Genomic DNA, 144,179 nt, shown 5'->3' on the forward strand with positions numbered 1-144,179 from the left:
ATGAGAGGAAGGATGCTACGTCCTGGAAGTGTGAATCTACTAAAGCACACGGGCACATAGTTTTTGCTTGTATCAAATTGAAGAAAAATTGAAAGAGATACATGCTGGAAAGAAGCAATTCACGTCCAACTCCCAAATGCAAGTGTGCTAAATTTGTTGAAGAGAAAATAGCACACGCGGACCCCACACTTTTGCATATGGAAAGACTTGTTAGATGAAACAAATTAAACAAAAAGACCAATGGGGACCACCACCTTGTGCAAACTCACGGCACATTCATTTTGGAATTGGAAATTGCTTAAACAAATTCAAAGGCACATTATTTGTATAGATGGCATTAATGGAGGGGACCACATGCAAGGAAAAGAAGTTTACGTATTTGTGAATTACATGTCCCTCTTCTTGTTTTTTTTTATTAAGTTGCTGGACATTATGCAATTGCCAAAAGGAATAACATGGAGCCACCATTTAGCATTAGAAAATATTTCTTTGACTTATTGAAAACCGAAAAGCTGGAGGGAGAAGGGGCACCTCACGGCTTTCTTTGCTTGCAACATGATTTAGCAAACATTAAATTGGAAAAGATGCACATCCAATTCACGGCTTGCACAAGCTTCCATCCAACAATTAACAAGTGAAGCTTGCTGGAATGAAGGGGCAGTTCACGTAAAGAAGGAAGAATGAAGTAGTGCTTTCCTACTTGGAGCATACAAGCAAGGCAAAGGAGATGTTTTACGTCCAAGTCCAGCAGCTGAGTTTGAAGAGGAAACAATAATCTTAGAATGGAAGCACATCCAGTAGCTGGTCCAGTAGAAGAGATGCTCCAAGGTCTTAGTCTAGTTGAAGAAGAAGACTTCTTCACCTTCTTGTTGCTAGCACACGCAATTTGGAAGAAGCAAGCAAAGAAGAAGTCACCAAAAGAGGAGAAGCCGTAAGTGAAGCTTTGGTGAAAATGGTCCAGCAGCTTGCTAGCATGAAGGGAAGTGGTGTCACGGCCTACTTTGGCAAGGAAGTGCAGCAACGTCCAGCACATGGTCCAGAATCCAGCAAGCATCATTCACGTACATCAACATCCACCAACACAGCAAGAAGATGGAAGTTCTCAGTCCAAAACTTGAAGCAGTCCAGCAAGGAGGATGATGTTGAGAGAAAGAAGGAAGCTCACGGCTGCTGCACGTAAATGGAAGTGGTGTGTGCTAAATGATTGAAGGAAAGAACATGTTTCCAGCAGCCATCCAGAGCAAAGAAAGAGAAAGAGAACTTCACGTTCTAGCTTGCACAGCAGAGGAAGCTACAGAGAGTGTGGGCACCACCTTTCAAGGAATTTGGTAACATTCCGTGGAAGAAGGAATCAGAAAACAAACACAGCGCAAGTGAGGGCCCATCTTCTTGACTTTGGCACGACCATGAAGAAATTTGTGCCATGAGAAAACAAAACCGAGAAATTGGCTGAGAAAGAAGGTCACGGGCTGCAAAATGAGACAAAATCCTTGAGGAAGGATGTTCAAGAGAGTGGCTATAAAATTGTAGGAAGCAGAGAGGAGAAGATACGAGATATTAGGAGGAGGGTAGTTAGGAAGCAATTTACGTTTGGCTTTGGTTTTCTCCTCCCCTTGGGGAGGTTTTGTGTTTCTGTAATTTCAAGTTTCAAGTTGAATGTCATTCTAATCTTCATTCTGCATTTTACAATCAATCTTGAATTTTACTTTCATCTATGCATTACAATTTGTTTATATTTCCGTTTTCTTGTTTAAATTTTGGATGCAATTATTTTCATTTTCATGTTGTGTATTTTTGCATTTTAATTCTGTTTTTCGTTTCCAATTTATGTTTTCAAAAAGTTAAATTCCTTTTTTACCGTTCAGTTTTTACCGTCGATAAAATTTATTTCAACGTTTTTAACTTTGCTTTATTTAATTACCAGTTGGAATTTAATTTTTCCGCACAAGATCCAAAATCACAAAACCCCCCTTTTCGTGTAAAATCTGAGACTGAACCCAAATTGGTCCTTGAGAGACGACCTAGGAGTCACTTCCTAGTCTATACTGCATAATTTTGTGCAATCAAATTTGTATGACCGCGACAGTCGTATCAATACTTTTCTTGAAATGTAAGTTAAGAGATTTTCAATGTAGTGGAAATTTAATCGAATGAGTATAAAGTATAATCGATTGAATGTAAAAGGGTAGGGATAAGAAAGATCAAACGCTGAGTTTTTATACTGGTTCAGCCAAGCCTACATCCAGTGTCCTTCCAACCACAAGAAGTCAATGCACTATAATGACCAAGGTTTTTACAACAAGTTTTTTATAGAGACCTCACGTCAAAAATATAAAACACCTCTCTAACCCTTTAAACAAAATATAGGTAGTACATAAACAAACTACCAGCAAGAATCCCCTCTCCTGCAGTCCAACCCCTTTGAGGCACCCTCAAAGTCAAGAACACAACACGTCCTTCTTCCTGTAATCACAACAGGGAACTCAACCTAATCTTCAGCAGATTGTAGAACCTGATTGTAACACCCCGATTTTTTGAGATGTCATGGTGTAAATTTTTTTCCGAAACTTTTCTATAAAACATTTATTTCGGATAATCAAACTTTATCCGATTAAAAATGCGGAAGCAAAACATAATTATAAACGTTGTCTGTTCAAAACAAAAATCTCAAATAATCTGTTTTACAATAAAAATATCAAGTCTGAAAACTTTTAAATGGAATAAACAATCTTTTCCGAAATCAAATATCCCAACTCTCACGTCAGCTACTTCGATCCAGTTTTATCTGCAATGTCATCTATCCTGTACAAATACGATCATCGTAGGTGAGCAACCAGAAATATCATAACATACAACAAAACATATTCATTTTTAATCACACGGTAATATAATCACATAAACATATTCCATCACAACATTATTATCACAGTCAAGTCATTCATGAACCAATGTCGTTTTCTTATACTGTGTCGTCATAACCTGTTATCACTAACAGGAACCTGTTCTCACTAACAGGAACATATTCTCACTAACAGGGCAATTAGAGTCGTCTTCCATCGCAACTTTCGACCTATCTCCTCGACTTCTTAAGGATTAACGAGTAAAAACACTAGCACTACGCACACTAGTGTACTATACTCAACACGAGCCGAAGCTTTTTGGGCGAGACATCCACCTCCCCGCGCAGAGGGAAGTGACATTCGAATCACTATCTCTAAACGACGGTCCAACACATTCTTAACGTAGCGTAGTACAAAAAGTTCATCCATGACCGATGACAGTACAAGGAAATAACATAGCTTCATGTTCACATCACAATTCTCTACACATTTTCATTATCATGCATTCCCCATGATACGTTGTTGTTGAAGTTATCAAATTAATACTACTTTTCAAGGCAACTTCAGTATTGCCAAGTAGTATTCAAAAAAGTAGATAGGGTTAAAGTAACCCCGAGTCGTCTCCCAACGAATACGAAATTGCCTTTCAATATTTGAATCTTATGTATGCAATGCAATGTTCAAGAATAAAAGTAATGTTTGGAGAATGTTTAAAGAACAAATAAGAAACTTAAAAACAGTTATGATTAAACAGGCTAATTCCACTGCTTTTCCAAGATAGATTCATCATCGGTTATTCACATATAAATGTTTAATTGATTATTATTTAAGTTTCAAATTAATTAAAGTACATTCTTGATTAATTTGAGGGCGATCATGCATTTAACTAAAGTAAATTCTCAATTAAATGCAAAACCTTTCTAGATTATTCACAACGAATTCAACCAAAGTACATTCTCAATCAAATCCAGTTGTGTTTAATCATGTCTATTCTTAAATCTCCTAACCAAATTAAAAGCTAATCAATCAAAGTACATTCTCAATTGATTATAGTTGAAATTATTACTACCAATCAAAGTACATTATCAATTGATAGTAAAAATCATTTAATTATATGAAAGTTCCTAAATTAAATCAAAGTAGATTCTCAATTAAACCTAGAAACCCTATAACTCATATAATCAATATGCATGTAGATTCAAACACATTATGATGCAAAAATCTTTGCTTTTAATTTGATAGAGAGATGAAAGACATAGAGAGAGAACAACTTAAATCAATAATCAAAATAAACAATTGCATTAACTCAACCTAACCTCAGAATCCATAATGGAATTACAGCAGAATAGCCCTAGATGCTTAGCTCTCCATGAATGAAGTTGAATACATTATGAAATAAGAGAGAGAGAAGTGGTGAATGAATGAATAAATGAAGTGAAGTCCATTTTCTTCCTCCCCTGGGTGTCTTTATATAGGGCTTGATTGGGCTTGGACTTTGAATATTCAGTTGACAGAATCTTTTATCTTTTATCTTCCAAATAACTAAAAGATTTAGATAATTATAACATTATTTGGAAGATATTTTCTGTTCATATTCCCAAATTAAATTAATTCAACAATTGAATTTTATCTTTTAGCTTTTCTGACTTTCCAAAATTGCACAAATACCTTGAAATTTCCTCTATCTGCACTTTAGCCCCTTCAGAATTCTTCAAATTTGCACCAGAACCCATGTTGACCAACTTTGACCAAAGAAAGGACGCGGCCAATAATGCGGTGCCACGTGTCAGAACTCTTCCCTCCCAATTAGGGTTTCAGATTGGGGGAATACTCTTGCTCCAGTCGCGAAAGAGAGATCACGGTGCATGGTGGTTGCTGATTGGTTTTCTGTTTGTAGGTTCGGGGTTGGAGATGACGGCCTGTGCTCCGACGAGATTGACACGCGAGGAAGATGTCGGTGGCCGTGGCGCGATTGGGTTTCAAAGCTTTGCGTGATAGTGTGTCAATGGAGGAGATCGCGACTTGAGAATTTGGGTTTTTCTGAGTGCAGGTGCGACGCTGGCACGAGGTTTTCTGGGTTCTCTGCTATTCGATGCTGGAGAAGATGACAATGCGAGATGGTGGATCGAAGATGCGACTCGGTTCTCGCAAGATGCGTGTTGATGGTTGCGGTGGCCATAGAGGTTCATAGCGAATACATATCGCATGCAATCGATTATGCAACAATGTTAAGCCAAGTTTTGAAAACTTTTCTCTTTGAAAAACTCTCACAGCACACTTGAAAAAAGTTTGTGCAAAGACACGAGTTTTAATTGATTCACTCCATAATGTAATCGACTTAAAATTGTTGTTTTGCTACACAATTAAAATTCAACATTAATGCTTAAGGTTTTTCTCATCCAAAAACATGTGTCGTGCATTCATGTATAAAATCACATGTTGTAATTAGAGAAAATATCTTTAGAATCTTCCTAATTAGAGGAAATAGATATATAATATTTTATTTTGTTTTGTTTTCCTAGTTTCCATATTTCCCTTTTTAGAAGAATTAGATTATTACAAATAGAGGATATGAGAATGTATTTTTCATGATTGAGAATAATAAATCACTCTTATTTTCAACTTGGTGTCAGAGCTCCCGATCTTAGGGCTCCATTATGCTGCAATAGTCATACCGTTGCCGCTGTCCGACCACCGTCGTTGCTGGTTGGGGTCGTTGATAGGGTAGAAAGGTGCGCCCAACACCGACGATCACAACGCCGAAAGTCGCTCCGTGAGAGGAGCCATCACGTGCCGCTACGCACCTCCACCGTCACCGGCGCGTGTAGCCCACGCACCCATCTCCGGTGAGACCCACTCGCCGCCGCTGCCACAGACAGGGTCACCAGAGCCTCCTGAGTCTGTTCCTGAGGTCGGTGATGACCCGTTTGGCCTATATTTGAGCAGATCTGAGTTTGAAGATTTTGCTCCTCTTCACGGTGTGACCCACACGCTGTCGTCGTCTCGAAAAAGGTCACCGGAGACTCCTAGTTTCGTTCTACGGGATGTTTGAAGTAAAAAGGATTCTTTTGGGGTTACCTAATGACCTACCAAATATAGGAGGTACCGATTGGTTAGATGGTCCGAATTACTTACAATGGAGCCAATTTATTCGAAGGGTTCTCAAGGGTCGTTCAAAACTTGATCACATAGATGGAGGAGGACTAGGACCAGACGACACTTATTTCTCAATTTGGGACAATGAAGATTCATTAATTATGACTTGGATGTGGCAATCCATGATTCTTGAGATAAGGAGAAATTACAGAGTACTTTTTCTTTAAAAAAGGATCTTGCTGCTTACTATGACATTAAGACAGGATACTTATTACAAATAGGGCTCCCTTTCCGTATCAGAATATCATGGAATCCTGAGTGGTCTTTGGATGAAATTCGATCAGAACCAAACAATAAAGATGTGTAAAACAGATGTCGCCGCTCTTGCTGAATTCATTGAAAGGGGAAGAATCTTTAAATTTCTACAAGGCCTGAATCATGAGTACGACCCAATTCGGGTTCAGATTTTTGGAAGAGGAGAAGAAACTCGGAGAACTATCATGCTAAATGGAGGGATCTCCAACACAGACTCTGCCATGACAACTGGAAAGGGAGTCCACAAGGGAACAAATGCTGGGGGAAAGATGTTTGAAAAAGGTACTCATGGGACTATTGTTCATACTGTAAAAGATCTGGACATACCAAGGAAACATGCTTCAAACTCTCCTTCTTGTCATTACCATGTTTGTCTTTGCAGGATGCTCAAGTCCTGAGCAATGAAGCTACCATAGTCCACAGTGAGGAAGAAGAGGAAGAAGACAGATTTTTGGGCAAAAAAATATGAAAGAAGAAAACAAACCACTTCGACTCTTGAGCAAGAAAAATTGTCTAATCTGGAGGTGAGGATCCCTGAAGATATCAATGAGGAGGAGGTAAGTATTACTGAGGATTTACCCATTCCATTGAGAAAGGGAAGAAGATCATGTGCTAAATATCCTATTTCTCAATATGTTTGCACTAACAATCTCTTTGATAAGCACAGAAGTTTTATTGTTGTCATTGTGCCACAAAAATTCCTACCTCAATCCAGGAGGCCATGAAAATTGAACATTGGAATCAAGCCATGAAAGAAGAGATGAGTGCATTAGAAAGAAATTCAACTTGGGAGATTGTTGATAAGCCAAGAGACAAGAAGGCAGTAGGGTATAGATGGATATTCACAGTGAAACATAAGGTAGATGGGACAATAGAAAGATATAAAGCTAGATTGGTGGCAAAAGGATATACCCAAACATATGGGATTGACTATGAGGAGACATTTGCCCCAGTGGCAAAGATGAATACGATTCGAGTTATTCACTCTTTGGTTGCCTATTTTGGATGGGACTTACACCAGCTAGATGTGAAGAATGTCTTTCTTCATGGAAATCTAGATGAGGAAGTGTACATGGAGATTCCCCCAAGTTTTGTAGTGAAAAATGAAAGAAACAAGGTATGCCTCCTGAAGAAAGCATTGTATGGTCTTAAGCAATCTCCTAGAGCATGGTTTGGAAGATTTACAAAAGCAATGGTTTCCTTGGGATACAGACAAAGCCAAGGAGATCATACTCTATTCATAAAGCACTCTTCTACAGGTAAACTCATTCTATTACTTGTTTATGTGGATGATATGATTATTGCAGGAGATGATGAAATACAAAAATTATCATTAAAAGATAAATTGGCAGCTCAGTTTGAAATGAAAGACATAGGAAAACTCAAATATTTTCTTGGATTAGAGGTTGTCTACTCCAAGAACGAAATTTTCATCTCCCAAAGGAAATATGTACTTGATCTCCTCAAAGAAACACGAAAGCTGGGATGTAGAACATCAACAGTTTGTATAGAACAGAATCACAGAATTGGAAGTGAAGAAAGTGCTCCTATAGAGAAGGCCCAATATTAGAGATTGGTAGGAAAATTGATTTATCTATCACACACAAGACCAGACATTGCTTATGCTGTGAGTGTAGTGAGCCAATTTATGCATGATCCAAGAGAGAGACACATGCAAGCAGTTGACAAAATTCTCCAATACTTGAAGTCAAGTCTAGGAAAGGGGTTATTATTCAAAAGGGAAGACACATTGACTATTAAGATATATACTGATGCTGACTACGCAGGTTCTATTACTGACAGAAAATCTACTTCTGGGTATTGTGTATTTCTTGGAGATAGTCTGGTAACATGGAGAAGTAAAAAACAAGATAGAATATCTCGTTCTAGTGCAGAAGCTGAATTTCGAGTCCTTGCTCAAGGAATGTGTGAAGGACTCTGGATGAAAATAATTTTGGATAATCTTAAAGTTAAAGTGGAGAACCCGGTGCAACTACACTATGACAATAAGTCTCCTATGAGCATAGCCCATAATCCAGTACAACATGAAAAAACTAAACATATTGAAATTGACAAACATTTCATCAAAGATAATCTTGACAGAGGATTTGTGATTACAACTCATGTTCTGACAGAACTTCAAATAGTAGATATTTTTACAAAAGGGCTTCCTCCAGGTACATTTCAAGATCTTGTAGGCAAGTTCAGAATGATTGATATTCATTTACCAACTTGAGGGGGAGTGTTGTAATTAGAGAAAATATCTTTAGAATCTTCCTAATTAGAGGAAATAGATATATAATCTTTTATTTTATTTTGTTTTCCTAATTTCCCATTTTAGGAGAATTAGATTATTACAAATAGAGGATATGATAATGTATTTTTCATGATTGAGAATAATAAATCACTCTTATTTTCAAATTCACATATATAACAAAGTGAAATGTAATGAACAACACAGTAACAACACAATTATGTTCTCATATCCGCATATAACATGTAAGCATAGAACATGTAACACATAATACCCATGTGTTATTAATTATGCGTTGTCACCATAAAAAACTCAGATATTATTGAGATTGTGGGTGTAGCTAAACCAATGCTCCCCCTATCAACAATCTCAACATCTATAAATACAGATTGAGGTATTGTGGTAGGTTGGTTGCATTTAATACGCATTTATTTCTAAGACTACAAAATCTTTGTTCACTAACTTGGTGACATTCAAAAAGTTGTTCTACCTTCATCTCTCAATCTAGATATGCCTCTACATCTTCCTTTCTATGGAAATGAGGAAAATCCACCCTAATCTCTCTAGGAGGGTTCTCTCTTTCACACTCTCTTCTCATCCTATTTGGTCGAGGTTGATAGTATTGGTTAAGAATCCTACTATCTACCTCATGGTGTGAGAGAGTGTGTGTAATTTGAGTTAGAGTCCTTGAACTCCTCCTAGTGTGACTTCTACTTCTACTCTTTCTCATTTCTTTTTGTTCTCTTTCTTGTTTAGCATTGACAACTCTAAGTTCCTCCTACAATTTAGCAAGATATTATTCCCATTTCATCTTTTCTTTTTCTTTCAAAATAAACACTTGCTTTTGCCAAATTTTTAATGACTTTAGTTCTTTGGCCAAGTTTTTCAAAGTGGGTTTGACCTCTTCACTATAGTCACTACCAATTTCATAGGAGCCGATTTTAGACATTCTCAAAGTTTTTTAAAATATGCAATGCACAAATAAATACTTAGAATTTCAAGAGAAGTTCCTTAGGAGACTTAAGGAAGTAAAAGATGCCAAAGTTCACTTCTAAGAAAGGGAGGTGAACCACAAATGATTGCTTAATAACCAAGCCTTTCCTAGCCAAAGTTTACCTTAGTACTTTTACACCATAATTCTCAAAAGGAACTAAAATTGAAATAAAAGTAGACACACACTCAGTTACCATAATTAAGGAAAGCAATTAAATTTACACCATGCAGCCTAATGATGAATTAGAAGGAACTTTGGTTCCCTCTTACCCACCAATTATAAATAACGTTTAAAGAATAAGTGTTCAATGTTATTGTTAGGACAAACCCTAACAAACTGAAATATACAAACCAAAATAGAAAGCATAGACAATTTTACAATGCAAACAAAATACAATCAAATATCTCTTCCTCACCAAGTGTATACTCTCTTGTCTTCTTTTTTTCAACCAAGATTTCGAGCTCTCCACAAGGCCTTCTTCACCTAAGATGCTACCTCTAAGATGTTGGATTGCCTCAAGGATAAAAGCAAGAAAAAGTCAAAATTAACAAGATTATTTCAATTGGAACATTGAGGTGACAAAACCATGATTAATAAGGAGACAAACAAGTAATTAAATGGCTCAAAATAAAGGTTAAGCACAAAAAAGAAATCCCTAAAGAAATGCTCTGAAATGATCACAAAAACAAAAAATGCCCTAAAGAAATGTTTTTTACTTTTGCTTTTTGTACCTTTGTCTACTTTTCTTTTTTCTCTTTTGTCTTTTCATTTTCTTGAAATTTTCAAAAACATAAAAGACAATACTACACACCACAAATCTGATTTCAAATGTGCTTTTAGAAGTTTATAAGGTCACACATACGAAATGGTAGAAAAATCTTACTAGAATCAAAATATGGTATAAGAAACTAAAAAATGACATGTATGAAAGTTAACTCTATGAACTTGTTGATGAACAAACAAGTATGGACTCAAATATGCAAAGAAAAAGCACTCAAAGGTACTCAAATGATTCGGTTTTGAAAAATAGTCAAACATGTATTTTTGTTGATTTTTTCAAGGTTACACTTGAAAAAAAAAGACATGTAAAGGACTAAACATAACTCTAGACAACATGGATGGATTCAAAAATTAAAATGACACCAAACACACACATATAACCAAATGAAACAGTGGAGAATGACTCAAAAACTGAAAAGGTACATCAAACCACAAAAACACATGTAAAACCTAGTGGAAAAGATGAATAGTTCAAAGAGTAGAGTAAAGTAGAACCATAAAAACAACAAAAATGGTAACAAGACTATGAAAAGCAAGAACAACAAAAATACTTAAAAACAATAAATATAGATAGGGGAACCAAGGAAACATAGCTCTTGAAGAACCAAGGCTCTTGATACCACATGATGACAACCTTTTTATGCTAAGTTGGGCCTAAGTTAAAAGATGTGCATGGAGGGGTGTTTCCTAGCATGGATGTGCAAAAATATGGTGGTAAATGGTCCAAGGATTATGAGCTAAGATGTGGATGGTGTAGAAGCTCACGACCTTTAAGAGATATGGTGGTGGTGGTGTAGTGTTTGGTGGTTCCAAGAAAGGTGAGGCCAACTTAAGGAGGAAGGTGACTAGAGGGACCTCTAGGGTTGCTTTGGTCTTGATCTAGGAAATGTATGGCCAAATTTGAGCAGCATAACCTTAATAAACTTCAAAGATGATTACAAGAGAGGAGACATCTCTATGTATAGGCAAGGGTGTCTCCTAAAAACCCTAAGAGCATGATTTCCCACCTTTGCACTCATTGGTCGAAAATGAGGTCTTCTAAGGAGTGAAAAAGTATCCACAAATCCTCTCTAATGAGGGGAGAACATGTGGCCACTTATAAAGACAATCATCTTCATTCTTAGAGTGTCATGTAACCATTACTAAAGTTAAATCCTTTTCAATGGAAGCATGACACATGACACATGACACATACTTTCCAAATGGTTTGGATGTCTAGCTTAAGGAAAAATCTTATACTAATTAGACCTTAATACAAGCCTTAAACAAACCTAAATTATATGGTTGAATACAATGGCCTAAACAACCTACACTACTCTTCAAACTATGCTCCGTGATGGCTCCAAAGGTAGTCCACAACATCTTCAAAGATGACTTCCAATATTCTTGAAAGTGCTTGACCATGACTATGGGATTTGTCATCATAAACGAAACAATTGCTATTAATATTATTAATCTTTTGGTTTATTTAAAGTTGTAATTGAAATAACGTTATGAAGTTAGAATTTTTCTCTGAATAAATTTAATCTATCCAAATTATAATTACTATTTAATTTAATACCTTCAACAAAATTAAATTAGTAAATAATGGAATTATAATAATATCAGTATTATATTATTACATAGACAACACATAAAAACATACAACACCTTTTTTCTTAGTTTTTGTTCCATCTCTTTCTCCTTTCTCTCATATTCTTGAGATTGAGGTGTGTGGGATGCAAATTACTATAACGCCCCTTGAGGTTCTATGAGTTGGAATTTGAGGAATTGAGTAGCATCTAATGAAGGAGAGTGAAGAAGACAACCTGCTTGGGACTAACACCAACAAAAGCACTCAAGAAGAAGAGCCAAACTAGTTTCCTTCTTTCTCACTCATTCCATTCTCATGTACCCACACACGTACCGGAACCAATTTCAAATTATTTAAAAGATCATGGAATCAATTTCACTTTCAACAAATTTTTTGAGAATCAATTCCAACCTCTAATAACAAACACATAACCGATTTGTCCCTCACCATAATCGATTTCAGCATATTTGAATCACCTAGAATCGATTTTAAAACTAACACAAATAAATGCAAAATCAATTTCTAACCCATCAAAACATCTTATAATCAATTCCATAAACATCACAATCACCCAAAATCGTTTTTTTTAACATAGGCAAGAATTAATTCTCTTTTTTCCGTAATTGATTTTAAAGCCTCTCACATGAAATACTATCAAATTGAAGACAAGGTTAGTTTTATTTTTTACTAAATTCTCTATGATACATTTCTCACGTATCTCTTATGTAATACACATATGGATAAAACCATAATCCAACAAATGCCTTCTTTCAAATCATTACAAATCACAAAAACTAAACGAATTAATATTTAGGATTTAGGGATTACACATTTGTACATCCATCCTCACAAATAAGTATTAATAGTATTATTATAATCATCCATAAAAAAGACACACAACCTAAGAAGAGTCTAATATAAACTATTCAATTATTAATCACTTAGTGAAGCGTCTATATCTAAATCATCAAATGTGGTGAAATTTAAAACTCCTGAAATGTAAAACTCTTTCGATATCAAAATTAAAAAGGTGGATTACTGAGTAAAATTTTATATATATATATATATATATATATATATATATATATATATATATATATATATATATATATATATATATATATATATATATATATTACTTCACAATAAAACTTTCCATCTCATCTCATAATAAATGACTATCATTTATCACACGTGAATATCTTTATTATAATCTTCATTTAGTTCAATTTTTAACTAAAAAATATTCTATATTTAATAATATCTAGAATATAAATATATATGATTTTAATTTGTAAATAATACAAAATCAAATTATAATAATTGATAAATATTAAAACTAATTTGTCATTATATATTAAAACTGTCTAGAATATGACAGGTGTATTGAAATCATATACCACCTGGACTATGCTTTTATTATTTTCATTTTTCCTGTTTTATTTTTAATCGATTATTCAATCTAGTAACTATGTCAGTGAAGAACATGGGCCCACTTCATGCTTGCTCTTTATCATAACAAACTACTTTTTCACAGAGGGAGGAATAGAAAGAGAACCATGTGGAAGCTATACTGAACACTATGTCAGCGACGCATTTATTTCTTCCTTAAATACCCACCACGTCAACCATAGTGTCACTTCCGTAATTTCCCACCAAATCTACTATCCAAATATTTAACTCAATTTTTCAAACATTTCACATTATCTTTTATTCCCAAATTATCAATGAATCAGAGATTAAACTAAATGTAGGCTTAGTTCGAATATTTTTCTTTTATATTCTAAAAATCATTAATTTTAAAATTATTTTCCTAAAGTTCCTGTTCCCTAATTTTTTTAATCATTTGTAATTTTATTTAATTTTGTCCTTTATTCATTTGATTACGCAGCTCAAAGAAAAAATTAATGCGTGTCAAATTAATATTTTAATACTTTTTAAGTAAATTATGAATTATTTTTGTATTCACATGAATTTGAGATCAATACCTTTTTATATTCAAGGATAATTACGTTTGATTGAAAATGAAGACAATTATAATAAACTATTATACTCAATAGTTTTACAAAGTCGAGAGTTTAAATACTTTTATTTTTCGAAATGTTTTTAACGATGAATTTAGAATTGAAACACCTATTTTAAATATATATATATATATATATATATATATATATATATATATAATATTTTCAAATATACATCTCACACTATTAAAATTAGTATATGACCACGTTTTATTAAACGTTAAATTTAAAAATATTTAAGAAAAACTACTAATTTCAGACTCGTCTTGGAAGAAAAAAAATGTTTAATTCTAACATAAATCTTTGAACTTTTTTTATTTAAGAAAAACTACTAATTTCAGACTCTTGTTGCAGGAAAAAAAGTTTTTTAATTCTAAGATAAATACCTTAATACATTCGGTTCACCCTTTATTTTCTTATAAGTAAATTTGTTAAGTTTAATTTTCCAGTCAATATTTTATTTTATACAAAGTTAAGAGTAATCTAATATTTTTTATAAATAATAATTATAAGTAAAACAAATAAGAAAAACTTTGCACATAACAAATATGAAATAATCTGTATTAATAGCGTGCTTAAAATTCAACTTGATTAGAACTCTAATCATATCTTCTTGAAATCTAGGATTTTTAATTTGGTGATCACAGATAATAATAAAATAATGGTGAAGATGAGATATATATAAACGGATTACGTGTGCTTCAAGCCAAAACCCTCGAACCTTTTTCCTCTTTCGCTCGCTCCGCCCTCTCTTCCTCTTAAATTCGCTTCCGTTAATTTCTTCTACGACCTTCTTTTTTAAGAGGAACCGGTTCAAGTTTTTGAGGAGGTGTTTCGTCGTCACGTCCTATTTCTCATTGAATGAGTTAATTGCTCTCTCGTGAGAAAGGAGGAGAAGAAGAGGGAACAGTGATAGCGTATCAGAGATGCGAAAGTCCTTCAAGGATTCCCTCAAAGCTCTTGAAGCCGACATTCTCTTTGCCAATACTCTGTAATTCACTTCATCCTTCACTCTCTGCAATAATATTTACTAATGGTTTTGATTTTGTTTTTGTTTGTGAAATTGAACTGTTTCGGTGTTTGATTAGTTTCAGAAATTAGGGACCGTTGAGTTGGTAATTGTAGCGTTCTCTTAAATTAGAGCTATTTTAGGAAATATTAGGGGATAACGTCCCAATTGAAAACAAATAGAAGTGAACCTGCGAATAATTGGATGTGAGATATGGAATTTGTGCATATTTTTTTCTTCTGTTTTTAGTTTTTTTTAGATAATTTGTTGGTGTGTAGGTATGGACTCTGCTTTGTTCTAATTTGAAAAATAGCGAGTGTGCGTGTCATTTACGTATCTCCTTAGTAAATTATGAATTTAATGCTTGAAATTAGAAAAAAAAACAGATCAGATAGATGGCTAATTGTTTAGAATGTCATTTAAGTTCTTGAAATTAATTCATTTTTTAAGATATTTAAACAAAATAGAAAAGGAAAAGTTAATGTGAGATATTTAAACAAAACCAACTCTAAATAATATTAGAGGTTTTTTAGCGTTAGTATATTGGTTTTTGGTGACTTTTTAGAAGGGATAGTTATGCATACAACAATTTAGATGAAGAATTACGTGGTCTTCAACTCAAATTTTAAAATAATAAAACAATACTCAAAATTTTAAAACAATAAAACAATAGTGTTCTAACTGTGACTTAAATTCTTAATAAAGAATTAACAGATAAACACAACGTTAGTGAGGTTAATCTATATCAAAATCTGTGTTAAACAATGAATTTATGAATTTTTTTTATAAGATGTTCAGTTTTGTTGTTTAAATTCTTAACAATTTTACCAACTAATACAACGCGGAGATGCAATTTCGGGACTAAATTGACTCTTTTATGTTTTTTATTATTTAAATTAAATTTCAACCAAATGCTAAACTAATTTTGAAAGTTCATTCTGTAAAGAATTCACACTGAGTCCTACTAAGGGTGAAGAAAGGAAAGTTTGGAAATGATTGAATAGTGTATATAAAAAGTACTAAGGAGGCTCCTTTGGTTGGCTTTATATATCTTTATTTATTTCAACTCCTTTATCAAGTATGTTCTGCTTTTGTCATTTTTGAGATTCAAAACTGGCCACAAACGTCCATTTAAGTGTTATATGTCATTTCAATTTTTTTTTCTTTAACAGTGAAATTGTGTGTTAAGGTAAAGTAAGATATTATCCAAATAGCTTATAAACTAGTTTAAGTAATTAAAAAATATTTGGTAAAACATTTTAATGTATTTTATCTTAAGAGTTTATAATTTATAACTTAGCAGTTTGTAATTTATTTAAATTTTTTATTACTATATTTCATATTTCAATATATTTTTCTATCGTTTAGGAATTGTCGTGTATATTAACAGGATGTTGTCAAGTTTAAAATATTGTATGCTTAATACTTGATGTAGTATTTTTTTCAATTTTTATGTAGTTCAACTTAAAATAATTTTTTTAAATAAAAAAAATTAGTTAATACTTATTATACCAATTAGTTTGAATAAAATGATTCTCCACATTGGGAAAATATATATAATTTTTAAAAAACGAAATAAAAATACTGAAAAGTTTAATAAAAAATTAATTATTTTTGCAAGTCTAAAATTACAATTGCATCATAATATACATTTTTCTAAAAATAAAAATTTATTTATAATGTCATTTTATATTTATCAATTCAAAATTTATAACCGATCAGCTGTTAGCTAGCTTATAAGCCAAAAACTTAAAACATAGTTTCTAAACTAGTCTTTCCAAACATGGCCCCGAAGTTTTTGCTAAGCATGGGGTAGGTGCTTTTGGCAAAAATTCAAGGATACATTGCCCCCATTAAGATTTCAAGTGCATCTCCATTATTTTATTGTTTTCCAGTTGTTGCTTTCTATACAAAATTCAAGTGTACATTACCTTTCACTTTTTCTAAACAAATGAACTTACGCTGTTACGTATGCTTTTGTATAGGCTCTCTAAGTTGCTGTTTTCAATTGTAACTTCAATTATAGTTCTATTTTCTTGTTGAAGACATCAATTTCTGTTAGGAATACTAATGTGTGAAACTTGTTCATGTGACTCATCAAAACGAGATACGTTTTGAGTGTGAAGTTCGGGCATGAATTGGGTGTGTTAGATGCTAATGTTCTCTTTTCAATAATATTTCTCTTTTCCTAGAACATAGATTTTTTACGTATTTGTTTTTAACCTATTCATTGTGCAACCTTGTTTCTGCACAGTGCTTCTGATTATCCAAGAGAAAGTGATGGAGCCTGCTTACAGATGAGATTGTCTTATAGTCCAGCTGCTCAATTCTTTCTTTTTCTGGTTCAGTGGACTGACTGTCATCTTGCTGGAGCCTTGGGATTGCTTAGAGTTCTCATATACAAGGTAAAATTCCTACCCCTCATGCTTCTCAAATAAACTTGTAATCCACAATCAAATATGATAGTCTTGACAAATGCTTCCATTTTTTGTTGAAGCATGTAATAAAGTGATGAAATTGTCCCAGGTATATGAGGATGGGAAGACAACCATGTCCATTTATGAGAGAAAAACCAGTCTGAAGGATTTCTATGGTAAGTGAATGTTGGTCAGACAGCTTTAGCCTATGTTGCACAAAGTCCCCTTAAGGTTTAGCTTTAGCTTATGGACACAATGTCTGTTCTTGGGATTGAATTCAATATTGACTGCTTTTTGTCATCCCTTCCCCTCACCAGGAAGTAAAACTCCTTTTTAACCTGAAAAGAAAAGTCAAATTTGAAATCATGTCATATCTTTAAGAAACACTTGGATGGTTTTGTTTTCCTCTAGAAAAGTGGCTCAAACTCCAGATATAATTGTTTTTACTTATACTCTTTAACAACAGGTGTGATCTTTCCCTCTTTACTTCAACTCCACAGAGGAGTCACTGATGTAGAAGAAAGAAAACAGAAAGATTTATTTGCTAAAAAGTACATGCACAAAGATATAGTAAGAAAAGGAAAACTATCTGAAATTGATATTGAGAGAGAAGAAGAATGCGGTATTTGCATGGAGATGAACAACAAGGTTGTCTTGCCCAATTGCAACCACACTTTGTGTATGAAATGCTTCAGGAACTGGTGAGCACATTGTAATTTCTGTTACATTATGATATGGTTCCCACATTTTTTTCCCAAACCTTTCGCAAACTTGAGTCATTTTTCTTTGGAAGGCAAATAATAGTAGTATATAATTAAAAACTGCTACGACAATACAAGAAGTGAAATTGTAGCGGCACATTACAGAAGCAAGTAAAAGGCAAAACAGCGTCAAGAAAAACAACATCTACCCTCTTAAACAAGCTAACTATAGTCAAAGTCATTGATGGAGAAAATATTTAAAGTTCTAATGGTAAATAGTAATAAAAGAAATTACGACAGTTTATGGTCTTAAACATCTTGAATTGCAATTTAATAGATATTGATTGATACCAAGAACATGTAGTTGTAGGGTACAACAGAACTGGACTGATTCTATATATATTTGGCTTAGTATAGAAACAATATAAATAAATGATCTAGCATCAGTGAAGAAGTAGAAAAGATTTCTCGTCTATTCTATTGGTGGTATGAATAGATTCATCCTAATAAGATTTTTTAAGTGATAAGAAATATAACGCTTAAGTCATTCTAAATGATCTTTTTGAAATGCGATTAACTCTTTGACCGTGCTGCTTGCTGACATTGCTTACATTTCAAAGATTAAGTTTTTGTTACTTTTTAGGCATTCAAGATCTCAATCTTGCCCTTTCTGTCGGGATAGTCTTCAAAGAGTAAATTCTGGTGACCTTTGGATCTACTTGAACAGCAATGAAATAAATGACTTGGCTTCAATCAACAAGGAAAATCTAAAAAGACTATTTGCATATGTTGACAAGTTGCCTCTGATTGTGGCAGATCCTTCGCTAATGTCTTATCCTCAGCGCTAATGGTTTTTACCCGATTACTTTGAATCTGCGTGAGCAGCTGAAGAATTTAATTAGGTTGCTGATGTACATTGATAAATTGCCTCTCATGGAGCCAGAACCCGTACTGATGTGTTATTCTCAGCACTTCTGATTTTCCTTTAGTCATAGATAATTTTTACTTCAAATTCCATTCTGCATTTGATCGTCAGTTTGTTCAGGAATGATTCCAAATGTAAATACATGTTGACTTCATAGTGAAATAATAACTTATTATCCATTGAAAATTAAATTAAAGGATTGCTTGTTCATCTAAGTTTGTTCATCAGAGTTAGTTCACCACAGCCATGTGATGTGTTCCAATTTCACCAAAAGAAAATAGGCAATTTAATGTATAATGAAATACCTCATCATGATATATTCATTAAGAAGAGTTGGAAAGTTTGAGAATCAAGCTTACAGCAAAAAAAAACAATACAGCAAAATAACAGAATCGCGAGGACAGAAAGGAAACAGAATTGGCAGAGAAGATAAGATTTACAACAACGTCCTTTTTCTCTCTCCCTTAGTGCCTGATATATTGTTCCCCTAGCCAATGGAAATCCTTCAACTTGGAGTTAGTTTATAAGAAACCAAGCCAATTCTTTCAATGATGGGAAAGGGTTCAAAGTACCTTAGACTGAGTTTGTAATCTTTTCTCAAAGCTAGTGAGGGTTGTCTATAAGGTTGCAACTTGACTAAAATCGTGTCACCAATCTTGAAATCTAGTTGTCTCTTCTTTTGATCTACATATTTCTTCATGTGGCCTTGTGCTTTAAGTAAATTATGTTTTAGATTGTTAAATGCGATGTCCCTGGTGAGCAATCGTTCTTGGATTGACACAAGATCTGTTTGGTAAATCATATACCGGGTACGCTTAGGTGGATCTCTTTCATAAACTGCTTTAAAGGGTGTCATGCCATTGCTCTTATGGTATGTTGTGTTAGACCAAAATTCTGCCATGGTAATAATGTTGCCCATTTCTTAGGAGAGTCATAAGTTAAGCATCTAAGATACACATCTATATAGAGTCTCAGATTAGCCATCCGTCTAAGGGTGATATGGAGTGGTTAGTTTAATGGTGGTTCCACTGAGTTTGAACATGTGCTGCCAAAAATTGATTTGTGAAAACGTTGTCTCTATCTGACACAATAATTTAGGGAACTCATACAATTTAACTATATTCTTAACGAACCCCTCTGCCACTTGCTTGCTAGAATAATCCTTTTTCATAGTGAAAAAGTGAGCATACTTCGATAGCATGTCAACCACCACCAGGATTACTATAAAGCCTTTAGAGAGTGGAAGGTTTGTGATAAAATCTATGGCTAAGTCTTCCCAAATCTGCACTGGAATTGGAAGTGGTTGTTCTCAGAATGAATCTTTCATTGATTCCATCATTCTCATTACAGGAAAGGCAAAGCCCTGTATATGTAAGGATGAAGAAAATCATCCATGTGTAACAAACTAGACATGTGTTATAACAAATTGTACGAAACTGTTCAGGAAAGAAAAAGTGTGCAAAACTGTTCACATGGAGGAAAAAGACAAAAACATAACAAATTGTAATAAACATGATTAATTATTTGGTAATACCCTCCCTCAAGGGGGACTATGTACATCGAATAGTCCAAGCTTGGATATGCATTGTGTGAAAACTTTGGGATGAAGAGCCTTAGTGAACATATCAGCCAATTGAGCATAAGAAGAAATGGGCAGCAAATGAAGAAGACCACTTTGAATTTTCTTGCAAATGACATGACAGTCAATCTCTATATGCTTTGTCCGTTCATGAAAAGTTGGATTGTGAGCCAGGTATATAGCAGACTGATTATCACAAAAAACTGAAATAGGAGCAGTGGGAGGAACTTGCAAATCAGTGAGCAAGAAATGAAGCCATTGCAGTTCACAACTCAAAGCTGCAAGAGCCCTATATTCAGCTTCAGAGGAAGAACGAGATACAATTGTTTGCTTCTTAGTTTTCCAACAAATTAAGGAAGAGCCCAAAAAGACACAATACCCAGTAACAGATTTTCGGGTTTCAATACAACTACCCCAATCAGAATCAGCAAAATTGGAAGGCATTAGAGATGAGTTGGCAGGAAAGTGAAGACCTTTAGCAGGAGAACCTTTAATGTAGCGAAGAACTCTCATGGCAGCACTATGATGAGTATCCATTGGCTGAGAAACATATTGACTCAGTTGTTGAGTAACAAAAGCTAAGTCTGGTCTGGTGGTTGTAAGGTACATCAACTGACCAACTAATCTGCGATATGGTTGTGGATCAGATAAAGGATTGCCTGAAGAGCTAATGAATTTGGTAGAAGGTTCCATAGGAGTGGATATAGGTTTGGCAGCAAGCATATCATTCTCTTTCAGCAATTCAAGAGCATATTTTCTTTGATTAACCACAATCCCAGTAAAAGAGCGGGATATTTCAAGACCTAAAAAGTAACGAAGTTTCCCAAGATTTTTAATGCTGAATTCATGATCCAAGTGTGCCTTAATAGATTCAATTTCATTAGAGTCATTGCCTGCAAGAACTATGTCATCAACATAGATTAATAATGCAGTAAAAGATGCCCCTGTTTTCTTTATGAAGAGAGAATGGTCAGCTAAAGATTGTGTGAATTTAAAAGCTAATAAAGTTGTGGTGAGCTTGGCATACCATTGCCGGCTAGCTTGTTTCAACCCATATAATGATTTTTTTTTTTAATTTACAGACTTTATTGGGATGAGAAGCTGTCATACCAGGGGGTAAGTGCATGTAAACTTCTTCATGCAGATCACCATGTAAAAAAGCATTATTAATGTCTAATTGTTTAAGAAACCAGTTTTTGGCAACAATTATGGCAAGAATGACCGTCACTATTGTGAGTTTGGCAATAGGAGAAAAAGTGTCAAAATAATCTACTCCTTAAAGTTGTGTGTATCCCTTAGCAACCAAGCGGGCTTTATGCCTCTCTATGGTACCATTAGCATGTAATTTGATCTTATAAACTCATTTACAATCCACGGGCCTTTTATTGGGAGGAAGATCAACTATCTCCCAAATGTGGTTCTGTTCAAGAGCATTAATCTCATAATTCATGGCTTGCACTCAATAATCCATTTTAGAAGCTTGAGTGAATGTTTTTGGTTCAATCAAGGACGATACAGAGTAGCAAAAATTTCTATAAATAGGGGAGCATTTATTATAAGAAAGAAAAGCAGATAAAGGATAATGTACAGAGGAAGAATGGTTACCATATGATAGATTGGTATGGGAAGCAGCAGACAGATAACAGTGATAATCTCTCAAGTAGTGTGGACGTTGTCTTTGTCTCATGGAGTGTCTAGAAGGTTGTGAAACTATGGGATGTGGTGTTGTAGCAGTAACTGAATTAGGATTATCTACACTCTCTTGATTTGAAAAAATAGTGAGATCATCAATATCCAAAGGTGCAATATTATCATAGATTGGTTTTGGCAGAGCTGGACTAGTAATGTCAGATTCATTCCCTGATTTAAAAGGAAAAGAATTTTCATAAAAGACCACATTTCTTGAAACAAAAATTTGTCTGGATTGAATATCATACAACAAATATCCTTTAGTTCCTTCTTTATACCTAATAAAAATAGCTTTCCTAGCCCTTGGAGATAATTTGGTTCGACCATGTTCTAAAGTAGTAAAGTAAACCAAACAACCAAAAACTCTTAAATGACCCAAGTTAGGTTGTTGTTTATGAAAAACAGTATAAGGACACTGATTTTGTAACAAAGGTGTAGGTAATCGATTAATCAGATGAATCGAGTGTATGACAACATAAGACCAAATAGATGTTGGTAAATTAGTTTGAAACATCAATGTTCGAACAACATTCATGATATGCTGATGTTTCCGCTCAGCTACACCATTTTGTTGAGGTGTTTCAACACATGTAGTTTGATGGGAAATTCCCTTTGCAAGATAAAATTTTGTCATTAAAAATTCTGGTCCATTATCACTTTGAATTACCTTAAGTTTTGCATGAAATTGTGTCTCTATATAATTAAAAAAATTCTTTAAGTGATCCCTGGTTTCACCTTTATGTTTCATTAATTTGACTCACGTAAACCGAGAAAAATCATCAATGATGGTTAAAAAATATTTATATCCTGAAATGGAGGTTGTAGAACATGGTCCCCAAATATCAACATGTAAAAGATCAAAGGATTGTATTGATTTAGTACTAGAAACAAAAGGAAGCTTCTTTTGTCTAGCAAATTGACATACATCACAAGGGTAGGTATGTTGGAAAGTTACCAAAGGAAATTGTGTAGACAATAATTTTAATTTTGAATCTGACACATGACCAAGTCGTAGGTGCCAAAGTCCAGGGGTAGAAACAGCGTTACAGGAACAAAGAGAATGAGTTGAATTAATGGCTGGTGAAAGCACTACTTGAGACATTAACACATACAATCCTTGTAGCTGCTTAGTTGTACCAATCGTCTTTCGGTTGAAAGTATGTTTAATATAGCAAAAGCCAAAGTTAAAAACAAGGTAACAATTGGATTCAGTAATAAGTTTTGCAGCAGATATTAAATTGACCTTGAAGTCATGTATGATTAAGACATTTCTTAAGGTTAAAAGAGGAGAAAGTTGCACAGTACCAGAAATTTTTGCATGAATTTTGGATTCATCAGGTAAAATAATAAGAATAGGTGAAATTTCAGAAAAAATGAGAAAGTTTGCAAGATTAAAAGTCATGTGATCAGAAGCCTCTGTATCAATGAGCCATTGGTCACAGGGTATACTTGCTGAAGGAGAGGAATGGGTATGCAAAACTGTGGTATGAGCTAGGTTGGAAACATGGGAAGAGTTTGAGCTACATAAATTGGATTTTGAAGCAAATTAAGAAGACCTTAATACTGCTCTTGAGTAAAACCAACATCTGGGGTAGTATTTCCCAACTTGGTTGAGGGGCCTTTTTCCGTGGCACAATCCTCATTTGAGTTGGCCATATTAGCATTGCTTTGTCTGGACTTGTAGTCAGGAGGAAAACCATGCTTAAAATAACAAGTTTCCACTGTGTGATTGGTTTTTCCACAGTAAGTGCAGAGTTTGTTGAAAGAATTTTGGCCTCTTCCAATTGTGGCACAACCCCTACCTCTATTCCCACGACCTCTACTATATCCAAAATATTGGTTTGGATTAATAGCAAGACCTCTTCCAAGACCAATATATTGATTAGTGTTGACAACAAATGTTTTCGCATCAAATGATAACTCAGTCATTTCTGTAGTAGCCATTTGCCTCTCTTGTTGAACAATCAAAGAGAAAACCTTGTTTATTGGAGGAAGGGGATCTAGAAGCATAATCTGGGATCTGACATGTGAAAATTGCTTGTCTAAACCTTTAAGGAAACAAATAACATAGTCTTGATCTCTATATCTTTTATAAGCTTGGATGGCTTCGGATGTGCAGGGTATTGAACACTTGCAATGGAGAACATGTCTGTAATTTTCAAATTCATCCCATAGACCTTTTAATTGAGTGAAATATTGACTAACAGTGAGGGTGTCTTGTTGGAGGCGAAAAATCTCTTCCTGGAGATCAGAAACCCTAAACATATCTGCTTGAGAAAAACGATCCTGAAGATCTTGCCAAACCTCTAATGCTTGATCAATCCAAAGAATGGATTGTATAATAGAATCATCAATGGATCTATGAATCCAAGCAAGAACCATGATGTTGCATCGCTCCCACGCTCCATAGTATGAATCTGTTGGTGATGGAGAAGGAATACTGCCATCTACAAGCTTGAGCTTGTTCTTAGAAAGAAAAGCGAGCTTCATAGCTCTTGCCCATGAATGATAATTTCGTCCATTTAGGGGTTGTGAAACTAATGCTTGTGATGGTGATTCGTTGGCATGAAGGAATAGAGGATTTGAAGGATTGGTGAGATAATCACCGTATGTGGGGCTCTGGTTAGCCATGGAGAAAAGAAGAAACAAAGATATAAAAAGAAATGAACAAAAATATATGATAGATTTTTGGCTACCAGAACTCTCGAAAGAGCTCTGATACCATCTCAGAATGAATGTTTCATTGATTCCATCATTCTCATTACAGGAAAGGCAAAGCCCTGTATATGTAAGGATGAAGAAAATCATCCATGTCTAACACACTAGACATGTGTTATAACAAACTGTGCAAAACTGTTCAGGAAAGAAAAAGTGTGCAAAACTGTTCACATGGAGAAAAAAGACAAAAACATAACAATTGTAATAAACATGATTAATTATTTGGTAATAGCTGTAACAGTCAACTGGTAAGTTTTCATGGTTTGCCTGCTGACATATCTGGCATTGTTGCATAAAATTTTTCACAACTTTTTGCATTCCTTGTGTTGAGCCGTGATTTTGGCTAAGGTTCTTGCGACTCCTGCTTGTCCTCTTAGCAAGGGATTATGGAACTCATGTAATATTTGCTTTACCAGAGTAATCTGCCTTTCCAGTAAAACAACGGTCATGCACTGAATAATGTGGATTTTGGGGTCTTGTTTAGCAAACATAATTCCATGATAGTGTGTAATTGAGGATCTAATTGTATTGCTTCTTTAAGCTTAAAATCTATTTTGGTTCTTTTATTAATTAGTTTTGTTCAAAATGGTCATCCTATTTTGAGTTGTTGAAGGTGGTTCGTTCTTTTTGTAAAAATGGTTCAATTTAGTTATTTTCCCTAACAGCGTCTAAATCATCTAAATCATTAATGGCACAGTGTCCAGGTTAACTATAAGTGAATGATCTGTTAGTTTTTTATATACGTGGCAACTTAAAAAAACAATAACGTGGAAATTTGGTATTTGAAAATGGTTTTGTTCGAATAAATTCTCTTTTCGACACTGCCGCGCCAAAGTTCATAGGTTGTTAAGTGAATTTGGTTTTTCAAGACAAGCAAGACTCACTAAAAAGAAATTATGTCACCTTATGTATATGCAACAAGTTATTCAATATTTTGATCCCCTTTCCATTCTTTTGCTTACCTCTTTACAACCTAGGATAATCTCTAAAATGTTAAAAATTTGCTGGTCACGATATTTTTCCGATAGATTTTTCGATAGGCCAAAATTCATCGGTAAATATGCGGTCTGTAATATTTACCAACGAAAATTTATATTCACTGGTAATTACAAAAGGAAAAATCCATCGATAATTACCAAAGGAAAAATTCGTCAGTAAATGTTACAAACCGATTCACCTTCTTCCTCTTATCTCTTTCTTCTTCATTCTTTTAACCTTCCAACTTTTTTCTGTATCCTTCTTAACAACCTCCGCAAAGGCACCACACCTCAAAGGAGAGATCCCATCTTCATTCCAAAACTAAAACGATAAAACCTCAAGTAAAACCTAATAAAAAATGAAATCTCATAAGGTATCAAAGGAAAGGGAAGATCAAGTTCGTCCGATCTGCGATGATTATACGTGGCTTGTGATTTGTGTCTTCAAGGTGCTGCAATGAAAGTTTGATGGTGAACATTGACGCTGCTTTAACTACATTCTATTATGTGTGAACTGGCGTCATTGTAAAGCTCGCATATGCTTTCGCATTTGTTAGGTTCATATTCAGGTGCTTGCTGCAAATGGTGGTTGGGTGGCTCGTAGAGATCTGATGTTAAACGGTGGCTGTAGTTCGATGGTTCTCTAACAGTTTCATGTATGGATTGCGTCATTTCCAAGCCCAATCAAATTGAGTCCTTGACGATGCCGAAACAAGGCGCAAGTCCATCATGTAATTGTTAGCATAAAGTTAAAGAGCAAAAATTTTGATGATGTCTCAAAGTCAAGTCTCAAGTGTTCTTATTGCAGGAAGATCTTCATGAAGACTTGTTTTTATATTAAAGCTTTAATAATTTAGTAGATTTATGTATAGGATGTGGTTTATATTTGATTCTATGTATTGTTTGCCTTAGGTTGCGTTAAAAATTATTTTGAATCATAAAACCTCATTTTATACTCAAGATAATTGATTATCAATTTATAATAATCGATTATCAGTAATTAATTATGACTTGCCATAATTGATTATAATGAGCAATTATGAGAATTTTTAAGCAAGTTTTTTTACCGTTGTGCATTCATTAAATGCATAATTAATTACCATAATTGGATAATTGATTATCACACGTTAATTAGTTGACAACGGATTTTTGGAGGTATCCTTGAGTGAGATCTCTATAAATCAAATTGGGACTCTCGTTCTAAAATACGAAATAAGTGTATTTTGAAAAATATTATCTGCAGTGTGCGATGATAAGTGTTCTAGGGTTTGTTGAACCCTTGTGTTGTGGCTTTGAGAACTTGGCATGTTGGCATAGAGCGAGAGCTTTCACAGGGAGTGTGATTGAGTGTTGTTGTTGTTGCTGAGTTAAAATCCTATCATCCTTCGTGAAGCATTTAGAGAAGGTGTTTATCCTTTGTGAAGATTCAGAGGAGGTGTTCTTCCCTAGTGGGTTATAGGAGAACTGACTTTCATATCTTCGGGTAACAAGAGAGGTAGTTTCTAAACTTTTACAAATTGTTTCTTTGTGATTGTAATTTGTAATTCTTTTTTGAGTAGTGAATTGTTTATCTTGATTTGAGATAAGCGACTGGATGTAGGATTGGTAAGATCCGAACCAGGATAAAATCATCTGTGTAAATTTCTCTCAACCTTACTCTCTTTATTTGTCATCATTATTTGCTTGGTAAGTTTAATTGAGTAGAAATTAAAAGGCACATGTTCGTATTAAAAACCTCTTGGTTTGTTATTCCACGTTAATTATTATGTCGCCGCCGCTCTAACAATTGGCATCAGAGCTTGATTTGATAGTTATTCAAATGGCAGGATCATATCAAACATTTGGAGAGGGTGCTTTTGGAAGGTTAGAATGCAAATATTTATGCATTCTGGAAGGTTAGAATGCAAATATTTATTGAGTCTATTGATGTTGATATTTGGGAAACTATTGCTTTTGGCCCTTTTGTTCCTACTAACAATATTCAGGAACCAAAGCCTCGTGTTCAATGGACTACAGAAGATAAGAAGAGATTTCAAAATGATGTGAAAGCTCGAAACATTATTTCATCTACTTTAACCGTTGATGAGTTTTACAGGATCTCTGTTTGTAAGACCGCTCAAGCGATGTGGGAAGTGCTGAGAGTGACCCACGAAGGTACAGATGACGTAAAGAGAGCGAGAAAGAATACCTTAATCCAAGAATATGAAATGTTTAGGATGAAGCAAGGAGAAACAATCTCAGACGTTCAGAAACTCTTCGCCAACATCAATCATCTCATTGGACTAGGTAAGTCTTTCGAAAATGATGAGCTTAATATCAAAATTTTAAAATCTTTAAACAGGTCGTGGCAACCAAAAGTGACTGTAATTTCTAAGTCACAAAACCTTGACACAATGACTATGGCGGCACTATTTAGAAAGTTGAGAGAGCATGAGCTTGACCTTGGAAGACTAGATGAAGAAGAAGCAAAAGCAAAAACTAAGAAAAAGACTCTAGCCTTAAAATCTGAGGTAGAAAGGAGCAACAACAAAATAGAACATGAGAACTCAGAAGATGAAGAAAATTTAAGACTCATGATAAAAAGGCTTAACAGGTTAATGAAATCAAAAGACAAAGGAAGAGTCAAATACGAAAAGAGAGAAAATCAAGGATTTTCCTCAAACTATAGATGCTATGGTTGCGGAGAAAGGGGGCATTTAAAAGCCGACTGCCCAAATCAAAAGAAGGGTGAAGAAATAAAAGAAAAGAAGTTCTTCAAGAAAAAGAAAGCCTACATCGCATGGCACGATGACAACGAAACAATTTCTGACTTAAGCAATTCTGATGAAGAAGCAAACATCTGTTTAGTGACAGACGATGATGCTGGAAGCCAAGTAAGTACATCTAGCGATTCTGATAATTATAGTCAAATTAGTGAAGATGAATTGCATGAAACTTATACTGCTTTAATAGTAGAATCAGAAAAATTAGATAAAGCTCACAAGAAATTGAAAAAGGATTTCAAAGAATTAAAATTGATTTTTGAAAATATTCTTGAAGAAAATAAAAATTTAAATTTGAATTTTGAAAATATTTTTGAAGAAAATAAAGATTTAAAAAATAAAATTTCTTATTTAGAAAAAGGGAAATTTGTTAGTAATGATGAATGTATATCTTGTATAAATATGAATAAATTACAAGAAACAACTCATGCCTGAAAGTAGTAAAAATAATTCAAATGTTAAAACGGGTGATAAAAATGTTCCTAAATATATTTATAATTACTACGATTATGATTATGGTAATAAAATTGAAAATGTTCCTAAATATAATTATAATGATCATAATTATAAAAATAAAATCAACTATGTTCCAAAATATAATCAAAATTATTATGATTATAATTATAAAAATAGAAATTATAGGAACCCAAATGATGTTACTTGTTTTTATTGCATGAAAAATGGTCATACATCAAATAAATGTAGAATAAAACATTATGGTGTTCCAAATGGAATATATGCATGGATTCCAATTATAAACTAATTTGTGTCTAACTTTAAAGGACACAAATAAGTATTTTTGGGTACCAAAATATTTTTTTTTTCTATTTTTCAGGTTATTTCAAAATTAAGGAAAACTTTTTTGGGTGTGCACCAAAACTTGGTAAAGTATGGTTTGTCAAATTAAGGGAGAGTTTTTAACTTGAAAAGAAAATTTTGATAATTTTTTTAACTACTTCTCTTTCTTCCTTAAAGAATCAAATACAATTTAATTTTGTTTAAGTTACTCAATAAAGAGGAGTATTTCTTTATCCTGTTTTTATTTATTTATTATGATTTCTAAATTTATTGTATTTTCTATGTTTTGAATTATGTCTCCTGTTTCCCTTTAATAAAAATTATGATAATTGTTATTTATTTGTTTATGACTTATATTCAAGGGGGAGAAATTTGTTTATATCATACATAGCGCCTTTTTAATAATGATCAAAAAGGGGGAGAAATATGTTTAAAGGCTTAATTATATTTATCTTTTGTCTACTAATCCCTCTTCTTTAAGTTATGTATGAGTTATCAGTACAGGTTACAAAAAGTTTTAAATTAAAATATATTTTATCATCATCAAAAAGGGAGAGATTGTTAGCATAAACCTAAAGAGTAGAAATTTTGATGATGTCTCAAAGTCAAGTCTCAAGTGTTCTTATTGCAGGAAGATCTTCATGAAGACTTGTTTTTATATTAAAGCTTTAATAATTTAGTAGATTTATGTATAGGATGTGGTTTATATTTGATTCTATGTATTGTTTGCCTTAGGTTTCGTTAAAAATTATTTTGAATCAGAAAACCTCATTTTATACTCAAGATAATTGATTATCAATTTATAATAATCGATTATCAATCAATTATGACTTGTCATAATTGATTATAATGAGCAATTATGAGAATTTTTAAGCAAGTTTTTTTTACCGTTGTGCATTCATTAAATGCATAATTAATTACCATAATTGGATAATTGATTATCACACGTTAATTAGTTGACAACGGATTTTTGGAGGTATCCTTGAGTGAGATCTCTATAAATCAAATTGGGACTCTCATTCTAAAATACGAAATACAAAATACGAAATAAGTGTATTTTGAAAAATCTTATCTGCAGTGTGCGGTGATAAGTGTTCTAGGGTTTGCTGAACCCTTGTGTTGTGGCTTTGAGAACTTGTCATGTTGGCATAGAGCGAGAACTTTCACATGAGTGTGATTGAGTGTTGTTGTTGTTGTTGAGTTAAAAGCCTATCATCCTTCGTGAAGCATTCGGAGTAGGTTCCTTTATGAAGATTCAGAGGAGGTGTTCATCCCTTGTGAGTTACAGGGGAAGTGACTTTCATCTCTTGGGGTAACAAGAGAGGTGGTTTCTAAACTTTTACAAATTGTTTCTTTGTGATTGTAATTTGTAATTGTTTTGTGAGAAGTGAACTATTTATCTTGATTTGAGATAAGCGACTAGATGTAGGATTGGTAAGATCCGAACCAGGATAAAATCATCTGTGCAAATTTCTGTCAACCTTACTCTCTTTATTTGTTATTATTATTTGCTTGGTAAGTTTAATTGAGTAGAAATTAAAAGGCACATGTTCGTATTAAAAAACCCTCTTGGTTTGTTATTCCACGCTAATCATTCCGCTATAGCCGCTCTAACAGTAATTGTCATAGTTATCTCAACCTTCCTTTTTTTCTGTCATTGATAACAACATCGAACATCATGCTCGCCAAGAGGGTCTCTAACCAAATAAGGACACATGATGGTTGACTCTAGTGTTGGCTAGGATTTCTATGCGGAGTTATTGGAGAAGAAACCCTTGGTGGTTTCTAAATTGAAAAAGATTAAGATGGGTTTTTTATGGATTTTACCTCATGCACCTCTCTAAAATTAATCTTTGCACCTCTACATGTGATATCTTAAGGAAAAAAGGTGAACGTTTTAGGTTCATCTTTTCATACACGTTCCATATTTGGGTGAAAGATTTGTCATTCTTTTTATCAACAGATTTATCAATGAAAAAGTTCATCGGTAATAGAAATTTTAAATTAATGACGAATTTTAAGGTTTAATGTTATAGACGAATTTTAGCTTTTGAAATATTCATTAGCAAATGAAATATGTATTATCGACAAATTTTTCCATCTGTAAAATTCGTCGATAATAAGTCGGTTAGTAATTAAAATTTTAAAATTCATCGATAAAATCCGTCGATAATTCCTGATGGATTAATTTTTGTTTAAACGATTTCAAAAAAAATTGTTGTCCTTTTCCCTCTTTATTTGATAATTCTTTCTTTTTGGTATGTCGAGTTTTTCACCAAGTCATTTTGACTAGACTTTTTCTATTCTTATGGTTGATGTATTTCTTTCTAATTCACAAAAATATTTTTCCATCTTTTTCTTCAGTGAGAAGGTAATATAAACATTTTTCAGGCTCGGTGAGTTTTTCAAAACAAGATTTAAACATGATATTTCAATCAAAGTGGTTGTTTGTCCCTAACTCAAATTCATTAAAGAAAAATTGGCCTTGATGCTTTCCTCACCTTCTAATGTGCAGAATAACATTGAGTCCTTATGATACCAATTGCTGTTTTACAGAATAATATTAGGTAGCAAAACAAAACAGAGGAAATAAAATTCTGAAAGAGATAGAATATAAGAGTTGAAATAAAAGTGATCGCTATTATTTTCAATATACTTATAATACTTGCAGTAACCAAAAAAGCTAATTGAGATTCTCGCAAACTAATTTACTGTTATTATTCTCCCGAAGTTTGGGAGCATTTATTTTGACTAAAAAACTTTATTGAACAACTAAAACAAAAAAATAAAGTAAATAAAGAAGACAAGTGGAGTATAAAAGCAAATATTTACCAACAATCCTTCAAATTCAACGTAGGGATTTATATCTGATAATTTTTGAGCTTACAATTTAAAAGGACGCTTGTTTGAGTGTTCTATTCTCAGCAATTATAGTTAAAAAGGATTCCACCTGCATTATATCTTTACCAATGGCCTAAGCTTCGAACAACCAGATAGGATGAGAATTTTTAAAGATCTCAACTTATCTATCTCTTTTGGGAGATAGCTTAGACTTGTACAGTCCTTCAAATTTATCACTAGTATATTGGAGAGGTCACCAATGGATGGATGTACCTTACACAAAGTTGGGCAATCTTTTAGAATGAGCTGTTCAAGACTTGGTAGTCCTGAAAAGTCAGGTGTTTCTCTCAAGAACTTGGAGTGACTAAGATTAAGGAATTTTAACTGCTCTAAAACCTGCAAGCATAGTTTTTCGACAAAAGATTAGGAAAGATACAAAGTGCAATAGTTATAAACCGGACCAATTATACTATTTTTATTGTAATTAAACAATTAGTTTTAAAAGAAAAGGGCATGTAATGAATACCACGCGTTGTTGCCAGACTAGTCGGAGACGACTATGCTTGAAATCAATTGCAATTACATTTTCCAAATGAAAGTTCTTTGGAATGCATTTATATGGAAACCCTCGCCAACAAATCCATCTCAGTTGTTTAGAAATGTGCCCATAATCTCCACCAAGTTGTATATGATCAAGTTGTAGCAGTCTTAGTCTCTTCATTTTCTTGAAAGCATGAGCTTCAAACCAATCTCCAACGCTGAAATCAAGCTTCAGGGACAATATAGCTTCTGTACCCTGTGATGAGTATAGCAAAGAAAAACAATTTAAAAATCCCTGAGTAATTATTGATTATTGAGAGTTAATGTTCAGTTTACAACACATGGATTACACTTAAAAAGAAAACACTTTCAAAAGAAGTTTCATAATCATATAAAGAATGTTCTTACAGTATTCTTTTTCAGTGCATATACTACGTCTTCCTGAAACCACAATCGACTCCTTTTCCTTGGCTTCTCTAGGAATTCTTGAAAAATAATTGCTCTTCCCATCTCTTGTAACAAAGGATGCATTTGATGTTTGTTGTTCCTTTCAACTTTTATGAGGCCACGCTCTCTGAGAACTGTTATTCCAATATCAGCATGTAAATCTTCAAAACTTTTATGAGGCCACGCTCTCCGTATCACGTAAATCTTCAAAACTTATTTTTAATACGCTCAGAAGTTCATCCGGGGGAATTCTTTGTAGTTTCAACGATACACTTTCCCACACTTCTATTGTTCTATCACATAAACAGGAACCAAGGAACTGAAGAGCTAGCGTAGTCCTCCACAATAAACAACGACGTTTCTTGCGGGTAAACTCAATTCTTTTCTTGGTTTTGCTTCTCTAAAGGCATGCCAACTAAAAAGCTCAAGTGACTCATTTTCGTTCAAAAGATCCATTTTATAAACATAATTATCTCTGAATTGATTCAGCAAGTGAAAATCTCTAGTAGTAATGATTAGCACAGTTCCTTGACCGAACCATTCACGACTCCCGCATAGGTTTTCTAACTGGCCAATGTGATTCACATCATCAAGCACAATGAGCAACTTTTTTCGAGAAAATCCATTCTCGATCATAGTTCTTCCCATCCCAACGCTTTCCACCTCGAACTTGGATTTTAGGACATCAGAAAGAAGACTTTTTTGCAAAGCAACATACCTTTCATTCTCATTTTTTGGATCCCAAGCGTAACCAATATTCTCAATAAAACTCTTACCAATGAATTCACGAAAAATTCGATTGTAGGTGGCTTTGGCTATGGTTGTTTTACCCGACCCTCTCATTCCCAATATTCCTATCATACACACTTTGGTGGATTGATTTTCAATACATTTAATCACGTCTTCCACGCGGGACTCTAATCCAACAGGATATTCGGTAATAAACAAGTCTTTATAGTCCAGTAATGTCTTAACGTGCCTAACAATTCGCTTTACAAGTGCAGCATCGTGCCTTCAAGATGAATGATAATGTGTTACCAAAATTAAATCACAACCTTCACTCTCAAACCAAAGAAAGTAGGAAGGATTCATTTGTTTACCTGAAATTTCTGAAATCCCAACCGGTCATTCCTGCAGCTGTGGTGAGTACACGGCTCCACTTGGACAAAGCATGTTTCAGTTGTTCTCCTGAATAGCTTCTGTGTGCAGCTTCTTCCAACGCTTTTCCAAAATCATCCTTCTGATGACGTACATCCGATGGGTCAATCTCGTAAAATACGGGCAGAACTATTTGGCCAAATGTTTCGTGGCATTCAATGATTTTTTCAAGCTCAAGAAGACACCAGGTAGATTCAATGTATGATTTGGAGAAAACGATTATCGTAATCTTAGTGTGTCCTATTGCTCGCATGTGCTCTTCCAGCTTGATTCCCTCATGCAGATTCTCCTGGCTAATCAATGTTTTGACTTGAGATTGTAAAAGGATAGAGTGGAGATGAGAAACAAACCTTCGACCGATTTCTTCTCCACCAAAGTTGATGAACACATCGTGTATGAAATGGGGTTCTGATGTTAAGAAGGATGAAGATGATGATGATAAAGAAGAAGATGCAAACTCCATAGAATGAATTGAAGTCCACTCTTCAAAGATAAAGCGATAATGTTAAAGATTAATATGTTTTATATGTAGTCCTGAATTGCGTTATCACTCACCCATTGTTAAATGTAAAAACTAAATCTACTAATGACTTTAATTGTCAAATGACAGTCAGCCATACTTGTATCTCGTATACATATATACCTTACTTTTGTTTAAGGAGAATGACTCTCGTTTTTCTCTCTTTCTGCATTACATTCTCTGCTACACTCTCTTATCACTGCTCCATTCTCACAAACATCTAGCAGTGCTAACAGCGGTATCCAGAGCTGAAGGTTGCGAAATCTGGTGAAATTCTGCGATGTCCAAGAACACGATTCAAGAAGAAAGGAGTGATGGCCGGATTAATTCACAGTAACCTACCGATATTTGACAGTAAAGGTTATGATGATTGGTGCGTGAAAATGGAAGCTATTCTTGGGTTTCAAGAAGTTGATGAAATAGTGAAGAAAGGACTCCAAGAACCTTTGAAAGGCGACTCAGAAGAAGTGAAAAGGTTGTACAAAGAAAACATAAGGCTTGACTGCAAGACAAGGATGTTTCTCCATCAATGCATTTATGCCTCAATCTTTCAAAAGGTATCGAAAGCTATCACGACCAAAGAAGTCTGGGACATTCTACAAGATGGTTATGGAAATTCTGGTAAGGTAAAAAAGGTTCGTTTGCAGTCCCTATAGAGGCAATATGAGCTTATATGCGTGAGGGAGCAGGAAACGGTGGTGGAGTACATTAGCAGAATTCAAATCGTGGTGAACGCTATGAGAGCATGCGATAAGGTTGTGAAGGACAAGAAGATTGTAGAGAAAATACTTCGAACCTTAACACCACAGTACGATCATATCGTGGTTGCCATAGAGGAATGCAAGGATCTTGAGACGATGAAGGTGGAAGAGCTGCAGAATTCCCTTGAAGCGCATGAACAGAGGTTGACTGAGAGAAAGAATGCAGAAAAGGGTGTGACGTAGGGCACTAATCAAGCGTTGCAGGCCAGGAATAATCAAAGTTTCAAAGGTCATGGGAGAGGCAGAGGGAGATCACGTGGTGGACGCAATGATGGTAAAAGCACGAAACCCTCTGATCAAATCAGTGAAGACAATGGAGGTGAGCAGAAGGAGGGAAACAATAGAGGAGGCAGACAATTTAGAGGTAGAGGAGGAAAAGGGTACGACAAAAGAAGTGTTCAATGCTACACCTATAACAAATTTGGGCACTACTCTGTAGAGTATTGGCAAAATGAAGCCGCGAAGGAGTCCAAGAACAACGAAGCAGAAAATCTTGCCCAGGATGATTGTGATTCAGAGTCTGATCGCGTTGTGCTGATGAGCACTCTAGAACGAGTAGAAGAGAAGCAGTGTAGAGAAATAGTGCGGGACAGGTGTGACTATGTGGGAGAGAACGTGTTGCAGCCGAAAACAACACGTCATGTTGCGGGTGCGTGTCGTTGTTGCACTGACCACGCGTCGCATTTGGAGGAGATGAGCCATGCAGCGAATGTTAAAGAAATTAAACGTGTGTTGTTGTCGAGCGAACACGATCGTGCTGAAGATGATTCATGCTGATACTTATATATTGGATGTTCTAACCACATGATAGGAAGAAGAGAGTGGTTAGTAAATCTTGATTCAAGAATAAAAAGCAATGTGAGGTTCATTAAGGATAGCACGGTGACAGCAGAAGGAGTTGGTAGAGTTCTGATCACGTGCAAGAATGGTGGAGTCGCATTTATGGACGACGTGATGTACGTTTCAACGATGAAAAGCAACTTGTTAACCCTTGGACAACTCTTGGAGAAAGGCTATACCATGTCAATGCATCAGAACCTCACCGAAGTGTTTGACAAAAGACAGTGTCTTGTGATCAAAGCCCCACTAGCCAAGAATAGGACGTTCAAGGTAAATCTGAATGCAGCAGCAATACAGTGTTTATCCTCGTTGAATGTTGAAGAGGAAAACTAGGTATGGCATTATAGATTCAGGCATTTGAATTTCAAAAGCCTGAGTTTGTTAAACAGTAAAGAGTTGATAAAAGGTGTGCCTTTGATAAACACTCCAAAGAAGATTTGTAAAGGGTGTGCTATGGGAAAACAAGCCAGAAGAAAATTTAAGAAGTTTGCGCCTGAAAGAGCTAAACAGCCACTCGATGTAGTCCATCCAGATGTGTGTGGCCCCTTCGAAGTACCAACACTTGGAGGTAATAGATATTTTCTAATTTTTGTAGATGAATGGACTAGGAAGATATGGGTTTATCTGTTGAAAGAAAAGAAAGAAGTTTTCTCATGTTTTGTTAAATTTTGTGCCATGGTGGAGAGGCAATCGGCCCTGCAAATAAAGATTTTTAGAGCCGATGGAGGTGGAGAGTTTAATTCTGGGGAGATGAGCAAATTCTGTGATGAGAAGGGAATTGTACACGAGGTTGTTGCTCCATACACACCTCAGCACAATGGCTTGGCCAAGAGGAGGAAAAGAACACTACTTGAAATGACCAGATGCTTGATTAAAGGGAAGAATTTGCCACACATCTTATGGGGAGAGGTTGTCTCTACAGCAGCCTATTTGTTGAATAGAAGTCCAACAAAAGCCTTGGCAAACTGCACTCCAGAAGAGGCGTGGTATGGAATCAAGCCATCAGTAGATCACCTGAGGATATTCGGATTCATGTGTTACAAACACGTTCAAGATGAGAGGAGGAAGAAGTTAGGAGATAAGAGTGAGGTTTTCATCCTGGTTGGTTACCATCCAACAGGCGCCTACAGATTATATAGTCCAAAGAAGAATGAGATTGTGACTAACAGAGATGTATTGATAGACGCGTCTACTACATTCAATTGGCTGGAAGCATAAACTGGTTTAAATCCATCTACTGTTGTATCTAGCTGGCTGGAGGAGAAAAGGCCTAAAGAGACTAAACATATAGTTTCTAATGAAGAAGTTAACAATAGAAGATCACAAAGAGCTCGGTTCCCCTCAACGAGGCTTGCAGGATGAGGTGTTCACGGACAATGAAATTGCAGATTCAGGTGACATCATTCATTATGCTTTTCTTGCCAATGCTGAAACACTTTCATGGGAACAAGCTGTTGATATTAAAGAATGGAAGGAGGCTATGTTGGAGAAGCTGAAAGCAATTGAGAAGAATAGAATGTAGGAGATGGTAGAGTTACCTCAACATAAACAGGCTATTGAGATTAAATGGGTGTTCAAAACAAAGTATAAACCAGATGAAAGCGTTGCAAATTGGAAGGCTAGGCTGGTAACAAAAGGCTTCTTGTAGAAACCTGGAATAGACTTCACTAATGTTTTTGCACCTGTTGCAAGACTTGAAATGGTAAGGCTTGTTGTTTCTATGGCTAATTTCAATAGTTGGAACATTTGGCATATGGATGTCAAATCTGCATTTCTGAATGGCCCTTTTGAAGAAGAAGTTTTTGTTAGACAGCCACCTAGATTTGTAAAGAAAGGTCAAGAGCTGAAGGTGTACAAATTGAACAAGGATTTGTATGGCCTTCGTCAGGCACCTCGAGCCTAGAATAAACACATTGACGCGCTGCTCATCAAACTTGGCTTCCAAAAATGCACTATTGAATTTGGAGTCTATATGAAATTTGCTGAGCAACAAGGTATTTTGCTGGTGTGCCTGTACGTTGATGATTTGCTAGTTACTAGGAGCTCTACAGAGGAAATTGAAGGATTTAAGTTGAAAATGAAAAACGAATTTGAAATGACAGATCTCGGTAGTTTGAGCCACTTTCTTGGCTGGAGTTTGTGCAGACAGTAGATGGAGTTTTCCTTCATCAAAGAAAGTATGTCAACGAGACTCTAAAGAGATTTAATATGAAAGACTGCAATTGCACGTCAATTCCAGTCATGGTCAACTTGAAACTCTCGAGTCAGGAGAAAGAAAGCAAGGTGGATGCAACCTTGTTCAAGCAATTAGTAGGATCTCTTAGATATATGTGTAACAGCAGACCTAACATCAGTTTTGGAGTTAGGTTAGTTAGCAGATTCATGCATGATCCAAGACAGTCTCATCCCGCTGCAGCCAAGCACATCCTGTGCTACTTGAAGGGAACAACAAATTACGATCTTCTTTTCCCCAAGAAGTTTGACAGTATGAGTGGAGTTTTGGAGGCATGGTGTGACTCAGATTGGAGTGGTGATCAGGTGGATAGGAAGAGCACCTATGGGTACTTGTTTAAGTGTATGGGAGCTTCAATCTCTTGGTGCTCAAAGAAACAAAATGTTGTTGCACTTTCTTCCTGTGAAGCGGAGTACATATCCTTTGCAGAGACTGTCTGCCAATGTGCATGGTTAGAAGCTATTCTACGTGAATTAAAGATCGAACATAGTAAGCCAATATGATTAATGGTGGATAACAGATCAGCTATCAGTTTATCCAGAAACCTAGTCTCTCATGGCAGAAACAAGCATATAAAGACCAAATTTAACTATGTAAGAGATCAAGTTAGTAAAGGGAAGTTGGAATTGGTGTACTGTACCACAAAAGAATCGACTGCGGACATCTTCACCAAGGCATTAAGACAAAACAGGTTTGAGAAGCTGAGGGATTCTCTTGGAGTTAAATTCCTAAGTAGTTTAGTTTTAGAGAGGAGTGTTAAATGTAAAAACTAAATCTACTAACGACTTTAACTGTCAAATGACAGTCAGCCATACTTGTATCTGGTATACATATATACCTTACTTTTGTTTAAGGAGAGTGACTCTCGTTTTTCTCTCTTTCTGCATTACATTCTCTACTACACTCTGTTATCACTATTGCATTCTCACAAACATCTAGCAGTGCTAACAGCTAACACCCAAAATCAAATACCATTTATATTTTATATTTTTCCTCCTGAACCCATCTCGCTATTCATACTTCCTTTTTTTGCGACCTCTGCGTTAAATTTTTAGAAAGACACTCTAAGCGTTGCAATTATTCACTTTCGATTTCAAAGAAAAATTTTAAATATTAAAATATTTATATTGTTTAAGTAAGATTTTTAAAGAAATTACGATATTCTATCAAAATTATTAAAAAGATTTAGAAAAGGAAACAATTAAACAATATTTAATTAAGATTTTAAAGGAAAACATTAGTTGCTGTGTAGAATTCATAGTTTTTCGCTTTCTTTATTCTTTCATTCTAACACAAAAACTTTAATGGAAGATTTACATACTTCATATAATTCTTTTTACCTTTCTTATGAAGTTGTGTCAAGGAGTTTATCATTTTTTTAATTACGTGAGAAACTATCTTTGTTAGATACCAAACTGCTTCCCTAAAAGCAATTTTAAATGATCGAATTCTCCGTCTTTAAGCATTGGTAAAAAATGACTTTAAAAAAACGATACAAAGAAACTGAAATCTATTGTTAAAGAATGAATGTATAAAGCAAGCAGCAATACAACACATTATTCACAAATAGAGAAGCAGTCTGAACATTAAATTACACTAGTTTCTACAACAAAATTTAATTAAAATAAATGGAACATGATTTATCATGAGTAAGACAAGTTATAAATTCTGATAAACTCTTTATCATTGTTGACATTATTTATTCTTTATTGATCTTTAAACAAGGAATGTGGGAAATCTTAGGCCAGATTCATTCCTCCATTCCTTGTCTGACAGGCCGAAATTCATCGGTAAATATGCAGTCGGTAATATTTACTACTGGAAATTTATATTTATTTGTAATTAGAAGGTAATTAAGAGAGAGCCCATCTTCATTCTAAAACTAAAACGATAAAACATCAAATAAAAACTAATCAAAAATGAAAAATTAGAAGGTATCAAAGGACAGGGAAGATCAAGTTCGTCCGATTTGCGGTGATTATACGTGGCTTGCAATTTGCATCTTCAAGGTGCTGTAATGGAAGTTTGATGGTGAACATTGCCGCTGCTTCAACGACATCCCATTATGTGTGAATTGACGTCATGGTAAAGCTTGCATATGCTTTCGCATTTGTTAGGTCCATATTCAGGTGGTTGCTGCAAATGGTGGTCGGGTGGCTTACAACCTCTAATGTTGAACGATGGCTGCAGTGCGGTGGTTCTCTCACGGTTTCATGTATGGATTACGTTATTTCCAATCCCAATCAATTTGAGTCCTTTAAATTTTTCACTGATAACGACATCGAACACTGTATTAGAAAGTAAATTTTTAAGCCTAACTCAACCCCACAAAACCGACTTGTAAGGTGAGGTTTGCACCTCACTTATATATTATAATTTGGACTTATCTCTAGTCGATGCGAGACTTCCAACACACCTCCTTCACGTCGAGATATAGACATCTTGAGCGTGATAGTAGAAATTGGGTGGTCCGATAGCGGCCCGACATCGGATAGAATAGAAATGCCCAAGAAACAAGAAATATTGCTAGGATAGGCTCCAACCATGGCTTTGATACCATATTAAGAAGTGGATTTTAAGCCTAACTCAACCACACAAAACCAGCTTGTAAGGTGAGGTTTGCACCGCACTTATATATTATAAATTGGCTTTATCCCTAGTTGATGTGGGACTTCCAACACACTATGCTCGCCAACAGAGGCTCTAGCTAGATAAGGACACATGATGGTTGACTCTAGTGTTGGCTAAGGTTTCTATGTGGAGTTATTGGAGAAGAAACCCTTGATGGTTTTTAAATTGAAAAAGATGAAGATGGGTTTCTTAAGGATTTTTCTTCGTGCACGTCTCTGAAATTAATCTTTACACCTCCACATGTTATATCTTGAGGAAAAATGGTGAACATTTTAGGTTCAGCTTTTCATACACGTTGCATATTTTGGTGAAAAAATTGTTGCTCTTTTTATTAACAGATTTATTGATGAAAAAGTTCGTTGATAATAGAAATTTTAAATTATTGACGAATTTTAAGGATTAAAGTTATACACAAATTTTACGTTTGAAAATATTCGTCGGTAAATGAAATATGTATTATCGACATATTTTTTCATCTGCAAAATTTGTTGATAATAAGTCAGATATTAATTAAAATTTTAAATTTCATCGATAAAATCCTTCCATAATTCAAATTTACTGGTGGATTTATTTTCGTTTCTAAAATTCCATCCAAAATTTCAAGAATTTTTGTTGTACTTTTCCCAATCTTTATTTGATAATTCTTTCTTTTTGGTATGTGAACTTTTTCACTCAGTCATTTTGACTAGCTTTTTCTATTCTTATGTTTCACGTATTTCTTTCTAATTCACACATATTTTTCCATCTTTTTCTTCAAAGAGGAAGTACAAACATTTTTCAGGCTCGGTGTGTTTTTCCAAAACAAGGTTTAAACATGATATTTCAATCAAATTCAAAGTTGTTGTTTGTCCCTAATTCAAATTCATTAAAGAAAAATTTGCCTTCATGCTTTCCTCACCTTCTAATGTGCAAACCAAAGATGAACACTTGACACATAATTACTCTACACAAAGCGTATGCTTTCCACCAACATTATATCTTTTCCAATGGCATAAGCTTCGAACAACCAGACACTACAAGAAAAAATTGAATTACATACAGCCAAAATCCGTATATAAGGCCCAAAATCCGTATATAACACTTGGTTACATACGACTTATATACGGACAAAAATCCGTATATAAAACTATCGTAGATAAATTATATACGGATATGTCCGTATATAATTTATATATGGATTTTTCGGTATGTAATTTATATACGGATTTTTTCATATGTAATTATATACGAAAAAAATTTGTATGTAATTATATATGGAAAAATTCGTATATAAAATCCGTATATAAATTATATACGAAAAAATCTGTATGTAAAATTTGTATGTATATTATATACGGAAAAATCTGTATGTAATTTATATACGGAAAAATCTGTATGTAACTTATGGTTTTATAAAAAAAATTTAGATGATCTCACATCTACACCCAATAACTAATAGTTTCATATACTGCTAAAAGTCAAATAAAATTGTCAAATTATAAAAAATAATACCAAATATCTGTCAATTTTTATTAAAACGTGATGTTTACAACTGGATGGTCCTACCTCATTGTAACTAGATTGTCATCGGATATTACAGAAATTAAGGCAGAGGTAACTGATTATGCAATATATACTATTATACTATTGAGACAAAAGTTAGTCATGTTATATTCTACTTTGGTCCATTGCAAAAGTTACAAAACCATGAAACTATGGTCGAACTGGTAGAGCTTTGGGCAAAGCCTCATGAGCAGTGACTGACAGAGTCTGAAGCTTGCAATAAGAGGAAATGAAGGGAGAATAGTCTCCACTAATGGAAAGTTCTTCCTTGGCATCATAAAGTCCTTCTCTTTCAACCTCAAACTTGGACAATAGTCTCCACTTCCATCTCCAAGATAGATCAACCTCTTATCCTCTTCTGATATTGAATCTTGGATTCTCTCTATCACTAAACCCTGCAATCATTCACACAAAATAACGTCTTTCAATCTTTGATAATTGAAGAAGCTTCAACTCAACATTTCATAATTTTGTATTTATTTGGAACTATTGGTGGGGCCTATGTCAAAAATAATCCTTATTCTGTATTTCAATCAAATCCTGTGGGCTCATACCAGAGAAAAAACCAGAATGGCATGGTTGCTTGGTTAAGAAAAATTTTGATATTTTTTAAGGCCGAGAAATCAGGAAACAACACTCCACAGTTAACACTTGTCAACATGATTAAAAATAGAAAATAATACTTTCCCAGAAACTAGAGCCAGTTAACATCAACTTGAAAACAATATTTGGAAATGTGTATAGTTGCCAATTGCATATACCACAATACAAACCTGTAATATATATAAACACAACTATCCATCACAATAGTTTTCATTCAACACCATACCAAACATTTTACATTTAAAATAGATATATTACATAAACAACTTAACAAAATATACTCAAACCTATTAATGAATTATTGAACACTTACAATATCAAATTTACGATTTTTCATACAATCAAGAGGCGTGGAAAGATTTTGTTTGGATAATGATATCTCTTCCAATACAATGTTGAAATTGCACACAAATTCTCTAATTTTCACTTCAAGCATCTCAATTACACTCCTAAAAAGAGAAAAGTACTATTAAAATTGGTCTGTTACTAGATTTTCTCTAGCTAAATTTTAAAATTGAGACATAATGATTGTATACCTATAACCCACAAAAGATGGCAGCACATTCTGAATGGGGTACAAGGCGTTCAATGAAGCTAGAAGAAATAAAACACGACATACTTCAATTAAATTTTTCCAAAATAATAAAAAAAATTATATTGAGATTTACAATGAAACACATGCCTCCAATTGAAATTAAACTAAAACTAATTTGAAAAATGATACTTACCCTTCATAAAATTTGCAGTATATTAATACATCAACATGGAACTTTAATTAGAAATCCTAGGAAGATGATAAGGCAATGGGAATTTTAAAAAAAAATATTTCTAGGATCAAACTAAAGAAAACATAGAAAAATCACATAGATAATTAATTAAGAGCTAGTCAGAAAAAACTTGATAACTAGGCAAACTAATAAAAGTGCAGTAAAAAAAAAGAAGCTAAATCCGTGAGTCATCTTTGGAGGATGTGGTCAAAAAGCTTTAGACATAACTAAAAATGTATATACAACTTTTTTTCACATGTCTTAGATTAATAAAAACGGTGGCATCAATATACCATTTTGCTTCTTCGATTGATCTCTCAAGATTTAATATAAGAACAAACTTCTTATCCAAAGGCCACTAAACGGTAATTCTGCAGCCAATTAGATCTTTAGCGTCACTTTCACCTTTCTTTGTTGTACACTATAGGAAAGTGTAGAACCACTTTACTTTTTAATCTTATGGATACAAAGAATGTGAGACAGTAATGTCCCATGATATTCACACTAAAATGACACCTATGTTAAAGTTGTATTTTTTTTCCTTTTTATAATTACCAAAGACGAAGATATTTCTTCGACTACAATTAAAATATAATGAAAAGGTACTTTATTTCACTTGTTAAAAAACTTCACTTATTTCGTTTTGACCCTTTTCTCACAGTAATGATGTTACAATGATCACAGATAAAGAATTTAAGATCCAAGATAATCAAATAAAATATAGATTTATTATGTGTTAAGTCTAGGGGTGGACAAAAATCATTTTTCCCCGTCTGATCAACTTTTGCACTGTTTTGATCTATTTAGAATTCATTTCATCAAATCTGTTTTTTTGTTGACTAATTGAGTACCAGGAGCCTCTTTGGATGAGCTTCTTTATAAGCTCTTTTTAAAAGAGAAATATAAGAAGAACCTTTATCATAAACTAAAATTAATTTATCCATATGTTACTTTCCATAACCTTTATCATAATTCCTCTAACTTCTTATTTTTAACTCATGCATAAACTAAATTTGGAACTTGTCAAGTAGCTATACAAACAAGTTAAAGTAAAAAAAAAATTAAGACTCTTTATATGCCAAGGGGGCATCCTTTGCATTATAAGAATACAAACACATAACCTGATTTCAAATTCATGATGATCAAGAGTTTATTACTTGAGTATGGTGATACGCTGTCGTTGAAACTATCAAATTAATACTACTTTTCAAGGTAACTTCAGTATTGCCAAGTAGTATTCAAGAAAGTAGGTAGGCTAAAGTAATCCTGAGTCGTCTCCCAACGAATACGGAATTGCTTTTGAATATCTGACTCTTACGAATGCTATGCAATGCTTATGGATAAAAGTAATGTTTGGAGAATGTTTAAAGAACAAATAAGAAACTTAAAAACAGTTACGATGAAATAGGCTAATTCCACTGCTTTTCCAAGATAGATTCATCATCAGTTATTCACAAATAGTTGTTCAATTGATTATTGTTTAAGTTTCAAATTAATTAAAGTACATTCTTAATTAATTTGAGGGCGATCATGCATTTAACCAAAGTAAATTCTCAATCAAATGTAAAATCTTTCTAGATTATTCACAATAAATTCAACCAAAGTACATTCTCAATCAAATTCTATTGTGTTTAATCATGTCTATTCTTAAATCTCCTAACCAAGTTAAAAGTTAATCAATCAAAGTAAATTCTCAATTGATTATAGTTGAAATTATTACTACTAACCAAAGTACATTCTCAATTGATAGTAAAAACCATTTAATCATATGAAAGTTCCTAAATTAAATCAAAGTAAATTCTCAATTAAACCTAGAAATCCTAGAACTCATATAATCAATATGCATGTAGATTCAAACACATTATGATGCAACAATCTTTACTTTTAACAAGATATAGAGATGAAAGACATAGAGAGAGAAAAACTTAAATCAATAATCAAAATAAACAATTGCATTAACTTAACGTAACCTCAGAATCCATCAGGGAATTACAGCAGATTAGCCCTAGATGCTTAAATACAAGATGAAAGAAAAGTGAGAGGAGTATCAGAGAATGAATGAATTAAGTCCTTGGGTCTCTTTATATAGGGCTTGATTGGGCTTGGACTCTGAGTATTTAGTTGATAGAATATTTTATCTTATATCTTCCAAATAACTAAAAGATTTAGATAATTATAACATTATTTGAAAGATATTTTCTATTGATATTCCCAAATTAAATTAATTCAACAACTGAATTTTATCTTTTAGCTTTTCTGAATTTCCAAAATTGCACAAATACCCTGAGATTTCCTCTATCTGCATTTTAGCCCCAACTGAATTTCCCAAAATTGCAACTGAATCCCTTAGTTGACCAGAATCAATTCTGTTTGACCAGTTTTTTACAGTCAATGGGAAACTGACACGTGTCAGCCCCTTTCCCACCCAAAATTAGGGTTTCAGATTGGGGGAAAGGGAGTTCTTGTGCCTCTTCCTGTGCCGCTGTTCGAATTGGTTCGAGCTCGCCCTCTGTGAATCTAGTTTTTCTGGGTTTTCCTCCTTGCAGGTGCGAGCTATTGGCAGTGGCAGAGTCCAGAGTTATGCGGCGGTGATGGAGGCGGTGCGAAGAAGATGGAACTCGCGAGAAGTTCACGAATTGCGGTTGAGATGCGCGATTGGGTTCCGAGAAGGTGGCGTACTCGTGGTTCATGGTGGTGATGGTGAGACCGTGGCGATGGCATAGTGGTACTGTAGTGGCAAGGCGCGAGTGGCGTGGAGCGCGACGGTTGCTGTGCGACGGCGCGATTTCGCGAGGAAGAATTGGGTTTTGCTGTGTGGTTTTTCTGAGTGTAGGTGGTGCGCGAGAAGCGTGGTCTGATGATGGTGATGTGCGTTGAAGGTTGCGATCTGCGACGCGGCGCCTCATGGTCTGGCGGAGGCGGTGCGACATGGTGGTTGCCTCTCGCGAGGAAGAAGAATGGTTGCGCGATGATGACGATGAGCTGGATTTTGTTGGCGGCGGCCTTGGTGGTTGACGGTGGTTTCACGGTGGCGGCCTGACTGGTATCCGCGGCGGCTATCGGGATCTTGCGAGAAAGAAGAAGAAGTTGGTCGGCGGTGAGGTGGTACGGCGACGGCTGACGGTAGAGTGGATTAGGGTTTCTCTTTGGAGAAGATGATGCACATGTCTTAGGGCTGAGGTGGCGTGTTCTGATTGGTTCACTAGTAAGTGAAAGGATTAATGATGTGGCATCATCTGGGTGGTTCAATTTGTTAATGATGGATTACCACGTGGCATGATCTGGTGAAGTTTGGCTTAGGAGGGGTATGGGTAGGGAAATTTAGGAGGTGTATTTAGAATAGGGTTACTGTTTGGCTTAGTATTGGGCCTGTTTAAGAGAAGAGAGGTGTATGTAGGGAAATTGGGAGGTGCAAGGACGAACTGCTCTGATACTATTAATGTAACATCCTAATATCTCACACTGGATAATTCATAATTTATATATTGTAACATTACATTTACGGTAACATCCCGTAATCTCACACTTAAAAATTCCTAGTTGATATATGTCCATACATGTTTTAAACTCAGATTTCAACTATAAACTCATAAATATGATTCGAATTCTTCTAACTTATTTTTCGATCTCTTTCTTCATTGGTACTGGATCAGACGACATTCCTTCATCTACTCCCGTATAACGAATTATACGATCATCGTACATACCCAAACACAAACAAGTAGGGTGAGCTAACATGCAACAAATCATTTATAAAACATGCATAATTGCTTTGATACTAACATCATATAATAATTATGTCATATACCCTCATACCATCATACCACAATTTCTATTAGACACTCGTCCCACAATACCCAATAAACACCACAACACCCAATAGACACTCATTCCACAATACCTATTTGACACTCATCCGGATGATACGTTGATGAGTGGTCACGGGAGGTTATGCACTTGTGATGACTTCTGCTTCTTCTTACAAATACAATTCAAAAAATACTCCATATCATTCACAAGGTTAGTCCTCAACACTATGTCCAAAACCGGCACATAGACCAGGACCTCTTGCCCCTCTCACTACATAACTCATCCTTCTCTACTTGAGACTGGATGATTATTAAAGTATCAGGATAACCTCCAACTACAGGACCCTCAACATCAACATATACACAATTACCACATCATTACAAAATCTCTCCACGAGACTCATACAATGCTCACATTCCTCAACTCATATTATACCATTACGAAATCTCCCCATAATACTCATATCATGTTCAGACACATAAATATAATAAATTACAATCATCACAATTAAAATTCATAATTTCGTATCTACCACAATAACATGAATTCATTCCAACGAGGTATATTGCTCAATAGTTTAACAGTACATAATCTGTTCAACAAGATTTAAGTTAAAAGCTTGTCGAGTAGACTTCCAGGAAAGAGAGGTGCGTCACAATGGATAACTTAAGTACCAAGTCTTTCCTTAGCCAAAGTGTTCCTCAACTAGTTTTAACAAATTTCTTATTTACAGATTCAAAATAACAACACATAATATTAACACAGAAATTCAATATAAATAAATATACAGTAAGCATTAACAGTATTCTCACATAATTTCAAGACATGCATACTAATAAACAATACTAAATCAGAATATAAAAGCTTAGAAAGGTTAGCTCCCCTACCTCTATTCCAGACTTCGCTTGCTCCGAATTTGTTTCCCCGAAAACTCTTCAAAACCTCTACTCTTCTTGCAACTAAAAATTTCTCCCTAACTCTTTCTTCTCTATTTCTCAAGCTCTCACTTGATTCTTCTTCTTCTTGGTGCACAATACCCTTCCCTCCCATGGCTATTTATAGGTAAAAAAATTTACTATTCATTAATTTTTTTAATATTATTTATTATTTTAATATTATTTTAAAAATACTATTTTAATCATCAACTTGATCAAATCTGATCCTAACTCCTTCCATGCTACGTAGGAATTCTTATCCTTTCAATTCTTTTTTTTTTACTATTCACTATTCACTTTTCACTTTTCACTATTCACTATTCACTTTTTACTATTCAATTTTCTTAAAAAAAATCCTAAATAAGTTATCAAAAATTTGAAACTCTCCTTCTAGAATTACTATAATTTTATATCAAAAATTTTAATTTTTCTACCATAATTTTCTATTTAATTATATTTTCTATCCATTAAAATTATTATTACTATTAAAATGCTAAAATTTACTATTATAGATATTTTTCATGGGTCTTACATTCTCCCCAACAACAAAAATTTTCGTCCCCGAAAATTCATCATTTTAAGGAAACCAATGGCGTCACGACTGTTTCATATGATCTTCTAGTTCCCTTGTAAAGTCACATGTTCTCTTATCCCAAACTACTATAACTAAGTTGATATTTGTCCTAAACCATTTTATTTTATGGCCTTCTATACCGAATGGTTAAACTTCTACTAAGAGATCCTCTCTACTTTGAATATTTCATACTTCCAAATGTGGGCAAGATCAGATACTACTACCTTTATATATATATATATATATATATATATATATATATATATATATATATATATATATATATATATATATATATACTGATACTATTGAAGCCTCCGGTATATACTGAGGAGCGAACTGTGTTGAGCGACACTTTGAGGCATTACAATTTTGGAGCATGTGAGATCTTCTGAGTGAGAGAGCTTTCGAGTGATCTTCTGGGTGTGAGTGAGATTTGAGCGCCGAGAGTTCTGAGTGTGAGAGCTTGTGGGATCTGAGCACGAGTGAGATTCTCCTTCGAGTGTGTCCAAGAGCTTCTTAGTGAACCCTCTGCCAAATGAGACTCTGTCTCTACTTACACGTTCGTAAGTTTTTCTCTCTCAACCCTTTTTCTCTTTGTTCAAGCTTTTCTTCTATGTTTTTCTGCTTTACACTTATTTAGTATTATGTTCTTTACTTCTCTTTCCTTTTTCTCTTTTTCTTACTCGTTATATATATGTTGTCGTATTAATTAACACTTTGTCTTAAAACACAGGGTATATAGGCTGGAAAACCGTTGTTAATCTCCCTTCGTTTGAAGGTATGAAAGAGACATTCGGATAGAACAACGCCACGTACCCCAATTAAAACGAACCAAAACAAACTTTTATTTCAACTTAAACAACAATAAAAATATGGACTCTGTGGACTTAGATCTAGTTAGGATCCATTGCGAGGACCGTGAAACAGATCTATTTTTGGACATTGAGACTTCAAAGACTGAACAATGAAAATTAAACTAAAAAGAGAAGAAGCAAAATGGAAAACTTGACTTAAATTGGAAACTTGACTTCAACGTAATAAATCTTTTTACTTTTACTTTACTTTATGAACAAAAACTTAGAAAAAATGGATATCGAAGCCAAGACAGTTTACAAACGATGGCGGTCCACCCCGGAACAAGTTAACATCTTGTTGAACATCTTCAACCATGGGATCATTAATCCTAGTCGAGATCAAATTCGCAAGATTACAGGACGACTCAAGGAGTACGGAGAAGTTGGAGAATACAGCGTCTATTGTTGGTTTCAAAACCATGGAAATCGGGTGAAGCATCGACGCTTGCCGCAAGACGTCCCTGAACCTTCATATTCCCTCCTTCCGTCATTTATGTATGGCAAACTTTCTTTCTTTTCCTTTTTTTTTCTCTAATTTCTTTATTTATTTTATTTATCTCTGACTACTATTATTTTTGCACCACCGGAGATCCTTCATGGGTAATTCCACAGGCTCCAAGGCTCCTAGATCTCTTTCTCATCCCCGCTATACATGAAGAAGAAGAGAAAGTTACTCAACCCATGCCGTTTCGCATCAAATCCCCTTCCACAGAGCTTTCTTTGAGATTGTCGTTCGTCGATCAATAGTCTCCTTAAGGAGACTATTTTTATTTATTTATTATATTTTTATGGACTGTACTCTTAACGGCCACTTGTGGCCGACACGTGAACATTTTATTTTATTTATGCATTGTGATCTTTATCTACTTTGCTAGTTAATGATTTTTTTTTTCTAAAGCCCTATAAGATATGTTTGCTTAGCACATGGGTGATATCATTTTCACACGAAGATTAAGGCATCTGGTTATACCTATGAGATTCGGACAATACAAAATTGCATCAATTGAAAAATTGTGTAGTCCTAATGACTTTATAGACCTGAGTTATTGAAATATATGATATTTGTCATATCATACACCATTGTTTTATTCATTTTCAATAATGAAATTGAAATTTCTTTGAGAATAGCTCTCATTTGTATACTCTTATGCTAACACATATTTGTAATTCAAACTCAAATTTAAACTATAACGGAACAACTAGCATAATTATTAATTTCACATGACCACACAAGCTAAAAATCATATTTAATGTCGTCTTTACAGAATTCAAAAGGATTGAATATTATAGGATCATAATCATCGATATGGTACATATTTTTATCAACATAACACATATTAGTAATACCACAATCATGAAACAAGAGCACATCAGATTATATCCTTCAAAGTATCTACACAAATTATACTACTAACTACGCCAAACAATATATCCATTCAAGCATCACGACTGGCTTTGAAACACCCTAATTTGTATACATTTATATATATCATATTTTCTCCTCTTACAACCTTACACCCAAAGGTATAAGGAATTTATGGATCACTAAAACATGTCATAACACAAAATCATTGTGTCAAGTATCACTTCCCACCACTCTATTCAAGAGCTCTTTCAGGTAATTACACCCTCCCAACCATTTAACCACCATGTTACTTCCTACCACTCGCCTAGAGATTGTCAAGGCAATTCCCATCACTAAAAGAGCTTATCAGGGCAATTCCCACCACTCAAAGAGCTTATCAGGGCAAGTACACAACGCCACCCCCCGTCGCCCATCCAGAGCTGCACCAGGTAAGTGTAAGTGTACTTCTCACCACTCTCCTAGGGAGCTTATTAGGGTTGATGACAACAACGCCATCTCAATTGTAACGTGCTTCCCTAGACCAATACCATATCCCAAGGATATTTAGTATTAACCAAATCTCAAATTTGTATCTTATGTGAATTAAGAGTAATAAGTATAAACTCACACACGCATCACTAGTCAAAGATCAAGGTGAGACATACAAATCTTCACCCATTTTTCACATAACCATTGAGGTTAACAATTTTAATCCCACTTTCTAACCTAACCTAATCCTATAAACTCACTGTTGTCTGTAACCTATAGCACCTAACAACTATACCTTTCTGATCAGACTCAACAAATCACTCAATATCACCAATGTTATAAATTCTGAAACCATAAATTTTAATCTCGATAAGGCCGAATTTAAAACTAACTAATTTCCCACTATCATACCTTATCAATATTGCACCTACTCATTTAAATAAACCACTTATGTCACATAAGTTAAATCCATCTTATGACATTAAAATATAGTTTAATGGTTATACTAATTAATCCTCTAATTCTTGCAATACAACTCTCATTCTCATAACACATAGCCATCCAAACTTGTATCAACCCTTATTAACTTGTATTACTATTTAAACTGACACTTAACAAATCAACTTCTAATTGTACTTCCAATTTAAACTTGAACCACTTCCCCTTCCAGTTTATCTTACCATGTTCATATTAATTCAACCTACACTACCTCTTATAACTTTAATATTTCAAAACCAATAAGATTTACCACCATTAAACCATGAACCGTGATCCTTTAATCCTCTCATACTTTTTCCTTTGAGAATTAACAACTATAACATGTTGCACAAGCCGAAAGCCAAAATTTTCGTACCTGGATTTTCTCCACTGCTCATCATACTAGAATCTCATACTCTCAAATCTTAACTCCAATACATTTACTAAAAAAATCTAACCATCTCCTTTTAATCATCTTAGCTTAGAATCCTTTCAATAATTCATTCTTTTCTAAACACCTCGTGTACTCTTAACTCAGAAATTTCTTCTCCTACTAAACTTTCTCTAAATGCGCTATATGCCTTATACAACTCCTCCTCTACTCTTCGTCTAATATTTGATTTCTCCTTAATCTACTTCAGTATTCCTATCTTTTTTTTTTAAACTTTAACTTCAACTCTTCACTAAAAGGCAGGTCAAACGTACAACCCGCAGGTCATCCTAAGGACGAACTGCTCTGATACCATTAATGTAACATCCCAATATCTCACACTGGATAATTCATAATTTATATATTGTAACATTACATTTACGGTAACATCCCATAATCTCACACTTAAAAATTCCTAGTTGATATATGTCTATACATGTTTTAAACTCATATTTCAACTATAAACTCATAAATATGATTCGAATTCTTCTAACTTATTCTTCGATCTCTTTCTTCATTGGTACTGGATCAGACGACATTCCTTCATCTACTCCCGTATAACGAATTATACGATCATCATACATACCCAAACACAAACAAGTAGGGTGAGCTAACATGCAACAAATCATTTATAAAACATGCATAATTGCTTTGATACTAACATCATATAATAATTATGTCATATACCCTCATACCATCATACCACAATTTCTATTAGATACTCGTCCCACAATACCCAATAAACACCACAATACCCAATAGACACTCATTCCACAATACCTATTTGACACTCATCCGGATGATACGTTGATGAGCGATCACGGGAGGTTATGCACTTGTGATGACTTCTGCTTCTTCTTACAAATACAGTTCAAAAAATACTCCATACCATTCACAAGGTTAGTCCTCAACACTATGTCCAAAACCGACACATAGACCAGGACCTCCTACCCCTCTCACTACATAACTCATCCTTCTCTACTTGAGACTGGATGATTATTAGAGTATCAGGATAACCTCCAACTACAGGACCCTCAACATCAACATATACACAATTACCACATCATTATAGAATCTCTCCACGAGACTCATACAATGCTCACATTCCTCAACTCATATTATACCATTATGAAATCTCCCCATAATACTCATATCATGTTCAGACACATAAATATAATAAATTACAATCATCACAATTAAAATTCATAATTTCGTATCTACCACAATAACATAATTCATTCCAACGAGGTATATTGCTCAATAGTTTAACAGTACATAATCTGTTCAACAAGATTTAAGTTAAAAGCTTGTCAAGTAGACTTCTAGGAAAGTGAGGTGCGTCACAATGGAAAACTTAAGTACCAAGTCTTTCCTTAGCCAAAGTGTTCCTCAACTAGTTTTAACAAATTTCTTATTTACAGATTCAAAATAACAACACATAATATTAACACAGAAATTCAATATAAATAAATATACAGTAAGCATTAACAGTATTCTCACATAATTTCAAGACATGCATACTAATAAACAATACTAAATCAGAATATAAAAGCTTAGAAAGGTTAGCTCCCCTACCTCTATTCCAGACTTCGCTTGCTCCGAATTTGTTTCCCCGAAAACTCTTCAAAACCTCTACTCTTCTTGCAACTAAAAATTTCTCCCTAACTCTTTCTTCTCTATTTCTCAAGCTCTCACTTGATTCTTCTTCTTCTTGGTGCACAATACCATTTCCTCCGATGGCTATTTATAGGTAAAAAATTTTACTATTCATTAATTTTTTTAATATTATTTATTATTTTAATATTATTTTAAAAATACTATTTTAATCATCAACTTGATCAAATCTGATCCTAATTCCTTCCATGTTATGTAGGAATTCTTATCCTTTCAATTTTTTTTTTACTATTCACTTTTTACTATTCACTATTCACTTTTCACTATTTACTATTCACTATTCACTGTTCAATTTTCTTAAAAAAAATCCTAAATAAGTTATCAAAAATTTGAAACTCTCCTTCTAGAATTACTATAATTTTATATCAAAAATTTTAATTTTTCTACCATAATTTTCTATTTAATTATATTTTCTATCCATTAAAATTATTATTACTAATGAAATGCTAAAATTTACTATTATAAATATTTTTCATGGGTCTTACAAACAACAGACTGAAATAATAGGTGAGGTGAATGATGTGCAAGTTGAGAGAGGTAAAGTCCATGGCCATGGTGAGGAGGGTGACAGTGAAGAAAGTGTTCCTGTTTCAGAAGAAAGATGTGAGGGTGATGATGTTGTTCAAGGTGAAATTGAAACAGAGTATGATGTGGGTGAGTGTGAAGGAGATGGTGTTGATGTTCGTAGTTGGAATACTAGTTGTGAGGATGTCAATGTTGATGGCAATCTTGATGTTAATTATGACTGTACGGAAGACCTAATTGACTATGATATAAAAGATGAGGTAGGACATGGAGTTGGAAATTGCTTTGGTGATATTGAAGTTGATGTGCAATATGGTGGACCATCATGGACTCAGATGTCCAATAGTGATCTTGATCATCGCATAAATGATAGAGGTCTGTCTGATGATGGTTGGGAATCCGAATAGTTAGTTAGTGGAGCAGAAAGTGATGGACAAGATGATGAAGAAGAGAGTTATGGAAAGTTTGTAACATTTTGTATGCCTAAAACAATTGTGGATTACAAGTGGGATTTAGGCACTTATTTTGCTGACAAGCAAGATTTTTTGGATGCCATAAAAATGTATGCAGTAGAAAATGGTAGAAATATAAGATATCTTAAAAATGATAAGAGAATTAGGGTCAAATGTATGGGTGCTAAAGCGGTTGATGTGGAAGGTAGCTACAACAACCCATCCACAAACATGGGAAACTGAAATGAGAAAAATAAAAGAGGTCAACAAATGAGGCTTTTAAATACTTGATCAAAATTTCTCACAAGTTTGTTTTTCATTATATGTTGTGTCTGATGTAGGGGTGACAAAAAAATCCGCGGGCACGGGTATCCGTAGCGGGTAGTTACTATCCGCAGATATTTACTACCCGCAGGTATTTTAATACTCGCTTGTAAACGGGTCGGGTACAGGTAGTATACTACCCAACCCGCAGATACCCATTACCAGCAAAAATAATAAAAAAAATTAATTTATAAAATTTTTAATTAAATTTAATTAAAAATCAAATAAAATTATATTTTATTAGGTTAAATTTAATTAAAATTAAATTTTAATTTATGTTTAATTTAATTTATATTATATATATATATATATATATTGTAATTTTATTTAAATTTTATTTTAAAAATGTATAAAATATTTTTTTTTGCGGGTACCCACAGGTTTTAAAATACCCCGCAGGTTTTAAAATACTTTCGAGTATTTTCTAAACGGGGACAGTTTTATCTGGCGGGTCGGGTTACGGATAGGCACTATCCGTGCCCGACCCGACCCGTTGCCATCCATAGTATGATGCAATTCATACTTGTAATAGTGGTAGACTTTGATACTAATATTTCATAACCTGTTGCAATGTAGATATCGGTCACGATCAAGGTTTCCCGTCACATCTAAATGTGATACATTGGTAAATAACATGTCAGAGGCATTCAACAGTGTTATGGTGCATACAAGGTCTAAGCCAATCATAAGCATGTTGGAGGAGATCCAACTTTACTTGATGAAGAGATGGACAACAAACAGAACAAAAAGTGAATCATTGTCTGAGGTCATTTGTCCTAAAATCAAGACTAGACTTAATAAGGAGTCCTAGTTAACTAAATATTGGATTCTAGAACTTCTTGCCAGAAATCAACCTAATAACGTGTTGTGAACCCTGACTAAACACAACAAAGTAACCTAGCAAATGAATCGATCATGCCATCATTAAATGAGGGTCAAGCATAGGAGGGGAATTGTAATGTTTATCTCACTGCTTTGAACAATTGTAATGTTTCTGTGACAAAATTGGAAAATTGTAATGTCTGTCAAATATTTTTGTAACCTTTTACTCATCTGAACAATTTCAGCACTTTATTAATGTTTATGGAATGTTATCTTTGCTTTCGGAATGTATGAATTCCAAATGTTTGATATTGGAATGCCAAATGTAAAAGGATCAATTTGACCATTGTGTTAATGAATACTTGCCTCTATAGCATTTTCTTCTTGTTTTGAACTTAATGAATAGCCAAGGATTTCCTCCAAATGGTCATTTCTATATGTTTCCATTTTTATATATTCTTTTCTGACTTACTTGCCTCCAAATTAATATATAATTAGCCTCATCCTCACTGCCTTTGGTTCATTGTGACAATAGTAGATATTTGGTTCATTGTTAGATTAAAGTTTGGTTTGGTCTTCATCAACATCAGACAACATTACCATTACAACATATCAGATTAAAGTTAGGGTTGAATGTATTCAAATTGCATTACTCCATTAATTATGTAACTAATTTATTAAAGTGAAATTTCAATCATCCCATTCTTAGCCATAAACAGATATCAGATTCCATAAGCACAACTCAATTACTTAGTCATAAATACATAATGCTGAGTTTTTCACTTAGGAAACAAGTCTTCATTTGATTAAAACAAAACAAACCTACAACAAAGTTACAACAAATCATCCCATTCTCATCAACATTGAAACTAAAATTATCTCTATTACACATAAAACAGAAACCAACAATATCAACACCTTCATCCACTTTTGAACAATGAACACAAATTTCTGTAAATTAACTATCATTTTCCTAGTAGTCTCCATTTCTTCACTGTTCACCAAAGTTTCTTTCTTTCCTTCGCTCTTCACGTAGCTATCCCTTTCGTCAAACCGAACATCAGTGCACCATTTGAAGAAGTTGCAACCAGTGTCTTCACCACTATTATGTAAAGACAACAATCAACGACAATGTCATGTTCTCAGAAACAGTACCACAAATTAATTAGGTTGAAACTAACATACCTTATACTTGGAGCATCCCCAAAATTGCTTGCCTCGATTCTTCATAGTTTTGGCAGTTGTCACCACAGATCTTTGTCCACAGTGGCAAATCGGTGAACAAACAATAGGGTTTTCCTTTTGCCAAACATTGCATGTCGACAAACAGCAAGAGTGCTCCTTGGACATCCTCTTCAAAGAAGAAAAAGTACAAACTCGATCACCACCACACCCACCCACGTCGCACAACTACAAGCTCGATCACTTAAAACACCATTTTCAATTAGGGATTTTGAGCTTCAGATTGAGGGATTTAATGAAATCCAAATTGTTTTCCATTCTTACTTAAAATAAATCCATGTAATGACCTCTTACCGTGCCACGTGGTTATTAAATGCTAGCTCACCATGCCACCATATAACAAATTTAACACTGTTCACAACAATTAACGGCAAGGTCATAATTGACTCAATTTTACATAAAAAGGGACCCAATTGAGCTCTTTGAAAATACGAGGACCTAATTAACACGAATCTGCACAAATAAAAACCTCCGAAATGATTAAACTTTTTCCTTTATACTTCGGCAATTTTTTTTAAATGTTTTTTACTAGTACATAATAAATTGCGTTTGAAAAATATAATATGGACAACTTTAAAATATAAATCACCTGAAATTTTTTTCTTGTTAAAATTTTTTTATAGTTAATGATTATATACAAATATCATATTTAAATACAAATTATACCACTACGATTATTTAAAAAAAAAAATCACAAGAACAAAGACCTTTTTTCTTTCAACAAACTAGAACCAAAATTTACCATAAGGAAAAAGTAAAAGATATTCAACCCATATTTTCCTTATTTTTATGTTATTTTGCTATTGCCAATACAAATTTTAGAATTTCCACATTCCCTCATTTTTTATTTATTTATTCTTGAAAAGAAAGGATAAAGAGGCTCCAACGATGCTTAGTTTCACGGCGCTAACTAAACCTAAGATTGGGCCATAGCTGAACAAGTTGCCAGGGAAAGTAGTGAACACAGTGCATTAACCCCCAAACGACAGGACTAAAACCAAAACCAAAACCAAAACAAAACAAAACATGTTTCTACAAAACGTTATAATCTAAGAATCTAAATACCTTTTCGACTACCTCCGAGCGTTGCTACCTTTGTTTCTCCACTCTCCGCACATGGCCGTCGTTGGCGTTCTCGCGCTACAAGGATCATTCAACGAGCACATAGCTGGCACGTTCATCTTTCTTTTCATTTTTCATTTTCCATTTATTCAAAGTTTTGGTCTCATCTTCATTCTCTTGTGGTTGCAGCTCTTAGAAGGTTAGGGGTGAAAGGTGTGGAGATTCGAAAACCGGAGCAGCTTCACACCGTTTCATCCCTCATCATCCCCGGTGGAGAAAGCACCACCATGGCTAAGCTCGCTGAGTATCATAACTTGGTCTCTTTCTAAACGCTTTTTAATTGTTAGGTTAAATTATTCGCTTGCTCCTACTCTTGCCTTTGGTTTAGGTAAATTTTAGTCTCTATACCACAAAAAACTGTGACTTTAGTTCTTATGGGACAAAATTAAGTTTGGTCTCTGATGTGCATGTCATAGAAGAATTTGTATTAATGTAGAACTGTTTAAAAACGTTTTGGTGGGGATGTAAAACTTCCAAGAAAACTGTTTTTGTAACTATAGCTAAAACTTGGTTTTCTTGTATAGGGATGAAAACTAATAATGGGGACAACTATAGCAATTTTTTATGTATTTCTCTGTATCTGTTCTTGTTTTAAATGGAATTTATATGGGAAATTTTTTATGTTTCTGTTGTAATGTGGTGGTCTAACTGTTCATTTGGTCCTATACTTGTGGTCATCTTTTACTCTCTACACGACAAAAGAGTTATTCGAATCTTGCATTCGATACATTTTGGCTACCTACTCTTTCGTATCACAAGATGAACCTTAAATGAATTTGTATCTTATGTTATGATAATGAATCTATGTAATTTGGAATCATCGATAAGATTCACTCGATTATGATACTTTTACCTTTTTACTTATTACCAAAAAAAAATAAAAAAGTCATGTGGGCTTAAATTTTTAAAAGAGAATTCTGATACAAAATTACAATTCACAATTCAAAATATAATTCACCGATTCATGAATCAATATCCTTTAGAAAACTATAATTTTCAGTCCTTACAAGTGCATAAAAGTTATGTTTTAGGATCTTATGCTGGCGTCTTAGAAGAATTCCTAATGTTGTAAAACTGTGATAAAAACTTTTTGATGATGATAAACTGCAACATAATTAAGGATTTTTGAATTGTATTCCGTTCTGCCTTTTAATTTTGTTTTATATAGTTTTCATGAGTCCATGCTATCAGGTATTTAGTACGGTTACATGAACACGGTTCATGTAGGTATGTGGTTGATAGACCTAAGGGTAAACAGGGGTGGATTGTATATGAGAGGAGAAATAGGAGGGCGAGTTAGAGGGGTTAGTCAGTTAAGGGAGCTGAGGAGGTGTTAGTATAAATAGGAGTTGGTTAGTTGGCAGAGGGGATATTATGTTTTGACAGTTAGTTGGTTAACAGGATAAGTCCTGTGGAGGAGGGTTAAGCCTCTTGTATCATTGATGCATATTCAATTCTTTGTGAATAAGATACGATACTATTCTTTTTCTCTTCTGCGTTTCTCTGTTGCTTGTGTGAGAAGAGTTCTTGATTAGGTTCCCAAATTAGGAACCTAACAGTGGTTAATGTATTTTTAATTATTATTGCAAGACATGCTATAAAAGAGAATCTAGTATCTGACACGTGAGTGAATTTGGTACTGTGTTTAAGGTTATTGAGAGTTTTGTAACTTTGGTATGGGTAAAGGTGATAGACAAAGATGAATGATGTAAAGAGAACCAGATTTTATGTTTTTGTGACTATGAAAGACTGAATTTTAGATAGTGCTGATCTTTATACCCTCTACTGTTTAAACTTTATGCTCTTGGAAGCAAGTGGTGATTCTGGTGTTGGTGATTTATGTTGGATGTTTTTATTTTTTTAGTTTCCTGCTTTGAGAGAGTTTGTAAAAATGGGAAAGCCTGTTTGGGGAACCTGTGCAGGGCTTATATTCTTGGCAAACAAAGCTATAGGTGTGTAGTTTCTGTCTTCTCCTTTCTTCCCTTGTGTTGAATTTTAGACAAGACCAGGTATCTTAAATTTTAATTTATTGTTCTCACATGAAAAATAGGTAGTTGTTTAAAGTATTCTAATGACAAACATAATTTCAGGACAGAAGAGTGGTGGACAAGATTTGGTCGGGGGACTTGATTGTACAGTGCATAGAAATTTCTTTGGAAGCCAGGTAATGCAAGAACAATTCATTTTAAGATATATTATATCAATGAAACAAAACGTATATCAATTGCTGGACGTGATAATTTCAACTTAGCACTCTTTTTGTGTGTGGGAGTAAAAGGATAGGGTTATTCTTTAAATGGCATAACATTGAACATGTGATTTTTCTTAATGGTGCCAATAGAGAACTCTTCGGTTCTCTATTGTCATTGTCAGTGATTAAACCATAAGGGCACTAATACATATCTTAGTGAAGCGTTACAACTCTCTTCCTTCCCTGTTCCTATTTCCTTCTTGAGTCAAGTTTCTTATTAACTTGAAGTGTCAAAATCTAAATTATTGCAAATGTTCAGAACTTTTGGAATAGTTTGTTTTCCAAAAACAGCTTCTGTTGTTTTAAAACATTTAGCAATTTTACCATTATAATTTTTAAAGATCCATGTAATATGGCTATGTGATGCATAAAACTAAATGAAATTAACATACAAGTTTGTTTAGATTCAAAGCTTTGAGGCAGAGCTTTCAGTGCCACAGCTTGCCTCCCAGGAAGGTGGTCCTGAAACATTTCGTGGAGTTTTTATTCGTGCACCGGCAATTCTTGAAGCAGGGCCAGAAGTTCAAGTGTTGGCTGATTATCCCGTATCTTCTGATAAATTATTAAGTTCTGACACTTCTACCGAAGACAAAAAGGTTAGTTATTGAGCATTTGTCAATCCTTTTTGGTTGTTAGTTGTTTTTCATTCCAGATCCATTAGAATTTAAAAGGGTCATGTATATAATGAATAGAGTGGCAAAAGAAATGCAAGAGTTAGTAAAGATCAAATAGACATTGTTGATAATTTATATTTAGGACTTCTGTTGGTGATGTTATTGGCGGGATATAAGGTGTATAATTCTGTTTATGAAACTGGTATTTTGAGGATGGTTGAATTTTAAGCTTGGGAGGTTTGACTCTGGCACATATTCAAACCTGTACCATGTTGTTTCTAAGTTCCTTTTCGTTCAGTGGCTTAGTTTGGGATTAAACTCTCATGTGAGCAAATCCAAGATTTTGAAGGGTAAACTAAAAGAAGAAAGGAGTAGATAAATGAAAGGAAATCATTGATAGATAGAAGTGATAGGTATATAAATGTTCAATTCTTTTGAATTTGGAACACTATTATTAGATGATCCTTTTTAAGAAGTGGATTTTAAGCCTAACTTAACTCCAAAAAACCGGTTTGGAAGGTGAGGTTTGCACTCATTTATATACTTGAAATTTGCCTCATCTCTAGTTGATGTAGGACTTCCAACATATTCCCCTCACGCCGAAGTATATACATTTCGAGCGTGAGACTAAACATTAATGGGTGGTCGGATAACGGCTCGATAGCGGGTGGAATAGTATGTTCAACAAACAACAAATATCGTTAGGATAGGCTCTAACCATAGCTCTAATCATTTTAAGAAATGGACTTTAAGCCTAACTCAACCCTACAAAACTGGCGTGGAAGGTGAGGTTTACACTCACTTATATACTTAAAATTGGCCTTATCTCTAGTCGACGTGGGACTTCCAACGATCCTGACTTCTTTGCATTTACCTATTTGTATGCTTATTCTCATTGGAACAGTCTCCTTTAGCGAAAACTGCTCATAACAGTGTTCCTTATCAGATACTTAATTTCCAAACCAATATGTTGGTTTCATTTTCCTATCCTGAATGAACTACTCATATACCTTATCATTAGATTTAGTACTATAGTAACATGTATAGCAGATCCATCAGTGCCTTTCAGCATTGTATGTTATTGCTGATCCATATTTTATCATTAAAAAAAATTGTCATCATAAACTGCTAGCTGAGTGACATTTGCAACATTCGTAAGATGACTATAATATTTAATTTTGAGGTTGAAGTGTAACTATCATGAAATAGAAATTTTTCTCTGCCAACTGGTGTGATACAATAACTGCTGAAGTTTTGCTCTGGCTATTTGATTTTGACCACCATACTACCGTTTAACTTGTTTGCTTAAGAGGCCTTTATACTTGATGCAGGTGATATATCGGAAGCAATCTTGTAATGTTATGGTTTCAAAACCTCTAAGCATTTGAAAAAGAAATGGTCTAACAATATGATTTTATTGAACATTGACACAATCACTAACTCCTTGCTTGACAAGATTGTTATTTCTGCTAATCTCAAACAATCTTTCATACTATAAACTAAAAGCTCTTATTTTCCTTAAAGAAGTTTAATGCTAACAATGCCTTCCAATTGGCTCGGGAAATTAATCAACTTTCTTATTATTAATGTCTTGGTCTTTTTCCCCTATTGAGTACACCTGGTTACATGTTGTTTTGGACATGACAGGAGAATGCTGAGGAAGAAAGTAAGGTTATTGTTGCTGTGAGACAAGGGAACATACTAGGGACTGCTTTCCATCCTGAATTGACAGCTGATACTCGATGGTAGATATAAGTTGTTTTTGGCTTTTTAATTTTACAATTTTGAGTTCTTAGCAGTTGTAATGATGTAATTTTTCAGGCATAGTTATTTTTTGAAAATGTCAAACGAGACTGGAGAAGAGGCTTCCTTAAGTAACCTTGTTCCTGCACAAGTCACCACAAGTCACTATCAACTGACCCGGAGTGACCTTCCTATCTTTCAATAGGACAATCAATACTCACCAAGCCGAACAATTGTGGTTGTTCTTTTTTTTTTTTTTGAATTTTATTTCTTGAATTTGATGAGATAATTGTTGGATCTTAGAAGATAGATATCTACATAGTATTTATTTTTCTTCTTCCTTTTTTCCATGTTGGAAAAGTATTTATTTATTTTACATAGTTTGATGGTTATGATTGATGAATATCTGTCATATCTGATGATAAATATTTATTTGTGCAAGCTTATTATAATTGGGTTGATGGATTTTAGTTGGCACAAGCTTATTATAATTGGATTTTACATAGTTGACCCAAGCTTATTATAAAAATTGTTCACTGCACCAGTGTCATTATCTATTGCAGTCATTGAAGAAAAAACTCTCTCAGATAAAGTATTATTGAAGATTTTATACTATGTTCTACATGAACATTTGATTTTGCTTAAAATGAGAGATACAAGTAATACTAAACATTCATTGGATTCACTTGAGAAAGACTTGGTCATCTCCCCTATTGCTAGGCAGAAAGAATTGGTATTATTATGTCATCAGTTAACAAAAGTTAACACCAATGTTGCGTGCTGTAATGATGTAACGTGCCTATATGAGGTTAACCCTAACTTGTCCATTATTCACATGCTCCTTCATTGGCTTTTAAATCGTGTTGTACACAACTTTGAAATCGTCCTTTAATTGGCTTTTAACAAAGTAGGGGGAGGCTCAAGTTAAAGATAATAGGTGTCTCATTATCACTTCTCTAAATTTGTTAGGTATTCATAGTTCATCAACATATTTTATATACACTTTTATGATTGTATTTTACCTTGTTTACTATGGTTTTTTTTTATGCTTAATTGTTCATATTTGATTGGTTTTGATAAAAAAAAAAGTTAAAAGGACTTAATCATAAAAAGAATTTAATTGTTATATTTTTACTGACTTTGATTTTGTCTCTTTATTATAGGCGGATTTAGATATGAAATTGGGTAAGGAATTGAAAAGATGTCATTACTTTACTTAACAAATAAGATTTCGTCAAGTTAACACAACATCTAAGTGAAGAGAACAAGAAAATACTAGAACCATTCAACAAAGAATGATTCATCTAGTGAATGAGTAAGATTTGTAAATAACATATATAATTAACTATCAATATGTTTAAAGAAAGTATACATGCTTGATGAATCTTCTCCAAAGAAGACTTACTAAAGTAATAACCTATTTGTTAAGTAAAACACAAATCGTTGGGAGATTGGACTAACTTTAGAAAAAATGCATAAAACAAAACAAGCTCGAAACTCAATTAGTGATGAGAACATCAGGAACATAATTAGCATAATGGAATATGGTAAACAAAGAAGAATGACACTACAAAAGACTAATAGAGAAATACAAGGGAAAAACATTAGAGCTTAAAGGAAATAGAATGGCACACTTGTGATTAACTAACTCATGGTTAAGATAGTTAAACGCATGCTTGCCTCTTACTATCTCATCATCATGTGTAGGTTGTAGATTGTAACTTTCTCCATAAGTCAATCTCCAAAGGGAGCATCCAAGAGAAAGACAAAATTCTTTTTTGTTTTCTTTTTTGTAAAGTGGTGTTCAAACTCCTATCCTATAAATAAGGGCCCCCTTTGTACAAAGGACACTTAAATTTAAATGAAATTATATTTGTGAAAAATTTGAGCGTTTTGAGAGCATAAAACTCTTTCTAATGGGTTCTTATCTTGGAGAGCTTTTTCAAGTGTTGAATCTTTAATACACTTATCTTGGTTCTTTAATATTCATTGCCAAAAGAAATCAAAGGTACCCAAGCTCTAAATTTTATAATATAAAGCACAACCTAGATTGATTATCAAAGGATACTAGTCAAATTATATTCAATCTTTAGTATTGTTCCAATACAAATTAATTTGAGGGTTTAGGGATTGAAAAACATAAAACAAAAATTGGAAAAGAAATTTAGAGATCAAATGCAAAAATTATAGAAAAAGGAAAATGGATCTACCATAGATTCGATTATCAAACAATATGAAAATCACAGTTCTCTAAATATTCATATTCAAGTTTGAAAAATTAACTAATACAATTAATCAACTAAACTGGTCTATATAATTTAAATCTTAATACTATTTAATCTGATTCATATTCAAATATTAAATCAAGATTCAATTGATTCCAAATTTGAATTCTAGTTTCAGATAAATTGATATCACAAAGACCATAGTTGAAATTAAAGAAGATAAAAATAAACTTGGAACGAAAAATGATTGGTTTAAAAGTCAATTCGGTTTGTTTTTTCTTGATTTCATGAATGCATCCTTAAAAATTTAATTTTTGATTAATCAAAAGTAGAAAACACGATGGAAAAACACTAAAAAAATATGAAAAGATAAAATGAAAACAAAGAGAAAAGGAAAAATACCTAAAATTGTGGAAATTTGGTAAAATGATTTATTTCCTCTCTCTTGAGCATACTTAGGTCTTATATGTCAGCATACTTAGGTCTTATTTCCTCTCTCTATAGCTTGGGCCAATGGCCAGACCATTTTATGTTCTTGTTTTTAAATATATAAATAAGAGTAGAAGATTTGTATAGACTTAGTATTTTTTTTTTTTGTGTATTTAGCAATTTTGTTTGGGCTTTTATTTTTGGTCCTTGTGTTCCTTGTATTTTGTTTGGAGCAAAAGAATCTTCAGCAACGTGTGTCATTTCCTTTATTGGCTTATGTTTGACCTAATACTCAGGTATTGGAAGAGTGCTTCTCCCTACAAGTTTCTTCTTGCACCTCTAAATTTTTAAAAAATGTCACAAGTGGCCTTGGTAAAAAAAATTTAACCTAGGTAAATTTTTTAACCTTTTCACTCACCTAATAAATTCATTCACTCACCTAATAAATTCATTCACTCACCCACCATGAAGAACTAAAACCCTAGTCGTCGGTCCTCTACACCCTCTTTGTTATTCTTCTTCACCGTAGACTTTTTCTCGTGCATCCTTTTATTCTTCTTCGCGCACTTCTTCTTCTTCATTGTCTCTGCAGGTTGGTTTTTGTTTACATTTTTTATGGAAAACTCATAGCCAAAGATCCTATCACTAGAAGTATGGTCAAGCTCATATAAGAAGAACCATCTTTATAAGGAGAAATAGAGCTTTGCTTCACTTAGGCCATCATGGAAGATGAAGGAGTAATACAGGATTTAAGGACATTCGACCATATAGTATAGGCTTGTATTAAGGCTTAATTAGTGTAGGGTTTTCCTTAAGTTAGACATCCAAACCAAGTGAAAGTGTGTGTCATGTGTCATGCTTCCATTAGAGAAGATTTGCTTTTAGAAATGGTCACATGACACCCTAGGAGTGGAGAAGATTTCTTTTTGGTAGTGGTTATATGTCCCTCCACCATTGGAGAGGATTTATGAAACATGACTCCCTCCTATTGGTGTGAAATTCTCAGCCAACACCATGTATAGTGGCTAGGTTTTCTTTTAGGTTTACAAAAGATGTTTTTAGGGTTAGAAGGAGACACCTTTGGCTTATATATAAAGGTGTCTCCACCCTTGTAAATCATCTTGGATTAATGTAATGTTATGCTGCCAATTTTAAGTCATACACTTCCTAGATCAATACTAGAGCAACCCTAGAGGTCCCTCTAGTCACCTTCCTCCTTATATTGACCTCACCTCTCTTTGAGTCATCATACATTACCACACCATCACCATATACTCCAAAATCGTGAGCATTTCACCTTGTCCAACCTTAATTATGTGACCTTGGATCTTATCCCCACCAAATATTTGCACCAATCCTCTAAGGAAACACCCCTTCATGCACTTCTTCTAGCTTTGACCCAACCTAGCATAAGGAGGTTGTTATCAATTTCTTCATGGATGCACTTTATATATATATATATATATATATATAATGTATATTAGTTTGAAAATGGTGAAGGAAGCCTGAGATTAGATGGATTTTGAAATCCGTTAAAGGTCTTGACGGTTTTCGAAAACCGTTAAATTCGAAAATCATTGAAGGCCTCAATAGTTTTCAAAAACCGTTGAATCTCAAGTTAAACAGATTTTGACGGTATTCCTAACCCTAAATCCTCCACACCTTTTTACTTTTTGAATTATTATCGTTACAATGGTTGCCTATTGATTCTTAATTCGTTTGCTTCACGCTTCGCCGGTAGGAGAGTTTCTTCGCTTACTTGTTTGGAGTAATAGAGCCTAGATTCTATGAAGCTATTGTTCATTCTATTTTTTTCTATTACAATCTTATTATGTTTTATTTTTAATTTTATTTTAATGCTTGAAAATTTTAAAGCTAGTTAGGAATTGTGGTAAGAATATCGCCATCTTGAATGGTTATTCGAAATCACAAGAAAACAGTAGAGGGGTAAATAATATTTTTACAACTTACATTAGTGATTTTACGTTTTTTTTTCTAATATATGTTTTAATAACTTGAAAATCTCTCAACAAATTATATTTCGTTGAGCTAAATACCTCCATTAAGTGAAAATTTCATTTCCTTTATTAATTTATAATGATATGCCTAACCGAAAAAGAAAATTGTACTCATAATATTCGCTAGTAAAATCTTGGATGGATACTAAATCAATATTCTTAAGTAATACTTTTAGATAATAATACAAATATTTAATCACTGGTTTGATTATGAGTAGGGGTGGGCAAACTGCACTATTTGCACTGCACTATAAATCTATTACAATTAACTATAAAATAGTTTAAAAAAACTGAACTGTACTAGAAAATAGTTCACAAAAACTGAACTAAACTACTTTTTAGTTCAGTTAACTACAAAACAATTCAGTTAACTACAATGCACATTTTTCTAATAAATAAATGTAGTTTTGCACTAGTACAACTGTCAATGGCTAATCATCGATAGAGTTAAAAGAATTAGTTCAATTTGATTTTTTTTTAATAATTACAAACAAATAAATTAATATTCAATAACATCACAGCATTTAAAAAAATTAAATTATAAATCTATATAATTAGAATTAGTAAATAATTATAATAAAAAATTTAAAAAAATTAATGAAATATTATTGGTACTATTTTATCATATTATTAAAATTAAATTAATAACTATAATTATTTATCATTACTATTTATTATTAATTTAAAAATATAAAATGTCTAAAATTTGATTCTCATATTAAATATAGTTTAATTTAATAATATAAATTTGTTTATATATTATTTTATATAGATTAAAAACTTAATCTCTAAAAAATATTTCTGTTTATCTCTGTTTTGCGTTATTCGAAATATTTTTATTTTGACAATTATCTAGTTTAATATAAAAACTCTCATCTTTCTTCTCTTCTCACCTTTTTCTGAATTCTCATATATATATATATATATATATATATATATAATATTATATTTTATAATTATTTACATAAGTACTTTTATCTTTTTATTTTTACAATTATAGTTAATTTTATTAAGTTATAAAAATAATTACCAGTTTTTGAAATATAATTACAATATAATAAAATTTAGTTTTTTTTAAAATAGATAATTATTTTAGTATAAATTTAATAATATCATTTTATTTTAATAATTATTATAATAATAGTTAACTTTTTAAGAACAACTAATTAATACAAAAATTAATACAAAAATTATTTATCATTATTATAATTATTTATCATTACAATTTAATTATGTTGTGGATTGTCTAAACTTAAGAACAACTAATTAATACAAAAATTAACTAAATAAAAAATCCCTAATTAAGGTAAGATACTAAAATTAAATCAGAAATAAAAACTTATAAGTTTAATATGAGAAAATTAAATCTAAAATTGTAATAATAGAACGTCAACATGACCATCAACAAAAAATATTTATAACCATAGTGAATCGATGATTGAAAGAAAAAAATGATAGAAAAAGACTTTACCACAAAGCATGGTAGAAGATAAACATAAAAGAGATAGTTTATGCAGTTAACTGCATTGTAACTATAAAGGTTCAGTTTTTTAAAACTGAACCACAACATAGTATAATTTAGTTATCAGTAAAAATAGTTTAGTTTTTATAGTTTAATATAGTATAGATAATCTATAGTTTAGTACAGTTAAGTTAATTATGCCCAGCCCTAATTATGAGACGCTATCTACTCGTAATTATTTTTATATTTTTTATTATATAACAATTATTAATGAATTTTCTTTTAATATTTTTTATTTTAAAGTGATAAAAAAAACAAAGTTATTAATAAAACAAATATTAATTATTCAAGTGGTTTAAAATTTGATTTCATATATTTCTATTTTTTATTTAAACTTATAAAATTAAAGTTATTTCTAAAAAGATTAATTTTTTAAAATTTATATTTTGGTACAACTCATTCCAAGTTGTGTTACATTAATATTTTAGTAAATAATTTGATTTGAATACACTTCAAAATTAAATTTTATTTAATATTTTAAAGATTTGTTTCTAAATAATTTTATTTAGAATTATATATATATATATATATATATATATATATATATATTCATAGGTACCCGCAAAAATAAAAGAAATGGTGGATTTTTTTTTATGCTTACCCAATTAATAATAAGATGATTATTTTTAGACGGTACAAGTAGCCGGTAAGCACTATCTATACCTTATATAACTCGTTGTCATCCGTACTAACAAGTACTAGCAAATATATTTTGTTCAAAAGTTTTTTAACATTTTAGTTTGTTTGCTTACTCTCCTTTTATGTTGTGATTGAATGTTATGCCATACTAAAAACTTACTTTAATTTTACATTTTACATATTTAACAAAAATTTTAAATATTTAATAACTTTTTAAATAAAAATAAATAAATTATATTATTAATTTGATATTTTAATCTTTGGTTTATTTTGAATAAACATTACAGAATTATTCAAGTTAAAAAATAATTTCTATAGCATTTCAAACTCTCATTCACAAATGGAAAAATGGAAAAAGTGATCATGAAATGTATCTTTTAAAATTTAATCTAGATTCAATAAAATAGATTGGATCTATAATTCAAATTCATTTTAACTATATTAATTAGATTTATATTTTTTTTAAAATCAAGTGTATATCTGATTAAATTTAGATTGAATCTACTTTGTCAATGAGATTAAATCTAGTGAGATTAAGTTAATATACTAACTAATTAGTCTATTAGACATATGACATGACTAGGCATGGACTTGACTTGACTTGCTTTAGGTCCTGGCCGACTTAACTCCACCTGGATTCAACCCAACTCAGTTCAACTTTTATCTTGGACGAACTCGGCTTGATTCTGACACAACTTGATCTAGACCCAATGTAACTCACAGTTCACTTGGTTCAACTTGGGTTTAGACTACGTCACCTCAACCTCAACCAGTGCTAACTTGAGTCAACCTACACTTAAACCGACTTGACTTAACCTACACCCATATAAACTTGGCTCGACCTAGGTATGAGTAAACTCAACTCAACTAGGACCTGACTAGATGACTTGGCTCGTCCTTTGGTATTGGTTGACTCATTTAGACTTTCAACTAGAGTTGACTAGTCTTGACCTTCCGGTTCAACTAGCCTCGACCTTCGGCCTAAGTTAATTCATTTCGACCTTTAACCTTGACCTTCGACTTGAGCTGACACGTCTCAACCTAGGCTGACACACCTCGACTTAGGCCAACACATCTCAACCTTTAATTCTGATTGACTCACTCGATTCTTTAGTTTGGGCTGACTTGGCTTAACCCTTAGTCCTTTGTTGACTAACCACGATCATTCGACTCGGGTTATCTCTCCTCAACCTTTTGGGCAAATTTAACACAATCTTTGTCTTAGGCCGGCTCGTCTCAACTTTCAATCCAAACTAACTTACCTCAACATTTTGGACCAATTTAGTTCAACTTTTGTCTTGGATCAATTTGACTAAATCTTTAACTCGATCCCACTCGGTTCAACTTTTAACTTAAACCAACTAAGCTTGATTTGATCTCAATTATCTCAACTCAACTTAAATGTTCTTGATTTTGAATTTTAAAAAATTCAACAAATTATTTAATCTAAATAGATTGAACTTAAAATAAAAAATATATGAATTTAAATTTAAGATAAATATATTTAAATGGACTTAAAATAATATACATTATAAATTGAATTTCATATTTGAAATTTTTTTTTCAGCCTTACCAAACGGCAAACGCGTAGTTAAAACACTCATCCGCTACGATTAAAGTGTTACTATTTAATTAGACAAACGTACGAGGATGAAATGTAGTCCTTTGATATACTTAATGCCACCATCTATAGTTTATTAGAAAAATTGTTGCTACCTTCTTGATAAGCATTGTCATGTGCAACATTACGCAATTGCAAAATAATTTATTTAAAACCATCACAAACACTACCACAAACCTCATTAAATTATAACAACCAATTCAATCAACAATTATTGCTTGGGCATCCATTAGTCTAAAATAGGGGTTGTTTGGACATTAGCAGGGTCGGCATTATTGAGTGGACGAAGGACAACTATTTAAATAGACAATTTTCATTTTATGTGTGCTTTCATTTATTCTTAGACATTATTCAAATGAAGAATTAACTGTATTTTTGGACACTTTACTTTCACAAGTTAACTTATGGCAAATCTAGTTCCTTTAGTTTTAAAATTAAACAAAGATAATCCTCCTGTATAATCTAAAAGCCTCAAATCTAACTTTCCACACAAATAATAGTAGCTTCATTGATTTGGAATATAAGATTATTTTCAAACTTAATAAAAAATTTAGGGAGAATTTAATGACTTTTAAAGGATTTAGTAAGACGTTTGAAATGGGGACCGTCATGTTTAGTTTAATTGCTATTCTTTATATTTTTCTTACCTGTTAAAAGAATTGAATTAAAGTTTTTAGTCATTTAAATTAAGTGAATTTTTATTTAAATCCTCGATTTTATTTTAATTTTGAAAACTGTTTTTATTGATAATAATTATTTAAAGATATATAAATACTATTTATTTTAAAAAAATATTTTATTTTAAAACGTATACATGAAATCACAAACATCATATATCATATGATCTTAATGAATCAAATATCAAATATCAACTAAAATTCAGTTTTAGTGTGATGAAAATTAAAATAAAAAACACTTTAAATGAATTGAAACCAAAATAGATAGTAAAAACATTTACTAAATGAGAGTTTTGTTGTAGTTCCACTCACCCCATGTTTCATGAAAGAATTACTAAAACACGGTAAATGACCTCGAATCAATCAAATTATACACGTGCCATTCCAATTTCTGAGTGACATTAGCTCCTAGCACTGATGAACAATCGGAATGAGATCACAATGACAAAAACTTTCTCACGTATGTAATGAGGGTTGATCAGAAAAACGATGATTCAGTTTATACTAATTTATTATGTCAATGCATTGATCAGAAAGAAATTAATATTACTTAAAGCAACCCATGTAAGGCTACAATGCACAGAGCAATTTAGGTACGATAGCTAAGTGAGGGAAGCTCAAGTAGCAGGCAATTTAAGGAGCCAACAAAAGGAAGAGATTCTTTTCTACCAACACAAAACATAAAAAAAGTGGCCTAGTATGCACAGTCAGAATAGATAATAGCCACCCTCACCAACAAAACATCATAAACCAAGTTTTTAAACATCAATCTCAGTCATCATCCTCATCTTCCTCATCTTCATCGTCTTCCTCCTCTTCCTCCTCTTGATGGTCCTGTATAAATATGAAAACAATTGGATCAAAAAAGAGAGACAGAAAGGACTGGTTTTAAGCCTGTCAAAACAATACAAATCATAGAAGGCAGCACTAGCATTTATGCTATGTGCGCCTGTACAATAAGGAACCCCTCATCTCAGTTTATTGAGAAGCTAAACCATTATAGAGACCTCAGTATGTAAATCAGAAGGTACCATCCACGCTTTGAAGTCCATATTTTACAAACTTCTCTTGGTAAGTCAAAAGGGTTAGTAACTTGGGTAATAATTAAATTAAGAGTGCGTTTGCAAAACCATTCAAACTCCGTTAATCATGAATCCGATTATTATCAGTCACATTTAGTTTCTTGGGAAGAGAGAAATGAATGTTGCAACGTGAAAGCAAATACATGCTAAATTCACTACATTTACTCCTTGACCAAAACTTTTTTCTATGAAAAATGTTTTTTTAACTTTTTTTTTTTTACAACTTTTTTACAACACTTACGTAGTAGCTCATGATTGGTTTATTTCAAATATACGAGCCAATCAAATAGTGACACATAGTTTATTGTCAAAAAATTGTTAAAAAAAGTTGTTAACATATCATAGTCCTTTTTCTATTTCTCTCATGTTCACCCTCTAGAACTAAAATCTTGAACAAAACGTTTGCAGAAATTATGGATAGCATTCATTATGTGCAACCTCCATATCATGCACAGTTCAAGAAGTACACAGAAAATATATACCTCTGCACTGGCTTCATCATCTTCATCGTTCACCTCAGATTTGGACTTGTCTGATTCATCATCATCTGCAGAGCTTGCCTGTAACCATTATAGAAAATAAAGTATATAAGCAAGACAACCAAAACACCACACAAAACAGAACAACTAGCACAGGTTACTCACCTGCTTTTTATCATAAGCTTTCATGAGTTTTTCATACTCAGCTTTCCTTTTTGCAGCCTTGGCTTCATATGGAGCTTTTTCCTTTTCATTCGAAAAAGAGGAGTCAACATCAATTTTAAAAAAATAAATCCCTTTTTCAATAGAATGAGTTCATTTAGTGCATGTGAATTGATATACTCGAATTCAATTCAAGCGTCATTAGCTTACAAATAACGAACTATATCTACTTAAACATAAACTTGCATCTGAATGCATCTAAAATCACGACAAAGATGCGTAAATCAATATAAAAAAAAAGTGAAAAAATGTGCATTATTTATCACAATTTAACAGCTTACAGCACTGGATAAAGATTTCCATTTCTCTCCTCCAGCTTTCCCAACCTTCAATGAAAGAGTGCAGCAAACAATTTAGATGTTTATTCAAAAAAGGGTATATCATAATTGAACGTGAAGCAATTTAACAAGCTACTTACAGCAGATACAGCCTTCACATTTGGATTCTCAGCCTTAAAGGTCTGCCTGAACTCCTCACTATCACAGACCAGGAATGATTGGAATATTTTTCTAAGTAACACAAAAAAGAAAGAGTAAAGACAGATACATACAGGAACACAAAGAAAGCACTGGGTGGTCTTTTAGGCTTGTTTGGGTCTTTCTTGGCCTTCTTCTCCTTCTTTGCCTTTGGTGCACTGCCCTTGTCAGGCTTACTAGGAGCCTTCCTCTTTCCAACCTTTCTGAAAACAATAGAGATATATGTTCTATCACTACACTATTCCTATCACAGCTGGATGAACCATCAAGTATGCATAATCAGACATTAATAAACTGTTTATATATAAATCAATGCCCCAGAAAGTCAACACCCTGATGGACAAGAAGACAAATAGTTATATGAAAAATCAGAATGCCTCAACTAATTTCACTGTAATGATACAAGAACTAACCGGTCATCAACAGGCTTCAGTGCTTCTTTTGAGACCTTCACTGCCCCCTTGCCCTTGGCATTCTTCATTGTTTAAGTTCCTGTACCACTAAATCTCCAGCAATCAAATAAGGGAATGATAAAATTACCAATAAGAAGGGACAAGAGACAGATAAAACTTCAAGCAGATAATTAACAAAATTAGCAACACATAAAACAGGACCCCACAAAAATCAGTGTAAATAAATAAACCCTATAATGGGATTAAATGATGCTTATAAAATGTTAAATATCTACCAAGGTTTCCACCATATAGAAATTCATGTGTTTGAGCTTTTGTAGCAACAACATAGTTTCACACACCGCCACACACTATAGGGTTAACTCATAAAATAATATATTTGTAGCAAGATCACAATTCACACACAAACTATAGAGTTAAAGGATGTTAATCGCACATGCATATTTACCTAGTAGTCCATCTTAGAGAAATTTATGCATGTGTTTTGTAACAACAAAAAGATTATCACACATGCACATGAAATTGTCTTTTCCTATAAATTTCAGAGATCAGACAGAGTTAATCATAAAAAAAATGATATATCAATCAACAAGATGGAAGCACATGCAAGATCCTCAAGTTATGTATTATAATAGTACATGATTTCCTTCACTTGGCATGCTTCGAGAACACAGTAAACAAAATTACATACAGAGAAAATATTGAAAAGCCTAAAAACGGCGAATACCCTTTTGCCTCTGTTCATGCAATATACTCCCCTGACTAAACCTTTATTTTCAAACTCTTCAAAATCACAATCCACAAAAAAAGACAAAAAATAAAACCGCATGCAAAGTTTGAACTTTGCAAATCTTCCAACCAGAAATCGAAGCCGATAAATTCAACCCTAAATAAAATAAAAGAAGATTTTATTGAAGGAGAGGAATACCTTTAGAAGGGCGAAAGCCTAACAGAGGAACTTACAAGCGAAACAGAACAAAACAGAGAAAAGAGAATCAAAGCTAAGACAGTACCACTAGCAAAAGCAGAGAGATAGCGGCTCTTGGAAACTAAAGAAGAGGGTACCAATGTATTGATCACAGTAACCGGATCAACCTGTTAAGTTTTGGAGACTTTGGTGTCTTGCCTCCACACGACTCTACCCGAGAATTGGCTTTCACGGGCTACACCCGGTTTTCATTCGACAATGATATTATGCTTATTTTAAATATTTAATGATTGTTATTGCTTTTCAATAATTATGTATTAAATAATTTTGTAAACTTCACTATTGATTATTTTATATCATAATTGACCAAAATTTTGCTATAAAAAGTCACTAAGTGTTCAATTTGGGCTGGATAACCATAATATTTCATGGGATAGTATGTGGATTACACCAAATATGTTTGAACCAAAAAATATTCAATTGACTTTATATATATATATATATATATATATATATATATATATATATATATATATATATTACTTAATAGATTGATTTCAAACCAAAATTATCTAATCTAAAACTATTTAATTTAGATTACTTTCATTTTTAATTCATTAAATTAGATCACATCTTAATTCTTTGAAATATTATAATATCAAAACATAATATTTTATATTATATCATAAAAGAATGTACATATTTATGGCTATTTTAAAAGTTTATTACTGACAAATGTGACTTTTCACATTATGATATAAATTCAATTTATTTCAAAATGCTGCCAAATTATTTTATTTATATTAATTTACTTTATAAGTTGATTTGATGTAAAATAACATATATTTATTCCATTTTTTGCTTTTTACAAATGAAATAGCATGAATTATTATTTATTTCAGCACAATAGTGAAGTGTTGGAAGACTTCAGCCAAATTTTTGTTTGTTTTTCACACAATTTAAAGTTTTGCAGGGTAAATAGTTATATTATTTAATTCACTACATTATATAATATTGTATATATAGCTGATTTCTTCATGATTTCAATTATAAGGTTTTGCCTTTTGATTTTGTTTTACTTGGACGAAGTTCTTGAATTTTCATTCTTATGTTAAGTAATGTGTAAATAAAATTCAATTAAAATATTATTTTCATAATATTTCTTAAATATTACAATAATGTCACCATTAGAAGAAATTGTGCTAATACAGAGTTAACAAAAACTAATATTTATTATACTAACCACTTAAAATAACACAAATCAAATATCAGTAATAATATTTTTACAAGGTTGAAAATATTTTGAACCAAGCCTCTCAACCATTTTATTATCAGCAATCAATAAATATAAATTGTTCAAATTGTTTTAAATCGTTATAAATTAATTTAAACAAATACAAACTAATTTTATTCAAATCATTTATAGATTAAATTAAAAATAGTATTAGAAGTAATATCACTATAAACTATTTAATTATTATTTATAATCTATTTTATTTTATTTGTTATTATTGTTATTGAACATTTCTATTATACTTATTCTATATTTCTCCTAAGTGTTGATATAGTAATTTATGATTCTTTAGATATTTGAATTAAAGAAATAGTACATATGCATGCAAATTTGTGCATGTAAGTAAGTATCTCTGTATGGACATTTTAATTATGTCTATGTTTGGATGAGAGGAGATGAAAAGTGAGAGAATGAGAAATGAAAAAAATAAAGAGAAAGAGAGTAAAAATAAGTAAGAAATAATATTATTTGGATTAGGTTAGAGAATAAAAATATTGAAAAGATTAAATAAATGTGAAGTCCTCTTAGTTAGATGTAATTTTACCACAATATGAGTAACTGTTTTGCAACTCTTAATTGAATATTTACTTGAAAATTAAAAAAAAATGTTTTCTAACATATTATATTACTTGATTAAGTAAAATGTTTGTCATGGATAAGCCAAATATCTGGTTTTTTAGTTAATAATTGGTGATTGAATATCCAAAGAATATAATAGAGATAAATCACTATTCAAACAAATTTACAATTATAACTAATAAGTTATATCAGGCATATCCTTTCTTTGCATAATTTACTTTTCAAGAAATTCAACCATAATATGTAGAAAGCACATATTATGCTGATGTCATATTAGAGAAAGATATCAAACCACTAAAATACTAAAAGATGATTACTTCTAAGCAACTTAGACATTTTTTGATTTGATGAAAAAATCTCACAATGTGTCCAAGACATGTTAATTTATATAGAGTACCAGTTGAGATCCTCTACTTAATTATTTCACCTTTTCAACAATTTAGAGATTCATATATTGATCCATTTATAATCAGGATAGTTGAATTTCTTTTTGTGCTATATTATTTTAATAAGTTAAATGTAAGCTAAGTCATGGACAATTATTTTAAAATAAAACAATCTTAAAGTTTATTTGGTTATTATCAGTTTTTGGATATGATTTTTCACAAGTGATGGAGGCTTTCTAAGGTTTGCAAGGAAGGATGAATATTACCCTCAAGTTTCAAGAAACAAAAGAATAAAAAGAAAAAATAGAACCCTATATTTTCAGTGAGTTTTTGGTTTGAAAGGTTTTTGGAGGAATAAGTCATAGAGAGTAGACAGAAGTTTTGATTCTTGGAATGATATAACTTATTAAAACTTATTGAATGGTGCAAACATGGGAGGGATGTCCAAACCAATTTAATAAGTTTCGGTATGAGAATATTACGATAAAATTCAATTTGATTCTCATAAGTACAAATTTAGTATCTATATAATTTTAGTATGAGTTTCTACTTGATTAAGAAGCCTTTTGATATGTGAAAATCGAGAGTGCATTGTTGTCATCAAATTGACAAGATCACATGTTTAACTTAACTTTGTTAATATCATAATTTAATATGAATTAAAAAAAATAAAAATTAAATTGAATGTATAGATTATGGATGAAAAATGTGTTAGACTGGATGGGTAAGCCTTCCCATTTGCTAAAAAAGATGAGTCGAAGAAAAGATTTCAACTCGTTAGTCAAAAGCAGTTTAGTCTGCAAAAAAAAAAAGGTACGTTGATGTTTTTTTGTGTATAGTGAGTTGTGTTGTGCTCTCTCATCTCATCTCATAGACAATATTATAAACATATTATTATATGTGAAAAAATAAATCAAAACAAAACCCACCACCACACACTCACTCATGGAGTCACTCACACGACATTACCACAACCACCGCATAAAGCACACCATCATTGTACGAAACATCGTGAGCCATCACCACTGCACAAAAACGTTGTGAGCAATGACCACCACCACACAAAAAGGCCACCAGTAGCGACCACCACACCACGTGAGATCGAGAGAGGGGACATGTAATGTCATACATCACTCAACGTGAGGAAGAAGGAGATTAGGAGACGAGGCGCACAACGAAAATTCTCCTTAGCATCTTGTCTTTGTCTTCAACGAATTTGTCACTAAATCCTTCTTATGTTGGTTGTAATTTGGGAATTAGGGTTAGAAATTGGGGAGTTTGAGAATTATGGAAGATTATTGAATAGTCTCATTTGATTTCAATAATTCCTAATTGAGTTGTCGTTAGGTCAAATTATGGTTCTACATTTCAAATTTGATTTCAATTTGAATGAGTTGTAGTTAAATTCATTTGGGAATGAGAGTTTTTTGAATTATGGTTCTGCATTTCAAATTATGGAAGTTTCTTGTGCTTTTTTTCTCACTTCAATGCTTTGGTAATGGGGTTTTGGAGACAAAGTTTTGGCATATGAAAAAAAATGAAAAATAAATTGACAGCCAACTTGTCAATTTCAACTTGTCAATTTCAACTTTTCAACTTGTTTTGTGAAGTCAGGTTAGCCCAAATTGGCCAAATTTAGTGGACTAGGAGGATGAGTCGGTCGAGCTGGTCAATCTTATCACTCCTAATATAGATAATGAAACAAAGAATTTAATAAGAAAAATTAAGAAATAAAATAAGAAACAATATCATTTGGATAAATTGATATAACAATACTTTTAATTTTAAGATTGAGTTTTGGCACAAAACCTTATATTGACTTAATCTCTTTATCTAATTGTTCTTTAGGTTCTCTTTCAAGGTAAATTAATCTAAGGTAAATTAATCTAAGATAGCACTATAGTTCTTTATTTGAATATTATCTAATTGAATTGATTTTAAGGATTGCAGTAGCTATGATTAGTTAAATTCATTAAGTTCTTTATTAATTTATTGATTTCTTGAAGAATTAAATTATTCTCATAATTTAAAACCTAAGTTTCTTTCTCAATTGATTCAACAACTAAATTTACATCTTTCCATCATAAGAATTTATGAATATGTAAAATGATTGTTACATGTTTCACATAAATAAAATTAATAGGAGAGAAATCAATTAAAATCAATACTACTTAAAGATTAAGTCATACTCTTAGAATAAAGAGACTAATCACTAGCACTCAAGGAAACAAACTATGAAAATAAAGTCAAAACCCAAAACAAAAGAAGGGATTGAACTCCATTTTAGAATTTTTTTTTTCTAAAAGTTTTTGCAAAGCTTTGTCTAATTAGCACTAACCGCCAAAGTTAATGCTTGATATAAGATACATTAAGTATGTTAGAAAATAATTGATGGTTTGGCTAAACCAAGAGATGCTTGAATTGGTTTTGAAAAAAATTGGAAAGATTATATACGATTCAATATAAATTTATAATTATTTTTTGTTAACAATGTTAACTTAATACATTGTGTGCATGCATACCATCTAAAAAATTGAAATACATAATATTTAAATAGTCTGTAATTTGAATTCTCTCCATTTTCTAAATACTTTGATTGGCCTGATTAATTAAAATATCTTATTTTCAAATTTCTTATTTCGATGAAGTAATCCAACTTTTCTTTTAAGAAAAAAAAATTCTATTTTAATATTATTTATCTTAAAATATAAAATTTTAAAATCAAACTTTACAAAAACATATTAGTCAAATTTAAATATTCAAATGATATTTAACAATTAAAATTTTTTAAATGACTAGTTGTGCAATTTTAATTTCTTCGTTTAAGTGAATTTCAAATTTCATTGTTTTATTTATTTGAAATGTCTTCTAAAAATTCTTAAATTCCAAAATTTCTTTTAATTTCTTCATTTAAACAACCTATTTTACTCTTAAAAAACTTTAAAATCATCAAATAAATGAATTATTTTATTAAATTACCTTATCTAAACACATTACATAAAAATTTGAAGAAAATTATGTTAAGACAAAATCGTTTACACGTCTAAACGCTCTCATGTTTTGAAATTTAATCAAATAACATTAAACGAAATAATAATCTAGAAAATACCATAGGAAGAAACATAAGACTTTAGTTCAAAATCCCCAACAAAGGAAAACACTTAGGATTTTAGGAAACGAAAAAACAACTAAGTCAAAACACCTAAACGCTATGTTAAACGACTGTTAAGTCAAATCATCTAAAAGAGTTGAAGTTGAACGCGTAAAGCTTACTATAGCCAAGGGGTATTCAGTTTAACTCTTGGAAAAATAAAACAATGTCAAGCAATGTCGTTGACAAAAACACTTTAAAAGACTAAAACTTAAAACACCAAAGAAAACACAAACAATGTTAAACATTGTTGCTCTAAAAAGGTAAAATCACAAAAAGCGTTTACATCAGTCTAAACGATACCATGAACTAAACTATTACTTCTTCCAACAATGAAGTTTTTACTCAACGCTTGGTATCTTTAGAAGAAAAGCTAAATTGTTAACGCTACCTTAACGGTAGAAAATTGAAAAACGCTTTGTTGTTTTGAGCAAGCACTAAATGACATTAAATACTCAACGTTCAAAAACAACAAAAGTGATAAGAGAAAATACATATTTGCTGCATGCACAATCTACTTTATTCTTTGTAGATAACCTATTTTACACGCATCCACAAGCTTCAAATTAAAATATCACAAGTGAACGTTAGAGACAAAAGAGATATTCACAGAATGTTCTTAACTTGAAGCGGTGTCTAAAAGAAAGTACAACCTACCTCAAGCAAAGTATTGAAAAACATGCCTACTTTGACAAGTTGACTTTAACCAACAACTGTTGTACACAAAGAAAGAGAAGACACAAGAATCAAGGCCAAAAGCTTAGTCTAATGGACACTTATCCAATAGCCTTTAAATATAAGATCATTCATATGAAGAATCAAGAGGATAGCATACAATGAAAATATTCATCCTCTGAGAAGCGTTCAAAAGAAAAGCACAAAAAGAGCTTAGAAAAAGATAATATCTTCGCAGAAAAAGAAAAGAAGAGAAAAGAAGAAAAACAATACTCTCGAGCTTCATTGTAATACTTGCTTACTGATTGTAAGAAAGAGAGAAAAAGAAAAGAGAGAAACACCTACGAGTGTTTAGGTTGCTTTGTATTGTAATGGCATCCTCTCTACGAGAGTGATAGTTTGAACGACTTGTAAGCTATCATTGATTGTAATTCTAAAGATAATTAAAACACTTGTTGAACTCGGTTGAGTTAACGAAATCTAGGCAAGGTTGCTTAGTGTCAAGAGTGGTGCGAATACTCGTCTAGTATAGGGTAATAGGAGGTTATTCGTTGACTGAGAAAACTAGAAGTGGTGAGAATACTCATCCAGTCTAGGATAACAGGAGGTTATTCACTGATTGAGAAGACCAAGAGTGGTGCGAATACTCAGTTGTAATCTTGTTGAAGATGATAGTGAAACCCTTTGCGGAGAAGACTGGACCTAGCTCAGATAGAGTGAACCAATATAAAAATATATGTGCATTTGTTATTTCTCTCTTGTCTAAACGCTTCTCTTATATAACCTACAGTTGTGTTTTTATTTCTTCATACAAGAACTTTCCGCAATAAACGTTATTATTAAACTAAGGAAGTTATACAAACACTACAATGTACATTCTAAATAACACGTTGAAAGCAACTATCTTTTATTATCAATATCCTACACTTCCTTAGGTGTCTCCTCTAAGTTGGAGAAGAAAATGAAATGGTTATAAGAAAATATATCTAAAGACTAATGAGCAAGGCATTTTTGGACTTAACAAATTTAAATGTAAAACAAGAAAGTATGAAAAAGAACAGACAATGGCTCTTTTAGATGTTAAATGGTGAAAGCTTAAAGAAGATTAAAAAGGGAATGTCAATGGGCGTGCTACAAGTGTAAGAAGTTCTAAAATTGGGGTTCTTGGTTGGATTATGATTGATCTTGACTAGTTATAAATTCAACCATGTCTAATGGGAACCTAAGGTAGCCAATAGGTGCTTAGGGCTTTTCTTTACTTGAATATAAGATAAGTGTTGAAATGAGTCATCATTTTATATGAAATAAGATAGGATCCAAGCAAAGTAAACTCTCTTTTTATCAAAGAAACTTTAGAAAATGCTCTAGAATTTAAACTTTCATTCAATATCATTCAGAGTTTATTATAACAAAAATAAGTGGTTATTTTAGAACCAAAAGTGTCACCTAACCTAAATCTATGTTTAATTCAAATGCTTCTAAAATAAAATGGAAATTTAACCTAATTACCTTGTATTACTCACCAAGAATTTAAATATTCATTAAGCAAAAATTTAAACTCCAAAATCCAAATAAAAGAAATTCTCTAGTTGGATCAAAATTGAGACCATGTTTCCTTTGGTTGTGTTTTCCTTGCTCTTGCGTGAAAGAAAAAAAATTAGATGACTTGTTAAATCAAGAGGGGTGAATTAGTTTTAAAACCTTTTCTGAAAAAAATCTCTTTCTTGAAATTTTTTATAACACTTTCAATTTAAAAAGCCAAAATGTAGTTAAATTGATGGAAATAACATAATTAGAGAGATACAGTAAGAGAAAGAATTACACAAAAGATTTATACAAGTTCAGACCGAAGAGATCCTACGTCTATTTCTTAGTTTTCAACCATAGAAAGAATCAATCTCAATATCAAATAAGGTTTGAAGAAAGCCAACAACAACCAAGAGGATATTGATGACACATTTTATACTCACATTTATAAATTTATTGTATAATGAATGCAATTTACATATTCTTTATTTTCACTTTTTTATTCATTTCCTTTCAATAGTAATAAATTAGGTTTTGTAACATCCCAATTTCTGATATATTATAAGTTATTAAAAGTTGGTAAAATTCAAGATTTATCCTAGTGCAGAAACGTATTTAAAGAAAACGTTATCCAATTACATTATTTCGGGTATTAAAATAAGGAAGGAAATAGTCCAATTATATTGTCTTAACTTGTAAAACAAAAATAGCTTTAAATGAATCCTCCAAAAGTTATTTCATATCCTCTCTCTCAAGTCAACCACTCCACGCTGAAACATCTATAACATTATCTGCTCACGTATAACATACTATACGATCATCATCATCGATAATTTCATTCACAAACACAAACACATATGAGGTAAACTATCAATAAAATAATCATAACAACAATTTATAAAATTAAGGCAATGTAATTTAAATTAGTTTTGTACCGATAACGTAATATTATAAAATTTATATTTCTTTTCTCTAATTTAGAATTTGCAGTTTATGATATTAAATTACATTCGGAGTTTAGAAATCAAATTGTGGATAGAATGAATTTTGATTGGATAATTTGATTAAATTAAATTTAGATGATTTTTTTTATATATTTCTAGTTAAATAATATTTGTTTGATTAAATTAATTAATTGAACTATTTAATTGTTTAAATTTCGATATTAACTTTTAAAAATTGTTATAAAAGAAATTATATGAATATTTGTGAATCCATCTTTTATTTTTGATTTTTCTAATCTTTATTTGTGTTCTATATCCGTGTTTCTTTCGTTAAATTCCCCAGAAGTTATTTTGTTATTTTTTGAAAATCTATTTATATTATGATCTACTGTAAAATTTACATAAAAACTTAAATGTTTAAAATTATTATTAAATATATTTTTAGAATCTAAACTTAAAAACAAAATTAAAATTCGTTTATATATCAACATTTTTATTCTCAAATCTTAAAAATAAATAAATACCATTATTATAATAATTTTATTTTACATATTAAACAGTATTTTAGATTATTATTTGAAGTACAAGTCATATCGGATCCAACTATTTGACTATTATCAAAGTTTGATTTATCTCCAAATTTAACAATAAAAACATTTATTTTTTGAATTTATTATTAAAATCACACTCAAGTCTAATTTTGTTATTGTTGACATGATCAATGAGTCTGATGAAAAAAACTGAGAAAACAGATAAGATAATGGTTAAGTAGATGAACCAAAGTATGTTTGCAGACAACCATTATCATTCACCCTTGCGCCTCCACCAACACCATTGCCAAATCACCTCACAAGTCATCACTTTGAGACTTCAGGGGAACATTTACGGATTTTACAGCTACATATTACACTACAGTTATCTTGTAGGATAGTCTTATACCAGAAAATATTTTTTTAACAATTTTTTTATAATTATTTATGTGATAATTTGTGATTCATTCATTTCAAATATACATATAAATAAAATAATAACACAGTTGTGAAAAAATTATTAAAAATAATTGTTAGATCAATGCATATGTTAAAAAAATATCAAGCAATGTAAAGGTACATTTTTCTTTTAATTTTCGAAACACCAAATAAATTAACTGAGAATAAACCCTGGAAAAAACGAAAAAAAGGCATTAGATTTTTTGTCCAAATCCACAATCGGAGCCACCCAGCATCGAACCAGCACCACAAATTTCCACGTACAGCGATCACAATCAGGAACCTTAGCGGGTCCACAAACAGAGTCCACGTCAGCACCTGCAGATAAACATTACGATAAGTGCAACCCTCATCTCCTCCGTTAGATGGATACTCTCCAGGATCCAACGCTTCAAAATCCCCACTCGCGGATTATCCAATCTCCCACCTCTCATCAAATATATCTCCCATCCCTCTCTCTCACACCAACCACTAACTCTACCAAGCACCACAACTTCTCACCACCGCGCACGTTAGCACAAACTCATGGCCACCGCAACGGCTACGGCAGCGGCAACGTCCTCATTCATGGGGACGCGCCTCCTGGACGCGCATTCCGGGTCAGGGCGGATCCTGGCACGATTCGGGTTCGGGTCGAAGAAGAAGGCCGCGCCCAAGAAGGTGTCGAAGGGTCCAGGCACGGACAGGCCGTTGTGGTACCCCGGTGCGAAGGCACCGGAGTGGCTGGACGGGAGCCTTGTCGGTGACTACGGGTTCGACCCGTTCGGGCTCGGGAAGCCCGCGGAGTATTTGCAGTTTGAACTGGACTCGCTGGACCAGAACCTGGCCAAGAACGAGGCCGGGATCATCATCGGAACCAGGACAGAAGGAGCGGACGTGAAGTCGACGCCGTTCCAGCCCTACAGCGAGGTCTTCGGCCTCCAGAGGTTCCGCGAGTGCGAGCTCATCCATGGACGCTGGGCCATGCTCGCCACGCTCGGAGCCCTCTCCGTCGAGTGGCTCACCGGTGTCACGTGGCAGGACGCCGGCAAGGTACGATTCTCTGCTGTTGCTTCTTCACCACGTATCAATCATTTCCTTATGCACTTCTAGTGGATCTTTGCTAGAAAATTCTTCACAAGCACCTTGAGTATGAAAATAAAAAATAGAAACAGAGAAATTAAATAATCTTGCTAAAATTAATTCATAAAAAATTAACCATAAAAGTATACAAATATGAATACAGAATTAGTAAAATAATTTACGAGAAAACCCATTTTAATTTTTTTTATTTCTTATTTTTAGAAGCAAAAGTTATGGCAAGTGTTTTCATAATATTTTTAAGAAGTATATTGAATTTCTTTGTAAATTAAAATTAATCTATATATAAATATAAAAGGATTTCCCCAAGTTAATTTTAATTTACATGACTTGTATTTTACTTAAAACTATATCCAGACAAGTTTATCCGGAGCATGATATTACGCACATTACTCTTATGATGTTGGTCGCATAAATCACAGAACCTTATCATATTTAGATCTAAAACATTTGTTATTCATTGTAATTCGTGTGAATTTTCTAGATTAAGAATTAAGCATGAATTTCGATCAGTAGAAAACGAGTTCTTGAAAATCGATTGACATTAAAGTGTTGATAGAGGTTTTGCTGTAATTAATGTAATGTTTCGTGACAAGAGAGAAGTAATAGAAATTCATTATGATAATTTTGTTTACTTGCTTACAAAGAATGATGATAAAAAGTAAGATGAGAGAATGATATTCAACAATTTGGAATGTTTGTGCATGGTTTTGGTGTTATTTTTAGTTTCTGAACGAGAAAAATGAAAGACACTTCTTCATGGTTTGGTTTTAAGGTGGAGCTAGTAGAAGGATCATCATACCTTGGGCAACCACTTCCATTCTCAATCACCACATTGATTTGGATCGAGGTTCTGGTAATTGGGTACATAGAGTTCCAGAGGAATGCAGAGCTTGACCCAGAAAAGAGACTGTACCCAGGTGGGAGCTACTTCGACCCTCTTGGTTTGGCCTCAGACCCAGAGAAGAAAGCCACTCTTCAATTGGCAGAGATCAAGCACGCACGTCTTGCCATGGTGGGCTTCTTGGGCTTTGCAGTCCAAGCTGCTGCCACTGGCAAGGGCCCACTCAACAACTGGGCTACCCACTTGAGTGACCCACTTCACACAACCATCATTGACACCTTCTCCTCGTCTTCTTAAGAAAAAGTCTTGTGCCTCGTGGCTAAATTGTAAACGTCTTTCGGCTTTGGATTGTAATTAATCAAACATTTCACTTATAGCTGCTACTTGTGAAACTGGTAACTTGAATTGGAGAGGCTTAGTAGAGTTCTTCTGCTTCATCATAAAGTGCTATTCTCCTGTTACTGTTAATTAAGAACGATGGAGGGCCAAAAGTACTGATAAAATTGAGATCACCATGCAAGGTAAGGGCAGGAAATTGGTTTCAGGATATATTGCAGATTTTAATTTATTCATTTCTTGACTTTGATTCTGGATAACCACTACCTTACTAAAGTTTGTGACAATGGTTTTTAAGTGTTAAAGAGGCAATTGACAAAATTTATTGCATCTAATACTGCGTTTTGATTACATTACACAACAGCTTAATATATGAAATAGCATGGTTTCATCTATTTGGATTAATTGTGGATTGAACAATTGATAAAATTGATTAATGATATTTCACTGATAATACTGATTTCTTGATGGGATTCTCTTTCACTTTTTATTAAGGGAAAGGTTATAACTTGATGTTTTTTTTTTCACTTAAATGTATACATGAATTGAAAAATTACCTATAATCCATTTTTTTTTAATTTAGAATTTAGTTTTGGGAAAATTGATTTTTGAACTATAGTGAAGAAAAAACTAGTTGAAAAACAAGTCAGATTCTAAATTAGAATTTTAATTTTTTTTTTATTCAAAAATAAGGCAAGAAGAGATTTTAAAAAATTAATTGCCCAAAAATAACAAAATATCCAGAATCAAATTCTGACATGAAAAAAATAATTGTGTTATTTTTGTAAATATTTGACAGAGTATATTATTCGCATAATTTTAATTTTAAGAAGTATGCTATTTGAGTGAAAAAATCTTGCAACTTTCTTGATACTATACTATAAAAGATGTGAAGAACATTTTATTTTGTTTGGAACATGTGATCTTCTTTCGAAGAAGTTGGGATTGGAAGGTAGTTCAGAAATGAAGAGAAGTTGTGGTGAAAATTTAAAAAGAAAAGGATGGACAAACATATAAAACAACTTTTCCTATATAGGAGTGTTACGGAATTGGCTCAATATACGAAATATATAAGCATAAGAGAGAAAATAGAAATATATATTTACTGTGTTATTAATGAAGTTGAGATATTGCTGATAAAAAGAAATTAATGAAGTTGAAATGATTGTGTTTCTTCAACCAATTTCTTAGAATGAAATGGAATGATGACGATGGTCATGGAATTGATAAATAAATTAATTTAATTATGTAATTCATGTAAGTGGTTTTAAAGTATATATATATATATATATATATATATATATATATATATATATATATATATAAATAAGTGGTTTCAAATATCTATGTGATGTAAATTAAAGTAGATCACAAGAATGTTGCATTATCTCAAAACTTTATGTTCATATGGGAAGACTTTTATTGATAATGATGGTCATTTTCGATATCTCAAAACTTTATGTTGCATTATCTCAAAACATAACTCTAATAGTCATACTTTATAATTGAAATAAAACTTAAAATAAGAACTAATATACTTTACATCTATTACAAAATGTTGTATGTATTCAGAGTTTCCAAAAATATCATTATATACAACATTTTTATTCCTATTAATGTTTCCATCTTCATCCATAATTAGGATTTTCAATTTTTTTCCCTGACTCTAAAAATAACAGTATATTATTTTTGAATCAAATATTTTAACGGACTAAAATATAAATTCTAACACTAAATTTTATTGTAATATTACTTAACAATTATATTTTAAGTTTGATCAATTTTATAATCAAGATAAATCATAATAATAACAAAAACACTATTTTATCAATTTATTATGTAATCACACAAAGATTATTATTAAAGATCAAACAATTTAGTTTTTTTATAAAAGCGTGTCGACTACCCCCACAGATCACCACCAGGCTTTGTCCTCACTCGCACACTTTCTGGGAAAACTTCCCAGAAGGACACCCATCCCAGAATTACTCCAAGCTAAGCACGCTTAACTATGGAGTTCTTATGAGTTAGGCTACCGAAAAGCAAATGCATTTGGTGATATGAGTAGTCAAATCAATTCCTTTAAGCTATCCTTCAACTGTATAGTCCCATACCTATACAGTCTCCAAATCCCTCTCATTCCGGTGTATGTTCGATTCGTCCATGTACCCCTTCCACTCGAAGCCTGCCAGGAGCCGCTCCTTGTCTGTGCCCCCTACACCATGCCTCTTGCACCGGCGTCACTCCCCGCCCTCGTCAGTGCCCGGATGTCACAGTTTCCATGATCCCTTTAGTAAATAAGTGTCGAGACTGAGACAAGTTAGCTAGTGTCGATGCAGAAGGTAAATATTCTCGAGTGGCCCCACAACTACTTTCTTAGGTCGTTCGGTCTCTTGTCTTCATCGTCGGGGCTTCATCTTTGGGCCTTGGAGGCGTTCAAATCTTTAACACTTTTTGGTTTTAAAGTATCCAATTCTCTCCTAAGTTCTTGAACCACTACCATGGGATCTAACTACTCATCTATTTCTTCAACTACTACTCCATTACTCGTCATGTTCCTTATGATCATCATTAGGATTAAAAGTCTTCTTGGTCCCATAATGGGCGTCAAAATGTTCTTACAAGACTGAGAATTTTGTATGGTATATTGTTTTCTTCCTATTACACGTTAATTATTCTAGTTTGTTGAGTATGTTGTTCTTTTCTTCCAAATTGACTTGTTTTGGTTTATGGCGAGGTGTCCAGGTATATGTTGAGCTTCTATTTTTTTGGTACATGATAACTATTCATGAACCAAGTTTGTTAATTAACTAATTATATTGTGTTCGTCGAACTATATTGTTTTTCACTGGAAATCGCGCTATTTTCACTAAAACTGCATTAATTTTTCCTTTAGCCATGCTATTGCGTTAAAACTATGATGTTCATTCCCTCGGCCTATGTGTTTTGGAAGTCGACCTTGAGGTTTTTTACCTTGGCTGAGCTATTCATGATGTTTGTTGAGTGGTATGTGATGTTGGCCATGTTGTTTGTTTTGTTACCGAGCAGTGTGATTGATTGACGAGTTCTATTTGACCATGACTATGTTGTTTGTTGTTGGTTGAACTATTTTCGGGGTGAGGTGATTGTCTATTCAGTGTGAAGCTAGAAGACACGTTTGATTATTATGTTTTCTTTCTATAATTGTAAAGCCTTGTTATGTTGCTTTTTGCTTAAGGCTGTAAGAGTCGGGGAAAATGAAAGGTTCGAGTGCTGCACCTTCTCACTTGTGTGAGGTAGTGGGGAAGGGAATGATGTTTTGCTCGTAATGCAAATGAGGTAGTGCTTGGTATTACCTAATGGTAATGTGTTTTCGTGTAATGCAAATGTGGTTGACTTCTTAGGTTGGAATTGATGTTTTGAGTAGCGTAGGTGAGTATGATTATGGTTTATTATTTTGTATTGTTTTTTGGTTAGCTCACTTATTTGTTTGTTTTTATGTGATAATCGTATAACTCGTATTATGATACGAAAGCATATGATATTACAAATGATGTTAATGATGTCTAGAGCGAGGAGGCACATAGAAAATTCTTAAAAAGATTTTCAAAATATATTTGACACAATAATTTATTTTAATTTATAATGTTAGTTTAGTATGATTTTAATTTCAATACAATAATTAAATAAAATTATTAAAAGTTTAACATTTTGTGATAATATAAAAAAATTTATATTTTAAATTAGTAAATGTTTTATAAATTACACGTAACATTTTAACGACGTGCCAACATGTAGTATGTGAGTGGTACAAGTGTAATTCATTATCCTTGTGTGGTGGAATGTAAGAGTTTACTCATTACTATAAACTAAAAGTGAAAGAATTATTGTTACCATGTTAGTTGCTTTGGTAGAGCTATTTAAGACTTGATCAAGGTTTTAAAATAGGATAATGATACTTTGATACCCAAAAATGACAAACTTTTGACACCGCCACGTGTCATGTTGTGACTGATTTGTCAATTAAAAAAGAAAAGCAAAATGACGTGTAAATGATGTGCTAGAGGGGTTTGAAGTGGTGGGTTTCACTTTTGGAATTCAAAATCAGAAGTTACATTTGGGATTGAGAAAACCCTAGAGAGAAGGACTCAGGAGAAGCATGGTGTGAAGAGTTTGAGTGACTTTCCAACGTTCATCGGAGTCCCCCCGCGTTTTACCGTTCATCGGAGCCGCCACCGTTCACCGTTCATCGAACTCGCCACCGTTCACCGTTCTTCTGAGCCGCCACCGTTCACCGTTCTTCTGAGCCGCCGTCGTTCAGTATTCATCGGAGCACTTTTCGGCGCTATTCCGCCATTTTGAAGGAGCTCAAGCCACCGAAACGTCTTTCGTTCCACCGTTGTGCCCTTCGTTTCGCGACTCCTTTCCCTTTGTTCGGTGCGTATAAATTGTTTTTTAATTTTTCTACCATTTAGTGAATATTGTGTTGTATGGTTGTTATTTTGATTTATTTGTATTGCATCAATCGTGAGAAACTTTTATCATTATTTCGTTACGAGAGCTTAGTTGGTCTTAGTGGAATCACTAGTTTATAACCATCAATTGTGAATTTTGGGTCGCTTTTTTTTTGGGTGGCTTCTTTGGTCCAAAGTTTCAAATTTTTGGGTTAGTGGTTATAGTTGAGTTATTTTGACTTAAGTATTCTTGATGTTTCGTTTTACAGTGACGGATTGCAGTTTTGAAGAAAGTCGTACCAATGTAAGTAAATGTGATTTATTGAAAATGTAAATGTTCGTTCGAATAATGTTGGTTAATGGTTGTTTTTGTTGAAATTAATATGTAGTTTCGATTGTAGGCATGGTGTGAGACCAAAGCCATAGTCCAGATTAATACTAAACTAAGAGAAATTGATCAGACACGTATTGGCCAAACTCCATTCAAGTGGTGTGTTCATATGAACAAGCCGATTGACTTATGCACTCCTTTGTTATAGGAAATGGTGACCGGTGGGTTGGCTGCAATGAATGCTTCATTTTGAAACAAAAAATGGTACCTTTTACAGTTACAGATGTTTGCATGGGTCTATGCCTTGGTGTTAGGGGATTAGATGTGAATTTTGATGATAATGTTAATGGTGTCAATTGTGAGCAATTTTCTTCAAAATCATTTAGTCCAAAAGAAGTTGTAAATAGGATAAAATAGTTAATACAAAATAATGAGTCGGATGTGGATTGTGTATGACCTTTTTATATTTTACTTTGTTTTTTCTTTTTACTTTCCTAGAAAATCAAAGGTAGTTAGTAACATGCCATTTAGAGTATTAGATAACATTGATAGTTTGTATCAATATGATTGGGCAAAAGCTGTGCATACATATTTGATTAATAGTTTAACAAAGGGGTCAATGATGATAAGGGAGCGTGACATAAAGGACTCTGTAGGGATTAGTGGCAATGTTGCAGTGTTGTAGGTAAGAAATATATTTTATTTGACTTTTTTGTTTAGATATTGATAATTATTTGTTCTCCATTTTGGGTCATTTGTGTTTTGTAGCTTTGGGTTGTTGAACGTTTGGGTTTAGTGGATGTTGAACATGAAATTGTGTTCCCCAGAATAATAAATTGGTCATCGCTTAAGTTGAGGTCAAAGAAAATAGAAGAGTTGTTTCCGAAAAAGGATGTAAGTTAGTTCATATGTGTGTGTACAATTAGTGCAATAGTTTGACATGCTTTTGTTTATTGTTTTTTGATTGATTACTTATTATATTTGGATGTTGATAGATATGTTGGGAGTGATTTATGTGCGAGGAGGACCATGGGAACCCAATGATTCGTGCAACCCTTAATTTGGATGAAGCGGCAATACCACAACATGGTGCAGATGAGATTGGGAAGAACTTCTGATGAAGAGAATAGAAGACAACCAAAGGAGAATGATTGAAATGAATAAGGAGTTAAGAGATTTGACTGCGATGGTTGGTTATGGGAGGCAAGGAAGACAACAACCTTCATTTTTTGTTGCTGATGTTCAACCGACGTACTTTGACAACGATCTTCACTTCTCCAATATGATGCCTCCCCAAACTCTAGACCCTTATGTTCATTTTTCTCTTCAATCAATTTTCTTAAATGATTAATACTAATTTACATGTTCGCAATAACTCGCGTTTGTTCCTCTACAACACCAATTATTTGGTCCCTATGTAGTCTATTTTGCTTGTTAAATGGTACACCATATTTTTGAACATCTTTGACCATAGCATAACAAAGCTCTTCTTTGGACACCCAACATCAACAACAACATGAAAAAATTAACAACTTTCATTACATAAAATGCCATATAGTCTAAAATATTACAACAACACATTCCTCAAATCACCAACTACTCACAAATCCCTTAGCCAAAGCACTTCTAATGAGCTTCTCTCCAATATTGATATCAATCCAGTTCAGCAACCTTGGGAATTTTGTTACGCTGGTACTGTAAGTTGAGTTTGATGTCACAAAAATGGTGACAAAACCAAACATGCAAAATATAAATCAAACAACATTCACATCAACATTGAAAAAACCATAACAAATCATTGTCATTAACAATTACTTACAAAACATGTACCTGCAACAAGTAAGCACATCCAACAAGATGAAAATGGCTTCTGCTTGTTTCATTCTTCATTGTTGTTGAAGCACTAGACACACTTTTAACAAAGTACTCAAAAACTAAACTGCCCCACTTGTAGTTACCCACACACTCCAACTCAGAAACAAGGTAAAACATAATTGGAAAAACTACACCACTTCGATTGGGAAACAAGAACTCTAAGATCCCTACCAATATATACAAGCTGCAAAAATGTTTTATTGGAAAATTTTCATGTTCCTCTAACAAAAATTCATAAACCATGTTAACATCTACTTTCCCATCAGGGAAGTAGTCCCTACAAACACTATGATGCCCAACTTTATTCAAATTTATCACTTCACCAACAACAGGCAACCCTAAGGATAAACAAACATCAAATTAATTAAATTCAAGGATTTTCTCTCCAACCCCCCTCCATGTTATCTACCCATCGACCACACAACTCAAATAACAAATTCATACCTATCTTAATACACATTGGCAAGCATAAGAACCAACAAAAAAAATCTTCTCAATGTAACCCTTGTGTTCATAAGTCAACTTTTTGTTCAAAGCACCTATCAACTTCGTCTTGCAAAAGTGTCTAAAGACTAACTGCATACAAAAACATTGTTTCTATTTAAATACATAAAAACGCTAAAGTTATGCAAATCTAATATAATCCCCCATATCTTCTTCTTGGTATGAGAATCTTCAGGCTGTTAACAGAGTTCCTCCATTACACTACACCAAATAATGTTAAACAACATCTTAATAACACAAATACAAACAACAAAAATACTAAATGGTACGAAATTTTATCAATAACAACAATAAAACAACAACACCCGTTAATGGAACAAACTTTTTAAAATGTAAACAAATATATCATCAGTTTTTGGATACAAAATTATGCATTTCAATCATTAAAACCTTCAATAAAATACTTGTTATACGAACACAACCACACAAGTCAAGTATCCTAAGATCACAAAACCCATATGCTAAAGTAGTCACTTCAAAATCACCAACATTATCACACCAATCAAGGTTCAAACATTGTAACTGATTGCAGTACTACCCAATGCCATGTATATCATTTAATCAATGGGTTATAATTCAAAGCCATGGTAAAAACTTACTTGATAATGAAACAAACTAGTCAACCAAAATAATTTGAACAAAGCATATTTGTATTATCAGCCTAAATTACACAGTGACACTAAAAACAACTATGCCTAAATTACACTCAAAACACTTCACTGTTCCTCGATAGGATAATTGTGGTTTTTCATAAGGCTTTTTGTTGAATTTCATTGAAGATTCTCCCTTTGGAAGTCTGGAAACTCTATTTGGATCAAACTCCAACAATTCTATCATTCTGGCTTTCTCTACCAATGCTGGAAACTCTTGTATTTCCAATGACATAAGTACCTTCTTCAGTTCATGCCTTAGTCCTCCCTCGAATTTTCGACATCTTCATTCTTCTGTGATATTCTGAGTATAAAATCTTGAGAGATAACTAAATTTTACCACGTACTCTTGTACTGATAACCTCCTTTGTTGTAAGGTCAGAAACTCCGCCTCCCTTGCAAATTTTGCACTGTTTGGAAAATATTTTTCCAAGAACCTTATCTTAAAGTTCTCCCGATTCACAGCCTCACCACGAACTGTCATCAACCGAAAAATCTTCTCATTCTGCCTTAGCCAAGAGTCAGCCTCATCAGGAGTAGCCTCCCCACTAAATTTAGTTGGATCATGCCTTAAGAAGTCATTCAAGCTAGAATGATTTTGAGGTACTTGGTCAACTTGTTGTTGCTGCATCTTTGTCGAGTTTTAAATGATTTCTTCAAAAAGATAACAATCCAATTTAGCATATGATATCAATTTCCTCAAATAGTCATTTTCATCATAAACCATTAATAGTTTTACTAAGAATAATAATTTCACTCCCCACAGTCCCAAAATATTTTCGAAACCATTGCTCTGATACCACAATGTAACACCCAAATAATTTAAAGGGTATTACTGGTAGTAGAGACTAAATTAGTCTGATATAAACAATCAAACTTTATTTCAATTCCTCCAACGTACAATACCAAACTTACAAACTTTAAACAATATAGTCTTCACCACTTAACATAAATTTGAAATTTAACTTATAAGTCTTACACAATATATTTTTCCAATACAATTTATTCTTTTTACAAAAATCCCTGAAGTTTTTCCCCGCATCTCTCTCATCATCTCTAAGCTTTTTCAAACCGCATCTGCAACATTATCTCTATTACAGACTTAATCTCTTCGTTCTCTGAAAACTTTCAGAATATCCCCTTTGCAACTAGAAATTCTTTCAACTCTCTTTTATCAAAATTTTTCTAAGTTTTTTGGTGTAAATTTTCAGCCTCCCCCCTTTGGCTATTTATAGCAAAAAAATTTACTATTCATTTTTACTATTCATTTTAACTATTCATTTTTTAATTCATTTTACTATTACAAAAATAATTTTTTATTTACAATTTGATGAATTTTGATCTCTTATGACTCAAAGCTACGTGGAATACTTATCCCTTCCAAAAAAGTTTTTTTTAATCTAGTATCTGACTTACAAATATTTTCAAGGATCTTACAATCATCATGGACAAATGGCAAAAACAACTACAAACAAAGAAAATCAAATGTCAATACATGAAAATATAAAATTGGGCAAACATTGTCATTACTAATTAAACATAACTCACAAAGTCAGCTGTGACAATGTCTCCAAGTCCAAAATGATCAGAATGCAAATAGGTGTTGTAATTATTAAGAGTAAACACATGACGACTTTGTGGACGTCTCCTATAATCAATAAGAATATGGTGTTGTGGACAATTTCAAATTCATCAATCCACAATGCCTTCCACATAATTTGTACGTTCAAATATATGATATCATAACAAATTTTATTTACTGCGTATAATGGACTGAAATGAATCCTCTTAACAACACCGGACAACCTTTTCTCAAAGTACATAAAAATTGTACTAGCACATAACACCACCTACGCAATGAAAATTGTAGAAATTATTAACATAACCACCAACATTAAACATAAAGCAATGTCTCATAATAGTTACCATATTATCAACGTATTTGGTTGGCGCTAAAGTGTAACATGAAGTTGTGCTCAAGCTCTACCCAATTATTTCACATACAACCCTAAAAAATAAATATTATTCAATCAGAAACAATCACCTTTCACCAATGACAAATACAATTCTCATCAATTACTTGTGTACGCTATCTCTTACGCTGACTGCATAGTACAATTGGTCAACATCGACAGTGGTGGTTAGATCACCAACAAAACTACGCAAAGGGGGGATCGCCAATGGTACCACCTCCCCTTCATCATCATCACCATCATCATCAATTTCAATACAAACACTTGGATGATGAGATGCTGAAACTTTCTCATCTTCATACGCAGGTTCGTCATCCCCTAATTGTTCATTAAATGCACCTGCATGGTCTTCAGCAGCTCCACCAACAGCTTCTTCATCAAATCCACCATCACCTTCTTCATCACCTCCGCCTGCAGGTGCTTCATGACCTCCACCACCAACTTCTTCATCATTACCACATGCAACTTCTTCATTAAATATTGGAGTTTGACAAATTTCAATTAACTCCCTCGTAAGAACTCCAATCTTGGCATTCAATGTTATGATATTTTGATTATTTTTCCTCATTCTCTCCTCAGCATCTACTTCCCAAGTGCCATCATCGGAGCTTTCATCATCTGCTTCCTCAACCATGCATCGTTCAGTCAACGATCCTTCACCCATCCCTCCGTCATCCATGTGGAAAGCAGCACAGATTTTGGGCAATTGAAGATCTTGCTTACTTACATACCACTCGAGATTTAACTATACCAAACACAAACAACAAAATTAGGGAAATACGACCATCAATAATTAAAAAAACATATAACAAAGGTTGAAAGACTTACATCTCCGGTCTGAAAGATATGTTCAATTTTTTTGGTCCTTGAGTTATACGGGAACCATCGCAATATGCACGGGAACCTCCCGTGAGAGGCATGACCATGCAAAGAAAGTCTTTCAACCGCCCAAGCCTACAATATCAAAATAAATAATGACTCATATTTTACAATGTTGTTCATTCCATTGACTTAAACAATTATAAATCATGTTACCTGCAACACGACCACATTGCCACTAAGACTCAGTGACTGGGCGATAAGTCTCGACATTATTTTCTTTATGTACACCGGTGCCCCAATCGTATGGACACAAACTGTCTAAGTCATCTAACACTAGACAAGGCATGTTAGAAACATAGACAAACTTCCTAGGAAAATAAAATGCAACTAAACACACTAATATATATAACCTACATACTACATCAACCTCAATGTTTTGATCCTGGACAATCACATTAAACATGTCAATCAGCTCCTTCAAAGTAGTGGTTTTTGGATTAAACATTTGACAAACCAATCCAACTATTGATTCATAAAAAGGATGTCTAAACCACCTTTTTCTAAACCTGTGCTCATGAACACATCAAAAATAGTAAATGGGACAAATTGTTGACTAACTCTAAAACTAACATCGTGCCCAACCCAGCGATAGACCATTATCTTCAATAATTTCAAATTGACCTCCAAAGGACTCAGAATATGCAAACACCACCTAAATGGAGTCATCCTAATGTGCTCTACATGACCCTTTCCTAGTAAGCGATTCATTTCAACAATGGTGGATGAATCCATCGAGGTACGAAGGCGCCACTACACAAAATTAACAAAACATGATTATTTACTAAAATTCAGAGGATAACACATCATCTATAAAAAAAATTACATTTCATCTTACATTTCCTTTTTGGGCTGCCATTGGACCTGTAGTTATAAGCTAAACAAAACAACAATCCACAATGACAAGATGGTTAGGGTTAGCGAAACACGAAAACGACTATGTTGGAAAACATGGTTAGGGTTCACGCAGTTCTACTTACTAAAAAACACCACGATAGCGAGAAGGCACAATACCAATGCTCGACAGGGACATTGAAGACGACTTCAATGTTGCACAACACGGAGGTCCAAAACACCGAGAAGGCACAATACAAATCCTCCACTAGAAAGTGAAGCAGTAAGGTTTGAACACGAGAGAGATGAGAGAACTAGAGAGATGAGAGGATGAGAGAACGAGAGAAATGAGAGAACGCGAGAGATGACAGAGAATAACTGCGAATGAAAGAAGAATCGGAAAAGCACGAAACAAAATTTCGTAAATTTCCCTTCCGATAATACTCTCGCCTGATCAATTGTATCTCTATTTTTTTTTAAATTCAGCCAATCCAAAACCGCCATGTGGCGTTGTCTAATAGTTGGCAAATATACGTTGTTAAATAAATGTTTTCGTATATAAAATATAATCTAGAAGAAAATATGATTTTAGGTTTCCTATTTCCTTCGTCTTAGAATGTGAATGAAGATTAAAATAAACATTTAATTGGAGCAGTTGAACAGTGCAATTTAAAACCATTTTCTTGGTAGTTGCTGCTTACAATATTGTAAATAGACTTTACCTTTTCCGCTGCGCCTCCTCCATTTTTCAACCACTAATAAAAACCACGCATTCCTTTGCCAAACGCAGACTCCTTCATCAATTGCAGCACTTCTTCATCAACATGACACGGTCAACGATTTCACCGTCTCCGATCTTCATCTCCTTCACGCTCCTGTTCATCACTTTTGCGTGTGCCACATCGTCGTTGAACGAAATCGAGAACTTCAAACCGAAAGGTTCCGACGGATTCACGGTTCCAAGCCATGTAGAGGAACAGGGAGGAGAATCGGTAAAAGAGTATTTGGATAGCGTATTAAAAAACGCACTCTTCGGAAGCGATTCTACTGAAACGGTGCAGAATAAGGAAGCATATCCACATAGCTATGCCATCGAAGCAGAGAGCAATACACAGATTAAGGACCAGGGTACGTGAACAAGTAATTCTGGAATTTTTTGGGTTCTTATTTGTCTAAGAAGTTTTATTGCTATTTTTTTATGGGTTCAATGTTGATTATCTTTTAGCAATAAAAGTACTGCTAGGTATAGATTTTATTACAGTGTAAAGTAATATCATCATGATTTTAATTTAAAATAATTATTATAAATTTTAAAATATTATTTTTAAAATTTACAATATTATTATTTAATGATATATTTTAATTTTCATGTAATAAAAATATTATAATTTTATTATAAAATTTTAAATTTTCTTAATCAAATAAAATTTTAATAATTATTAGGTGTTTTTATTAGAAAAAAATTAATGTTAATGTAAAATTAATTCTTAAAATAATTATTTTGTAAATTTTAAATTATAATTTTTTAAAAATTAATTATATATTAATATTAATTTTTATTTTATTTGATTATTAACAAAATATAAATTAAAGCTTTATATTAAAATTTAAAATTTTAATATATTAAAAACAAAATATGTCAATATTTATTCTACTTAATTAAATAATTGGTTTTATATAGTTGAATGATAATATAATTTTTTAAAATTTATTTTTTTAATTAGTTTAATTTCTTAAACAAATTAACAACAATAATAAAAGGGTCACTGATTAAATAATTTTATTAAAATAGTTAGATTCTTTTTATTAGTTCCATCAAATAATTGAAACAAATTGGAAGTAAAAATTACTATATGAAAAAAATTGGAAATATCATTCCGTTTGAGTTTGATTTCAAAATAATAAAATAATTAGCCGTTTCGGGATACATATACAGTGTTTATATATAAAAATCTACCACTGAAAGATAATATTAAATTTTATATATATGTTATTTAGTCCTTTTAAATATAATTAGATTATAGTAAAAGTTATGTGACTATAATAAAATCATATATTGAATTCTTTTTCTGGTATAAAAGTTATATATATGTATATAGTAAATTTCAGTGGATGCAGAACCTAGGCTGATAATTCCGAAACACATAGAAGACGAGGGACCAGAAGCGATCAAAAAATATTTGGATGACTTATTCAGCAAAGCACTCTTTGGCACTGATTCAACTCAAACAGGGCAAAATCAGGAACCGCATCAACATAGCAATTCCATTCAACTTGACAGCAAAACACACATTAAGCAAGACGGTAAATCTCTATTTATTAATTTTTTTTAACTTTATAAAATTAATGTTTCTTTTCTAAAACAGAAAAAAAACTAAAATATTGAAAATTTAAGTTTTACCTTAAGAAAATTAAAGTATTATATAAAATAACGACCATTATTTTAAAATTTTTAATAGAAAATATTGTCAATTTTAGAATCAGATCTTATTAATGTGTTATGGCTTTTCACAGTGAATTTCCTCCCATAAATCTAACAAAATAATGTTTTCATCGTTTTAAACTAATTTAGAAATAAATAAACTTTTATTTTCTATGTAGTCAATCTATTATACTAACAAAAATGTTAGGATATTATACCATATCTATAGAAATAAGCTATCATAAATTATTTTTTAGACCAGTTTTTATATTGTTTATATGAATTTTTAATTTGTTGTATTAATCACATTAAATACTGATCTAGAAATATCTGATTAAGTTTTGAATAGGTAGGTTAATAGTCAGTTGCATTAAGAGTTTTGGTTACTCAGACCAAGTTAATTTAAAAGTGACTTTTATTATGATGATTACTAACTTATGAACAAGTTTCCCTGCGTTGAATTGAGTTAGGAATGACTTATTCTATGAAAAGTTACGTGGATGACCTTTTAAGAGATGGGACAGTCATGAATCAAAATACTAAAAATAAAAATTAGTTAGTCTTTTGGTCCAATTTTAGGCAAAAAGTTTTAATTAAGCAGGTTTTTTTTAATTAATTTTTAATTTTTGAACCGCTAACACATGTTAATTCTTAATTTTTTTTTTATTTTTTTTTAATTATTTTGTTTTGTTTTAAGTCATAATACTGATATATGCTAACACTGGCATGTAATTAAAAAAATAAAAAAAATAGAAACTGCAATAATTTAAAATAAAAAAAAACTAATTAAGTTTTAAAATAATATAAAAGCAAATCTACAATAATTTTGGAAGTATTTAAAAAATGAGATTGTTTTATTTATTTATTTATTATGTAACATTTCAATATATAACATTTATACTATAAAAGAAAATATCACAAATTTCATAATCAAGAATTGTTAGTAGACTAAAAGCATATAAATAAATGATTTATCATCATCTAAAACTATAACTATAATCAAATTTTTATATACTAGGGTTTTTATTTCTAATAACATATAAACTTTCAACTTAAGGTTCATAAAAAATATAGAAGCAAAAGCTACTAAAACTAAGTATCTATGTCTCAACATCCTCTACTCCTAATACCTGTTCAACTGAGACTTCACTAATCAGGTGATTATTATCAAAGAAAAAATCAAAACAAAACACAAGCAAACAAGTAAGCTAATTTTAAAAGAGTTATTCACACTTCTTGAATATAAATCACAAACTAACTAAGACTTCACTAATCAGGTGATTATTACCAAAGAAAAAAATCAAACAAAACACAAGCAAACAAGTAAGCTAATTTTAAAAGAGTTATTCACACTTGAATATAAATCACAAACATGTATTTCTAATATCAAGTCAATAATAACAAGCACAACTTAATACACACTTCTAACAATAGACCTGACCTTTCGGATACATATATTAATCTTGAATACTGAGAGAACCTGCATATGTGTGGTGAAACAACATACCTCCAACTCTCTACACAAGGTTAGTCCGTCAAACACCTATGGTCAATCTGACCCGATGCTAAGGACCATTTGCCACTCCTCATCACATAACCATCCCACTCTACTTGAGCTTGAATAACTATTGGAGTCAGAAAACATTCCCCCATTTCAAAGCTCCTACACCAATATATACACAAACCATCTATAAGGGTCTTTCCCATGGAACCCCTTTTTACATGCTTAACAAATCATCTTAGAGAAAAGAACACAAAATTCATCATCATCATATATCATACATAATCATATACATGATATTGTTTCTAATGCATATTATAAACCAATTCATACTTCATAATAAGTATTATAAACCAATCATTCAAACAATCACATATATTGAACACATCTTAAGAAGTATATAAAAACTTAGTTGAAAATTCTGATATTTTTGCTCAGTCACTAAATATGCTCGCTTAACTAAAAGTGTTTGGCAACCCACTCGCTTAGCCCCATGGCTCGCTTTGCGAATACAGAAATATTGAGTTCTCCTTGCTCAGCGATTACACTCGCTCAACTAGATATAGTTCTACTCGCTCATTGGATACACTCGCTCAGCAAGACTGCAGAATTATGCAGCATCAAAACTACATAATTTGCGCCCTTAACCTCCCATGACCTATCCTAAACACTTTTACCAACTTCTAACACTTCTAGATTTGATTCTAAACTACTATGGACCTAAAAAAATGTGTATAATCCAACTTAAACTAGTTCTTAACTGTTTTACAAGATTTTAACTTAAAACAACTAAAACCTCATCTTAAAGACCAAAATTGAATTCTACAAGTTTTAGCTCATATTTAAACTACTTAGGGTTCTAAACAAGTCCAAAATGACTCAACCACAAACATCAACTCCTCCAATAAACAAGTTTTAGCTCATATTTAAGCTACTATTTCTAAAAGTCACTACTCTAAACCTCTAAAATACACTTAAAAACCGTTTGAAACATAACCAATTGTCTACTACTCCATTCTAAAACAAAACCTATCAATTCACAATTCAAATAAGTTCCAATTAACCATACAATAAAACCTAACTCATCATTTTTCCAGACCAATATTTCTCAAATTCACTTGTTAAAACGCCCCCCTCCCCTCACCACCATTTTAAATCAAAATCGACTTGTAAATCATCTTAATACTTCCTTCTCAACATTTCATTCAAATGAACATCACCAACATTTGAAACCATAAAATTTCATAACCAACTCAATTCAAACATAATCATTATAGTCCAACATCCATCAAAGTATCAAAAATCCAAAAGCTAATTACAAATATGCAAAATCACAATTTCTACTAAAATATATATGCCTATTTCCAACCAAGCCAACAAAATGTACGACCAATCTTAAATCATACCCATCATATAAAAATAAAATCAACACAAAGTCACTAGTTTCCCTTATCTTAAAGAGAACTACCAAGTTCTAAGAACGCACCACAGTTGCTTCAAGCACAATGAATTCTAAAATTGCCTAAAAACCACAGAATTTGATCCAAATCAACCATTGGGACCAATGATCCTAGAAGAACAACAAAGAGCGCTAGAAATTTGGTTCACATGCGAGAAAGAACCTATATTAGAAAAAGAGTAAAAACTAAGTTACTCATTTTAGAAAACTGATAAGATGAATTAATAGGTATCACTGTCGTGATTTCTTAGACACTTCCTAATCGTCAAAGAAGTGACTCAAGTGTTAGAAAGTTTAGAGAGAAGGAAGATGAAATCTAGAAAAGAAACTTTAAATAGATGGTACGTGTTTCAAGAAATGAAACGTATTTATGAAATTCTATTTATATTATTGAATTATTTGAATATTAAAATACTCAATCTCATTATTTTAAAACATCTATCACTTCTAATACTTCATTTTATAGATGATCACATATTCAGTTTTTTATCATTTTAAAAGATTTAATTGCTTAATATACCACTCATACAACTAAATATGAGAAAATAGTTCACAACTTCAAGGACTTAAATATTTTAGTTTAAAGTCACTTGAAGTATTTATATCTAGATCAAGGATTGTTTTTTTTGGCAATACAAGTGTTTTAGCCTGCTTGTCAGCAACCCACCCAAAGTAGGGGAGCTTCTTTATTCACCCCAATTTCTCTTTCTGCACTTTCATAATTAGAAAATGTCCATTTTACCCTTCACTCAACAGTAGAAAACTTAACCCTAATTTTTTATTCACATTTCGTTCTCGCACCTCCCTCCCCATCTGTCAAAGGCCTCTGCAATTGGTCTTCCTGGAGATGAGTGTGTGCAAGTACACTCCTTGGAAGAAGAAGAGTAGGACTTCTAAGTTGCATATGGAAAAAGAAAATAAGAATCCAAATTTTTTTTATGAAATATTTAATTCAAAAAATATTTTTATACGTTTTTAGAAGATATTTTTGAGTTCAAAAATTTCTTTTAGAACATTTAAGAAAAAAATATTCTAAATTAGGTGTTCTGAAAAATATTTTTGAAATACTCATTTTCAAAAAATATTTTTATATTCTAATTTAGCTATTACTGAAGGTATTTTTAGATAACTCAATTATGAATATAAAAATATTTTGTTTAGAGTATTACGAGACAATTTTTGAAAATATTTTTCAAAACATTTATTTTAGAATGTTTCAAAAGATATTTTCTAGGTTTAAAAATATTTTTTAAAACATCTAATGCGGAGTGTATTTTGTATGTTTTTTGGATTAAGTATTTTAAAAGGTATCTTTTGAATTTGAAAATATTTTTCGAAACATTTAATTTAGAAAATTTTGAATAGAAAATGAAATGAATGATTTTTCATTATAATTTTAATGAGAAGTAATTTGGCATTTATAGGTTTTGTTGGGTTGCACAAAAAAAGAAGGACATTCATAGGAACCCTCCAAACTAGATGGTATTGGGTGGTCCTTATGGTTAAAAAAGTTGAGAGTTGTGATTCGTGAGTGAAAGAGTGGAATAATCCATCAACTTAATTTCGTAATAAATATATATATTTATAGAAATTAAACATGACATCCGAGTACAATTTAAATAAAGGATTGGTATTATATTAAATCTAAAATTTTAAAATAATAAATTTGTAAATGTTTTTTGTGTTGGGAATCAAAGTGTAAGTCTAAGTCTCATATTGAATAAAAATGAAAAAGTAGAACACTGTATAAATGTGAAAAACCTATTAACCTATTGTCTGTGAATCTCTTATATGGTTGGACTCAGATCTCATTGGTGTTTGTATCTTAGTGAATCTTTTTCTTGATAGACCCAACATTCTTTATTTTAACTTTTTAATTTTTATCTAATTTAATAGTTAATTACTTTGTGTTTGTTTTGTATAGGTAAGAAGATGGAGGAAGAAGATAAATCATTTAATAAAGTGTGTAAATTGAGAAAGGAAGAAGAATTGGTAAATGATGATATTGCAGTGAATGTTAGCCTTGAGATAGTGGGTGATGGAGAGTATGTTCTGAAGATTAAGAGGGTGAATCGAAGTTCAAACAATGAGGATGAAGTAGAAAGGGCTAAGCATTTGGCTCAAAATGGAGCAATGTTGTTACATTACGGAGAGATTCTTCAAGACATGGGAGAAAAATTGATTACCCAATCCCAGGCATTGCTTTACTCTGTTTTTAATATGTCTGCACCTCCTAAATTCAACTCTCATGATCAATGATAGAAATTGTGTACACCTTCACTTTGTTATTTTTAATGCTTACTATAAGGACACTACGAATTTAGTAGCTTTTTAATAGGAAACTGTCACATGTTATCACTTTAGTCTATGGTTTGTATTTAACAAAATATAAAAATATCTTAAAATTATAATTTGTTTCATCTCTAAATTCAAGTCCTTTATTTCATTTTAGTTTTTCACTATATTGTAATTAATATTATAACTGAAGGTACGTGTTCATGATAATTTTTTTTTTACGAATTCAATAATTAATAAAGTCAGAATAATCTCTTCAAATTTTTAATTTAATACTCTCTTTCTAACTATACATCAAAAGTAATTTCTCCTTATACATACTACACAACAGTTCATATACAACAAACGTTCAATCATAATATTCAGACCTATTATGTAACACATTATCTTTTGATGTACATAACATAAAAATAATATTAATTATTACTTATATTTTACTTTTTTATTGACTTAAATATATAGTTTACATCCTTCAAGAATAAATTTGAATTTTTTCTATTTGTTGTAAATTATTTTTCATAATTATGTATAAGCCTCTAAAATTTCTTAAAATTACAAATTGACATCTATATATTTTCTAATGATTACAAATTGATCCTTAATTATTTTTAAGTATTTGCATCTTAGTTATTAATTTTTTTATAATTGCAATTTAGTCCCTTATTAAGTTTTTTTAATTGCAAGTACATCCCAATCAACTAATCACATTGATTTTTACAAATACTTCAAAATTTGAATGAAAATTATTCATTCAATATAAAATTATTAAATTTGTATTTGTTTCTCATATGAATTTAAACTAAAAGTTCTAATACTTTTGGATTGTACGCTATTTTATAAATTCCATCATTAATAAGATTCATGGAAATTTTCTAAAATCTTGGAAAAATGAAAATCAATCAAGATAAACCATCAATCGTCTATAAAAATAGATGTTAGAATGCATTAAAAATAATTTCAACTATTGTTTTATTGAAATATATTATATTAGGTTTATTAAGGGATTAAAATAACAAAATTGTGTATTCAAATGTATCAACTCAAGCATGTTGTTTGGTCCCAATTAAAAATAATATAAATAAGTGGACCAAACCTATTTTTATAACAAATTTCGTACCCCATGATGGCAAACTACTGAATAGGCTTCAATTACTGAGTATGTCCAAACTCTTATTTCCATGGGTCAAGTTGAATTGTAAATAATTAGAACATATTTATTTTGGGTCTTGATTTTGAGAAAAGTGATATAGTTTTCTTTGAACCTTATATTTAAGCCTTGTTTTTGGGGTATGAAGGAGACTTAACCTTGTAATGAAGGAGGTAGTAAGAAAATAAGTAATGAAACTGCTCGAGGTAGGAATGATCTATCCAATATTTGATAGTCCTTGGGTGAGTCCAGTTCAAGTTGTACCTAAGAAAGAAGGGATGCCAATTATTGATAATGAAAAGAACGAGTAGATACCCACAGTCACAGGATGGAGAATGTGCATAAACTATAGAAAACTTAATCAAGCTACAAGGAAATACCATTTCCCATTTCCTTTTGTAGATCAAATGATGGAAAGATTGGCCGGTCAAGAATATTATTTCTTTCTTGATGGATACTCTAGCTACAATAAATAGTTGTGCATCCTCAAGAACAAGAAAAGGAAACTTTCACTTGTCATTTTGGTGTCTTTTCTTATAGGAAAATTTCATTCAAATTGTGCAATGCTCTAGCCACATTTCAAAGATGTATGCTAGCCATTTATGCTGATTTGGTTGAGAAAAGCATAGAGGTATTTATGGATGATTTCTGTGTATATGGTAGTTCATTTGATACATGCTTAAACAACCTTGACATTGTGTTGAAAAGATACATAGAGACTCATTTTGTGCTAACTGGAAAAAAATTCCATTTCATGGTCAAGAAAGGGATTGTTTTAGGTCATAATTTTAGAAAAAGAAATTGAAGTTGACCTCGTCATAATGGAGGTTATCTCAAAATTAGCTCTATCTTTCAATGTAAGAGGAATAAAGAGTTTCCTAGGCCATTGAAATAACTTTTAGCCATTATTTATGGCTTGAAAAAGTTCAAATCATGTAAAATTGGTTGAGACAGACATGCTTCTCAACCAAACATTACAAACACATGCAAGTATTTCATCCAAACAACTCATCTTCTAACTTATCATCATTATCATTTTTAATCATCTAGATAAAATTAAAACTTAATCAACACATAAACAATGCAAAAAATAGAAACCTATTATTTTCATGTTAGTGTCTCATCTAACAAGACTTACACAAAAAGTCAAAGTCGTCCAACTTCTTATTTTCTCAAACAGTGGGACGTCACATATACACATATCGCCTAATGACTCAAAACTCACGCCCAACAAAACTCAAACACAAAAAAGTCACTATTTCAATATCTTCTGTTCGAAGTATACTACAGAACCACTTACCAACTTTCTCAATTAATTTAACTGCTCTTAACTTATCATATACTTAACTAATTTTCATCTTATCTCAAAGATTCCAACAACATTCCCAACATCCTCATGTTAAAAATAAAATACATTCAACTTACTCAAACACTAGTTCTACTAAAAGTTCAATTTATGCGACATTAAGAGATTAACTCTCTAAATTTTACCGTCTAATCCAAAGCACTTGAAAAAAACTCTTTAATTTTTCAATTCACTTATACAATTATTTTCAAAACTGAATTAATTTCGGTTGAATCATCAACATTCATAAAACTTACGTATACACCGAAAATTGTTCCGATGCCTCCATTTAACCTGCAATTTCATTTTGAACATAAATAATCAAACCAAAATTCCAATTACATCAAACTACTGTACAAAATTACATCCTAAAATTCATCCTTTAAACATTTTAAACCCCCTTCTCACAATTTATGAATTTTATCAACAAAATATTTATTCTCACACCCTATAACAATATAATCATACCTTAATTCTCCTCTCATAATTTCATAAAGCTTAGCTTGCAACCATATCTATCACACTTACTAAAACCATAAAATAAAGGTCATAAAACTTATCTTCTCCACACCAAATATTTAACCACCAACCCATACATATAATAACATCCCGCACGCGCAAATATTAAAGTAAAATAAAATCGAAATCTCCAAATTCATCTTATACTAACACTTTTTATGCAAATACGTATATTATGTTTCCTAACTATATCCTATACGCTGCACATAACAAAAGATTACATATTACATTTCCCCTGCAACCCGCAATTTGATCACAACCCTTAAACATCCAATAATCATATCAACACAAATTTCTATGTAATATCATATGATTAACATTCTTAATGGTATCATTTATTTTAAGCCCATCAAAATTACTCTTTCATTTATACCGCAATACTTCTAAAAACTCCAAAATTCTTATAAATAATCATCTTTCCGAAAACTGTATAAATCCGTAGAAACTTTATCTATCATTAGCCAAATAAAATACTATTATAAAATAACATAAACTATTAACATCATCATAGTTTATGCTTATTGTTAGATGAACCGATCACTCATCTTATTTAAATGATTTGGTATTGGATGTATACTAGTTCTAAGTTGTCCAACTAATTCTCCTCCTGTATTTTAAATGTTAAGAATATATCTAAGGTTTTAGTTGGTTATAAAGTCTTGCTCGTAATGCTAGTGATGCATTCAAGCCGTCATTGAGAAATCATATTGAAATTTGGTAATCTTATGTTCTAGGTGTCAAAAATGAATCTAAAGTTACATTCAAAAAGAACTCCTAAGACATGATTAATTGCGTCTTTATAACTAATAACTAAAGCTTTATAAGAGAGGGAAAAAGTTGTGAAATTTAGCTTCAACACGCCCCTATCATCCTGAAGTCAATTCTTTTTAAGTTCAAACTAATTTACAACGAGTTATATTGGTAAAATAGATCTATTTTTACCGTTTTATTCCAAGTTAAGCTAGTTTAGAACGTTGTATTTTCTGCTAAATCCATGTGGATACAACACTTATTATACTACAAACTACCTAATATACTTGTTGAAAAAATTGATTGTTTTGTAGTATCAAGAGGTTTTTTACGCCATTGTCGAAGATTTGTGTAAAGGAAAATATTGTTTCAAACCAGGTTATAATAAAACTATTAATGGGCTAACGCCTTTTTAGTTCAAATGATGGAGTTGTGGTGGAGTTTGCATAGCCTGAGCAAGAGGTGGATAATCATGATAATATTTGTGTTGTGAAGGGATTTTTCTTGTTAAGAATCTTGATGGTGTGCCAATAGAATCTGATTCCTTGGTTGATATATCTCTTTTGGAAGATGTCACTTTCTTTGTTAACAGTTTGGATGGTTCACAACATTTACCACTAGTAAAAAAACTGTTTTTAAACTCGCGTTATAGGCACCGGTTTAGGTGAAACCGAAGCCTATCAAAATGCGGTGGCATTTTTGTAGTTTAAGCGAACTTATACGTCTCGGTTTAAAATCAACCAAAGCATATAAGTCATATTACCTCGGTTAAAGTAACGACCGAAGCCTAAAAGCCCACCTTTGAATTCTGTGCAGAGCCTACGGCTTCGGTTCGTTCAGAACTAGTACGAAATAGTGTTTATGCCTCGATTTAAACGGAAACCGAGGTATATAGTCATTTTATATATTTTTTTATTTTTTTCTGAGGACTATATGCCTTAGTCAGGTGTAGAACCAAGACCTATATGCATGTATTGTTTCGGGCGAGTAGAGAACCGAGTCATATGTGCACGTATCTTAACCAAAAAAACGTAACCTTTCATTTCCTTCTTCCTCCAGATCTGACTCCCACCCTCGCCCCTTGCTCTCCCTCCTTTCCTTCTTCCTTCTGATCTGACTCCCTCCCTCCCTCTCCCTCCATCGCTTTCTCGTGTCATCCAGTCTCGTTCTCGACCATTCCACCGGTGGCATCATCTACTCCGACTACGGCCTCGTCCCCGACCGCTCCACCGGCGACATCGCCTTCTCCGAGTGCGGCCTCGTCCCAGACCACTCCACGGGCGACATCCTCTGCTCCGAGTGCGGCCTCGTCCTCGAGTCCCACTCCATGGATGAGATCTCCGACGGGCGACAACGACCCCAACGTCCTTGAGTCTAGATCCCCTCGCGACGATGACGGTCACGACACCCACACAGCCAGCACAGCCGCGAGATCGGTGGTTTCCGGCGAGAGAGAAACGATGGTAGACGCGGCGGCGGCGAGGACATGGCGATGGCGAGGACGCGACGGCAACGACAATTCCTCGATCTCCCTCACCATCTCTATTTTCTCTCCTACCGTTTGAGTTTCTGTGATTTGAGTTTGGTTTCTTCGATTTGAGTTTGGCTTCTGCCATTTGAGTTTGGTTGCTGCAATTTGAGTTTCGTTTCTCCGATTTTTGAGTTTCCGGGTTCTGTGTGCAGGTTGGGGTGGAGAAGATTGAATCATGGAGGCACGATTTGGGTTTTGGGTTGCTGTTATGGTGGTTCTGGGTTGTTGTTTTGGGTTGCAGGTTGTTGTTCTGGGTTATGGGTTGCGCTTCTGGGTTCTGGGTTACTTACTCTCATGCTAGAAATATTTGGTGAAGAAAAAGAAGTGCCAAAACCACGTTTCTGTTGCTTTGATTTTTTCTTCTTGCAGTTGCATTTTTGTTAATCTCGGTCACCAAATCCTCCTGCTTGAACTGAACTGGGTTACCTAAATTTAAAAAAAAAGAAAAAATGTTACGGCCTCGGTTATCTAAAATTCGGGGCATAATCTTACCACTTTTGTCTCGATTCATGACCGAGGCATAAAACCTACATTTTTTTACCTCGTCTGGTTATGCACCACTGGTGCCTATAACCAATTTTAATCGGTGCTATATCCTCCTCCTGTTCTAGTGTACATTCAATTCATAATTGTTTAGTGACTGTTTTTGAGCCTTTAACATCTAAGGTGCTCAATTTATGAAAGAATTGAAAATAATTTCTAAATTGACTAGAATGGTTAATGAGAGGGAAGATTCTAATACTAAAGATAGTAAGTTAATTCAAACCAAAGAAGACTAATAACAAATAATCTAATTCAAAATTAGTTTTTGTATAAGTGTGACGTAATTTTGTCATGGATTTGGTATAGTTCGTCATGTTTTTCTTTCTTTCTATAATATTTTTTAATAAAATCTTTATGTAATGATATAGGAGTGAACTTATTTGAAAATATAATATATTTATTAAATTTAATATTTGTAACCGTGATTAATGAAAATATAACTTCTATACTCTATATTTATATATTAAAATATGTAATCAATTAAAATGTAATAAATGAAATATAATGTATTTATTAAATTTAATTAATATATAGTTATGATTGACAAATATATAACGTTTAATATAACTTCATATAATTAATATACAACTACACAAAAGTTAATTACAAAGATCAGTGCATTTGCCCCACCCAATTTTGAAGGAGTTCAAAGAGATTTTTCAAAAATTAAGTACTACAAATATCAGTTCATTGCCCCACCCCAATTTTCAAGGAGTTCAAAGAGATTTTTCACTCTATTTAAACAAGCAGCTGCATGTTGATTGAACCTATATTAGAAAGAAAAAACATTGAGAGTAAAGTTTATTGCTTTGATATACCAGAATTATTAAAAATGACTAAGTTTTTCTTTTCACACATATGCCTTGATCCTTATCATTTCAGGTTTGATGATTTCCCAATTTCTAATATTTTTTCAATGTTAAATTGTTCATTGATCAAAGGTTTATTCTAATTCTATCTTGCATTTTTCAGTTATTTCAGGAATAAGCGGAGTAAATGTCAAAAGATGTGAAAAATTAATACAGCCCACAAACTGTACCATCCAAAAATGTCGATCAGATTGCTCCAACATGTTTAAAAGCTTATTAGAACCGTTTGGAGAATGCATTCAAAACACTAAGACTAATACTTATGAATGTTTTTGCTTCTATGATTGTAATGCAACACCACATTTGGTGTAAACCTAGGCAGTGATAATATGTACCCAGCCAAAGAGGGTGAGAGAAATAAGATTTCTAGAATTAATCAATAAACAATATAGTTTTTTGATTCCTTATACCATTTTCTCTTTTCTTTTTTCACCTTGTTGCACTTAGGACCAGGGTTCTTTACCATTTGATATGGTTCCATTTTTTTAATTAAGTCGCTCGAATCATCATAAAAGTTAAATGAAATTTGATATAAATTTAATTAAAAATCCTAATAAATTTTAAATCGTATGGAAAATAACTCAGGTTTATTTAAAGTGGACTAACCACACGAGAAGGAAAATTTAACAGTAATGATTGTTTAAATTATTATATAATATTTTAATGAGGGATTCAGAAACTCAAGATAACTGCATAGGACTTCTGTTAAAGACATCTTTTTCACCTATACTTAAGATGTATTTACTTGAGTGGAAGGATTTGAGGAGACATCTTTTTCACCTATGCTTAAGATGTATTTACTTGAGTGGAAGGATTCGAGGAGAGTGTGTGAATGGATTTTATGAGATTTAAAAGTAAAATTTATGTTTTTTTTAAAAGATTTGGAAGTAATTGAGAATAAATTTAAAACTAAATTTTATAAAAGTTTGTATAATATTTGACTGATGTGATAGATAAAAGAATATTTTAATAAATAAAAAATAAAGATTATCGAATTTCCCTTAATGATAATATTGATATAAAATGATATTTGTGAATAAGATATTTTTTGATAAAATTATTTTGAAATATTAAAATTAATAAAATATTATTAAATAATTAAAATAATACATTTTATTATTACTATTATTAATATTATTATTATTATTATTAATACTATTTTTATTATTATTATTATTATTATTTTATCTATGTGAATCATTATATTCAAAAGTCATGAATGTTGTAAGGATAAAATTGAGAATTATTGTGAATCATTGCAAATCTTCATAGTGGAAGAAAGATAGGAAAATTTCTTTATCACACAAATCAACACTTTTAATCGCGCACAAATTATTTAAAACAAACATGAAACTGATATGAATTTCGTCATTGCAAATGAACATTAACAGTGTTTTACATTGAAGTGAACACAACCTTAATGAAGTGATTATTTTTAATTAGAGGATTCAAAAACTTGAAGAAGTTGCCCCCATCTTGCGAATAGCTTCATCTTCCCCCTTTTATATCTCTTTCTTTGCCTTTTCGTTCATTATTTCTTTCATATTTGAGATTTCATGATCCAACTTTTGTTCTCCTGCTCTCGTGTTTTCTACCATCATTTTTCTAGTTCACCTTTCTATTTCTTTCACTTTTTGGTGCTTCTTCTCTTTTCAATTCTTTTGATGAATAACAAAGGTTAAGGCAAAGGTTATTGCTACTTGACACGACAATTCCTCAAGTCGCATTGACTTTGTTCTTAAGGGTTATTTAAATGAACCTTCCTCTCCTCTTTCGCCCTCCTACTTCTTTATAGGGGGAAAGGAAAATTGCGAACGTATATTCTTGAAAAGCCTTTCTAGAGGCGGCGAAGGGCTAAGTTTTCTTCCATTAATGTCCTTGAGAACTAGCCTTGTTCATCAAAACAAGGCCTGTTGATCAAAACAAGGCATGTTCATCAAAACAAGGCTTGTTGACCAAAGCAAGGTTTTTCCTGTTCATCAAAATATGACATTTCCTATTCACCAAAACAAAACTTTCTTATTAACCAAAACAGGGCTATGCACTAAAGTAGGATTTTCTTGAGCGATCCACTAATAAGTATGTAAGAAAACACAAGATCAAAAATTATATTGCAATTAATGCAACAATATGTCATACCACTAATCATCATGGACATTAATCACAACACCTTATAAATTAAACCACAAGTTTGAGTAACTGATGGAATACCGCTTGAGAACCCTTCATCTTTTTGTATTTTACATTTTCTTTAGTGTATTGCACTCTGAGCTTGTAAGGAGCATGGGTCCTATAAATACCCATCTTCACCATTGTATTAAACACTTTTGAACATAATGAGAATTTGATTTCTGTTGAGAAACTCCAGATAAACTTCTCTCTTCAAAGTCAAGCTATAGAGTCCAAGAGATCCGTCTCTAGCCACCTTTCAAGCACTATGCTTTCATTTCATTTCCATTTCTCCATTGTGCTTCCATATAATTCTGTCTCATCTACGCAGATCCACTCATTCGCTGCCACATCAATAGTGCATGCGTCAACCTCCTAAGCCACGCATCGTCTTTTGTCTCGCGCACCGCTTTGCCACATCTTCATTCATTCCTTTCACGAGAGCCACATCTTCATTTGGCACTCTCTCTTGCACGACATCATCATCATTTTCACGTTGTTCCTTTCGAGTATCACATCCAAATCCTGATTCCATTCTCTCGTTTGTGTCGCCTTCTCGTTCCAAACAACTCTCGAGCTCACATCCAGGTATTGCTCCTCTAAATCATATTTCCTCTTTATGCTTCAAGTTCCTAAGCCTTAGACCTCTATTTCTAGGTTTTCCACCATCTTTCAGTGATTGTATTCCATTTTCACCGATTAAACATGTTTCCTTCTGTCCATTCCTCTTTTCCACTGTTTAATCGGTCCAATATGAGTTTTCCCCCTTTGCTAGGGTTCCTCCAGTCCAGATTAGGGTTCGTCCTCTTTTTTAGGGTTTTCAACCATTTAACCCAAGTTCTTGACTTCTTCTCTGTTTCTACATTCTATCTCATGTATTTCCTCTTTTCGCTGCGTTTTCTCTTATCGAGGAAGCCTCGAGGATTCGGATCGCGCTCGCACCACTTCAATCGATCTCATCTCCTTAAGCGCTTCCATCAGTTGGTATCCAGAGCTCTGGTTCGAGCACACGTCAAGAGATAAGTATCTCTCCTCTATCTTGTTTCATTTTTTTTTCTTATTCATGAGTTGTCTCGGTTTGGTTATGATTCAGAGTATCTTGTTGCGTTTCTTCAATTTCCGCGTTGTTAGTTACATTTCCTTTAATGTCTTGAATTGTTTGAGTCTTTTAATTGTCGAATCATTTTGAGTTTGTGCATCTTATTCTGTGAAAGTTGTTTTCCTGTGTTAGGTTTCCAATTTTGGTTCAGTATGTTTGAGTCTGTGACTTACGTAATTCATTTGAGTCTTTGCCTTGAGTAAATGTTTTTATCATTTTATTCGGTGATTTCACTTTGTTTGAGTCTTTTATTTTCTGAATCATATTCGGTCGTGTTCTAGTCATGTTATTTGCTTATTTTGTATTTGGTACCCCTATATATAGGTACAAACATTTAAGGCACCTAAGAAACCCTAAAAGAAAGTTCAAAGTCATCAGGTCGAAAAATAACTTAAAAAATTAAAAATAGAAACAAATTGTTTGTAATTAAAAAATTACATTTTATTTAATTTTCCAAATTATTCTTCAATTGTGCTCATGTTTTTTAAAATTCAAGGAGACGTATTTTTGATCTTTGACCTTGTTATAGATCCTTTGAATTCAAATGTTCTTCTTCACATTCTTCTCATATATGTTTAAGGAGATAGTCCTCTATCATACCCTCCTTCATGAAGAGGATTTGTCCTGAAATTCGTACCATTGTAAGATTTTTTTTTATTATAAAAAACATACCCAAATTCATCCAAATCAACCAAACTATGCGTGGAAAACGTTATGGCAATCCAATTACCATACTTAATAGCTCAACACCTCATGTTAAGCACCAAATAACATGATATCCAACTTAAGCAACCCGATAACTTTAGAAAACATGTTATAATAACCCATTCATACCCCAGCAGAACATGGTGTCACTCATACACAACTTGGTTGCATATAGGAACAACTGACAATGAAAGATAAAAACCTCTTATAAAACTAACTTACTTAACTGAACATAAAAATGTCATGTAGCAACCCTAAAGAGCTTAACATAATCTAAGGATAACATAATCTCTTGTATATTACTCGACATATGACTTAAACCTCATTACAACATCACGAATGCATTGTGTTATACCTAAACCCTAAAAATTTTGTGCTTTAGACTATTCAACCCAAAAAAGTGTAGTACAACCCAAAATAGTGCAATAAAACACATCATGGTGATTCTAACACACATGACACAACCATAGAACATGTCATCATGATAAAACAACCTAATTTTGGCCTAAACTCATGGAAACGAAACAACTTATACACAAACAACATGATATTTCAAGCATGGTATTCCAAAATCATGTACATGCAACTGATTAAGAACATAAAACAACCTCGAAACATGGAATCATAGTATTACAACCGGGTACGTAATCACTGTAGCCCAAAATAAATTAAAAAAACATGACACCTACTTGGAATAATGTAGAACACTAGAAACAAGTATGTTTGCAACGAAACTAACATGACCTAATGTGAATAACATAGACAACCCTTAACAACTCGTTTGACTAAAGAAACCAACCCCATATGCACAAACAATGTGAAAACGAAGGAAATCCATTGACACACACACACACACACACACAGACAGACACATACACATACACACGTACACGCACACGCAAACACACACGCACGCGGACACATGCACACACACGTGCTCTCACACACACACACACACACACACACACACACACACCTTTGAAAAGAACAATTTCAAAAACAAAGAAAGTCTAAACTAAGTCCTCAAGGAGAAGGTCCTTTCAAAGTCCTTAGGAAGGTCAACATTAATGTTTATCAATTAGACCTTCCTCCATAATATTGTGTTCATGCTACCTTTAATGTGACTAATCTTCAACCTTTTGCAGGAGAGTTATCAGATGATGAAGATTCTAGGGATTGTAGGATAAATCCTTCTTAAAGGGAAGGAGATGATGACTTAGGCCCAAGCCCAACATCAAGCCCATAACCTATTACTCATCAAGTGACCAAAAGGAACAACAAAGATGGATTGGCACATAGAAAACCTTGCAATCAAGGTCCCATGACTAAAGGAATGCTTAAAACACTTCAAGAAGACTTAGAAGACACTTCCGAGCAGGCAACCTTGAAGAATTACTTCATTTGGAGCAAAACATGAAGCCTCTTCCGAATTGGGTTCCACTCAGCCTGAACACATTTTCTGCCCAATGCCTTTGGTGAAACCCTTGGCCATCAGCATGTGTAGCTTCGGCAGCTGGCATTCCAGGCCATTCTATGCATTCTCCACATGATGAATACGTGACAGTTAATCCATACCATGCGGCTGATGATCAACTTTGATCATAGGCACAGTGGGTGCTTGAAAATGATCCTATAAATCCAACTCTTCTCCACATTTGTAAACACTTTTGGATTGAAACTAGTGTTATGCTGAAGAATTCATTCCAACACCTCTTTGCTCTGAAAGTCTCCTCCTAAAACCATTTTCATCTTCATCTCCAACTTTCTTCCTCATATGGAAGGTTGTCTAACCTGGATTCTAAACCATTCCTCCTTATAGACCTAACATCAAACACCTTATCTGCATCTATCCGTTGCACAGAGAGTTTGAATTCCAGACTCTTCCACCAATTGGTTTGAGCTCTCTGCTTATGCTGGATTCCATGGCAATTAGAGGAAGTCATCACCAAGGGTCCCACTATTGAGAAATTCTTCCTTACACTTCTTCTTTACATAAAAAATAGAAATGAAAGCAAAGAACATGGAACATAACAACAATGTAGTTAGGAAATTTGTTTAGTAATATACATAATTTTATAGAACAATTTAGTTATAAATATTTTCTTTGCTTAATCCTTGACAATGATGCCAAAAACTTGATGAGATGTTCGAGTAGCAACAAATTATAGCAAGTGCACTGGATTTGCAGTAGTATCAAATAAGTGTTGTATCCATAAAAATATTTTAAAACCATCCAATATTTATAGCTAAATTGAATGGAATAGTAATTGTAAAAGGGGTGTTGATTATAAAAATAAAGTTAAACTAAGATTTGGAAATTATAATGATAAATGAGTGTTGAGGTTGGATTTTATCTCTTCTTCTTCTATTGTAATGCTAATGATCTTTTGTACTTAGTATGTTAGTTATTTTCTTAAAGGTACTTTAAGGTAGCTCTAGGGTTATTCCTACATCCTAAAACCTAAGAACTGCAAACCTAATGTCATTCGTCCACTCATATGGAATGAATTATTTCCTTAAGTGTAAGACTATTTTTTTCTAATCCACCTTCCAGATTGTATGGATGGCTCTAGGAAGAATGAGATGATTTGATTGGACCATAGGATGAGTTGTCGATGCATTCAAGCAATAAACACAGATGAAAAAACAAATTATTGTTAGGACAAGATCATATAAAGAAATAAGACCGTTTAACATTTCTATTTTTAAAGTTTAACAAACAATTGAATGCAATAAGCATTTATCAATATAAACCATTTATTAAATAATGTTTTACGAAAACATAATTTTCTAACATATATCATCTAATAGACAAAGTTTAACAAACAACATCTAACAAAAGGATATTATGGATTTATAATACATATGGAAAAAACCTTAATCGTCTAAACTTAATCGTCTAAGAACCCTCTTGGAAAAGAAAATGTTGAATGAATAGGCTTTAATAAATGTGTCTAGTAATGTCATATAACATCTAATGTTTAGAGTCTAAGACATATCGTCTAATGACGTCATACCACAACATCGTCTAAAGCAGATTGTCAGTGGACATTTCATTCATGCATGTAATAAGTTATGTTGAGCCCGACAAGATGGCCCATTAAGAACCGCCTAGGTTAAAGAGGGATTCAAATTCTCTAGATCCAAAAAACTGTACACATGGCATTAAATGTGTTATAATGGCCCTTAAACTCTTATGGTTACAATTCCAAGAAACCACCTTTATCCCTCACATATATAACTGCAAAAAATCTCATCAGTGTCTTCATGCTCGGCCAAGCTGTTTTGGACCTTAGTTTTGGGGTTCTAGAGCTCGACCTATGTGTTCTAGAATTTAGCTATGAGGTTTCTGAACATTCCTGAGCTGTTTGAGAGGTTGACCTAGTTGTTTGTTTGTGATGTCGAGTTGTGATTTTTGTAATTTTTGAGCTCTATGGGTGTTGGTTGAACTGTTACTCTTGGTTGTTGAGTTGTTTCTTGTGTTGGTTAAGTGTTGGTATGAGTGGCGAGTTGTTAAGATGATTGTTGTGTTGTCTAGTTGATATGTCTTCTTGTCGTACCTTATAAAGTCGAGGTTGTACCTTTTGGTTGTGAGAAGTAGTGGAAAATGGGTTCTCTTTGCTTGTGTGAAGCAATGAGAGAGTGGAGGTTCAAATGCTATACCTTTTCACCTGTGTGAAGTAGTGGAGAAGAGAAATATGTTTTCCCATAAGTTTCTGGCTCATTGTTGAATATAGTGCTCAATGTATAACACATTAAAATTTTTACTCGTAAGTTATTGAGGAGCAGGGGAGATATGTGCTTATTATGACGACATGATGTGTCAAACCACCATGTTTTGGTAAATAGGTTTTGTAAGGTAGGGTATGGGAGAATGACATATGGTTTGGATCACTTGGATGTGTTATGAATTTGGTGTGGTTTTGGCTGAAGTGACCTTGATCTTGTGACATGTTAGTAGTGTTATCTTAATGATTGATATAGATTATTTTATTTAGAGTGGGTGAGTATGATTTGTGTATTTTATCTGTTTCCATTAGCTCACCCTTACTTATTTGTTTGTGTTGTGTGATGGTCATATAATTTGTGTTGTTATACGAAAGCATATGATATTACAAATGTTGTTGGCGGTGATTAGAGCAAGAAGATGCATGGGAGTCTTATTGGAAATTTTCAAAATTCATTTACAACAATCTTTATTTTAATGTAATGTTTTTGGACTAACAATTTTTGTTAGTTTATTTTATGTTAGGAAAATTAAATAAATTTTTTCCTAGAGATGTGTACTGTAACAATTGCAAAAAATTATTTTCATCAATATAGGGATTAGTAGTTGAAGCAAAACCTAGATGAGTCTAGAAACACATTTTAAATCTAAGAATATCACATTTATGGTGAAATAAACCTATAAGTAGGCCCCAACTATGAGTACTTTTCTCTTAGTAAGATAATATTAAACATTTCAAAATGACAAATGAAACATGCAACTGATTCCAATACATATGTAAATTCCAGTATTAATTTTCTTAGGTTTAATACCTATTTTGGTCCCTCTTTTTGTAGGGTCTGTTCAAAGTTGTCCTCCTTTTTTTCAAAAGTTCACTAACATCCTACTTCTCGCAAAAACAGTTTAAGTGGATCCTTTTTGCTTACGGCGTTAAAAAACTAACGGCAAAGTTGCTCTGCTGGCCAAAATTAAATGACATGTCCAATTAATCCAATTAGTTAGCAAGTTCAGCTAATAAGAGACTGCCACGTGGCAGTCCCCTTTCCACCCAAACCCTAATTCCCTTTTTCCCCTCTGCGCTACTATGTCGCGCCCTATTAACCTTAATGCCTTTTCCACAGTTTCAGACAAATTCTCACAGTAAACACCAACATGGTCCCCTATTTCATATCTGTGTAATGAAACAGGCATAAGAACATGGAAAATGTAGGAAATTATATAAACAAGTGTGTATCACCGCAGGTTTATTCTCACAAGCAAATACTTACGCAACTCCAGTTCCTGAAATCTCAAATTCCAAATGAGTATAAGATCGATCAGATGCAGGAGTGTGAAGCTCCTTACGCACAGCCACATTTGCTCTGCACACGCATAGGAATTTATGTCAGTCAGATTATAGTAAGGCCTAACTTGTTTGCAACTGAATAACTATCTTAATAATGTACCTGACTGGATGTTGAGCATCCACAACAGCGTGACCATTTACATTATGCCACTTCTTTTCATCAACAGACACTTCCAATGGATCATGAATAACAACCCGGTACTCCAAAACAGCAGCAGTATAAGGCGTAGAGGGGAAAAGGGAATTAGGGTTCGGGTGGAAAGGGGACTGCCACGTGGCAGTCTCTTATTAGCTGAACTTGCCAACTAATTGGATTAATTGGACATGTCATTTAATTTTGGCCAGCAGAGCAACTTTGCCGTTAGTTTTTTAACGCCGTAAGCAAAAAGGATCCACTTAAACTGTTTTTGCGAGAAGTAGGATGTTAGTGAACTTTTTAAAAAAAGGAGGACAACTTTGAACAGACCCTACAAAAAGAGGGACCAAAATAGGTATTAAACCATTTTCTTATGATGAATGTGAAAGAGGTCATACTAAATAAGACAATCACCCATCCAACAAGCCAATCAATGTCACTTATGTGTAGGAGTGGGCAAATAGAACTGAACTGCACTGTACTACTAAAATCTGTACTGAACTAAAAACTAATTTGTCTAAACTGAACTGTAAAACAGTTCAGACAAACTGAACTGTTTTTTGTTATATCAAACTGGACTTAACTGAATTATACTAAATTGTACTAAACTACAATATAAACTGAACTGAACTACTACCTATACTAATTTTAAACTGAATTGTACTATTTTTAAACTGAATTATACTAGTTTTTAAACTGAATTATACTAGTTTTTAAACTGAATAATATAACAATACATGTTCTTTTTAATTGAAATTTATTTTAATATTTATTTTATTTTATTCATAAGTGTCTTACAAATTAACTTTTTAATTATTTGATATTATTATTTTCTATTTTATTTGTATTTCTTTTATTATTATATGTGTATGGAAATTATTTTATTTTTTATTTATTTATTTATTTTATTTTATTTTTTGTTTTTTATTTATATTTATTTTGTCATGAATATTATTTTACTTTTATATTTATTTTTTTAATTTTTTATTTATATTTTTTTGTTTTATATGTGTGTATCATTTCTTTTATCTTTTTATCTACTTATTTTATTTTAAAATAATTTTTTATTTATATTTATTTTGTTGCCTCATAAAATTGTTTTATTAATCAATTATTTATTATTTATATTTTATTATGTAAAATTTAAACTAATATTTATTAATTATTATAATATAACAAGAGATGATACTAGAAAAGTAACTCTTAACAAACGTTTGTTAATTTTTTTATCATTTGATATTTCTATAATATTAATTATTTTTGCTATATTACTATTTTTTTATGATATTTCATTATATAGTCATTTAATAAATTTAACGTTAAAAAATATATTTTAGTTTTAGTCTGTAAAATAATATCATTTAAAAACAATAATATTGATATTTATTTTAAAGTAAGTTGATTTTTAAAATAAATAGTTATTTTAGTGTGTGCGCTTACACACATTTTAATATCATTAAAATTTTTTTTAACATATGTTTACATATTTAATAATATGTTAAAGAATATAATATATTTAAAGTATTATTTTTTTATACAGTCTTTTTTTCTTTTATGATTTCTATTACTTAATCATTTAATAAAATTAAATTTAAAAAAATATATTTTACTTTTATTACTTAAAATAATATTATTTAAAAAGTAATATATGTTTATTGATAAAAAAATATAAAAATTTGTGATAAAAAAATTGTCTTAAAAAATTCATTATTAATTTTTTATGTGAACGGTTTCTTTTATTAATATTTTATTATTAAATAACGTTTTCTTAGCAAGACGAAACAGTTAAACGGGAACTAGGGAAGAAAAAAGAGTAGATACAATTCTCACAGTTAACTGAACTGAATCTGTTATAAATTCAGTTTTTAAAAACTAAACCATAAAATAGTATACTGAACTTTTAGTAAAAATGGATCAGTTGTTTCTTAAGTATAATATAGTACAATTAACTATAGTGTAATACAGATCAGTTATTTTTGCCCCGCCCTACTTCTATGATTGGATATGACAAGAGCATGCTCTTTACATCACAAATTCCAAAATGAATCAGAATTAAAGTGATTTAGATTAAGAAAAATGCAGAGACCACTTTAAAACTAAAAATTGTCTCAATTATATATTTCCCATATAGAAGAAGAATGTACCATTATCTTGACCTTTCAAGTGAAGATCATGCTCCTTTTCTTCATTATCAACTCAAATTACACAAAAATAAAACCATGATTCACCAAACAAAATTGTATAAAAGAATATCAGCCGAAAGCTCAAAATAACTGGTGAATTCCCAATTGGATCAATATCAGTTATTGGTCACTTTTCCACAGGGAAATACTTCCTTAGCACTTTCATACTTCTTAGGCTCGAGGTAGAAGAAAGGGAATGCAGCTCCAATGTAACCCTGTTATACAGTGCAGATTTGTAAGAATCTACAAGAATAAGGAATAAACTAATGAATTTTACAACACCCTAAAACCCTAAAAGTTACGGTCATTGAAGCTTACAAGCCATGCCACAAAGAATTTAGAAATAGCGATTTGTTTATTAAATTTCCAATAAATTAAAACTGAACAAAAGAAAAATACAAAAACCAGTTAGAGATACTGGTATTCGAACAAGAAACTCAATCAGATTCAGAAAAAGGCTTAAATGTGAAACTGAGTATGGAAATATGTTTTGACAACAAAATTTTTGTCATATCATTGTAGATTAATATGACATCATCAACATAAATCACAGAATAGTTATATAGGACCCTCATACTTTCATGCTCAGAATACCTTCATCAAGTCCCGGTATAACCATTCACTCATTGGACTGAATATCAGTTAATATTCAAAAGCAATGTCAAACACTTTGGTCATAAAGTTGTGTTGTTTGTCAAGTTTGAGTACTAACTACGGTGAAAGAGAAATTCTTAAGCTTTAAAATATAAACAGTAAAAGCAATATCCAGAGTTTACCTGACCAGAACCAACGCGAAAAATGTAAAGTTGTCCTTTCTCCAGTGAACTGTAAAATTGAAAAGGGTGGACAAGAGAAACACAAATAAAGAACTTTTATCTAGGTATATTCACAGGCTTAAAATTCATTTTCAGCATAGTGCATCCACGTGAGTATACACACAGGTGAAATTTTTTAACCAGGATTCAAAGAGAAAATCTTCAAAACCAAAATTGGAAGGTAACATTAAACTGAAAAAGGAACAGGAAAATTAAAACATCAAAAACATTCAATGACTATTTGCTGTTTGCAAAATATGGTTGATTGACGATTCTCCTAATAAAATATTTAGATGTCCAACGTATGATTAGACATGGTTGTATAATTATGCACATTCAAATAAAACTTCACATGGATGCACAACAACAAAAACCATTTCACCTGTACCAATTCATGGATTGAAGAAATACTTATGCAAATTAGTAAAACCTGTCAAATATTTGTCTAGATGGAACAATTGCAACATAGTTAGCGGCCACCTGTAATTATATTTCATTAGTCAAAGAGGCATGTGGAAATGAAGACAGTCTTGGTATATTGAGAAAAATATCATCTACTGATTGAGGACTTTACTCCTAACACAAAGTGGAGGCTCCATACATACTTCCTCATAAATCTCCATGCAAAAAAAAATAATAACATTTCTTTCGGTTAAAAAACCTTTTACAGTGTTGTATCATTCCCAAAATTCATTCTATTTTTCAATCATTAAAAAAACCCTAAATTTCTTTCGGTTCAAAAAAAAAATAATAATATTTTTTTCGGTTCAAAAACCTTTTACGCTGTTATAGCATTCCCAAAATTCATAAATTTTTCAATCATTCAAAAAACCCTAAAACTCAATGAAAAACATTAAAAAAAAATTAATAACATTTCTTTCGGTTCAAAAGATTTTACAGTGTTATATCAAAAACTTAAGAGTAAAACCCTAAATTTTTTTCCCTTGTAAACAATGAAACCCTAAATTTATATTAGTTCCCAAATCTACTACAAAATAAAAAAGGAAAAGTAAAAATTACTAGCAATGTAAGGGCAACAGACAAGAAGGCACAAGGCACAATGAAGCCAAACCTTTGGAGATGAACTTCTCCTGATACTCCTCGTATAAAAACACTATTAAACTTGCACAGTAGGCTTCGGTTTAAGCGAAACCAAAGCCTACGTGATGACATTTTCATAGTTTAGTCGATCTTATAGATTTAAGGAAACCGAAGCCTACTATACAATCGATGTTTAATAACCTGCAATTTCACCTACCTCTCTGTACAATAGACTTTTCAGCTCCTACTGCTTTGGTTCACCCAGAACCGGTGTGAAAACGTGTTTAGGGCTCCGGTTTAACTGCTAACCGAGGTAGTATCAGGGGGTTAACAAATTTAACCTTTAGTTTTCTTCTTCCTCGTCCATTTCGCGCAGAACCTTTCCTCTCTCTGATTCTACCCCTTAATCGCATTCTTTCTTGTGTAAGTACCTATTTTTCTGGCCAACTCAAGCAGGATCAAGCGGGATCTTCTTTCTGGTGCCAGTCAAGCAGTATCAAACGGGGGTTCATTTTGAAGAAGAAGAAATGTAAGTACCTATTTTTCTGGCCAACTCTGTGTCTCTCTCCTCGCCTTCCTCCGCCTCCGACCACAAGCCGCAGCTCCTCGCTCCTCGCTCCTCGCTCCCACGCCCTTCATCCTCGGCAAGCGCATACGCATCGACGATGACACTTCCAAGGAAGACGCTGTTTCCGTGGGCCCCTCTACCCCGTCCGGACTGTGGGCCCTCCCCGCTCGCCCCGATTTCGGACAAATTTGGAGCTTTGCCGCCGCTCCAGATTTGGTCGTGCAGCCCGCCTCCGTGTCGGTGTCGCAACAGCAGGTGTCGCTCTTTGCTCATCACCAACGTCAGCAGCAGTAGGCCATTGGAGAAGCGTCGACGGCTAGGGTGGAAAATTTAGGCTTCGTTGTCCTGCTTCTTGTTTGGAAAATTTAGGCTTGGTGCTAAGAAAGTTGGGTACTTGTTTTAGATTTTGGGGCAAGGAACGGTGGGGAAGTGTCTTTCCAACAGTGTTCAGATGGAAGAATGTATGTTGTGTTGTGTGCGCATAACATCATACATAGTATTTTCAGATACCTTAATGCTGCAATCAAACTTTACTTCCATATCTTCCTCGCCGCTCTGCTTAGCTTCTTCGATGCACACGTGGTTCCTCTCTGGGCCCCATTTTTTGACTCCCAACTGATCATCTTCCTGCTAGAATCGTGAGCTACAAACATAACATTGCAACATCGCAAACGTGGCTCCACGATAAAAGCTTAAAAAGTCTTCGCACTGTTCTTTGTTTTCATGTGCTAAGAAAGTTAGATACTTGTTTTAGATTTTGGGGCTTTTGTTGGAGGAGAATGTGATGAAGTGATAACACACTATGGTGATGCTCAAATATTGAAGCTTGTCGGTGTGGAACACAAAATCAAAATCTACTGGAACTTCTACCACTACGTCATCGAAATATGCCACCATAATCGGTATCGTTGTGCTTTTGGAAAACACTCTACTGTCTCTCTGTTCAAGTCCTAACCGAGTCAGTAAAGTCTGTATTACTCTCTCGGGTCACAACCGAAGCAAAAAGAGTAGAGTTCTATATATGTCTCGGTTTAAGAACAGTTGTCTATGGACGAAATTAACCACTCTCGTTTTGCTTTAGTATGCGCGCTTCTCTAGAGAGGCTTCATTGGGACCAGAAATAAAACTTTCCACGCGAGCTCCCATTCTATAGCGTGGTGGCAGGAAGTGAAGAACAACGAAAATGAACTTAGAGATTACGGGAAGGGAAGAAGAAGAACAACATTTTGACAAAAACAAAAAAGAGAACAAAAAGGATATTAGAAAGGCATAGGAAGATGCGAAGTGAAGTAGGGTTCGATTTCGCTGAAGAATTGGGGAAATTTAAATTTTTTAGAAAAGTTACCGCAGTTTATCCGAGAGACCACCAACAAGTATTTAAAAAATAAAAATTTAAAACTTAGACAGTTTTAACAAAACCGTCAAAAATTTAAGGGGGTTTTAGAAAATGCCGGGAATAAACCCCTCTTAAATTATATTATTTTTGTAGTGATATCCATGTCAATTGTGTGTAGGTGGTAATTGAAGACAAGGTACAAAATTTAGAAAGAGCTTGCAAAGTGAAATCTACATTATCTCAAATCTCTGAAGACCTACATTTAAATATCTAAATAGAAGAGAACAACTACATTTAGTCTGTTAGCCAACCTTGAATTACATCTTTTTTGAATCTTAGATTTTAATCTTGTTGAGTGTGTTAATAAATTTCAATATAAATTAATTTTGAGATCAATTTGATAATTAGGCCATAAATGTTGAAAAAACTACAATTGAGGAACACCACCAAGTTATCTCTGTTAAAAACTAAACCTGATTAATACAACTAAAATATAGTTGGACCTTAATTATTAACCAAAGTCTCGAAAACAAAGTTATCCATAATCTTTTTACCTAACTTCAAAGTTACATTTCGATTGATTCGATCCTTGAGATGATCAAATTAACTTCATATCTTAACTTCCCAAAGCCAATAAGTGACCAAAATCATCCATCAGCATGTCAACATCGACAAAATATTATGATGAATAGGCTTAAAATTTTAAAATAAAACAAAAAATAAACTTACCGAAGGTGTCAAGTGTAAATAAAATTTTCCACATCAAATCGCTTATCACATAATTTAACATGTGATGTATATTTTATATTGCATCTTCCTATTTTACCTTTAACATGTGATGTATATTTTATATTGCATCTTCATATTTTACCTTGAGCAGAAGACAAAAAAAAAATGAGAACATGTTTTTTTAAGTAATATATACACCATATGATTAAAGATATACAAATCATAATTAGAATAAAATTATAAATTACAACAATACCATAAATAAAAAGGACTTATATCAATAATTTATTTTAATCTTTTATGACAAAAAATTCACAACTTTATATAATAATACTTAAATAAATTCATAAAACTTTGAAAATTTATAATAAAGCGTCAAAGTAAACTTGAGTATGTATAATAAGGTATTTATTAAATATAATTAATGAAACAATCATGTATACATTAAATAATATATTAAATATAATATATACCTAATTTAATATAAGGTTATTAAAAATCTCATTTATGATACAAAAAAGGGCTAATGACTCTTTAGTGCAACTGGTGAAACCTGTTTGTGATGGAGTTCATAATCATAATAATACTTGTATTGTGAATGAATTTTCTCTTGTTAAAAATTTTGATAATAGTGTTCTATGGTTGATAACATATGTGTAGTTTGTACTGTTCCTTCTATATATACTGTCCTTTTCGCTTGTATCAGGACGTTCTTTCAGATCAATGAAAAACTATTCTTTTCTTTGTCTTTCTCTTTCCTACTGGTTAGAAACTCTATGATGGTATCAGATGTTCTTTCTGCTGCTGCTGCACATTGATCCTCTTTTTCTTGTTTTTTTTTTCCTTTCTCCTTTCATGGCTTCTCCAGACCACACACCTTCGTACCTTTACCTCCACCCCAATGAAAACCCTGCCATATCCCTCGTCTCACCGGTTCTAAATGCCACCAACTATCATTCTTGGAGCCGATCATTCATCACGGCTCTCTCCGCTAAAGACAAGGTTGAATTCATTCTTGGATCAGCCGTCCGACCCTCCAAGACTGATGCTTCTTTTCCAGCCTGGTTCCGCTGCAACAGTATGGTTGTTTCTTGGCTTTTGCATTCGGTCTCTCCGTCCATTCGTGAAAGTATCATATGGATGGATCTTGCCATCGACATTTGGAATGATCTGAAACACCGCTTTGCCCAAGGCGATCTTGCCAGAATCTCCACCCTCAAAATGGAAGCCTCCACGTTATCCCAAGGCGAACTCTCCGTCACTGACTTCTTCACAAAACTCCGGGTTATTTGGGATGAGCTCGACAGCTTCCGCCCGGACCCTGTCTGTATCTGTAAGCCAAAGTGTTCTTGCACTGTTTCTGCTATCATTTCTCAACGTAAAAATGAAGACCGTGCCATGCAACTCCTACGAGGTTTGAATGATCACTATAGCAACATACAATCTCATATCCTTCTTCTTGATCCTATTCCTCCCATTTCAAAAATCTTTTCCCTTGTTCTTCAACAAGAACGCCAAATAATGCATGAACACATTACTGCCACTATCAACACTACTTCTTCAACATCTGCACCCACCCCCATTACTTGCAATTATTGCAACAAAACTGGTCACCAAGAAAATACTTGTTTCAAAAAACACGACTTCCCCAACCAAGAACACCGACCTGTTAAAACCAACACTACCAATCCCCGCAAGATCTGCACTTATTGCCACAAAAATGGTCATACCATAGACGTATGTTTCAAGAAACACGACTATCCACCCGGCCACAAATTCTTCACCAAACCCAGTCAGGTTCACCATACCATTTCGTCCACTGATGTTGACACTCAATTCAAAAGCATGGGTCAAGATTGCTCCTCTCCTGAAACCGTCCAACTTACTCCCCAACAATACCAAATTCTTGCTGCGTTGTTCAAACAGTCCACCTCCAATGCGCACATCAACCAAGTTGGCACTGTTTCTACACACAATTCTCTAGGTAATATTGTTTCAATTTTCCAAATGCAATCTTGTAATATCTGGCTTCTCGACTCTGGTGCTACTGATCACGTTTGTATATCTTTAAAATTTTTTACTGCTTATCAAAAGATTAAACCTATTCCTATATGCTTACCTAATGGAAAAATCATATCTGCCCATTATAAGGGAACAATTCAACTCAATAGTAAACTTTCTCTATCTAATGTGCTATATGTCCCTGATTTTTCGTTCAACCTTATCTCGGTTTCACAACTCATAGCTAACCATAAATGTCAACTAATCTTTTCTCCTTCTGGTTGCATTATACAGGACATACAGACACAAGAGAAGATTGGTCTGATTAAACATCACAATGGCTTATATTTCTTTGATTACTCTACATGTAACATTGACAATAATTTTTCTCCTGTTATCTGTTCTGTTCAACATCCAAATCTATGGCACGCTCGCCTTGGACAACTCTCACATACTCGGTTACAGCTTTTACAAAACAAACATGCTTACATAAATACTGATGATAATCAGAGTACTTGTGATGCCTGTCATCGGGCTAAACAAAAGAAACTTCCTTACACTGCTAGCACTTCTATTTCTCTATCTTCTTTTGAACTATTGCATATTGATATATGGGGTCCTACTACTGTTTCCATGAATGGTTTTAAATACTTACTAACCATTGTTGATGATTACTCTCGTTATACTTGGATTATTCCTATGGTAGACAAATCTTCTGTAAAAAACCACATCCTCAATTTCCTCTGCTATATAGAAAACCATTTTAATAAGAAAGTTAAAACTATCCGCACTGACAATGGTGTTGAATTTATTATGCATGACATATTTTCAAGTAAAGGCATTATTCACCAAACTACTTGTGTTGAAACCCCTGAACAAAATGGAGTGGTTGAACGTAAACATCAACATATCTTAAATACTACTTGTGCACTACTTTTCCACTCACATCTACCACTTGCTTTCTGGTGTTATGCAGCTCAACACGCCGTCTTCTTAATAAATCAAATGCCCACGCCGATCCTACAGCATTCAACACCTCATGAACGCCTACATGGATCTCTTTGTGATCTTTCGATGTTACGCGTCTTTGGTTGTCTTTGCTACGCCAACACCATTACTGCTCATAGAAAGAAGTTTGATGACCGTGCTGTTCCTGGCATTTTCTTAGGTTTTCAAAAGCATACAAAAGGTTATCGCTTTCTAAACCTCAAAAATCACAAAGTAGAAATATCTCGTAATGTTGTTTTTCATGAAAATGTTTTTCCTTATCATAATACTCCCAACACCGACAACTCTTTATCTTTACCACTGCCACAACACTACACAAATAATTATGATGACCTATTACTGTCTGGTTTTTCTGACACTAACGCTTTACCACTTAATACTTGCACCAATGACACTATTCACAATACATCCACCGAAATAACTCAAAACAATGGTAATGAAATTAACACTTCCACTAGCATAAGAAAATCCTCTAGGACACGAAAAATCCCTACTTATTTACAAGATTTCCAGACCAATAGTGTTGTCCGATATCCCATTGGGAATTACCTTAACTACAACCGCCTTTCTTCTTCTTTCAAGCATACCATACTATCTATTTCTTCTAATACTGAACCGACATGCTACTCTGCCGCCTCAAAACATCCCCAATGGGTCACTGCCATGCGTGTTGAACTCGATGCCTTGCAAGCTAATAACACTTGGGAACTTACCACCCTACCACCAAACAAAACTGCCATTGGCTGTCGTTGGGTATACAAAATCAAATATAAATCTGATGGCTCCATCAAACGCTATAAGGCGCGGCTGGTTGCCAAAGGATACAACCAGATTGAAGGACTGGATTATTTGGACACCTTTGCACCAGTTGCCAAACTCACTACCGTCCGGCTTCTTCTTGCTATAGCTGCTTCTAAGGGTTGGTCACTCAAACAACTTGATGTCAACAACGCCTTCTTACATGGTGATCTTCATGAAGACGTTTATATGAAAATTCCTCCTGGTCTTACAACAGCCCACAAAAATCAGGTATGTAAACTCCAACGTTCCCTATATGGTCTTAAACAAGCCGGTCGGCAATGGTATGCTAAACTACATCATTTTTTACTATCAAATGATTATAACTGTTCAATCTCTGACAATTCTCTTTTTTTGAAACATGACGGCAACTACACTACGGCATTACTTATATATGTTGACGACATCCTCATAACCGGTAACAACAATGGAGAGATTAAACACATCACCGATCTTCTTCATTCAACTTTCCGCATAAAGAATCTGGGTGACTTGACTTACTTTCTCGGCCTGGAGATTGCCCGCAACTCTAAAGGAATATATCTTAGCCAACGTAAGTATGTCTTGGATCTACTAGCTGAAACTGGACTACTCGATAGCTCTCCTGTCCCTACTCCCATGGTTCCCAAACACACTACTATGATTATCGTCCGGTCTCTTGACGATGATGCCGCTGCCTCCTATCGTCGTCTCATTGGAAAACTCATTTATTTGACGACAACTCGTCCGGATATCACTTTTGCCGTCAACCACCTCAGCCAGTACATGTCTGCCCCTACAACTGCTCATCAACAAGCAACACATCGCATCCTACGTTATCTCAAAGGCACTCCGGGAGCTGGCATTCATCTACCTAACACCTCTACTATTCAACTGAAAGCTTTTTGCGACTCCGATTGGGCAACATGTCCTGACACTCGCCGTTCGGTCACTGGTTTCACTGTCTACCTCGGCAACTCTCTCATCTCATGGCGCTCAAAGAAACAACCGACCGTCTCCCGTAGTTCTTCTGAAGCTGAATATCGTTCATTAGCCAGCACGGTCTGTGAAATACAGTGGCTCACATATCTGCTTCATGATCTCCACGTTCCTTACACGTCTCCCGCCCTCGTCTATTGTGATAACCAATCCGCCATCCAAATTGCTTCCAATCAAGTTTTCCATGAACGTACCAAACACATTGACATTGACTGCCACATTGTTCGTGAAAAGGTTACCGCCGGTCTAATCAAGCTTCTTCCCATATCCACAACTATGCAAATCGCCGACATATTAACTAAGTCACTACCACCTCCTTCCTTTCAACTTCTTTGTTCCAAGCTGGGTCTCCAAAATATTTACGCCCAGCTTGAGGGGGGCTGATAACATATGTGTAGTTTGTACTGTTCCTTCTATATATACTGTCCTTTTCGCTTGTATCAGGACGTTCTTTCAGATCAATGAAAAACTATTCTTTTCTTTGTCTTTCTCTTTCCTACTGGTTAGAAACTCTATGAATGGTTGATATATCTTTTTTGGAAGATGTCACTCTCATTATTATTAGTTTGTAAGGTTTACAACAATAACATTCAACTTTTAATAGTTCAATGACGATTTTTAATTCTTAATGTTGTTTAAAGAAGTTTGTTTTTCGAAAGAATTAAAAATAACTTCTAAAGACTAATATGCTTAATGAAAGAGAATATTTTAATATTGACAATGAAAATATTTAAATTACAATTTAGCATAGGAATAAGCCAATTAAAGATAATAATAAATTCTCCAAAGCAAAAGCTTCTAAAAGTTAAAGGCATTAAACGTGAGAGGAATAGATAGTGATAAATATTTTTTAATGCACTGAATAATGCCTTTTTCCTAGCACATGGAGTTCAAAATCAAAATGGTTTCCTTATAAGTTTGATATAATTTTATCATAGATTTAATGTGGTTCCCAATGTTTTTTTCTTCTTTGGTTTTTTTAATTTTTTTTTATGAAATCTTTATGTAATGACAGTTATATTTAGAATGAAGTTATTTAAAAATATAATATATTTATTAAGTTTAATATATGTAACTATGATAAATAAATATATAACTTTTATATTCTAAATTTATATATTAAAATATATAATCAATTAAAATATAATAAATGAAATATAATGTATATTAAATTTAATTAATATATAATTATGATTTGTCTAATATAACTTCATATAATTAAAATACAATTACACAAAAATTAATTACTACAATCAGTGCATTGCACCACTCCAATCTTCAAGGAATTCAAAGAGACTTTTACCTCTATTTAAACAAACAGCTGCATGTGGATTGAACATATATTACAAAAAAAAAAAAGCATTGCAAGTAAAGTTTATTGCTTTTGATATACCACATTTGTTAGAAATGACTAAGTTTTTCTTTTCACACATAGTTGCCTTTATCCTTATAATTTCAGGTTTGATAATTTCCCAATTTCTAATATTTCGATAAGATCCTATTCAATGTTAAATTGTTCATTGATCATTTATTTGTTCTAATTCTTTCTTGTATTTTTCAGTTATTTCAAGAACAACCGGATTAAATATCCAAAGATGTGAAAAATTGATACAGCCCACAAACTGCACCATCCAAAAATGTCAAGCAGATTGCTTTAGCATGTTTCAGAACTTACAACCGTATGGAAAATGCATTCAAAACACTAAGAATAATACTTATGAATGTATTTGCCTCTACGATTGTGCTGCAACACAACATTTGGTTTAAACGTAGGCAAATGCTCATATGTACCCAGTTAAAGCGGGTGAGAGAAACAAGGTTATTAAAAGTTAATCAATAAACAATATAGTTTTATGATCACCATTTGCTCCATCTATTTTCTTACCTTGTTGCACTTAGGACCAAGGTTCCTTACTATTTGATATGGTTACATTTCTTTTTATAAAGTCACTCGAATCAAATATAAAAGTTAAATGATATTTGTTTTAAATTTAACTGAAAATTCAAATAAAATTTAAACTTGTTCTTACCAAGAATGACCCAATACGGATATAATCTTTGAGGCAAATCCAAACTCTAAATTGACACGAGGAGGAAAGTCCAACCGTAAGAATTCTAACACTCGAGTCACTATATTATATTTTATAAGTATTCAAAGATGAATATATGATTAGATAACTTCTTATGATAGGTGATATTTATAATTTTCATAGATTTGTTAGGGTGTGTTCCCTTCAAGAGATACATTTGAGAGAGAATGAATGGATTTAAGAGGATTTGAGAATAAATTGAGTGTTGTTTTTTTTAAGGAATTTGAAGGTAAGTAAGAGTGAATTGGAATGAAAAATTTGTGAAAGTTAGGGTAGAATTTAATTTGGAACAAATAAAAAAAGTTTTAAATAAATAATAAATGAAGATTACTAAATTATCCTTAATGACAAGGGTGATATAAAATGATTTTTGTGAATAAAATAATTTTTGGTAAAAATTATTTTGAAATATTAAATTTTAAAAAAATTATTAAATAATTAAAACAATATATTTTTTAGAATTAATAATAATAATAATATCATTATTAATATTAATAATATTATTATTACTATCATTATTATTATTAAATAATTAAATAACTAATATTCCTATTTTCCAGTTACAAATTAGAAATTATTAAATAACTAATATTCCAATTTCTTACTTAGAAATTATTAAGTTAAAAATTATTAAATAACTAATACTTTTATTTTCTTCACCTTAGAAATTATTAGATAGGGATTATCTCTTCCCATACGCAAAAAGATTCATTCTTAAATTTATTATCAAATTTTTACAAACAAACACGGTCTTTAAGGGAGAATAACTAATATGATAAAATCTGAGTATAAAATTAGATATCACAATTCAATTATGTTTATTATCAAAACATCACTACTAGCACATTTTATATATTTTAATCGACATTTTTTTAGAAAAATAATACTTTGACAACATATTTTTTATAACGTCACGTGTCGCGTTTTGATTGGTCCATGTGGAAGAGATTCTAAAAATTGAAAATAACGTGAAAATGGAAGTCGTATGGGGTTGCATGGATTTTGATTGCGCGGGCATCATTTTGGGTTTCAAAAATTAGAAACCTCATTTTCGCGAAAGAACCCTAGAGAGCGTCCTCTCACCCACAAGTGTTGTTTGAGCATAAGACATTTATATCCAACTACATCCCCAAGAAACAATTTTGCTATAACTCTTGGTCCAAAACTGCCTTGGTACTAAAGGCTAAATAATATGAGACCTAACGCAAAGGTTTTGCATAACAAGGTCAACAACGAAAATGCCCTTAAGTCCAGATTTGTTTTTTTAATATTGGACATACAACTGATGTAGAGGCAATGATTATGAAATTTATATCCACCTTCATCCCTTATGAACAATGTTTTGTACAATTCTTGGTGCAAAACTGCATTGGTATCAAAGGCTAAATAATTAGGAACCTAAGACAAAGGTTTTGCACAACAAGGTCAACAATGAAAATGCCCTTAATTTTGAAGTCCAGAATATTTTTTTTTACACTTATTGGACATACAACTGATGTGGAGGCAATGATGATGACATTTATATCCACCTCCATCCCTAAGGAACAATTTTTTGTACAACTCTTGGTGCAAAACTGCATTGGTAGCAAAAGCTAAATAATTGGAGACTTAAGGCAAAGGTTTTGCAACACAAGGTCAAGAACGAAAATGCCCTTAATTTTGAAGTTCAGAATTTTATTTTTTAGTACTTATTGGACATACAACTGATGTGGAGACAATGTTTATGACATTTATATCCAACTACATCCCCAAGAAACAATTTTTTCTATAACTTTTTGGTGAAAATATACATTGGTACCAAAGGCTAATAATTGGGAACCTAAGGCAAAGGTTTTTCACAACAAGGTCAACAACGAAAATGCCCTTAATTTTGAAGTCCATAATTTTTTTTTACACTTATTGGACATACAACTGATGTGGAGGCAATAGTAATGACAGTTATATCCACCTCCATCCCCAAGGAACAATTTTTTGTACAACTGGTGTAAAACTCCATTGGTACCAAAGGTCAAATAACTAGAGACCTAAGGCAAAGGTTTTGCACAGCAAGGTCAACAACGAAAATGCCCTTAATTTTGAAGTCTAGACTTTTTTTCTTAACACTTATTGGGCATACAACTGATGTTGAGGGAATGATTATTACATTTATATGCAACTCCATCCCCGAGGAACAATTTTTTGTACAACTCTTTATGCAAAATTGCATTGGTACCAAAGGGTGAATAAGTGAGGACCTAAGACAAATATTTTACACATCTTGGTCAAAAAACCTCATGAGATTTAGTTTTACCTAATGGACAAGCTTAGAAATCAAGTCCATCTTAGACAAAGTTTCCTTAGATTACCTTTACCTAAGCTTCTAGGTAAAAATCTTCCAAAAGAATTTTATAAAATACAATGAAAAAATATCCTTAACAAAAGAAAGGTTTAACTAAAATGCTACAAAATTACCTATATATCATGGAGACATATAAAAGGAAACAAAATCAAGGAATATATGAAGTGTAAAATGGAATGTAAATATCCAAGTAAACTAACTACCTTAGGTGAAAGTGAAAGTGACACTTTGGAGCCCCTTGACACACTTTAACTTCTAAAGTGGAATTAAGACTAGTACAACAATTTTAGCTAACGAGATGGAATTGCACCAAAGACATTTTCCCAAGACACCAAAGCAAAGAAGCAATTGAAATAAAATTACAAACCAAATGAACCAAAATTACAAGGGAAGTGAAACCAATAATACAACAAAGTTCCATGATATTCAAATGAAATATGAAAATGTCGTGAGCCTGTTTTCTTATTTCTTCAAGTTTTTCCCTCTTTTTATGTCACTCCAAGTGCCTCCTTTTCATCTCCCTTTTCCAAGCCAATTAGAAGTACTTCTTCTAACCTCTTTTTGACCCCAAGTGTTATAACCACTCAAAAGGCCAAGAAAGAGAAGAATAAAGACACAATTTTAATGGCTAAACTCAAATGGAGATTAATGGATAAGACATATAAAAGTCAAGAAGGACAAACTAGAAATAAGGCAAGAAAACAAGTAAGAACTCAAAAAGAAATTCCTAAGAAAGGTAGTAGAATGGATGAATAAAACCAAAAGAAACTAAGAATTTAGAAACTTATGGGACACATACATGGATCAAACACAAGACAAACAAGAAAAGATAGATGAGACAACACGAAAATATGGGTCAAAGGAACTTATCTATTGAAGACCTCCAAGGAAAGGAACCTTTGCTCTTGATACCAAATGATGGAACCTTTTTATAGGAGATTGATGAAGAGCCCTAGAGTGGCTTTACGGAGGATTTGAATTGATAAAGGAAGTGTTTGATCAAGTGTGGCTTGGGGATTATTTCTTGAAGGAGGTTCGACCAACCTTATAAGAGAGAGTTAGTAAGAGTCTTAGAAGAAGACAACTTACTTGATCTTAAAGAAAGTAAGACATCAATTTGGTAAAGTTTCACTATATTCAATTCCAATATCAATTTACAATGAGAGGATCTCTCCTTTTATACGAGGAGTAGAACTCTCTAGAAAGGAAAAGAATGCATGTATCTCCAAAGGTACTTTGAAATTCAAAAGGGCCTAGAAGCTTCCTTTGTTCAAGGGGATTGAATGAGAGCCTTTCCCTCCACCAACCGTTCAAGGGGGATGCGTGGGAGCCTCTCCCTTAAGTGACCGGCCAATGGGGATGTTCCTCCACTCTTCCAAGTCCATATGAACCTTCAAGTCCCAAATCAAGCCCAAATGAGATGTTAATTAAGGTCCAAGACCTAAATGTGGCACTAAACTCCTCTAGCTTATGTTAAGCTACCTAATCAACACTAATCAATGTTCTTGGTCCAAATACAAGGTTTAAAAGAAAGAATTTTTTTACTTATTTACAAGGTTTTTAAGGGAAAGGAAGAGAGTAGTAAGTAATCCTCTATTGAAGTAAATTTATTTGAGGTTCATCTTCTTCTTCCATCCTCTTTGTCATTGCTCTAGTGAGAGGTCCAATGCGTCCTCTAGATGGTCCTCCATGAGGCTTACTAGTTAGGTAAAGGAAAAAGACTTAAATCTAATCTAGTAGGGGGTGGTAACCTGTGTTTACTTCAAGAACGTGGGTAAAATTACTATTTGAATATTCTTTATCAAGTAATATTTGCAAAACATATTAAGAAAATTTAAAATACAATTGAGCTCTTAGTTCTATATATAGAAAGATAAAGTTATCTTTGTATGCATGTACATAGATAACTTCAAAACTTTGTCATAAAGTCAAAGCAAACTTGAGTGGGTAACATAATGTATTTATTTAATATAGTTAATTAAATATGATATGTTTATTAAGTATAATATAATTAATCATGATTAATGAATTTATAACTTCTACTATGTATTTAAACATTGAAATTAGAGATTTTAACTTGAATTATGGCCCATGATCCAACCTTAGTCCATCCTTAAAAAAAATCCTCTTTTAAGAGGGTCCTGGGAACAAAAAAAAGGTCACAACCCTCTCAAGTGGTTAGAGTTAAGGTTAAGGTGAGTTTAACCTTCTTACAAAACTTTAATTAATTCTTAGAACCAATGTACATATAATATTATATATTTTATTAGATAATCTAATATGTAATCTTATTACATTTAAATCAATGTTTATATCATACTTATTATTATGTTATTAAATAAATATATAATATATGTTTATTATAGTTATTGACTATAACCTATTTATTAATTTTATCAATTATTTAGAGAAGAAAAGGTATAGTATTTAATAAAACAATACATATTACATTGTGATAAAATCTTAAACATAATAGAAAAAACATGGAGTCTAGCCAAAAAGCGAGAATATTAAATTAATTCTAATAAAATTTACACTAAATTTTTTTTTGGAATTACTAAATATTATATATATATATATATATATATATATATATATATATTGATTATTAAAGATAAATAAATAGTTGGTAAATTTAAATTTAAATTTAATTAAAAATAATAATAAGTGAAATTTTCGTCATTGCTTGAGGACTTTTTGGTTTAATGAGTTTTCTAACCCTAGTCCATATGAGTGAGAACCAAATTGACATGTCTAATTGAAATATATATTCAACTAAAATATTATAAATGAGAAATATAATATATTTATTACTTATAATAAACATATAATTATGATTAGTAAAATATGCTTAATTAAGTTTCAAATTTCTAATAAATTTGTATACTTTCTTGTTTTCACAAGTGTGAAAAAGTATGAAGTTTTGTGGTAAATACAAAACAATGTTGAAGCAATAAAAGGCATTGGTCATTTTACATTAAAGGTAAAATTGTTTTATTCATTACTAAACCTCGTATTTCTTTAATACATGATCACAAGAAAGTGACGGGTCAAAATATTAACCATTGCACCAGTTAAAACAAAAAATTAAATGATCGGGATTTATTGAAAATTATAATTTTTTTGAAAACCCAATAAAATTTTTAATAAAGACTAGATTAAAAATATGCACATTTATGAGAGACTTAAATCTTAATTAAACCTTATAATTAAATCATAATTAAACCTAATAATTAAATTTTAATTAAACATAATAAATATATAACTTTGTATAATAAACATGAAGTAAATAAGAAGGAGTTCAAAGAGATCTTTCACTCTATTTAAAGGAAATTTTTTATGTCTATCGAACATATTACACAGAAAAACATTGAGAGTAAAGTTTATTGCTTTCGATATACCACAATTGTTCGAAATGACTAAGTTTTTCTTTTCACAAATACTTGCCTTTATCCTTATCATTTCAGGTAAGATAATTTTCCAATTTCAAATATTTTGATAACATTCTTCAATGTTAAATTGTTTATTGATCAATGATTTGTTCGAATTCTTTTTTTTTTTTTTCATTTTTCAGTTATTTTAAGAACAGGCGCAACAGATCCACAAAGATGTCAAAAAGTGTTACAGCCCACAGACTGCATCCTCCAAAAATGTCAATCGGATTGCTTCAACATGTTTAAAAACTCACAAGCGAGTGGAAATTGCATTCACAACAACAATAATAATACTTTTGAATGTGTTTGCATCTTTAATTGTAATGCAATACCAAATTTGGTGTAAACTTAACTACTGGTAATATGTACCCAGTGGAAGAGGGTGAGAGAAATAAGTTTTCTAGAAGTTAATCTAGAAATATGTAACAATAAAGTTTTATTACCCATTTGAGTAAAAAGTTGGCATTTTCTCCTTATTTCTTGAATTTATTTGTTTATTCACTTTATTATTTATTTTCTGAAAAATTACTCCATTAATATTTTTCGTTTATTTTCTAAAAACAAAAACTTTCTCTCTTCTAACACTTTAGGAATAAGGTTCTTTACGACTCCGTTTATATAAATTTTTAATTAAAAAGTCGCTCGAATCATTATAAAATTAAAAATGCGATTAAGTTTAAATTTAATCTAAAATCAAAATAAAATCGAACAAAATTTTGTAATATTCGGATTCGATCAATTTTTTTGGACGTTTATTATTATAAAACTGTCAAACAATCTTTTACGAACAAACTTTTAAAGTATTTTAAAATAATAATTTCTTAAATATAGCACATTTTTAATTATTTATATTTGTACTTTCAATTTGTTAATATTTATACAGAAATTATGTAATATTATAGTTTTAAAACTTATAATACAAATTTGCTATTCGGTTTTAATAAGTAAATAAATATATTATAAATAAAATTAAAAAAAAGCCAACACGTGTAGATGTGTCCGTTGTTAATTAACTTTAAACATATAATGGTATATCAGTAAAACAAATTTTGATCATTAGAAAGAGAGTTTGAATAGATTTTGAAAAATTTTAACAAATAGTGATAGACGTTGTTTACCATGCTTAGACGGTCTGTAGATAGTATTAAACATTTGAGGATAGAAAATAGTTTATAAACATAGTAAAAAGAAGGCAAAGATGAAAGTTCATTTTATATTGGTTCATTTAATGTAAGCTAAGTTTAGTTCTCCTTTACAAACTCT

The 144,179-nt window shown here is 32.6% G+C and overlaps 11 protein-coding genes and 3 long non-coding RNA genes across 19 annotated transcripts; 7 read left to right on the forward strand and 7 right to left on the reverse strand.

The window, feature by feature from the left end:
* Nucleotides 1-14,589: 14,589 nt before the first annotated feature.
* Nucleotides 14,590-19,107, forward strand: LOC108347026 (E3 ubiquitin-protein ligase AIRP2). 2 transcript variants are annotated; one of them, XM_017586128.2, is made up of 5 exons: nt 14,590-14,867; nt 17,140-17,290; nt 17,412-17,478; nt 17,769-18,003; nt 18,647-19,107. In XM_017586128.2, the coding sequence occupies exons 1-5, from the start codon at nt 14,803-14,805 to the stop codon at nt 18,849-18,851; spliced, it is 723 nt and encodes a 240-aa protein (XP_017441617.1). In that variant the 5' UTR covers nt 14,590-14,802; the 3' UTR covers nt 18,852-19,107. The 2 variants fall into 2 exon arrangements, with proteins under 2 accessions (XP_017441617.1, XP_052724526.1); XM_052868566.1 differs by having other exon boundaries at nt 18,820-19,107.
* A 1,361-nt stretch (nt 19,108-20,468) lies between these two features.
* LOC108346654 (uncharacterized mitochondrial protein AtMg00810-like) lies at nt 20,469-21,957 on the reverse strand. The gene is made up of 2 exons (XM_017585716.1): nt 21,876-21,957; nt 20,469-21,400 (listed from the first exon to the last, which is right to left on the reverse strand). The coding sequence occupies exons 1-2, from the start codon at nt 21,955-21,957 to the stop codon at nt 20,469-20,471; spliced, it is 1,014 nt and encodes a 337-aa protein (XP_017441205.1).
* A 1,796-nt stretch (nt 21,958-23,753) lies between these two features.
* On the reverse strand, nt 23,754-24,827 carry LOC108346655 (uncharacterized). The gene has a single exon (XM_017585717.1). It carries the CDS (start codon nt 24,825-24,827, stop codon nt 23,754-23,756), a length of 1,074 nt encoding a protein of 357 aa, XP_017441206.1.
* Nucleotides 24,828-32,312: 7,485 nt separating this feature from the next.
* On the reverse strand, nt 32,313-34,900 carry LOC108346656 (disease resistance protein RUN1-like). Its single transcript, XM_052868723.1, has 4 exons — nt 34,380-34,900; nt 33,241-34,291; nt 32,819-33,088; nt 32,313-32,688 (listed from the first exon to the last, which is right to left on the reverse strand). Exons 1-2 carry the CDS (start codon nt 34,898-34,900, stop codon nt 33,607-33,609), a joined length of 1,206 nt encoding a protein of 401 aa, XP_052724683.1. The 3' UTR covers nt 32,313-32,688; nt 32,819-33,088; nt 33,241-33,606.
* LOC128193929 (disease resistance protein TAO1-like) lies at nt 32,407-33,342 on the reverse strand. Its single transcript, XM_052868124.1, has 3 exons — nt 33,241-33,342; nt 32,819-33,088; nt 32,407-32,688 (listed from the first exon to the last, which is right to left on the reverse strand). The coding sequence occupies exons 1-3, from the start codon at nt 33,340-33,342 to the stop codon at nt 32,407-32,409; spliced, it is 654 nt and encodes a 217-aa protein (XP_052724084.1).
* Nucleotides 34,901-38,799: 3,899 nt separating the features above from the next.
* LOC108346657 (secreted RxLR effector protein 161-like) lies at nt 38,800-39,294 on the forward strand. Its single transcript, XM_017585719.1, has one exon. The coding sequence runs from the start codon at nt 38,800-38,802 to the stop codon at nt 39,292-39,294; it is 495 nt and encodes a 164-aa protein (XP_017441208.1).
* A 19,948-nt stretch (nt 39,295-59,242) lies between these two features.
* LOC108346268 (probable pyridoxal 5'-phosphate synthase subunit PDX2) lies at nt 59,243-64,466 on the forward strand. Its single transcript, XM_017585299.2, has 7 exons — nt 59,243-59,461; nt 59,542-59,669; nt 61,277-61,364; nt 61,503-61,576; nt 62,068-62,259; nt 63,925-64,022; nt 64,099-64,466. Exons 1-7 carry the CDS (start codon nt 59,407-59,409, stop codon nt 64,223-64,225), a joined length of 762 nt encoding a protein of 253 aa, XP_017440788.1. The 5' UTR covers nt 59,243-59,406; the 3' UTR covers nt 64,226-64,466.
* A 9,210-nt stretch (nt 64,467-73,676) lies between these two features.
* LOC108347730 (high mobility group B protein 1) lies at nt 73,677-76,969 on the reverse strand. Of its 4 annotated transcripts, none has more exons than XM_017587159.2 (8): nt 76,837-76,969; nt 75,824-75,902; nt 75,485-75,613; nt 75,353-75,410; nt 75,216-75,260; nt 74,878-74,958; nt 74,716-74,793; nt 73,677-73,985 (listed from the first exon to the last, which is right to left on the reverse strand). In XM_017587159.2, exons 2-8 carry the CDS (start codon nt 75,889-75,891, stop codon nt 73,923-73,925), a joined length of 522 nt encoding a protein of 173 aa, XP_017442648.1. In that variant the 5' UTR covers nt 75,892-75,902; nt 76,837-76,969; the 3' UTR covers nt 73,677-73,922. The 4 variants fall into 4 exon arrangements, with proteins under 4 accessions (XP_017442648.1, XP_017442646.1, XP_017442644.1 ...); XM_017587157.2 differs by having other exon boundaries at nt 75,824-75,910; nt 76,837-76,937; XM_017587155.2 differs by having other exon boundaries at nt 75,824-75,910; nt 76,752-76,910.
* Nucleotides 76,970-86,747: 9,778 nt separating this feature from the next.
* LOC108347630 (chlorophyll a-b binding protein CP29.2, chloroplastic) lies at nt 86,748-88,792 on the forward strand. The gene is made up of 2 exons (XM_017587009.1): nt 86,748-87,328; nt 88,152-88,792. The coding sequence occupies exons 1-2, from the start codon at nt 86,822-86,824 to the stop codon at nt 88,515-88,517; spliced, it is 873 nt and encodes a 290-aa protein (XP_017442498.1). The 5' UTR covers nt 86,748-86,821; the 3' UTR covers nt 88,518-88,792.
* Nucleotides 88,793-98,301: 9,509 nt separating this feature from the next.
* Nucleotides 98,302-100,751, reverse strand: LOC128194134 (uncharacterized). Its single transcript, XM_052868969.1, has 4 exons — nt 100,040-100,751; nt 99,358-99,954; nt 99,151-99,276; nt 98,302-99,067 (listed from the first exon to the last, which is right to left on the reverse strand). Exons 2-4 carry the CDS (start codon nt 99,412-99,414, stop codon nt 98,426-98,428), a joined length of 825 nt encoding a protein of 274 aa, XP_052724929.1. The 5' UTR covers nt 99,415-99,954; nt 100,040-100,751; the 3' UTR covers nt 98,302-98,425.
* Nucleotides 100,739-107,828, forward strand: LOC108347167 (uncharacterized). 2 transcript variants are annotated; one of them, XM_017586321.2, is made up of 3 exons: nt 100,739-101,163; nt 102,145-102,339; nt 107,342-107,828. In XM_017586321.2, exons 1-3 carry the CDS (start codon nt 100,860-100,862, stop codon nt 107,674-107,676), a joined length of 834 nt encoding a protein of 277 aa, XP_017441810.2. In that variant the 5' UTR covers nt 100,739-100,859; the 3' UTR covers nt 107,677-107,828. The 2 variants fall into 2 exon arrangements, with proteins under 2 accessions (XP_017441810.2, XP_017441812.2); XM_017586323.2 differs by having other exon boundaries at nt 102,154-102,339.
* A 6,465-nt stretch (nt 107,829-114,293) lies between these two features.
* Nucleotides 114,294-114,823, forward strand: LOC108347348 (uncharacterized). Its single transcript, XR_001833868.2, has 2 exons — nt 114,294-114,429; nt 114,520-114,823. It is a non-coding gene; the product is annotated as an uncharacterized LOC108347348 (long non-coding RNA).
* Nucleotides 114,824-123,224: 8,401 nt separating this feature from the next.
* On the reverse strand, nt 123,225-123,693 carry LOC128194113 (uncharacterized). Its single transcript, XR_008245433.1, has 3 exons — nt 123,562-123,693; nt 123,385-123,477; nt 123,225-123,287 (listed from the first exon to the last, which is right to left on the reverse strand). It is a non-coding gene; the product is annotated as an uncharacterized LOC128194113 (long non-coding RNA).
* A 19,173-nt stretch (nt 123,694-142,866) lies between these two features.
* Nucleotides 142,867-143,392, forward strand: LOC128194127 (uncharacterized). The gene is made up of 2 exons (XR_008245452.1): nt 142,867-142,949; nt 143,057-143,392. It is a non-coding gene; the product is annotated as an uncharacterized LOC128194127 (long non-coding RNA).
* Nucleotides 143,393-144,179: the final 787 nt, after the last annotated feature.

Source organism: Vigna angularis, chromosome 9 (genome assembly GCF_016808095.1).
Source record: "Vigna angularis cultivar LongXiaoDou No.4 chromosome 9, ASM1680809v1, whole genome shotgun sequence".
NCBI classification, from domain to species: domain Eukaryota; kingdom Viridiplantae; phylum Streptophyta; class Magnoliopsida; order Fabales; family Fabaceae; genus Vigna; species Vigna angularis.

Excerpts from the sequence above, each read along its gene's own strand:
- LOC128194134 (XM_052868969.1), bottom strand. The coding sequence starts at position 99,414 with ATGTCGAGACTTATCGCCCAGTCACTGAGTCTTAGTGGCAATGTGGTC. Across the intron at positions 99,277-99,357 it reads GCAATGTGGTCGTGTTGCAG|GCTTGGGCGGTTGAAAGACT; the intron begins GTAACATGATTT and ends TTGATATTGTAG. Across the intron at positions 99,068-99,150 it reads ATATCTTTCAGACCGGAGAT|TTAAATCTCGAGTGGTATGT; the intron begins GTAAGTCTTTCA and ends TGTTTGGTATAG.
- LOC108347026 (XM_017586128.2), top strand. The coding sequence starts at position 14,803 with ATGCGAAAGTCCTTCAAGGATTCCCTCAAAGCTCTTGAAGCCGACATT. Across the intron at positions 14,868-17,139 it reads ATTCTCTTTGCCAATACTCT|TGCTTCTGATTATCCAAGAG; the intron begins GTAATTCACTTC and ends GTTTCTGCACAG. Across the intron at positions 18,004-18,646 it reads ATGAAATGCTTCAGGAACTG|GCATTCAAGATCTCAATCTT; the intron begins GTGAGCACATTG and ends GTTACTTTTTAG.
- LOC128193929 (XM_052868124.1), bottom strand. The coding sequence starts at position 33,342 with ATGGGAAGAGCAATTATTTTTCAAGAATTCCTAGAGAAGCCAAGGAAA. Across the intron at positions 33,089-33,240 it reads ATGCACTGAAAAAGAATACT|GGTACAGAAGCTATATTGTC; the intron begins GTAAGAACATTC and ends TACTCATCACAG. Across the intron at positions 32,689-32,818 it reads TAGTCTGGCAACAACGCGTG|GTTTTAGAGCAGTTAAAATT; the intron begins GTATTCATTACA and ends CTATGCTTGCAG.
- LOC108346654 (XM_017585716.1), bottom strand. The coding sequence starts at position 21,957 with ATGAATTATGAGATTAATGCTCTTGAACAGAACCACATTTGGGAGATA. Across the intron at positions 21,401-21,875 it reads CAATAAAAGGCCCGTGGATT|GCAATGACTCTAATGAAATT; the intron begins GTAAATGAGTTT and ends TAGTTCTTGCAG.
- LOC108347630 (XM_017587009.1), top strand. The coding sequence starts at position 86,822 with ATGGCCACCGCAACGGCTACGGCAGCGGCAACGTCCTCATTCATGGGG. Across the intron at positions 87,329-88,151 it reads CGTGGCAGGACGCCGGCAAG|GTGGAGCTAGTAGAAGGATC; the intron begins GTACGATTCTCT and ends TTTGGTTTTAAG.
- LOC108347167 (XM_017586321.2), top strand. The coding sequence starts at position 100,860 with ATGACACGGTCAACGATTTCACCGTCTCCGATCTTCATCTCCTTCACG. Across the intron at positions 101,164-102,144 it reads TACACAGATTAAGGACCAGG|TGGATGCAGAACCTAGGCTG; the intron begins GTACGTGAACAA and ends AGTAAATTTCAG. Across the intron at positions 102,340-107,341 it reads AACACACATTAAGCAAGACG|GTAAGAAGATGGAGGAAGAA; the intron begins GTAAATCTCTAT and ends TGTTTTGTATAG.
- LOC108346655 (XM_017585717.1), bottom strand. The coding sequence starts at position 24,827 with ATGGCTAACCAGAGCCCCACATACGGTGATTATCTCACCAATCCTTCA.
- LOC108346657 (XM_017585719.1), top strand. The coding sequence starts at position 38,800 with ATGGTCAACTTGAAACTCTCGAGTCAGGAGAAAGAAAGCAAGGTGGAT.
- LOC108347730 (XM_017587159.2), bottom strand. The coding sequence starts at position 75,891 with ATGAAGAATGCCAAGGGCAAGGGGGCAGTGAAGGTCTCAAAAGAAGCA. Across the intron at positions 74,959-75,215 it reads GGAAATCTTTATCCAGTGCT|GAAAAAGCTCCATATGAAGC; the intron begins GTAAGCTGTTAA and ends TCGAATGAAAAG. Across the intron at positions 74,794-74,877 it reads AAGCTTATGATAAAAAGCAG|GCAAGCTCTGCAGATGATGA; the intron begins GTGAGTAACCTG and ends TAATGGTTACAG.
- LOC108346268 (XM_017585299.2), top strand. The coding sequence starts at position 59,407 with ATGGCCGTCGTTGGCGTTCTCGCGCTACAAGGATCATTCAACGAGCAC. Across the intron at positions 61,365-61,502 it reads CTTGGCAAACAAAGCTATAG|GACAGAAGAGTGGTGGACAA; the intron begins GTGTGTAGTTTC and ends ACATAATTTCAG. Across the intron at positions 64,023-64,098 it reads TTGACAGCTGATACTCGATG|GCATAGTTATTTTTTGAAAA; the intron begins GTAGATATAAGT and ends GTAATTTTTCAG.
- LOC108346656 (XM_052868723.1), bottom strand. The coding sequence starts at position 34,900 with ATGGAGTTTGCATCTTCTTCTTTATCATCATCATCTTCATCCTTCTTA. Across the intron at positions 34,292-34,379 it reads TGGGATTTCAGAAATTTCAG|GCACGATGCTGCACTTGTAA; the intron begins GTAAACAAATGA and ends TTCATCTTGAAG.